Raw genomic sequence first — 102,420 nt, 5'->3', positions numbered from 1 at the left:
TCTCTCTCTCTCTCTCTCCCCACACATCCACATGTGCTCTTACATAACCCTCTAATTGCAACCTAGATAGGGATATGCTTAGCTCAAGTCACTATATACTTGCTCACTGCTAAAGTTTTGGTCCTAAACCATGAGGCAACGCTGGTTCCTTGTAACAAAGTGGGGTTGTGGCTCCATCGTGCCCTTTTGGTAGGAACAACCCCCCCACGCGCGATGAGGGGCGTTTGTCAACTTCCTTCGTGGCAACTTGCTTACATGCCGACAAGTTTACGGTTTAGTCATTTCGACTATTTACAAAAGTGTATTTTTCAAATTTGTTTCATTCTTTTTTTATTATAAAAAAAAGCAACATTCATGTAATGCGATTACGCATTTCATTTCACTTTCTAGGCTCTCTATACAAAGGTATTTTGTTTTGGGAGAAATTATTAAATTGATTAAAAATGAACGAAAAAAGTTACAATGACACCTACCGTAGTAGGATAGGGTGATGCAAGTCCAACCCTCTTCCAATTAAAGGTGGTGCCCGTGGGTTAGCTATACAAGAATTTTGATACATTACATTTAATGGGTTTTGTAGCTTCTTTTTGACATAATGTTTTTTTTTTGCAAAACTTACATTGTTGAGTAAATTATATTAGAAAAACCAAAAAATTACAAATTCTAGTCATGCTCGTGCCGAGCCATGACATCTCCCAACAACCATAGATATATCGGCTGATAGGGGGGCCATCCCAGGACATTGACAAAGACATCAGAGAGAGACTTAGCTGAGAATGGAGCAAACCTCGACTTGATCAAAGACTCATAAACTAACCAGTCATTGTGGCACCAATCACCCTGTTCCATTCAATAGAGTTCATCCGTTTACCAATGGCGACAATCGCTTCCCTGCTTTCTTGTATAATCTCTGTGAATTTAACTATTTTCAAGGCGCTCTTGAAGATCGGATAGTTTCCGGCCTTCCATACATGTTTGAAGTAGCAATATCTTCCTGGGTGGGAAGGTGTTTAAGAGTTAAGTGCTTCTTTTTCACATAGTGCTTTTTTGACTACCCACATCCACACATCCGTAAGAATAAGCGAGAGATTGTTAGTTAACTCAATAATGTCATTGATGACAAACCTTACAAGGAAAATTGACCACCCATATCCTCACATGCATCCCAATAACTATCTGTTTATCTCTCTATCTTCTCTCTCTTGTGGTTTGCAATGGTGGCTTCAAGTGAATGGTTTGGCCGATATTAATTAAGTTTGCCCACTCAATTATGGACGATAGTTGAACGCATGGCAGACTATCATACTGCAATGAAAGCCTCCCCTTGTCATACGTTCACGACGGCCACATAGCTTTGTATATCTTCCTTAGGAGATTCATAGAGCACCCATGCCTATACCAACGTCCTCTAGCTCTTTCAAGTGCTAAGTGTTCTTCTTCTTCTTCTTCTCTCTCTCTCTCTCTGTCTCTCTCTCTCTCTCTCTCTCTCTCTCTCTCACACACACACACACACACATGGCATGTTATAGCTTGTTGATATTTCTCTGATATATTTTGCTGGGTTTATTGGCCTAGGGTACCTTTGATGAGGAATAATAGGCTTGTATTCACTGGGTAATTTTTTTAAAGTTGGTTCCTTTATGGTACCTAACCCCTTGTTGTTAAAGGGGTTTAGGGTGGGTTACCTGGCTCTGTAGATATTTTTGTATACTGCTTAATAATGTCGTGGCTCTCGACAGGTCTGCGTTTCAGCTCTCTCTGTATCTCTAACTCTAACTCTCTCTCTCTCTCTCTCTCTCTCTCTCTCTCTCTCTCTCTCTCTCTGTACATGGCGGCGTTGTTACACCATCCCCCTCTTGAAGACGGGCCTACCTTACGGCTGTGAACAAAGGTGGCTACCTACTCCAAACCCTATAAAAAGGTGAGCTTTACATGCTCACTTAGCATTGGGTGTGTGTGTGTGTGTGTACTTGTGAGTGGTTGTCCATACAATAGGACTATGAGAGTTTTTCTTGCAAAGGGGCCGTGTTAAGTGTCGGATCTATGGCAAAGGGCAAGGATATGTTAGGAAATAAGACGTAGCTAAATAGATAATTGAGTAGATTACTTAATGGAGAGAGACAGATTTATATACATGAGATTATAGAGTAGAGAGAGAGAGAGAGAGAGAGAGAGAGAGAGAGAGAGAGAGAGAGTACACACGATATACGTGGTTCACCCAATGTGGGCTACGTCCACGGGAAAGCAGCCACTCAATGGCTTTAGTACTTCAAAACAAGAAGTAGTTTACAAAGGGATTATACCCTTAATGGAGCTCCCGCCTTGCTTCACTCTCACCACCTCACACTCACCTTGTTGCATCAACTTCACACTATGAAATGTGTGTAGAAATGGCCTCCTTTTATAGGCCAAAAGGGCTGCCCTCTCTTATGAGAGACAGCCATGTGTAGCCGCCCTTGTGCGAATAAGTCCAAATCGGACCCTCCAATCCGCCCATGCGTGGCCGCCCTTGAGAAGACAAGTCCGCTTTTGAATTCGGCCACCGGCCACCGGCCATTGACTTCTGACCACCGGCCACCGGCCATTGACTTCCAACCACCGGCCATCGGCCATTGACTACTGGCCACCGGCCAACCGACCGGTTGTTTTCCGACCGCTTTCCGACCGCCGTCCAACCATAATATTCCGGCGAAAAAAAAGTATCGGGGGCCTTCGTCCCCGAGGCCTTTAAAATTTCCCCCGATTCTTGTCCGTGAAAATTTTGGTTTCCGGTGAGTGATTTTCCTTCACGCACGATGGCTTCTCCTCATAATGGGGGCCTTACAAATGTGCGCTTTTACCACAGAAAATTACAAGGGTAAATAAGGCTCCATACTTAACAGGATAAGTTGGCTATTGTGGAGCTAGCTGCTCTGACTCAAGCTTAGGTGATTTATGACTTTGAAATGGTCTGTTGTCGGGTCTGTTTGATGGGTTGTGATTCACTTGTTGGTATGGTAATACATATACTGATAGTGGTACATTAAGGGCAACTTTTGCTGAACCATTTTTTATTTTTGGCACTGGTTTGCTTTACTCACCTTGCATATTAGGAATGACTTTTAAATGATTTATCTTAAGAATTTGTATGATGGTGTCTGCGGCTTTGGTTTATAAATACCTTTCGGGTTTAGGGATATTTGTTAATGCATATATACGGTTGTCATTGGCATTTCAAGAAGCATTGAAAGGTTGTATCTTCTCTATTGTGTGATCTTGAAAGTAGTTTTTTTTATAAAAGGGGGGTAATGATAGAAGTTCATCTTAAAGTTCTGGTGAATAACCCTAAATGGTGCGGTTGCCCTATTGGTGGGGTGTTAGGCAAGCGGCTTGTATTTTTTGATAATGTTGTCCTGAAGGTTATACTATGGTGATGTATCTCTGGGTTGGTTATCATGCTTACTGCTCTTGTTCAAATATGGAACATGCTATTGTGTATATATCTTGAGCAAAAGTGATAGGGTGAATAACCCTATATGATAGGGTTGACCTATTTGTGGAGGGTAAAGTTACGGTCGAGTACTCTCTATTAAGGCTCCTTCGGTTGGTATGTTACTAATGATGTGCCTCTAAGTTTGTTATCGAGCTTATGAGTACCGCTCGGACACGCTTTAGACTATTTTAGTTTTGTGGATATAGAGCTTTGGCAATTTTACTCACTTAGCCAAGAATGGTTGGTTGTGTAGTGGGTTAGTTTGACAGTGGCTACAAAGGTTATTCTACTGATGTTTGCTTTTGGGTTTGGTACCCAACTTACCAATCTTGCTCAGATATGGTCTATGCCATTTTAGTGTTATATAGATCCTTTGAAAATTGCTCAAACATGGCCAAATGTGGTTGTTAAGGGTTGGTTGTGAACAGGGGTATGGTTGATTGTGGCAGAATATGGTTAAGATAATTGTTATGTAAGGTTGTGAATTATAGTAGATACGGTTGTAAATGGGTTACTTATGAGGCTGTTAATGGCTCCTTATTGCATCGAAGGTATGGGCCAGAGTGACTCACTTTCCTAGCTTTTGGAACAAATATGGAAATATGGAATATCCCGGCTATATGTTGTATGTTTTAAGGGGATTTTCACTCATACTGACTACCTTATATATGGGTTTGACTTAGTCTAGGAAGACGTAGGACTTACTAACATATTTTTATGTCACAGGTGACTCCAAAGTATAGATTGACTGCACGTATGAGCACTATCACTGACTTTGAAAAAATAGCGGCAATTAATGTCAAACTTTGTAAAGTCAAGAAACAGGTATATGTGGCAAATTTCGAGGCTGAATTGCCTCATAAAACTCGTCTCCGGCCTTATCTCATGAGAGCTTGTAAAGCTAAAGGGCCTCCAAATGTTTTTTTACCCTATAAATGAAACCATCTTTGAATATATGTGTAGCTTCACATTTATCTTTGACAGCATTTTAGTTGGGTGACATCTATAACATGTGGGATACCCATGCATCACCTGCATATGGTGCCAATGCTAACTGAAAGTTGTGTTGTTTCCATGGGTGCAGGTGAGGGTTACCTTCTCAACTATGGTTTTCAAAGTTCCTTGGCTTGAAGATAGCGGACTTATATGTCTTCAGTCTCTTCTTTCTCTTGTACTTATGTATAAAGTCTATTCTGTACTATGAATGGAAATTATATCACCTTTTCATTAAATAGTTTCTAGTGTCTTTTGTAATTTGAAAGGATTTTTTGGTGTTTATGCTATATTGTCACTGGAACACACACACACACACACACACACACACACACACACACACACACACACACACATGCTGTACAGAAATTGCAATTGCATGGGATTTCCCTTTACACACACACACACACACACACAAACACACACAAGCTTTACACATGATGTATAATACTTTTGACACTTTGCAACATTGGAACCCGCATAAAAATTGCTTTAAAAAACCGAGTATAGCAAATTGGGTCATCGATTTCGTGGGTACATGGAGAAATCAACAAACTAATTATTGCAAACTAAATGTGCAAATTTTTGTCTCGTATTTGTCAGCAATATTGATTTGGGGTCATCACACATCTTCCTTCGTAGAATGTCTTCTCCACCTCTTGCCACTATTGGCATGCAAAGAGCTAAGCAAGGGGAGGCTAATAAGCCATCTAAGCCTTTTGATGTACTTGCAACAACTTATTTTATGGTTTCTAATGAGTGTTTATGTAGTTGTCGGACATTTAGATCTTCTTTCACGATGCATTTTCTTGTATGCAAGCCATAGTGTTATCAAACATTTTTGGGTATAAGTGGTTTGTTTGTGTGTGCTAGTTTTGCACGACAGCTCCGTTGCGAACAAATGTGAACGAACGATCATGTGTGCACAGAATGGGGCCGGGCGGAACATGTTGCCTTTGACCAAATGGATGCATGTGTGCAAAACAATGAAAAGGATCTCATCCATTCAACACACTTTGCTACGAACGAATAGAAGAACAAATGACCTCATGTACTTTTTACCTCTATCTTTTTTGGAATATATCTATCAATGTTGTGCACACAAAAAACGAGGTTATATGTCCAAAGGGTTGCATTGGATGCATCCACGTGGAGGTAGAACCTCGAAGCTACCCCATTGCTACACTCACACCTGCAACCCCTTGGCATCTTGGAACCATAAGGCAACACTCGCAACCCAAAGCAACACACCTTCTCCCTCTTGCTACCTGCAAGTGATATATACCATTGCCCTTCCTTAGCTTCTTTTCTATTGCACTTCCTTTGCCCTACTTCTACTACTCTTTCTTTGTTGTCCAGCGTGTGTTGCTACTTCCAACGTGCATGTTTGCGCCATGTGGACACACACACACACACACACACAGACTTGAGTGTGTGGTGTGTGCATGTTAGTAGATGCCAAAGTGAGTAACTCTTCTTCTTTCCTCTCTCTCTATCTTTCTCCCTTTAGGAGCTCCCCCCTCCCCTCCCCTCTTCCCTTTTTTTTTTTGGGTCTCTATCTTTCTCTCTTTAGGAGCTCTCTCTCTCTCTCTCTCTCTCTCTCTCTCTCTCTCTCTCTCTCTCAACCTTTCTATCTATACATTTAATGGCACTATTCATTATTTTGTAGCATCACTATTGCTCAATGATATCTATTGAGAGATCTTTATGAATCAAATTTCTATGAGGGATTGATTCATGGCCCACCACAACAAAGCCCACCTGCCCAAGGTTTAGAGTCATCCAACGGTCATCTATAAAATTTTAAAAAATTATTTGGGCCTCTAACAATTATGAAAAGGCCCAAAGTGTAATCCATACCGCAAAATTATATGGATACAAAATTTAAAAGTTAAAATTAAAAAAAGTTGGACCTCCCACAATCATGAAAAATCCCAAAGTGTAATCCATACCACAAATTTTAAAATTTGAGAGAGAGAGAGAGAGAGAGAGGGAGAGAGGGAGAAGAAGAAGAATAAGAGAGTTTTAACGTCGTAGGAAACTATCCCAAGAGACCTTAAAGATCTAGCCGACGAGGAGTTGAACTCAAGACCTGTTATTCAAGAGGGAAATGGCATAGAGAGAGAGAGAGAGAGAGAGAGAGAGAGAGAGAGAGAGAGAGTTGGAAGTGTGCATTGTTCAAAGAGAGAAAATAAGAAAGAGAGAGAAATATAAAATATATTCATATTACACACACACACACACACACACACACACATATACGTATACACACACAATATATATTGATAATGATAACCCTATAAATTACTAAGTCTTCTTAGCCCATTTATTTTTTGGAGCTACCTCTACCTGATATCTAGTTGATATCTAGTAGCTAATGTTTTTACTTTCCCTTTGATCTCAATGGGAGGTTCTGACTCTACTATGCAGAATGAAGCTAATGAGACTTATCCCTTATAGTTCACCCATACATACTAACCATATGTGGGAACTTGTGATGCTTACTTGTGAATGAACCTTTTGGTGGTACATAATACTTGTGTAAGGAACTTATTATGCTGTATCATTCTTGGACCTATGATTCCTTTGATTGGACCCTCCAATCTGCCCATGTGTGGTCGCCCTTGAGAAGACAAGTCCGTCTTTGAAATCGGCCACTGGCCATTGACTACCGACCATCGGCCAACTGGTCTGTCGTTTTTTGATCACTTTTTGGCCGTCATCCGACCATAATATTTTGAGGGAAAGGAATATTTCGATGAGTGCTTTTTCTTCACGGACGATGGCTTCTCCTCAAAACGGGGGCCTTACAAATATGCGTTTTTAATACAAACAATTACAAGGGGTAAATCAGGCTCCATACTTAACAATACTATGGTTGAAGCTCTGATTTGACTTAGTGATCTAGGCCAACACTCTTAATACTAGGTTTTTTAATCATAAATCATTGTGGGCATGGTTTGGTGTGGAAATTATTTTAAACTCTGTCTTTACCAAGGAGAACTCTAGAAAACATTTCAAAAGGAGGTCGTCTTTCATCTATCATTAAAAAAGTAGTGGGATATGTCATTTAAGACTAGACTGTTTTCTTTCAAGATATACAAATACCTATTTTTTCCATTTGGCAAACATCTTATAAACTTTTTCCAATACTTTACCTTGGAAAAAATTGACATATGGACATTGTAACATATGGCTTTAAGAGAAAGTGGTAGATAATCCGGATATTCTAAGACCAAAGTGGTAGATAATCCGGATATTCTAAGACCAAAGTTAAGTGATAGTGGTTATGCCACTTGAATCAGAAGGGGGTGATGGCCTTCTGATCCACACAACAATAAGAAATATCTTTATGCTATAAGAAAGGTGCATAACTTATCTAGTTTGTAATTCAAAAAGTTACATCATGTTTTGAATACATCACACACTCTAAAAAATGCAATATTTAGGGGACCTTCTTGATGCTTGGATCCGAAGGGGTGGTGGCATTCTGATCACACTGAATATACTTTAAATTTCATTAGGAAGAAAGAGGATGGAGTTGCCATGAGATTATGGAGGTGATTAGCATTTTGACAAATAGGTGCATGCCATGTGTGCAAGAATGGTGGGTGTGTAAGAGCGGTGTAAGAGTGGTCAAATGATACACTTTCCCCCCCAAAAAAGGGAGTGACAACTTTACGATTTTCGGCCTTCCATAACTCCTACATACGATCTCCAATTTGAGCGGAGATTATAAATCTATAATCTACACATTGATCTCTTTCGTAGATATCTTACATGATATAGTTTTGCCACTAGATTTTAAATTTCATTTTGGGAGGAAATTTGAATTCAAATAAAATAGCCGTTTTTCTTGTTTGAATTCAAAATTTGTCCTTTGATTGATTTCTTAATCCTAGAGGTTTGACTCCATTAAATTGCCAAATAAAGAGGCTCTCTTAGACCCCATTCTCTTCCTAATGTAAGGGGAACGTTTGATACTTCAGCTTTTGGTGTTGTTTTTCTTGACTTGGATGGTTTGGCTTGGTCCTTGTATGGTTATTGTTTGACCACATAGTCATGTATGGCCTCTGCATTTACCAGTAAGATGTTGTAGGCCCCCTACATACCATCACTAGAAAGGTAGTTTTAAACTTCTCATACCCTACCTTGATCTGCAAGTGTCACTAACTAAGTCAGTAGCTTGTATTATCATTTGATCTGTCATCTGTTCAATAGAGCTTACCGAGAAGGATTTGCAGGTGTCCATCAAATTTTTTGAAGATGTCAAAATGTTAACGACATTACTAGTAGCAATGAGAAAGGGAGAAAAAAGAAAAAAAAGGATCTTTTTCACAAGAAACTACCCTGCAGTGAGCTTCTCTATCTATTTCATACACGCCTTCAGAAGTTCATTAAACAAAATTTCATTTGTAGATGGAAAGCTAAACAATTTAAGGAGTCTCTTCAACAATTTCCGGCCAATACATCTATTTCCATCATTGACTTTGTCGAGAATTACAGTTCTAAAGAGAAAAATGAGATCTAGTACATGCATTGGCACTCCTTCCAGCTCACAATTTTGGTGCATATAAACCACTTCAAGGTACATGGTGCGGTCAAAAAGATTGTTCATTTCTATATATCTGATGACAAAAAGCATGATACATTGTGTGTTCAACATTGCTTAGTGTTGCATCACAAATGGTTGAAAGAACAAGGGCTGGACCAAAGTATCATTAGGTGCGGTCACGCGGAGCAACATCCCAATTCAAGGCAAAGCGACCATTTTCCTTTGTTGCATGATACAAACAACTCACACACACTAAATTTCTGTGGAACTTATTTTGTTTAGGTCATGGCAAGGGAGAACCTGATGGAGCAGGTGCAGTTATGAAGAGAGCACTGACACGGGAGAAACTCAAGGTAGATGGTGTACCTATGAAATATGCAAGAGATGTCCACGCCTTTCTAAGGCTCAAGTACTCAAGTTTGAATGAAGAAGGTAGTGTATTCTGAGAGATCAAAGAAGGGGATGTAGATCATAACATCAGGTGGGATTGTGAAGCTATTCCTCAATGTTTCCGCATTCATTTTGGCTTGAGGCCATCATGTGTGCCACTTATGTACTTAATAGGGTCCTACAAAAGCTTTGCAATCTATGACTCCTTATGAAGCATGTCATGATAGAAAACCTTCTATTGATCACATGCACATTTTTGGATGTTTGGCTTATGCTTTGGTGCCACAAACGCAACATAGAAAATTGGATGATGAGACCGTCAAATGCATTTTTGTTGGTTATAGTGCTAAAATCAAAGGTTACATGTTGTACCATCCACAAACAAAGCGTATCTTAGTTACACGAGATGATGTGTTTGTGGAAGATTATGTTCAGCCCTTGTTGTCATGTACTAGAGACAATAATGTAAGCTCACAAGACATTTATGACATTTTTTTGCCTCTTTTCAGTGGTGGAAGTTCGAATGTAAATTCCAACGAGGCAAATGTACAACCTATGGAGAAATTTGAAAATGTTACAGATCAGCCTAAAACTGATGCAGATGTACATGATGTACTTGATGAGGAAAGAGATGAGAATGAGTAGACTAGAAATATGCCAAAATGGTTGGTGCATACTTTGTGTGGTAGTAAACTGGATGTACCTTTGTCTAGTTGTACTCGTTCAGGCTCTCACCATGCATATTATGCATTGGATTGTTATTATTTGGCTGTGTCTAGCATATGTGATGTTGAAGAACCTTTGTCTTTGATGAAGCACAAAATTCAAAAATTGGATAGCTGCCATGTAATCAGAATATGATGCACTTATAGAAAATGACACATGGACTTCATGTGATTTGCCTCCTAGCAAAAAGGCCATTGATAAAAAGTGGGTTTACAATTTGAAACGCAAGCTAGATGGTGAGATTGATTGCTATAAGGCTCGACTTGTTGCAAAGGGTTATGCACAATAGAAACGCATATATTATGAAGAGACTTTTGCTCCCCCTTGTCATATGACTACTGTGTGTTTTCTATGTGCATTGGTAGCTCATTTTGGTTGGGATGTACATCAATTAGACAATGAAACTGCTTTCTTGAATGGTGACATATTTAAGGAAGTTTATGTAATGTAGCCTCATGGTTTTGTCAAGAAAGGACAAGAGGATAAAGTGTGCAAATGTAAGAAAGCTTTGTATGGGTTGAAGGGTATGAGAAAGCTGACACTCATTTGGTCAAACAAGGTTTTCATAACAATCCAATAGAAAGCACTTTGTATGTAAATCGTGAGGGTGATGTACTTCTCATTATCATTCTCTATGTGGATGATTTGCTGATCATTGACCAAATGAGAGACATATTGTTGAATTTAAGGTTGATTTGAATGTTACTTTCAAGATGAAAGATTTGGTGTTGTTGCATCATTACTTGGGCATATAGTTTAAGCAGTGTGATGGTGGTATTGCCTTGTGTCAGACAAGTTACATACAGACATTGCTATGTAAATATGGATTTAAGGATTGAAAACCTATTGCCACTCCCATGGAAACAGGTTTGAAATTGAATCTTCATGATGCTAGTGATCTTGCCGATGTCACTCTTTACCAAAATGATGTTGGATGCCTCATATATGTATGCAACATGAGGCCACATATTCAGTTTACAGTCTCATAGGTCATCAAATTTATGCATAGCCCAAGGTCTAAGCATTGGTAGGTTGTCAAGAGGATTTTTTGCTACTTGAGTGGCACTTTATATTTTGGCTTGTTTTATCCCGAGGGGGAATCATTGTCGCCAGATTTACATGCTTTTTTGGACTCTAGGCTAGTTGTTTGACACGCGAGTGTCCACAAGTGATTTTTGTTTTCATGCTTGGCAGTTCATGTATCTCATGGTTGAGCAAAAAGAAACCTAATGTGGCCACTTCTAGTTGTGAGGCTGAGTACAGGCAATCTTCAAAGCTACGGTTGAGCGTGTATGGCTCAGACACCTTATGGTTGATTTGGGAGTTGGACATAACAATGCCAACACCATCTACACTAACAGTCAGAGCGCATTGGCAGTTGTGAGGAACCAAGTTTTTCATGCTTGCACAAAGCACATTCAGGTGCATTAGCACTATGTCAGCGAAAGGCTCTCAACAGGAGAGATCAGCTTGGCTTATGTGACACATGACAACCTTGCAGATCTTCTCACAAAGGCATTGTCTCGTGAGAAGTTTGAAGCTCTCCGCAAAGCTTTGGGGTTACTACCCTTTGTGGGCTGATCATGTCCTCAGGGCATGACACTTCCCTATACTCTATGTGCTGGCTCTCGTTCATCGGATCGCTTCCACGAGGGACTTGTTGCCATATACATGTGGTAGTGATGTGCGTGAACACGTTTAGGACCGCTGAGGCATTTTTTCCCTCACTAGGAGGTTTCCCCCTCGTGCATTGTGAATATGCCCATCACTCTACGATTACGTTATCTTTCCATTGCATGCCTTGAGCTTCCTTCATCTTCTCCAAGTTGTGTGTGTTTCCTTGCAACCCAATTCCAACACTCATCTTCATCAATATCCTTTAGGTCTGCATACTTTTCAAAGGCTTGTATGTGTACATCTGGATCTTCCTTCTTACGACCTTTGAATGTTGGAAAGGCAATCTTCAGGTCACTAGGTCTTCCCCCATGTCTAGAGCTTTGATGATCCGATTCTCACTCTTTGAATCTAGGTTTTTCCTTGTGATCAAATTTCTCTTTCCTATGCCTATGTTTACTATAATAATCGATATTAGCATCCCATCTATCATTATAGTGATCATCCATTTCCATAACAATATCAAGTTCAACCCTCTGATCTGGTTTTTCATGTGACGCTGCCCTTGTGCTACCATCACTGGCATCACTTTGCACTTCCGCTTTTCCCTTGATATGCGACTTTCGAGACCCATACAAACGAGAGCATCTTTCAACTCTCTCTAAATGCCTTTGCCTTGAACGGATTGAATGGTGATATTCCCCAAGTCCCTCATTGCCTCTCCTTCCATGATCACCATCAGTTTCCTCATTTTGGGATTGAGGTCCTTCATCAGAGCTCTACTTTGATTCTTTAGCCATTGTGTCGTTATGGTCCTAGCCCTCAACAAAGACTGTAGTAGGTCTTCTTCCTCTCATTGCACGTCTTGGTATTATTGCAAATATTGACATTGAATTCTAACTGGGAGACTAGTTTTTGTCAAGAGCTTAAGCTCACCACCGTGGTCACTTGACAACTATTCCATGTTAGAACTTCAGAGCTAGATGTAAGATTAGATAAGATAGAATAAATTTGATTTCAAATGAACATAAGGAAGCCATATATACAATTGAACTAGATGAATATATTTATATTTTGAACAATCAAACGATGGAACTGATATATCTAGATAATGAAGCTAGAAGTAGAACTGGATGAGCACTGAGTGTTGGATTACAGTAGAGCTTGATTGGCAACCAGAGCAGAAACCCAACGAATATACAAACCGACTACAAAGGGACAGACAAACGATCAACAAGTGATAAGAGTCCAAAATGAAAGTAGCGGGTCCTATTTATGTACCCGTACCGAGTTTTGACCGACTATGCACTATACAAGTATTGGCCATTGGTAAGTACTAATGGTACTAGTAATCTAACTATGTATTTTATAGGGTCACTTCTCACTATGTAGAGAGAGAGAGAGAGAGAGAGAGAGAGAGAGAGAGAGAGAATATACGCAAAAGAGAGAGATAGCTCCATTCTCCCTATGCTTATGATCACTCATGGGCATACAATAGACACATTTTTTATAGCCAAAGAGTTTTGGAAGTAAAAGTTTGCCTTATTTGGGGAACGAATAAATGAAGGTGAAATGGAGAAAGCACAAGAAAGCTATCTTGTAATGGACTCCTTGTCTCCCAATGAGATCATACGCACTAATCATATGCACAATCAGACTATAAGGGGCAGTGCCTAGCCTTTAGGATGTTAAAAAAACAACACAATAACACAAACAATTGTATGGGTGTACAATCTTTTTTTTTTTTTTTTTTTGGGTGGGGGGGGGGGGGGGGGGGGGGATTTGTCTAGTAGGTGGGTAGGTAAAATGCACACACATGCTCAATAGGGTGGAAAATGAAGTGTGACCATGGAAGCTCTTCTAAGGAAAAAAAAAGAATAAAGTATAATTAATTCTGAGATTATAATAGAATAATATAAAAAAGGAAAAGCATAGGGGGTTTATTTGAGTAGGAAAGGGTATGAGTGAGAGGTGCCCAAATGTGGCCCAAAGGGACTTAATTTCAGTGGGCCTAAAACTAATGAATCAAGGCTCCTTCCCAAAGTTTTTGAGTGGGGGCATTAAAAAATGGTGGATGAGTGTCCCCAAAGAGTTGGTCTAACGGTAAGGCTTCGGCCTCTCAGCCTACGGGTTGTAAGTTCAAATCTCCCGTTGGGTCACACTCTAGAGGGACACCTTGTGCTCACCTAGTGTTCACGTTGCTAGGGCTCTTGCCCTTGGACACTCAAGTGCATCCTCCTCCTGGGGTGGGTCACCTGAGGAGGAGGTTCCTAGCCGATTGCTATGAGTTCCCTGTGTCGTTCCCATCATGTGGTGCATCAATTAGGTGGCCATGGTGATGCCTATGTGTGGCTCTTGCCCGATGGTTTGCGGCCCTTGTACGACCATGTAACATGGCTAATATTTGGAAGGGATAAGCACCCTCCCCTGGGGGCCTCTGGTGTGTCAAAATAAAAAGAAAAATGGTAGATGAGTATTGAGGGTGCCTCATACTTGATGAAGACCCATTTTCTTTGACCATTAACATGCTTAAACTGGCTGTCCCTCCCCCTTTGTATGAATCATATTTGAAAGGAAAGTGGGAGACATGGCATATTTTCCTTTTTGGATTTCTTGATGAAGCATTTTTTGAATTGAATTTCAGAAACCTTCCAAGGAGAATGTGGGTTGTCATAGATTTTAATGATAAGTGCATACAAGAGAGTGCACACGAGGCTAAGGTCATATGATAAAACACATGGATGGGTGGATCCAAGCTATTCAATCTTATGATTCACATAATTTGTTGTTAAAAACGTTTGAATTAGCTTCACCATTATCCCATTAAACATTTCATGAGTGCGGATTTGCATGTGCATGACATGACCATTGCCAATAGAGCATATACCACAAGGGGTAATTACCTCCCAATGTAATTACGAGATGGTTTCCTTTCTCATGTTTTCAAGGATAATGGTAGACTAATAGAACCGAGTGAAATGGACTTCAAGTGCACATAGATAAGTTACTTCCTCTCCTTTGGGTTTGCTGTAGCTTAGCTTCATCACTATCTCACACGGGGTAAGCCAGGAAGGATCTAGGGTCCAAATTCGGGCGCACGGAGCAACTTTGATCTTAGCAGTCTGATCGTGGGGTGTGAACTTGGGGCAAAAATGGTGCAGCAAGTTCACCCCTAAAAGAAGGCGGTACATCTCAAATTGGTGCCGTGGTGAAATCAGATTTCAAATTGACAATGCCATTGCGCGTGCACAAGTCAAGGATTGCAAGACATGCAAAATGCCTCACAAAAAGAGGCAACAACCTCACTAGAAGACTTGTTGCCCATTGGTGAAGCCACTGCAAGGGTGGCGGTGACCAACTGCCTTTGGATTCTAGTTGATGGATCAATGGAATTTCTATTGTTGCATGACTTGGAGAAAGCATTCCACCTTCACATCCTCAAACATCATATGCACCAAAGTTGAGTGCCCCTTGCACTATGCTTTGAACCCCCTAGCGTCTAAGCTTTGGCCTCTTGAAGACGGCATGCCCAAATCTGGTGGTTGCAAAACAAACAAAAGTGGCCAAGGATGCCTTCCAAGGTATACAAGCTTGCTTACTAGCTAGGTAGTCTGCAATCCTGGACCATGCCTATGGTGCGAGTGGCCCCAAGTTGTGCAACGCCGAGAAAACCTCTATCTACTTGGTTGCCAAGGGCACTCTGGTAGAGGACACAGAGAAATTTTGGCAAGGCCCTAAAACCCATCAGTTTGAAATTTCCTTCAAGTGCAACAAGGTGTGGTGGAACAATGGCAAATAAATTGCAATCGGTGCTTAATTGTTGCTAGCCCACAATATGGGATATATTCTTGGCAATTGGCATGGTATACTCTACACTGATTTCATGCAGACAAGCCACTTTTACACTCAAGGGTGCAAGAGCTTGTGCCATCCATGATTTCTCAAACATCACATGCTGCAAAACTTGTAAAAATAAGCCTAACCACTACATTTGGCCCACAATTTTGTGGAAAATGTTGTGGCCAGAGACATCCATCAATCCTCAGGTCTATCTGGACACCATGCTATTGCATATTCTATCATGCAAGGGAAATTGCCCGATGCTGAAACAAGCAAGAAGGAATTGCCCAACTATCCTTCACACAACGCTTAAGAATGACATGAAGATGCTATCATGATGAAAACACCTCTTATTCTAATATCTTGCTCAAATCCTAATGCATAAGAGACAGCTGTCCTTAGTCACAGAGGCGATGCCCACAGCCTCCAGCTGGAAGGCGGGTACCATCCTCTCCTCATGCCACTTTTACGGTGCTATACATGTGGCCTATTCCTTCCATTTGAGCCTATGCCATCCCTCCATTTTATATGTTACAAGTGTTCCAATCCTATACCTCTTTGCATAGACAAGAAAAACCTTGAAAAAACTTTTTGATATACATGCAAAACATTTTAGCCTCACAGTATATATGAAATCACCATAGAAAGTCTTGAAGTCAATCATAAGCAAGGAAACCACCAAAGAAAGTCTTCAAATCAATCAGAAGCATTACCTAATGTCCGTAGACTTACACATGACACTTGAAAACTCATCCCCCAACCTGATCTTTTACTGCAAAAACGAGAGAATTTATCATGAAATTATTTTGTCCACTCCACAGCTTGTCCTCTATTCCAGGGTGGGTGCTGTGAGGCGCTCTAAACAAGCATTTAGCTACCGTATGTAACAATCTGAGAGACCTCCTTGTGAAGTATATGCTTTGCATGATAAAAATGAAAGACACAATGGCATTCCTCTTTACAGAAGAGCTCAACCATAAACATCATTGTCGAACGTCATTTTTACATAAAGAGGATTTGATGAAAAGCTTCTGATGTTGGTGCGAGCAATCGGCTCACCACGCAAGGAAGCCATACTTGTCTGCATAATCTGAACTTTGACATAGTCACCCGGCCTCGGATCCCGAGGCTCCTCACATTGCATTTCAGCTGATTTACTCTGAGGCACGCCATCAAAAAGAGAGGAGACAGAAAAAGGTATAGGCTTACTGGGGAAAATCACCTTGTGCCCTGTATCGTTAAGCCCGAGCCAATCTCTGGAATCTCTTTTGCTTGGTCCCGACACCAATACGAGTTGGGTGGATCCGATCTGGGATTCAAATCGCGGCCTAGAGGATGCACGAAACGTTTCTATTACTTCAGAAAGTCGTCTTTGTTTAACTGCCTCTGGAACATCATCTTCATACTTCCTGTGCGCGTGTGTTTTCTCGCGAAGACTGTATGCAAACATGTAGGCCATATCATACCCCACCGTCTCAATCAAGCTCAGTGTTTGAGCATGATCTTCTTCGCTCTCACCACAAAACCCTGCAGATATAGATACAAAAATTGATTTCAAACCATTGATATAATTTAGCAACTACCTGCACTTATTTTAAAATACAACATGTGGGCTGTACCGCCTACCCAGCCTCTGATTGCGCTACAACCTATACAACAACCTAAAGAAATGAATCCTTCTACTAGAGAGATCCTTTTTCAACCCAAAATGTTTCACACTAAAAAATAGGGTGTTTTACCCACAATGACTTTGATTTGGAACTTACGTAAGTGTCCAGATGAAGGAGTGGATTCCACATGAGGTGGTGGTTGCGGGTTTTCTGTGGCATGGTGGGTGGCAGTAGTGCATTTAGTGGTTTGATGTGCTCTGTTGGCCATGATGTGCAACAAGCAGTGCGTGCTCCAGATGGTGGCTTGGAACTCACAAATGTGGTCAACTCTTTTGTTACATGGACGAGCACCTCACAATGGCTTGGGGTTCAATGTGGTTGACGTGAAAGTATGAGGCCAAGGTTTTGACAGCCTGGAACCATTTGTGAATGGTCGAGGATCAACTCTTTTGTTACATGTACAAGCACCTCACAATTGCGAGGGGTTCAATGTGATTGACACCAAAGTATGAGTCCAAGGTTTTGACGGCCTGGAACCATTTGTGAATGGTTGAGAGTGATACACTTCCTGTAATGTGCAGCGGAAGTGATTGATGGTGAATGCTGAGGATGAGTGCTCAATGCGTACTCACGTTTCCTTTTACTCATAGTCACAGGGGACGCCCATTTTTGGGCTTCCCCTCCCCACTTGCCGTCCCACCCTCTTTTTTACACTAAAAATCCATTTGAGCCCCGTCCCCCGTTCCCCGTCCCCAAACGCATCCCTTGTGACTATGCTTTTACTGCATGAGAGGGTTCCTTTTACTTTGTCTGAGAGATGTGCAATAGACAAGAGAGAGAGAAGAGAGAATGAAATAATGTGAGTGAAGGTTTTGTGTGTGAGAGAGAAGAAGAAAAAGAGAATTTTAACGTCATAGGAAACTATCCCAAGAGACCTTAAAGATCTATCCGACGAGAGATGTGCAATAGACGAGAGAGAGAGAAGAGAAAATGAAATAATGTGAGTGAAGGTTTTGTCGGTGAGAGAGAAGAAGACACCAGATGGGGTCCCAAACCCCCCTCCAAGGGGGCCTCCCTCTCTATCGCTAGGGATTGCACAAATGCTAATACAATGGTCCTAGATGCTGAGATGTTGATGGGACCTTGCGGTGGATGCTTGGATCTGCGAGGCTAAAGGCTGAAAATGCAAAACGCTAGGGGAACTGCTTGAGATCTGCAAACTTGACGAGGCTATGGGCTGATCTGCTATTGCTGATGTCGAGGGTGCTAATGATGACGATGGGAATGGGCTGTAATCTGAAAACACTGGCTGATCTGCTGTCTGATGCTGGAAACTGCTAATGATAGGGCTGATCTGGAACAGCCGGGTTGATTTGGTATTGTGGGCTGGTGCTTGTACTGTACTGGACTTATGCTTGAGAAGTGACCACTAGGGTTACTTATATATGGAGTTAAAGCTGGGTGGGGCAATGCCAATACAAACCCACGATTTCTATAATGCTCGCTAAATGTCGCTCATAAGTAAGTTAATAGCTCACTTATAAGAGGTGCTTCACATGCAGGTAAATACCTAGGTTGGGTACTCTAATGCAACTGTATGAGAACACTCCCAAGTGCCTACACCTAGCAGACACTAGTTGTGCTCATGTGCAATCACAGGGTACGCAACTATGCTGAAGTGCTTGGATATGCACGTCCTACGTATAGGCTCAAAAGGGTGCCAAAACACTTCCTAGGCTGTCCTAGCCCCTAGAGGTAGGATTTATTTGTCCACATGCACATAGGGTTAGATGTGCACATGACACTTCCAGTCTACGATAATAGGTTTTGGAATACTTTTCTTCCCGTAGCTTCTTTCACAAAGGTCTCTTTGAAAGAACAAATATAGCAATATTGTTGTAGCTTACCTAATGAGCTACAATGCTATTGCGTAAAGTAGAAGTCCCACAACATTCTACAACTCATGGACCATGCTTTAATGCCGTTTATTCATTGTTGACAAGCTCCTTCTTTCGAGATGGGTGCTTCCGTATCCAAAGCGTCAGAGACTAAAACTTCCAGAGGGAAGAAGAAGGCTAAGAAGTTAATGCAAATTAAGAAATCTGCATATGTCTGCCGACCAGAAGGTAGAATTCTTCAAGCAAGGGAAATGCTATGGGTGTGGTGAAGTAGGGCACATTTTGGCAAAGTGTCCTGAGGAGGAGGAAAAGCTCGAGGATAAGCCGGAAACATCAAAAGTGATAGAAGAGCAAGTGACAGAGAAGGGAAAGACGACTTGTAAACAAATTCCACGAGGATGCCCAAAGCCAACGAGGATGAGAGTCTTGAGCTTTGCAAAGCGTGGGCAAGGTACAAGATCAAGAGGCCTTGATTTTCTTCGACAACAGAGCCAAGACCAACTTCATTTTTACAAAGATGGCGGCTCGATCGGGACTTTCAGTATGAGGACATGGAACCACAAATGGATGCAGTGTAAGCCGTACCAAGACATGAAGTTGCCATAACACCTATCATTGGCAAGCTTCGCTTGCATTGTCAAGGTTACATAGGGCACGAGAACTTCCATATCATGCCACTTAAGAGGTGTGATGTACTTTTGGGGATGCTTTGGCACAAGAACAATGTCGTGGTTCAATAAAAGGCTAGGAAACTATAGTTAAAGACTAGTCAAGGCAAAGATGTGACTATAGATGTTAAACTGAAGGGCGAGTCTGGAGGATGTGTATGACAGGGCTCTTAATAATATTACCATCAAGAACAGGTTTCCAATACTTGGGATTGATGATATACTTGATAGATTACAGGGATCTAGCTCTTTCAATAGACATGATCTTAAAAGCAGCTATCATTGGATCAAGATCTCTCCTGGAGATGTATACAAGATCGCGTTCATGACTTCCTTTGGATTGTACAAGTTTTTGGTGATATCATTTGGTCTCACAAATGCTCCTGCAACGTTCAACAAGAAGATGGACACGATCTTTCGAGAGGATAGACAGTATGTGGGCACATTCTTTGATGACATCATTGTTTTCTCCAAGAAACGAGTATTCAAAGCGTTGTGCAATCACAAATTGGTGATCAATAGAAAGAAGAGAGAGTTCTTATTGCTAGAGAAACAGTTCTTGGGACACATTGTTTAGTCCAAGGGTATTAGCATGGATCCAGCAAAAGTTCGGGCTATTTGCAATTGGCCTACATTATGCAATGTGCATGATATGAGGAGCTTCAAGCTTCTTGGGCTTGAGCTCCTACTATAGGCGGTTCACTAGACAGTTTGTAGAGATCCCTTTGCCGTTGCATACCTAACTCAAAATGGGGTACCATTCACTTGGGGACCTCCATAGATTGCGGCATTTAAGTAGCTCAAGAAGAAGTTGATCACTGGGCCAGTGTTGATTCTACCAGACTTCGCATAAGTTTTTTGAGGTTTACTGTGACGCTTGTGGAAGCAGTTTGGGTGCGGTCTTAATGCAAGAAGGCCATGTAGTAGCTTATGATAGTCCAATGCTTTCAAAGGCTAAGAGGGTTGCATAGATTTGTGACAAAGAACTCTTAGCAGTGATATATGCTTTGAGTCAATGGACGCATTACTTGCTCGGTCCAGATTTAACATTGTACATGTGGCATCAATGTTTGAAGTATTTCTTGTCCCAAACCAAGTTTTCAGAGAAGCAAGTGCGATCGGTGATCATTTTATCTCACTTTCACGATCTACGAGTGTACTTGAAGGGAAAGAAGAACGCGGTTGTAGACGCCTTGTCTTGTAAGCCACGTATGTCCACTATTATAGAAATAGATTATTAGGACTTCGATGAAATGCGGGAGACGTATGCTTCAGACCTGGATGTGGTGAGAACTTGGACAACGTACAAAGTGGGGAGACAGATTCAGGGTATTCTCTCAAGGAAAGTTACTTGATGTGAAAGACCATGTTGTCTATTACATGTGATTTGAGGCAAAAGGTGTTGACAAAGTATCACAATCCTCCTTTTGTTGGGCATTGTGGTATAGAGGCAACACTCAAGGGTGTTGAGCGTTACTTCTATTGGCCTCAGCCCAAGAAGGAAACGGACGAGTTTATGCACACTTGTAGAGTGTGTCACAAAGTGAATTATGGCACGCACAAAGCGATAGGACTTCTACAACCTTTACCGATTCCAAATTCATCATGGGAGAGTATAGCTATGGATTTCATTTTTTATCTTTCCAAGACTCAGGGTAAACATCATAGCATTTGGACTACGGTGGATAAATTTAGCAAGCAGGCTCATTTCGTACCAGTAAAGAAGATAGATTCACAATTGTGGACTATTGTGGATAGATTCAGCAAGCAGACTCACTTCGTACCAGAAAAGAAGATAACGAAGGCCGATCATTTGGCAAAGTCGTTTGTCTCACACATCTTTCGATTACATAGGATGCCCAAATTTATCGTATTAGATAGAGACACCAGATAAAGCAATGTATGAGACTCTCTTCATTGTTTCACCCGCAGACCAATGGGCAGTCAAAGATTACAAATTTAGTGACTTTGAATACGTTAAAGTCTTACATCTTTGAAAATAAGTCCCAATGGGATAAGTATTCGCCATTAGTGGAGTAACGAGTTTGCTAACAACAATATTGTTCATACTTCAACAAGGAAGGCACCATTTGAGATTGTCGAGGGTGGCAAGAAGGTTTTGCCTTTCTTGTGCAACAAGGACAGATTTTTCAAGCGAATCACTTTGTACGAGAACGGCGACGGACCTCCCCACGGAACAAGGGAAGGGCAAGGGGTCCTAAACAGGACGGCGCAAAACGGGAGGCATAAAAAACACCCAAATAATGCAATTTTTACCATTATGTGTTTGAATACAAGTAGTATGAGAATCCTTTAAAACTCTAATACTCACAAAAAACACGATTTGAAGACAATTCAACCTTATCATAACTTGATTGCGTCGTGTGGTGATGTGCGGTCATAGTACATACACAATAGACACAATGCTCATACACAATAACACATGCAATTACAGATTAAAGCTCTCAAAAAATTACAAGAGTAGAAGTTAAGAGATAAAACTTGAAAGTTGCGCCATAACATTAAGCAATATTTAGTTTTCGCTTAATTTTGGTTAACAAGGCCCGCCAATGCGCTACAAAAAAGATAAAACTCAAGAGGTATACCTGGATGAATCCAGGATAAGCCCAGATTCGCCCTTAAAGGAAAGTGCAAGGTATAGACCCATGGTAGTCACCCACAAGACAATATAACCATAGAGAAGTCTACACTCTAGACTCTAGAGTGCCAAGGCCCAAAAGTCTAAAAGACTCAAGACTAAAGTCTAATCTACTATAATACAAAAAAACCAAAGGTGACATATACCATAAAGAGACTACAAAGGGGGCGGCAAGCCGCAATACAAAATGGTATGGATAATGAAAGTCCTAAAGTCTCAAGACTCAAGAGCCACTAGCCTGAGAAGCCTCCCGATTAGTAGTAGTTGGCTGCATGTCATGCACATCCTCGGCCAGTACCTAGTGTCGGTGCCTCTATCTTCACCAGCCTGAGGAACCTCTTGCTCCATTTCCCACTGTGTAAAAGGATCTCTCTATTTAGTCGTACTCTTGCAAAGCAGTTTCACATTTGCACTAACAAAGACAAGATCATTTGCCTTCTCTACTCCAAACCGATTTCTCTTCTTGGAAGCAATGTGGCTAAACGTACTCCACAATTGCTCCAAGTATGAGGTACTAACTAACTAGCTGAGAATATGGCCAGTCTCTGAAGCTCAAGGCCATCATAGCCATAGTCCTCCCATCATAGCACTCAACCTATCTTCTTGCGATTAATCTGAGCATCTGAATTGCCAAATGACCCCCGCATCTCTTTGTATTGTCTCAATTGATCCCTGATAGTTCGTCGCCCATCTTTGTCTAGAACCATCTTGTTCAAGATCTCTGTAAATTGATTCATGACTTCTTTATTTGTCTCTTGCCTTGCACCTTGGAACTCTGCATCCACCATGTATGTTGCCCCGTGTAAAGGAGAGGCATATGAAGTCCACCTTGAGCTGCAAAGCACATCGCTCTACATCCCGCTCAAGCCGTGCAAGCTACTCGATCATGCGGTCGATGGCCTCATAAACCTTGTGAGGCCATCGATGATGGATGGTGTGTGTGTGTGTGTGTGTGTGTGTGTGTGTGTGTGTGTGTGTGTGTGAGAGAGAGAGAGAGAGAGAGAGAGAGAGCTTGAGCCTTCTAGACTTGAAAGTTGAGACTCGAGAGCTTCTTGAATCTTCAATGGCAAATGTGGGTCATGTAGGCTTGAGAGCGAGAAATGAAATGTTATATTAACGTCTTCAAAAGGTTAAAATGACATATGAGACCAAGCTGTTACAAAATGGTGAATCTAATAACATGTCTGGGTACAAAAGAACTAGATACTACTACTAGAATCCATCCTCAACTGCACTCTGGATAGAGAGAGAGAGAGAGAGAGAGAGAGGGGGGGGGGGGGGGGGGGGGGGGGGGGGGGGGGGGGGGGGGGGGGGGGGGGGGGGGGGGGGGGGGGGGGGGGGGGGGGGGGGGGGTGGGGGGGGGGGGGGGGGGGGGGGGGGGGGGGGTGGGGGGGGGGGGGGGGGGGGGTGGGGGGGGGGGGGGGGGGGGGTGGGGGGGGGGGGGGGGGGGGGGGGGGGGGGGGGGGGGGGGGGGGGGGGGGGGGGGGGGGGGGGGGGGGGGGGGGGGGGGGTGGGAGGGGGGGGGGGGGGGGGGGGGGGGGGGGGGGGGGGGGGGGGGGGGGGGGGGGGGGGTGGGGGGGGGGGGGGGGGGGGGGGGGGGGGGGGGGGGGGGGGGGGGGGGGGGGGGGGGGGGGGGGGGGGGGGGGGGGGGGGGGGGTGGGGGGGGGGGGGGGGGGGGGGGGGAGTGGGGGGGGGGGGGGCGGGGGGGGGGGGGAGGGGGGGGGGGGGGGGGGGGGGGGGGGGGGGGGGGGGGGGGGGGGGGGGGGGGGGGGGTGGGGGGGGGGGGGGGGGGGGGAGGGGGGGGGGGGGGGGGGGGGGGGGGGGGGGGGGGGAGGGGGGGGGGGGGGGGGGGGGGGGGGGGTGGGGGGGAGGGGGGGGGGGGGGGGGGGGGGGGGGGGGGGGAGGGGGAGGGGGGGAGAGAGAGAGAGAGAAAGATTTTTTAATGTCCATAAAAGGCCGAAATCGGCCTATGAGACAAATCAAAGTACATCAGGTGGGTGTCCTTTGTGTATCCGTAAAGGATAAAAGGTACAAAAGTAAAAGTGACTATCCTGTATAATGATTGGAAGAGGAGGGAGGTGGTACAAAGGGTGGGGGTGGAGCTCCAAAACTGAGGAAAAGATGGAATCCTATATGCTGGGGTAGATACAATCATGAGAAGAAATGTTATCCTATCTCTAGCTCCATCCAATACCATAATCAGGGTGTAATACATAATGCATGGGTGGGGAGGGTGTGAACAATCCGCATAAGATGGCGGCTGGATCTGCAAAAGCCCTAATGCATCTCTCCTCCAGAGATCTATAGTAGTGCTCCTGGATCTCCCTCTAGTGTAGGCGAGGTGCCCTACGTCCATGGGTACATGAGCGTCTGCGAGATCGGACCACCTCAGCCTGCTGTAGAGTCACTCCTCTCTAGGTGGTCAGAGGAGGTGGTGCTACTATGGTCCTCTGAAAAAAGTCTATGAGCTGTGTTTGGCGCTCGTCTCTCACAGTTGATGCTGCCTGGAGAAGGGAGTCCCGATGCTGTTGTGCCTCTAGGAGGAAGCGGCCGAACTGTCGCTGGTCTCTGGACTCAAAAATCTGATGTAGAGTGGGCTGATCTGCAAACAAGGTCGAATATCTGCCTCTGATCTCCTCATATGCTCCACATTTGCATACGTAATGCTCCTCGCTCTCAATCTCTGTTGTGCAAAGTCTGCATATCCTCTCTGCTCTGGGGACGTGTGCAACTCTCCATGCCTCAATCTCTAGCTACTGTGATGACATATACCTAGATGAATCCAGGATAAGCCCAGATTCACCCATAAAGGAAAGTGCAAGGTATAGACCCATGGTAGTCACCCACAAGACAATATAACCATCAGCTCCATCATGCATAGTATTGACTAAATACCACGACATCCCCACTAACGTCGTCAATGCCCAATAGTGGGTGTAGAACTAGGTACTAACATATGCTCCCAAACACAGCACCACACACACAAGCATACATCAACACAAAGTTCAACGTACTGAGTTGAGATGATGACACTCTGAACTGTCTGATGGCGACCCGTGCTCTATGTGGCATGTAGATATCCATGTATCTCGGTCTCTGGATGAACCCATCTGGTAGGATGGCCAGGAAGTGGTCTCTGTAGTACTACCTCTTCGTGGGAAGCGGCTCTCTGGGTGTGATGCATGTCTCCCTGATGTATAGCTGCCAGAGATCCTGTCTGAGAACTCAATTCCTCTCGTTGTGTGAGAGGCGTATATGAGGGGAGTCAGGATCGTACGGAAGAGGCAGATCTGTGATGTCCAAGCCATGTGATTCAAACCACTCTATGACCTGTGAGTACCATGCCCTCGTGTCCCCCTCCTGATGCAATTGCATTGATGCCTCAAAAACTCTACGGGTGAGTCTGTCTGGTAGGAGCTCTCGCATGCGCTTGATGAAGCAAACTGTCTGAAAGAGGGCCTCTACTAGCATCGGTGGTGCAGCTAACTCTGCTCTGATGATGTCATGTGGTACTGAGGGTTTGCTGTGGAGCAAATGAGAGATCATGATGATCTGTGGGTGCTCTATCTATGCCCACAGAGAGAGAGAGAGAGAGAGGAGAGAGAGAGAGAGAGAGAGAGCTTGATAAGGCTAGCTTGTGGCATGTACACAATGCATTGTCACTTGTGAAGGTAAGGGGTGAGGGGGGTCGCATATTATAAGGAGTAACTAACTTTTAAAAAAACAACTCCCCAAAAATCTGCCCATTTATGATTGTTGGGCGGAGATTGGGCCATTGAACAGAATCCAACCGTCCTACCAGCCCCCTGTCCGTTCCGGCTCGGCTGTGCCGAGACATCCCCCCCCCCTCGGGAACGCCATTCCGACGTTCTAGCCCCCTGCACCCACATTCCCTGGTAAATCTGCTTTGAACACGATCTGGAGACTACTTTTGCCAACGTTACGAGGTTTTGTTGTCATAAGTTACGAGTGGCAATACTCACCCGTCAATAGGAGACTAAAAGAGAGGGGATGACGTGGCATTGTCGTACGGTTGGGCACTTATAAACGTAGAAGGGATGCCCAAAAGCTTTAATCTTAAAAGCACTTGTATCCAAAAGCATCTGCACCAAAAAGCTGGCACTGACAACTAGCAAAAGTTGCCAGCACAATTTGCAGAAATTTGTACAGCAAACGCCACGTCATCATAGTCAACGCAATTTGCGAAAACGTCAATACATCCTACCACACCATCACTTTTCACACAAAATATTGTTTGTTTGTGTGTGTGTGTGTAGACCCTTTTTAAGGATTTGGGCCCCTCGGTTGGTTCCTCTAAGTTGGGGAGGGGTTAGGATTAGAAACCCTAACCCATTTATAACTTTGGGCCACTCGGTAAGACTTCATAAAATGGTAATTCTTCTATTCCTTCTTCTTCTTCTAATCTTTAGGCCTTTCAGCCAGTTCCTCATGACTCAATCAAGTTAGTTTGTGAGACCCGAAGGTCACACAGATGTTTGTAGCATCATGCAAGTTCCACATAGAGAGAATTGATCACGGTGCAAAGGACTCGGGCTTTGACCAAGCGATTGACATGGACCTTTATAGGGGAAGTGAGTCTACCTTTGTAGAAGTGAGTTTGGGGCGGGCCAAACAAACGCATTGATCCAATGTGTCTATGACCTCGACATAGAAACCCTAACCCTAAAACCCGTCACATACCACCATCTAAAATCAAAGCTATCGTCCTCGATTACAGGATACAAGACAATGTCCACACTTCTAACATTCATGCAACTTGAAATCTCACAATTGATCATTCAGTAATGCATTCTTGTGTCATGATGGCCGTGCACAGAAAAGAGAAAAGCTAGCCGCACACACCTCGGGTACGTCTGAACATCTGTCTTATGGCCAGTTTCTTAGCCAATGCTTATAAAAGGTCATTGGATCTTGCTTGGATGTCGATCACATACACAAGATCATAATCTTAGCCAATGCCTGAAAAAAGATCTTGCATGGATGTCGTGCACACACCTAAGATCATAGTCATAATCATTATTTTCATCATAAATTCATATAAATTTCATAGTTCTTTCCTTCAATTCGTGATTCTTAACTTGCCGTCACTCCTTGAGTAGCTGGAATATTGAAGTCCAACAATAACTCTTTGTTCTTGTGCTTCAATTGACTTGTTTATTCTCTTGCGTCAAATCGGGCATGATGCTTGAAACATCACATCCTCCCAAATCCTTAATGTTCAATTGGATCTGCAAATGTCTGAACTTGAAGTCGAAGTAATCCAATCAATGGTGTCAATGATGTCTAAGTTCCATTAGCCATTTGTGCCCCAATCTATGTCTCCTTGGCATATTCCTCATACCTAATCTTGCAACTAACTCTAGGGAGATAAAATTTTGCATGAAACCTGAATCAAAGAGGATAAGGGCATCTTGCTCTTTTACTTTTCCCATAGCTTTGCATGGTTCATTAGATGTGCCAAAGGTAGGAACACCTATCAAATTAGAAATCAATCCAACAGAGGATCGGGGTTTCTTGTTTTCTATGTTTTCATATGGGAGTGATCTTTTGTTATTGGGGTTTTCCAAACAAACCTAGGAAATATGGTCGCGAAGGCCACATTTGTAACACCTTCCTTCTGATAGATTCTGTGCCATCTGTTCAGGAGTCAACCGTCGAGTAGAAGTGTTGAAAACTATACTAGTTCGCGGTTGTGGGATATCTTGGGTAGAGAATCGTGAACTTGAGTCTCTCTTCTGGGAAGAAGTAGTAATGTCGGTAAATACTAGCTCTTGTGATAACCCACTCTTCAAGTTGTCTACAAGGCAAAAAAAGCCACGCTCGCTCGTTGCTGCCCTCGCCCAACTCCCTTGCGCACGCTTTGCACCCCCCCTCTCTCGCCATCGCTCTCCCCCCCAGCCTCCCTCGCGTTGCCCTGCCCTGCCCAAGCTGTTTGCAATCAGCACCAGTGCGCAGCCAGCCCTCAGCGTGTTTGCCCCAGCCCGCCACGTCTCAACCCCCCTCCACCGCGCCTCAGTCTGCCCGCCCCAACCTCGCACTCCCGCTCTTTCTGCATCGCAACCCCCACCCCCTCCCCCTGGTCTTGCTCGGCTGAATTCATCAGCACTTACGACGTGCTCGGCCAGCAGAGGGCCACCTCTCGTCATCGTCATTTCGCCCTTTCTCCACGTCAACAGACACTGATGGAGGCTCATGCTCCACCTCAGAGGGACTCTCAGGAAGTCCCCCTCGCTCGCGACCCCGCAGAGCCCACCATCCGACTTGCTCTTTTGCCGACAGAGCAAGCGAGCCTCGCAGCAGAGGTGGAACGTCTGCAGGTGACTTCCGTTATCTAGAAGATTCTCGGCACCAGACCCAGCAGAGGAGAGGTGCGCGATCTTCTCCAGGCCCGTCTTCTCACCGAGGTGGGCAAGATCTTGGGATGTTCAGTTCCTCGGAGATGGCTACTATCAGATAGAGTTCGAGACCTCCGAGATGGCATCCAAGGTCATCACGATGAGTCCCTTGGCCATCAGAGCAGTTCGAGCCCACTTTTGACAGTGGAGGCATGGTTTCGATCCAGCTACAAATGTTCTGGTAGAGGAGGCAGACCTAACCATCTCCGTCTGCTTTCCCGGTTTGAGGAGGGAGTACCTGCCGTTTTTGTCCAAGGTAGGCTCAGAGATTGGGATTGTCCTGGAGACACCTCGCACGACAGCCTCTGTACCTGCCAAGGTGGCCGGCATCCCCACAATACATGTGTAGTGCGGATAGTGTGTCGTGCTCTCTACAGTGGGTGCTCCTCGGTGCAATGTGCGTGACATCTCACTCAAACAGAATGAAAACAAAGGAAACAATAGATAACAGCTGATCAACATAGAGACACAACAACAGACCAAAACATATGGACTCGACTATCTCAAAGAACCGATACAGACTCTGGCGTGACAGTACACTCAGCTCTAGCCCAGAACTCACGGATACAATGGGGGTGTCGAGGCTCAGATGTGCAGGGATGTGCAAACGTGCTGTGTGTCTAGACTCGCTACTCTAGACGACGACGTTGGACCATATATGAAGAAGATAATCCAATGACCCAACAGTTACTACTCGTATGTACAACCATAAAGAGCCACCAACGGCTCATAAATGTCAGCCATCTAAGTCCATCTCCAAACTAAGCGATGGTGGTGACTTGGCCACGATGTCCACTTGACCACCAACCGTATCCCTGCTGCCACGTGTCACTGCCCAGCCCAGAGAGTCCGTCCAGTGTGAACCAGACCAGGCCAATTATACTGACCAACTGTACTAACTATGTCCTGTGAAAGAGACGTAGCCTGCTACAACGTGTTCTAGTTCGGGACACCCACACTCTCCCGAAGGTCATCCTACTACCTAGGGTGAGTGGGGGTTGGTTCCGTCAGAGCGCGGGCCTCTCGAATCAGTGTTTCATTTGCAGACAGATGGGCCATTTGGCAAAGGCCTGTCCTCGCAGGAGACCTCGACCCACAGCACAGGCGCAGCCTCCCAAGGCTGAGCATGCCCAACAGCCAGACAAACAGGACGCACAGGCTGGTACCTCGATTGAGACCAAGGATCGGACAACTGACGGTTGGCAGCAGGTGTCTCGCCACCGCCAACAGGGGAGGGCTCGCCCCACTGCTCCCCCTCGTGGCCGACCTGCAACTCAGCAGCACTGGGTTCCGACTGGGAACCGTTTTGACCCCCTTCAGCAGGACCCGCCTTAGGAGGCCCCGTCCACTTCAGTTTCTCCACCTCCACCTCCTCCTCCCTCAGACACTGCTGCTCCGCCTCCCCCGCCGCCTCCTCCTCCTCCCCCACCTCCACCTCCACCTCCGCCTACCGTCCCCCCTTTCTCCTCGGTGGGGCCCACAACCTCATCTCCCGGCCCCTCCTCCACTCCTCCTCAGATGCAGGGGACTGGACACGCGTCTACCGCGAGGCAATCTCTTGGTAGTGCTTTCGCCGCGAGCCGTGTGGCTCGAGAGGGACTTCCCTACCTGAGACCGCCTTTTTTGGTGCAGATGTCTCCTTTTGTAGCAGTCCCTAGAGGTTTAACTTGTTTTGACATTCGCAGACGCTGAGACTTCTTCAACTACAGCTTCACACAGTTCCTCGGTGACTCTTCTCCTGACGTGGAGGAGGCTTGCTTTCGAGTCCACGTCCTCTTTCTAGCAGCTAGAGGCATTGAGGCTTGGACACAGCGGTGGGTTTCTCCTTTTCGCTGTGCGGCAGGGATTCCACAGAGTGGACCCAACACACTCTCCTTGACTCTCTCTAGATTAAGGCTACTGAATTCTCACACCACACAGGGGACTTAGGAGTGACAAATTTGGTACAGACACTTTGGCCTCTTGCCAAGCTCAACGTTACACCTCCGGATGCAGCGGGTTGCAAGCACATTGTGGTGCATTTGTTTGCTAACACTCAGAGCCCTCCTTGTTATGTATTTGTACATGAGGATTCTTGGACAGAGGATGTAGCCCTTCGGGCTGCACGCTTGGCTTGGGCCTGGGCGGGACAGTCACTCCTTTCGCGCTTGTCTAGAGGTCGTTCAGATGCGGATTACTCCCCATCCAAACCATCCTCAAAGATAGCGAGGTTGGCTACTATGGCAGCATCTGTTTTCTCTCACTAACTCCATGAGGATCATCTCATGGAATGTGCAGGGATTAGGAGGGCCCCAGTTTTAGCGTCGGAGGGGTCGGCTACGTCAAGAGCTTCAGAGATGCCTTGTGGGTGGTGAGATTGACATTCTTATGCTACAGGAGCATCATCTTTGTGAGAGCCGCATTAGACGGTGTGGTCAGATTTTGTGTGGTCGCTATGAGACGTTTTGGTCAGTTGCATTTGGACCTGGAGGCATCCAGGGAGGGGTATGTATGACTATTGTGGATTCTTTGCAGCAGGCCATTGTGGGCAAAGGGATTATTGTGCCAGGCAGGGCTCCGTGGATCACTATGCAGGTTCAGGGTTGCCTCGTGGGCTTCCTGAACATCTATGCGCCCAATGTGGTGAGTGCACGTGCAGAGTTTTGGTCTCATATTGTTCAGTCTCAACATGTTGGAGGACCCCTCTGACAAGATTGGAGGTAGCCATACTACTGTGCATGGAGTTGAGTTGGCAGCTTGGGAGAGGTTTTGTATGACTCTACGGGTTTCAGATGTGTGGCAGCATTCTAGCTTAGTGAGGCCCCACGACAACCTGGCCTTCTCTCGTTCAGACCGCAGAGTGGGAGGAGTGAATCTATCTCGGATTAGATCGCTTCTACACTAGTGACCACTTCTGTGACTTGGGTGGGACAGTTTGCATTCTGGCTGGGACTTCCTTTTCGGACCATGCACCAGTGATCCTCACAGTGACAGATAGACAGAGGAGGGGGAGCACGATGCTACACATCCCTAAGAGGGTCTTGTTGGACTCTGCGCTCAGGGAGCGAGTGGTGGCTTTTTGGACAGAGGGCTTAGACATGCAAGACTCTCCTGTTGACAGAGTGGCCTCTGGACTTGCTCAGCTTAGTCGGCTCTTTCTTCAGGAGTCTTCGGCCCGCCTGGTTGCAATGAGAGAGGAGGAGTAGCGTCTCTGACGGGGCGTTGCTGCCTTGCAGAGGATGCAAGAGCAGCATCCAAACAGTCCTTGGTTGGAGGAGCAGTTGCAGCAGGCTCGTCAGGAGCTTGCCAGCACAGAGGAGAGGCGCCATGAGTTTGCTTTCCATCGACGGGCATCTCAATGGACCCAAGTTGGGTGACAGAGTGACAGGGGCTTTCTTTGAGGTAGTGGGACCCCGACATACGCATGCCAAGGTCAGACAGTTGAGGAGGCCCGACGGGTCAGTTGCTTTAGAGCCCGAGGACATGCGAGCAGTTGCTACTAACTTTTACCGTGACCTGCTATTAGCAGAGCCTCAGTCAGAGCGTCAAGATGCATGCAGAGAGCAAGTTTGGGCACATATGCCTTGTCTTGTGACTGAGGAGATGCGCCAGAGGCTTGAGCTGCCTCTTCAACTAGAGGAGCTTCACGTGGCCCTCAGAGCACTTCCCCGTGGTGCTATCCAGGAGAGGATGTTTTGACTCCCAATTTTTTCTTAGAGTATTGGGACTTGCTTGGCTCAGATCTCTGCAGCGCTTTTCAGTACATCCTACACATAGGAAAAATGCTGACAGCATGAGTGAGGGTCTGATTTACCTCATTCCCAAGGAGGGTGGCTCCTTGGATTCGACAGTGGCGGCCCATCACCATCCTCAACTGAGCCTATAAAATTATTCCCAAGGCTCTGAGTTTGAGGATTCAGCCACTTCTAGAGAGCATTATACATGGGACACAAACTGGTTTTGTCAAGGAGCGTAGTATCCTTGACAACATCTTTACGTTCTGGGAGGCTTCTGCCCTAGCTCGCCTCCGTGGTGAGCATCTGGTGATACTTCTTCTCAATTTTGAGAAGGCCTATGATAGAGTTCATTGGGACTTTTTGGAGGGCACTCTACGCAGGATGGGCTTCTCAGATGCTTGGATCAGAGGTGTGCCGGCTCTTTACAGACGGGCACACGGTCAGGTACTTTTGGCAGGCCCTTGGAGACCTTCAACAGATGGATTTTCATAGAGATGCGCAGAGTTGGCCTGAGCAGGAGACTGGAGGACCGTTTTGCTGTGAGTCTGCTCCGCTCCTCAGAGCATTTGAGGAGAGGCCTGGAGCAGCACCAACCTACTTGCCCGAAGGAGCATTTGCGACAGCCCCATGGTTAGCACTCAGAGAGGCCACTTGGTTGGTAGTAGGCCTCATGTTTCTTGGGGTCCCATGGCAAAGGGTCCAGCACGCACCTTAGATGATTGGTGACAATTCTCAAGCTTGTCAAAGGAGCTTCAGAGCATCCAGTTTACAAGGCATGAGAGGGGTGCAAAGCATGTGCCAGGACATCACAGAGGCAATACCAACTGAGTGGCTCACACCTCTCGAGTCAGCAACGCCCAGATGGATGGGGGCCTTCACGCGATTGGAGGTCCTCATCGTAGTTCGGGCTTGTTCAGAGACTGTACCTTCCCTGTTTTTTGAGCTACAAGGTGAGGGTCGATTACACTGAGTGTCAGCACAGGTTGCGAAGTGCTGTTTTCAGAGGATCCAAGTTGTGGGCATCTGTCGGAGGACTTGTGTCATAGATCCTGACCCAGCAGCTCTTGAGACTGGCCACTGGAGGCTGTGGGCTTGGGAGAGTTGTCCACTTGCACGAGTGCAATGGGATCCTGGAGAGTGGTTTTGAGGGGACCCTTTCGCCTCAGCCGACCATCCAAGTGTCCCTTTCTTTCAGTACACTGTTCAACTGGGACGTCACATACTAGCAGCACGAAGAGAGGCTCGTCCTGCTGCAACACCTCATTGGCAGGAGGAGGGTCTCACAGCTGAGTTCTTGTCAACTTTTTGGGCGAGGTTGTGGGAAACCAGAGAGCCGCGGCGAGTCACTTTGTTCCAGTGGCTGGTTGCACATAGGGCTACAACAGTGGGGAGCTTGCTTGTACATAGTGGTCTCTCGGCAGCATGTGGCCACCTGTGGAGAGTCAACATCACTGTCTTTGGGACTGTCCTATGGCACAGCAGGTTTGGCTTCGGGTTCTTCAGCTGATGCCAGTTTTTTTCACAGCACGACAGTACACTTGGGGACAGCTGCTTGTCCACTCTCACGGGCCCAGCACTACAGTTTGAGCTATCCTTCACCAACAAGATGATAGTGATCCAGGGGGGTCGACCTACACTCCAGCCTGCTACAGAGCTTACTCCACAGGAGTGGTGCAGTGAGAGAGAGGAGTGTTGGGAGCTCATTTGCGGCCTGACACTCTGGTTCATCTGGTGGGCCCGCTGCTTCCGCATCTTCGAGACTCGCCCTATACCACCAGCAGAGACAGTTCGAGATCTTTGGCTAGAGCTGATCCATACTCTCAGGGGACAGTTCGAGAGACTCTAGGCCAGCTCCAACCGCATGCGGGAGCGTAGAGAGGCTTTCCTTCGACTCTAGCGCCCTGGGCCTTTCTTTACCATGGTCCAGGGTGGGCTCAGATGGCACTACCGTCCACCTATGTGGCTTTTCCCTCCTCCCATCTCCTGATTTAGCCTCATTGTACATATGCTGTTTTTTCATTGGGAGAGTCTCCCTTTATTATTGCTGTAGACCTCTCTAGTAGAGGTGTTTGTAGCCCTATGGGCAGTTTCATTAACTAATAGAAGGATCTTTTTCTATAAAAAAAAGTTGTCTACAGGGCAGCTTGAAGACTATCTAAAGCCTTTTTAGTTGGCAAGCCTCATTTCAATTGTGATTATCTCCTCAATGGAGAGAGGCTATTCCAGATCTCAGTTTGAGACATCAAATCAGGAAGATGAGTTGCTTGAACAAAGCCCTTTGGATTGGAGCAGATGTTATATCTACATATAGAGACAGGGCATCGATCTATTTCGTCTAGAAGAGGATCTTGCAGTTACAATCAGCCTGGCCTCCTTCCACCAAGATTGGGGGAACTCTTGGTGTGCTTTTGCTGAGGAAAAGGTCGTGTCTGATGAAGGTGAGACCCCCACCATCAGAGATCGCCCCTCTCTTATGAAGGACCCTAGTGGCTTTATCTCTGTCCTACCTATCCATGGAGGACAGATTTAGCAGCGGGTGTTCTTTTTTGGGCTTCCTGGTCATTGCTTTGCTTGCTGGAGATCAGGTCATAGGGCAGCTACAGTAGGAATCTGCATGCGCGGAGAGTAGTAGAAGAGACAGGAGGCTCCACAGGATAGGTACTTGGGAAGGATCAAAACAGATTCAGAAAGGGCTAGAAGAAGAGAGGCAAAGAAAGACAGTGCTACCCATTGAGGCAGTCTGAGGTGCATTGGCCTACTGTGGTATATAGGCACAGGGATACAACAGATGGAATTCCACCTTCTAAGACCTGACGGCACGCACCCTTTTTCTACACCCTTAAATAGCTTTAATAGAGATGAGATTTCACTTGCCATGTTGATGACACCATAAAAATAAAGAAATCCGTGTCTCGTATGTCAATCTTTCAATTTTCTGCCAAAAAATCAAAGCGCAGCAAAAATGTTTTTGGCTCCTTCCTTTTTGACAGACGGTTCTACGGTATCCACCGCTGCAGACATGCGATGCCAAATCCTGTTACTGGGATAATTCCAAAGTCCGTTTTGCTTGCTGCCAACACACCTTGACTCTCAAACCTCTACTTATACCATGAGTGACCTCTAACTTGCTAACTAAGTCTCAGTTTGCATTGCTAGTTACTGTTCTCCCTGTACTTGCATCCTTGTTGCCATCATGGAAGGAAGCTTGATAGTAAACGACACCACTGAGGGCTCTTCTTCCTCTCGGATAATTCAAGGCAAATCTCTGATACACACGAACTCCTTTTTGAAGTAATTTGTTTGCACATTTTGGTTTGTAATGCTTGGCCTTTGTACCATGCTTTTAGCACTTCAAAGGAAATACCTTCGTTTCACTTTTTTTTGGTTCCGTGGAGCTTAAGGAACTTGAGTTCCTCCTTTTGTTTGTTGAAAGGACAAAAAGGGTAGTTTTTTAAAACCAGAATTAACGCTTCTGTTTACAAGCTGTCAAAGGACGCTTGTGCTCAAAATAATTGAAGTTCTTAGAAGAGAAGTTTTGACATCGTAGGAAGAATCCCAAGTGACCTCAAAGATCTATCCGACAAGTCTTGAACTCAAGACCTGTTATTCAAGAGGGAACAGGGAAAACACGCAAACACACAGATTTCATGAACGCTATCTATATGTGATTTTATATCCCAATAATGTTGTGTTCTATGACTAGAGTTTATGGCTTAAACTTACTGAAATGATTTACGAATTGAAAAAGAACCCAGCAAGATACACAGGATGCTTACCAGTAATAAAATCGCTACTCAAGCTTGAACTGGGAAGGATAGATCGAATCCGCTCTACAAGTGACAAGTATGCTTCACGAGTGTACCCTCGGCGCATCCGTTCTAAGATTCGGGTGCTCCCACTCTGGGCTGGTAAATGAACATGTTTACATACATTTGGGCGCTCTCTCATGAGATGCAATAACTCGTCAGGAAAATCTTTTGGATGAGGTGAAGTAAATCGAAACCTCATCTCAGGAAAGTCACTTGATAGCTGATCCAACAGGTCAGAAAATCGCAAACCGTCTTCTTTGGTTCGGCAGATGCTTGAAAAACCTGTACTATGACGCCACTGAGTCTCTCTTTCAATAGGCACCTTGCTATTCTCAAGAGCAGTGCTTGATATATCATTGTAACTATTCACATTCTGACCTAAAAGCATGACCTCCTTTACCCCTTGATCCCAAACATGGCCCACTTCACTAAGAATTGAGCTCGCTGGTCTTGACCTTTCTCTTCCCCTGGTGAATGGCACTATACAATACGAGCACATATTATTGCAACCACGCATGATTGACACGAATGCAGATACTGAGTCTTTAGAAATCCGTACTGGAGTGACATCAGCATAAGTCTCTTCCAGTGAAAGCAACGTGTTAACAGCTGTTTGACCTTGACCAACAGTAGCTAACAAACGCGGTAAATCCCGGTATGCGTCTGGACCACAAACAACATCAACCATCTTGTTAGCCTCCACCAGCTTTTCCTTTAGCCGCTCCGCCATGCATCCCAAGACTGCCACCTTTGGAGCTGCTTCAGGTTTTCCACTTTGAAATGCGGCCTTCGTTTTCCACCTGCTCTTCAGGTGTTTGAAATAATTTAGCCGCTGCCAGACCTTACTTTCCGCATTCTCTCGTATTGCACAAGTGTTTATCAAAATCACATCAGCTTCATCTGCTTTTTCGACAATCTCAGTATACCCTGCATTCTTCATAATGGACAACACAATCTCCAAATCATTGACATTCATCTGGCATCCATAGGTCTCCACATAGAGTTTTCCTTGCTCCACAAAGCCTATAAGAGCCCCATCAAGATAAGGTATCTGCATAGCACTGAGATAAAAACTTCTCTCTCTCTCTCTCTCTCTCTCTCTCTCTCTCTCTCTCTCTCTCTCTCTCTCTCTCTCTCTCAAGTGTGGTAGATTGGTTATGCCATTTCCCTCATGAATAACAGGTCTTGAGTTCAACTCTCCTCGTCGGCTAGATCTTTAAGGTGTCTTGGGATAGTTTCCTACGACGTTAAAACTCTCTTCTTCTCGGGGGGGGGGGGGGGGGGCGCTAATAAAAAGAGGAAAATGGTATATCCTTTCTATCACCCAAGTGTGGTAGATTGGTTATGCCATTTCCCCCTTTAATAAGAGGTCTTGAGTTCAACTCTCCTCGTCGGCTAGATCTTTAAGGTCTCTGGGGATAGTTTCCTACAACGTTCAAACTCTCTTCTTCTCAGGGGTGTGTGTGTGTGTGTGTGTGTGTGCGTGCGCGCACGCTAATAAAAAGAGGAAAATGGTATAACCTTTCTATCACCCAAATGTGGTAGATTGGTTATACCATTTCCCTCTTGAATAAGAGGTCTTGAGTTCAACTCTCCTCGCCGGCTAGATCTTTAAGGTCTCTTGGGATAGTTTCCTACAACATTAAAACACTCTTCTTCTTCTTCTTCTTCTTCTCTCTCTCTCTCTCTCTCTCTCTCTCTCTCTCTCTCTCTCTCTCTCTCTCTCTCTCATGTTGCGCGAACGGAAGACATGAGCTTCCTGCCCAAACCAAAAGTAGCTCTGCGCGAACTGAAGGCAGCTCTCTGCCGTTGATGACATAGCGGGCTGCTCCTCCCCTCCCTCTGCACGAAGTGAAGACATCTCTGCGCACGACCTGAAGGCAGCTCTCTACCCGACCTGCTGCTGCACAAGGATTGCTATCGCCATCAGCAAAACAACATTCCTATTTCCTTCAGACGATGGCAAAGTTTGTAGCGCTGCAATGTCAACCCCTCCCTGCGTTGATTTAATAGTCACCCGCAAGCCAATTCTCATGTACACAGGCTGGAGTGCCACTGAAAGAGCATCAAAAACTCTCATCGAGGATCCGCCTCTGCAAGTGCTTTGTAGGCTCCTCCTGGGATTTAGAGATGTGCCGCCATTTTGGATCCACAACTGTCTGAACGAGTGGATCTCTAAGCTTGTAGAGCCTCTGCAAAACCAAGTAAATGTACGCAAACCTAGTTTTGGAAGGTCGCACCATATCCAAAGTGCTATGGATGCGGAAAATAGCAAGAGCCTGATCCTTTTTGCGGAAAAACATGGTGACCTTTGTAGCAACTGCAACTATGGGCTGCACCCATGAAAGTTTCCCAATATCCTCCATAAGCAAATCCAAACAATGTGCAGCACATGAAGTCCACACTATGCCGGGAAACTCTTCCTCGACCATCATTCCCATTGCCTTGCAAATAACTGCATTATCTGTCACCACCTGCACAACATTCTCCTTGCCAACCTCCTCTATCGCTGCTTTGATGTGACCATATATAAATTCAGTTGTGATCTTCTCCCTTGTTTTTCCTGCATCCACAACACGCAAGAAATAGGTGCCCAATGTAACAGACTTGGACACTCCAAGTCGAGAATCTACCGCGACAGCACAAATAACCACTTCAAAACAGTTCACAATTCTCAATTGATTCAACACTGGCCCGGCGGAGTTCCGTGCCTAGAGATATTGGCCCCAATGACAAGCGCCCCTTTCGGTATTTCTTTTTGTATTAATCTGTGTTCAAAGTACAAGAGTGCGGGTAGGCGCTCACACTCAGACTCTGCGTCCAGATGCTCCGAGTTGTGAGTGGCCTCCCCACTTATTTAAAGATTACAAGGGGTGCTAAAAGCAGAGCCCCAAAAGCTGAAAATCAAAAGCTTTCAAATAAAGCAAAGGCCCTTTCTCTAAGCAAGTGCCAAAAAGCTGTCCATATTTAGCTTTTAAAAATAAAGCAGAAAAAGCTCTCTCTCTCTTTCTCCCAACATGCGTAGAAAAAGCAAGTCCAACAGCTGCCGCAAATCACGGAGGTCCCTACAGCCTGCCACGTGGCTAGTCTTCCGTTTTCTACGCCGTAAATCACGGAGGTCCGTATGGCAGTGCCACGTCAGCACATTTTCCCGCAATTCCCGGGTGTATGGCAGCCACGTCAGCATGCCAATCTACAGCAACCAGCCCACCAAATACCAAGGGTGTGTGTGTGTGTGCATTGGGTAGCCACGTCACCAGTTTGTGACATACCCCCCTCTTGAAAGCATTGTAATCGCCCTCGATTACGCCTGCAAAACAGATAGAAGCCATAAACTGCCTTAGCAGATACTGACTGTTAGTACCTACGCACTAGGAACACACATCTAGCACATGTACCAATCGACAGTCACATCACACGACATCACATGACATTCAACATTCATTCTGATCTTAGACCATGATTTATCGGCAATGTAGCTAGCAATCACATCTAAATCCCGTCGGGACCTCATAGATGTCCGATGGACTAACCCCTATTGCAACCATGTCTATTCGAGATCATTTAGACCAAAATGCTGCAATCATTTCGTCTATCAGTTCCTGCACTTAAAAAAAAACAAGTCAAGAACAAATCAGTCTCATATTCCAGAATTCCATTTCATAAAGTCATCCAGCAGAATAATGTCAGCTCTCAATATCCCTGAAGCTCAAAGAGACATCAATGACTCTAGTATCCAAAAATCAAGGCATCTGTTGACAAAGGAGCGGAGTAACTCCCTTCTTGTGCAAACCCACTGCACCAGATCTCCGGCCAAGCTGAATTATGGGTTCCATTTGGAGTAGACTATGCTAAACCAAAAGCTTCAAGGTAAAGATTCACATTCCCAGGAATATCTGCTAGGTCTTCCTTCTCCATTCGCTTCGCATCCAATGCGAAGTAGGTCTTGAATTTAACCAAGAACCGTCAGTTTGCTTTACCTCCTTTCTTTCTTTCTGTGCCAATTTCTGTTCTGGAACGAGTATCTGCTCGTTTTCATCCAATTCGAGTTGTTCATTATGAGGCACATCGCCTTCAAAAGGCTTTCAAGAGACTCACATGAAAAACATTGTGAATCCTCCGAGTATTCCGGCAGCTTCAGTCCAAAGGAGAAATCATTTATCTTTTCGGAAAATCTGGAAAGATCTACACTATTTCATGCTAAGCTTTCAAAGAAGCCGCTCCTTTCCTTTTTTTTTTCTTTCTCGGGCATGCCTTCCCATAATGTAAGAGCACCCAATCCTTCTCCTTCAATTTCAAATCGCGACAATGGCAATCTGCTGCCTTTTTCTATCTTTCCTGAAACTTTTGCAAAGCCTTTCGGACAAAGTCCCTCGTGAACTGGTCGGCTTCAAAGAAAAATCTTATCTTTCGCGCTAAGGAAGGGTAGAACCTTCGTAGCAAATTCAAAAATCTCAAACGGCATCTTCCCCATCGAAAAGTCAAACGTGTTTCTGTAGGCATATTCCACCAAAGGTAAAAACCTTTTCCAAGTAGTCTTCTGATCCAACCAAGAAGACTTCAACAAATCCAGTACCACTGAATTAGCAATCTCTGATTGCCCGTCAGTCTGCGGGTGGAACGATGACGAGAACTACAACCGCGTGCCTATGTTCTCCTAAATAGACATCAGAAAACAAACTCATGAACCTGGGGTCCCTGTCGGAGACGATCGTCTCAGGCATGCCATGTAATCTGAAGACCTGGGCAATAAACAATCGTGTCCACGTTGTGTTCTCGGGAGATGAAATCCATTGCAATACTTTCCCAGGGCGGGTGGGTATGGGTAAAAGGCTGTAACAATCCCTGTGCTTTATGCCTGTCAAACTTGACCTTCTGGCATACCAAGCAACTGCGCACGAACTCGTCCACATCCTTCTTGAGTCTTGCCCAAAAGACGTATCTCTCTACCCCTTTCAAGGTGGTAGCAATGCCATGGTGACCCATAAAAGGCGGACAGTGGCATTCGGTCATAATCTTTTCCCTCAACTGCTGTGTAACGCACAACGTGGTTTTCTTCATCAAGTAGCCATCCCGAATGGACTAGTCCGCTACTATCTCCCCTTTCTGTATTCAACTGAATACATCTGCAAAATCTGTATCTGTGGCGTACTTACCGATCGTATCCTCGAAGCTCCTATGATGTATCGCGGAAATAGCCAGAACCAACGGTTTCCGAGACAACGCATCTGCCACCAAATTCTTCTGTCCCTGAACATGGACAATCTCGAAGGGAAACTGTGACAAGATGTTCGCCCACTGCATCTGCTTTTCCGATAGCTGCTTCTGTGACAAGAAGTAGCGTAAACTCTGATGGTCTGTGAAGACAGTAAAATCCGCTCCGAGTCGGTAGTGCCGCCACTGAGTTAGAGCATGGATAACCGCCAAAAGCTCTTTCTCATAAATCTGTGCTGTCAATTCCGGCCTTGAGAACAATCGGCTCTCGTAAGCAATGACATGGCCTTCTTGCATTACGACCGCACTCAGACTACGACCACAAGTATCACAATCTACTTCAAACCACTTCTGCAAATCTGGCAAAGTCAAAAATTGGTCCTGTAGTGAAATTCTGTTTCAATTCCTGAAAGGCAGTCACTTTTGTGGGTCCCCACGAGAAAAGGACTCCTTTCTGTGTCAAGATATGCAAAGGGGAAGCAATCTTTGTAAACTTTCGAATGAACCGCCTATAGTACGAACACAATCCCAAGAAGTTCTAACTTCATGGACATTCTGCAAATCTGGCCAATCACGGATAGTATCTATCTTCGCCGGATCCATCTGCACTCCTGACACAATGTGTCCCAAAAAGTGTATCTCTGGTAGAAAAAAAATTCACTTTTCTTCGCATTAATCACTAACTTGTATCTCATAATGCTTGAAAGACTTGAAACAGATGATCTCTATGTTTTGTCTCATCCTTGGAGAAAACAATGATGTTGTCAAAGAAAGTGCCATCAAAATAGTCTATACTCTCGAAAAAAAAATATTGTCCATCATCCGGTTAAATGTCGCAGAAGCATTGGTTAAGCCAAACGACATCACCAAAAAACTCAAATAACCCAAAAGTCGTCCGAAAGGCTGTCTTATAGACGTCTCCCGGCGCGATTCGGATCTGATGATATCCACTCTTCAAATCAATCCTACTAAAACACGAGGATCCCTGTAATCTGTCGAGTATATCATCGATCCTAGGAATCGGAAATCTGTTCTTGATGGTGATTCTGTTTAGAGCTGTATAATTGATGCACATTCTCCAAGATCCGTCTTTCTTCAAAACCAACAACACTGGAGAGCAATACGGTGAAGTACTAGGCTGGACAAGACCCTTTTCCAAGAGGTCTTTCACTTGGTTCATAATCTCTTCGTTCTGGGCTCGGCTCACACGGTAAGGTGGCTGGTTCGATGGTGTGCTTCCTGGTATCATTTCAATAGTATGATCCTCGGACGAGCGGGTAGTAACTCGCCTGATAGGCCCTTTGAAAAGCAATCGGTATGAGTGTGGAGAAAAAAATCTTGGCGTTCTTTTGTTCATGTCAAAACATATTCGACCTTCATCCATCGTTCAGTTCTCTCCCAAAAAAAAAGTAAGTAAAGAAACTGAAGTTCATCAAGTACAATCTCTGAGCCCTTCATTTGTCAAAGTCGCTTTCTCGGCCCGGTAGTCAACCATGGCGTTGTTGTGGTGGTACCAAGGGATTTCGAGTAGAACGTCACAACCTTCCAAGGCAAGTACGTAAAACTCCTCGTGCCCTAAACATCCCTGTCATTGCAAACGAAGTTTGCCAATGCTCAGTGTAATGGGGGTGCCACTTGAACTACCTCCGCCTGTGGCCTCAGCCTATCGGGCGTAATTCCACATCGAGCCACCAATTCCAAGTGAAAAGAAGTTTGCCTTGGCTCCTTCAAAAGAGCTTCCTGATCTTTTACTTTGCCCAAAAACAGCAAAGTTTGTACTTTCATTCATTTGATTCGGTTCGGGCCCCACGCAATGTGGTACCAGTTCTGCTTTTTATCTGCCGCGTCTCTCAGCTGCTTTAGAACTTTCAGGCCTTTCTTCATCATGTTCATTCGGTGCCTTGTTAGGGCACTTCGGATATCCCCATTTTCCCCGCATTCAAAGCACTTCCCCTCCTTTATGTAGAGAGCTCTCTCTTGAGGAGTAAGCTTGGGTGGTGCATCCTTATCTTTCTATTCTGGGTTGCTCTTTCTGTTTCTACTTTCATTTTTCGAAGTTTGTTCAACTCTTTGTGTCATGATCTCATCTGTGGGGTAGGTCAGACTGCCAGAGTGAATGGCAAAACCCCGTTTCGCATGACTCATCAACTCCTGAATGGAAGCTGACTTTTGAGCAGTGATCTCGGATCTCTGTAAGTAGACCCAAGGTAAACCGCTCAATCTGCTCCTTGAACGAGATCTTCTTAAATGAAGAGGCGGGTAGAAAAGAGCTCCAGAATCTCTCGCAATAAGCGTCCACTGTATCTTTCTTGTTCATCCGTAGATGGTTCCAAGTAGTGCGTATGTCGTGTTCATACTCTCGAGTCAGACAAGAAGAAATAAAAAGCCTTTTGAATTTCAGTCATTTAACTGGCGCTGTCTTGTTCAATAGAAGCGTGGACCACCAAGTTCGAGCATTCCCCTTAAAGTAAGAGGCAGCTCTCCGAATCTTAGAGTGCTCTGAGTAACGTCCTCCCGCGAAAGCGATGTCAAATTGCTGTACAAAAGACAAAGCCTTCAAAGAATCTCTATAACCAGAAAAAGTGTCAAATTTAATTGACTGTCCACCTTCCTTAAACTCTCAAACTTTCTTGCTTTTGTCTTCCAAAAAGTCATATTGGTTGGCTTTATAAAAATTCTTCTTCTTTGTATAAAAGTTGTTGTCATCAGAGTCCGAACTGTCTGTAGACGAGTCCTCTGTAGAACTGTCACTCGCTTTTTGCCTTGTTGGCCTTCTTCGCTCGAGTCAGATGAGCTAGAAGAACTGTCAAAAGAAGAAGAAGAAGAACTGGGTACTCCTTCAAATCGAACACGCTTCTTCTGCTTTCTTGCTTTTTCAAAAGTAGACTGACGACCCAAAAATCCCGGGAAATCGGTGCTTTTCTTCTGCTTTTTGTCGTGCTTTTTAGTTGTGTTTTGCGCGTCAAAAAGCTGAGCAATTCGTGCATCAACCACATCTTGTAATTCTTTCTTTGTATACTTCTTGGGAGTAGGAGGTTTCTTGAGAGCGGGTTTTCGGGGTGGTTCTGTGGTCTTCTGCCACTGCGTGTGCACCTCTTCGAGAGAAGTCTTGCTCATATATTTAGCCAATTTCGGGTCTTTGGCAAAATTAAGCATCATCTTTGTTGCATCACCGATCAATTGTCGGCGCTCCATCTCTTGACGCTCCGCCTAAGTAGGCCGAGGCGGGCCATACTCCTCGCGTGAATCTTCGTTACGATCCCTTCCCGCATCTCCGTATGCAAAGGGAATCGACTGATCCTTGCCTGAAGCCATAGGTGCCGCGGAAAAAAAAAAATAGGGATCGGATTTCCCGTAGAAGAGAAATCATCCGTATACCACTGTAACAGACTTGGACACTCCAAGTCGAGAATCTACCGCGACAGCACAAATAACCACTTCAAAACAGTTCACAATTCTCAATTGATTCGACATTGGCCCGGCGGAGTTCCGTGCCTAGAGATATTGACCCCAATGACTGGCGCCCCTTTCGGTATTTCTTTTTGTATTAATCTGTGTTCAAAGTACAAGAGTGCGGGTAGGCGCTCACACTCAGACTCTGCGTCCAGATGCTCTGAGTTGTGATTGGCCTCCCCACTTATTTATAGATTACAAGGGGTGCTAAAAGCAGAGCCCCAAAAGCTTCCAAATAAAGCAAAGGCCCTTTCTCTCTCTTGCTTATAAAAATAAAGCAAGTGCCAAAAAGATGTCCATATTTAGCTTTTCAAAATAAAGCAAAAAAAGCTCTCTCTCTCTTTCTCCCAACATGCGTAGAAAAAGCAAGTCAAGCGGTTGCTGCAAATCACGGAGGTCCCTACAGCTTCCATTTTGCGAGAAAGTCTTCCATTTTCTACGCCGTAAATCACGGAGGTCCGTACGGCAGTGCCACGTCAGCAGACTTTCCCGCAATTCCCGAGTGTATGGCGGCCACGTCAGCATGCGAGTCTGCAGCAACCAGCCCGCCAAATACCAAGGGTATGTGTGTGTGCACTGGGCAACCACGTCACCAATTTGTGACACCCAAACAAGAGGACACAAGTGTAACAAACTTGGACACTCCAAGTCAAGAATCAACCGCGACAGCACCAAATAACCACTTCAAAACAATTCACAGATCACAATAGATTTGCACTGGCCCGGCGGAGTTCCGTGCCTAGAGATATTGGCCCCAAAGACTGGCGCCCCTTTCGGTATTTCTTTTTGTATTAATCAATCATCAAAGTACAAGAGAGCGGTTAGGGTTTCACTCTCAGACTCTGCGTCCAGATGCTCTGAGAAGTGAGGCCCTCACCACTAATTTAAAGGTTACAAGGGATGCCCAAAAGCAGAGCCCCAAAAGCTTTTAAAATCAAAAGCATCAGTTCTCTCTCTCTCTTAGAGAGTCTTTTCTCTTTTTTTTTAATAAAAAAAAGCAAAAGCAAAATTCGCGTCGCTCATCATTTTCCCCAAAAATATATATATATATATATATATATATATATATATATATATATATATATAATAATCCGCCTCCGCGATTTCCGGAATTTAGGGTTTTTGGCAAAAATTAGGGTTTGCAGGAATTTTAGGGTTTCTGGCAGAAATTAGGGTTTTTGCTGTCCGCCACGTCATCACTTTGTGACATACCCCCCTCTTGAAAGCATTGTAATCGACCGCGATTACGCCTGCAAAACCGACAAAAGCCATAAACCGTCTTAGCAGACACTGACTGTTAGTACCTACGTACTAGGAACACACATCTAGCACATGTACAAAATCAACAGTCACATCACACGACATCACAGGACATCACCAGACATCACAGGACATCACATGACATTCAACATTCATTCGGATCTTAGACCATGATTTATCGGCAATGTAGCTAGCAATCACATCTAGGTCCAATCGGGACCTCATCGATGTCCGATTGACTAACCCCTATTGCAACCATGTCTATTCGAGATCAATCAGACCAAAATGCTGCAGTCATTTCGTCTATCAGTTCCTGCACTCACAAGAAGTCAAGAACAAATCAGTATCATAATCAGGAATTCCATTTCATAAAGTCATCCAGCAGAATACTGTCAGCTCTCAGTATCCCTGAAGCTCAAAGAGACATCAGTGACTTTAGTATCAAAATCGAGGCATCTGTTGACAAAGGAGTGGAGTAACTCCCCTCTTGTGCATCCCACTGCACCAGATCTTCGGCCAAGCTGAATTCTGGGTTCCATTTGGAGTAGACTATGCTAAACCAAAAGCATCGAGGTAAAGTTTCACAATCTGAGGAGTATCTGCTAGGTCCTCCTCCTCCATCCACTTCGCATCAAGTGCAGGATAATTCTTGAACTTAACCAAGAACCGCCTTCGAACTTTACCCTTATTCTTCGTATCCTTATGTGCCAAAATCTGTTCAGGAACAAGGATCTCCTCGTTTTCTTCCACTTCGGGTTGCTCATCAGGCTCCCCATCATCAGGCACATCACCTTTAAAAGGTTTCAAGAGATTCACATGAAATGCATTGTGAATCCTCCAAGTATCTGGCAGTTTCAATCGGAAGGAGACTTCATTTATCTTGTCAGTAATCTGGAAAGGTCCGTAGTATCACATACTAAGCTTTGGAAAAAGCCTCTCCTTTCCCTTTTTCTTTCTTAGGCGTGCCTTCTCAAAAGTAAGAGCACCCAATCATCCTCCTTCAGATTCCAGTCGCGACGATGGCGATCCGCTGCCTTTTTCTGTCGTTCTTGAGACTCCTGCAAAGTCTCGCGAACCTTGGCAAAAGCCGTATCCAAATCTCGCGTATATTTATCCGCTTCAAAGATCTTATCTTTCGTGCTCAGGAAGGGTGGAACCTTCGCAGCACCTTCAACAATCTCAAATGGCGCCTTACCCGTCGACGAGTGTATCGTGTTATTGTAGGCAAATTCCACCAGAGGTAAATATCTTTCCCATTGAGTCTTCTGATCTGAGATATAAGACTTCAATAAATCTAGAACCACTGAATTGGCAATCTCGGATTGCCCATCAGTCTGCGGGTGGAACGATGACGAGAACTGTAACCGCGTCCCAATGTTCTCCCAAATTGCCTTCCAAAACAAACTCATAAATCTGGGGTCTCTGTCGGAGACAATCGTCTCAGGCGTGCCATGTAATCGGAAAATCATCGTGATCATTCTGTATTCTCGGGAGATTAAAAAAAATGAAATCCATTTCAATATTTTCCCAGGGGCGGGTGGGTGGGTATGGGTAAAGGCTGTAACAATCCCTGTGCCTTATGCCTGTCAAACTTGACCTTCTAGCATACCAAGCAACTGCGCACAAACTCTTCCACATCCTTCTTCAGTCTCCGCCAAAAGAAATCTCTCTCTACCCCTTTCATGGTGGTAGCAATGCTGCGGTGACCCGTAAAAGGTGGACAGTGGCAATCAGTCATAACTTTTCCCTCAACGGCTGTGTAACGCACAACATAGTCTTTTTCATCAAGTAGCCTTCCCGAAGGGAGTATCCAGCTACTGTCTCCCCATCCCGTATCCGTGTGAAAATATCTGCAAAATCTGTATCTGTGGCACACTGATCGACCATATCCTCGAAGCTCCTATGATGTATCGCGGAAATAGCCAGAACCAACGGTTTCCGAGACAAAGCATCTGCCACCACATTCTTCTGTCCCTGCACATGGACAATCTGGAAGTGAAACTGTGACAAGATGTTCGCCCACCGCATCTGCTTTTCCGAAAGCTGCTTCTGTGACAAGAAGTAGCGCAAACTCTGATGGTCTGTAAAGACAATAAAATCCGCTCCGAGTAGGTAATGCCGCCACTGAGTAAGAGCATGGATAACCGCCAAAAGCTCTTTCTCATAAATCTGTGCTGTCATCTCCGGCCTAGAGAACAAACGGCTCTCGTAAGCTATGACATGGCCTTCTTGCATCAAGACCGCACCCAGACTACGACCACAAGCATCACAATATACTTCGAATGACTTCTGCAAGTCCGGCAAAGTCAAAATAGGTCCCGTAGTCAATTTCTCTTTCAATGTCTGAAAGGCAGTCACCTCTGTGGGTCCCCACGAAAAAGGTACTCCTTTCTGTGTCAAGATATGCAAAGGGGAAGCAACCTCTGCAAACTTTCGTATGAACCGCCTGTAGTACGAACACAGTCCCAAGAAGCTTCTAACTTCATGGACATTCCTCAAATCGGGCCAATCACGGATAGTCTCTATCTTGGCCGGGTCCATTTGCACTCATGTTGTGTTGCTGACACAATGTGTCCCAAAAAGTGTATCCATGGTAGGAAAAAATTCACTTTTCGTTGCATTAATCACTAGCGTGTGATCTCGTAATGCCTAAAAGACTTGAAGCAGATGATCTCTGTGTTCTGCCTCATTCTTCAAGAAAACAATGATGTCGTCAAAGAAAGTGCCAACAAATAGCCTGTACTCTCGAAAAATCCTGTCCATCATCCGGTTAAATGTCGCAGGAGCATTGGTTAAGCCAAAAGGCATCACCAAAAACTCAAATAACCCAAAAGTTGTCCGAAAAGCTGTCTTGTAGACATCTCCTGGCGCTATCCTGATCTGATGATATCCACTCTTCAAGTCAATCCTGCTAAAGCACGAGGATCCCTGTAACCTGTCGAGTATATCATCGATCCTAGGAATCGGAAATCTGTTCTTGATGGTGATTTCGTTGAGAGTGCTATAATCGATGCACATTCTCCAAGATCTGTCTTTCTTCAAAATCAACAACACTGGAGAGCAATACGGTGAAGTACTAAGCTGGACAAGACCCTTTTCCAAGAGGTCTTTCACTGAGTTCATAATCTTTTCATTCTGTACTCGGCTCACACAATAAGGTGGCCGATTCGGTGGTGTGCTTCCAGATATCAGATCAATGGTATGATCTTCAGGCCCTCTCAAAAGCAATCGGCATGAGCGTGGAGAAAAAAAATCTTGGCGTTCTTTTCTTCAGGTCAAAACATATTCAACTTTTATCCATGGTTCAGTTCTCCCAAAAGAATGAGTAAGAAAACTGAAGTTCATCAAGTACAATCTCTAAGCCCTTCATTTATCAAAGTCGCTTTCTCGGCCCGGTAGTCAACCACGGCGTAGTTCTTGTGGTACCAAGGGATCCCGAGTAGAACGTCACTCACGTGCCCTGAACACCCCTGTCATTGCAAACGAAGTTTGCCAATGCTCGGTGTAATGGCAACATCCCATCCGGGTGCCAGTCGAACTACCTCCGCCAGTGGCGTCAGTCTGTCGGGCGCAGTTCCAAATCGAGCCGCCAATTCCAAGTGAAAAGAAGTTGGCCTTGGCTCCTTCAAAAGAGCTTCTTGATCCTTCACTTTGCCCCAAAAAAAAACGGCAAAGTTTGTACTTTCATTCATTTGATTCGGTGCAAGTCCCACGCCATGTGGTACCAGTTTTGCTTTTCTATCTGCCTTTTCTGCCACATTCCTCAGCTGCTCTCGAACTCTCAGACCTGTCGTCATCTTTATCATTCTGTTCTTTCTGTGCCTTATCAGGGCACTTTGCGGAAATATGTCCATGTTTCCCGCATCCAAAGCACTTCCCCTCCCTGATGTAGCGAGTCCGCTCCTGATGAGTAAGTCTGGGTCGTGCATCCTTTTTCTCTGGGTTGCTCTTTCGTTTTCTACTTTCATTCCCAGAAGTCTGTCCGGTTCGTTGTGTCATGGCCTCATCTGTGGGGTAGGTCAGACTGCCAGAGTGAATGGCAAAGCCCCGCTTCGCATGACTCATCAACTCCTGAATAGAAGCTGACTTCTGTTCCAAGCAGTGATCTCGGATCTCTGTAGGTAGACCCAAGGTAAACCGCTCAATTTGTTCTCTGAACGAGATCTTCTTGAATGAAGAGGCGGGTAGAAAAGAGCTCCAGAATCTTTCACAATAAGAATTCACTGTATCGCTCTTGGTCATCCGGAGATGGTTCCAAGCAGCTCGTATATCTCGCTCAAACTCTTGAGTCAACCAAGAAGAAATAAAAAGCCTCTTGAATTTCAGCCATGTAACTGGCACAGTCTTGCTTAATAGAAGCGTGGACCACCAAGTACGAGCATTCCCCTCAGAGTAAGAGGCAGCTCTCCGAATCTTGGAGTGCTCTGAATAGCGTCCTCCCGCGAAAGCGATGTCAAACTGCTGTATAAGAGACAAAGCCTTCGAAGCATCTGAGTATCCTGAAAAGTATCAAACTTGATCGAGTGGCCACCTTCCTTAAACTCTCGGACTTTCTTGCTGTTATCTTCGAGAAAGTCATACTGGTTGGCTTTGTAAAAATTCTTCTTGTTCGCATAAAACTTTCCGTCATCGGAATCTGAGCTGTCTGTAGACGAGTCCTCAGTAGAACTATCAGTCTCTGGGCGAGATGTAGCCTTCTTTGCCTTTTTCTTGCCCGTTCCGAAGCTTTGTGTCTTGCTTCGCTTTTTGCTTTTTTTCTGTCTTCTTCGCTCTAATCCGAGGAGCTAGAAGAACTGTCAGAAGAAGAAGAAGAAGAACTGGGTACTCCTTCAAATCGAACACGCTTCTTCTGTTTCTTTGCTTTGTCGAATGTCGACTGACGACCCAAATATCCCGGGAAGTCAGTACCTTTGTTCTGCTTTTTGCCGTGCTTTTTGCCGTGCTTTTTGCCTTTCTTTTGCACGTCGAAAAGTTGAGCAATCCGTGCATCAACCACGTTCTCCAGTTCCTTCTCCGTATATTTCTTGGAGGTAGAAGGTTTCTTGAGAGCGGGTTTCGGGAGTGGTGTTGTGGTTCTCTGCCACTCCATCTGTACCTCTTTCAAAGAGGTCTGGTTCATATATTTTACCATCTTCGGGTCCTTGGCAAAATTGAGCATCATCTTTGTTGCATCGCCAATCAATTGACGACCCTCCATCTCTGTTTGCTCCGCCTGAGTAGGCCGAGGCGGGCCATACTCTCTGTCTGAATCTTCGTTGTGATCCCAGCCCGCATCTCCAGATGCAGAGGGAGTCGACTGATCATTGCATGAAGCCATAGGTGCCGCGGAAAAAAAATTCGGGGATCGGATTTCCCGTAGAAGAGAAATCGGCCGGGCTCTGATACCACTGTAACAAACTTGGACACTCCAAGTCAAGAATCAACCGCGACAGCACCAAATAACCACTTCAAAACAATTCACAGATCACAATAGATTTGCACTGGCCCGGCGGAGTTCCGTGCCTAGAGATATTGGCCCCAAAGACTGGCGCCCCTTTCGGTATTTCTTTTTGTATTAATCAATCATCAAAGTACAAGAGAGCGGTTAGGGTTTCACTCTCAGACTCTGCGTCCAGATGCTCTGAGAAGTGAGGCCCTCACCACTAATTTAAAGGTTACAAGGGATGCCCAAAAGCAGAGCCCCAAAAGCTTTTAAAATCAAAAGCATCAGTTCTCTCTCTCTCTTAGAGAGTCTTTTCTCTTTTTTTTTAATAAAAAAAAGCAAAAGCAAAATTCGCGTCGCTCATCATTTTCCCAAAATATATATATATATATATATATATATATATATATATAATAATCCGCCTCCGCGATTTCCGGAATTTAGGGTTTTTGGCAAAAATTAGGGTTTGCAGGAATTTTAGGGTTTCTGGCAGAAATTAGGGTTTTTGCTGTCCGCCACGTCATCACTTTGTGACACAAGAATATTTATTATGTGCCGTCTGCGAATGTCGGCCCACCTAATATGGTTTGTCAATGTACCTGTATCACGTGGCAAGAGGTCATCATCATCGTCGCCAACACGTACCCTCTTCCTGCCAGCAGGGGGTTGCGTGGAAGCCGAACCTTCTCCCACCTATGTCTGCATACCCAGACTCTCCAAGTCTGCAACAAAAGCATCGCGTAAAGCATCCTGCATGCTGGGAGTACCTTGCACAATAGGTGCACCACCCGGAAAATACTCCTCAATGAGTTGCTCCCTCAAAGGCTTTGGTATTTTTTCACAAGCACCAATCTGATCGGTGCACCCAATGCCGGTCAAGTGCCTCTCTTGACTCGTGTTATGCTACTAGTGTGCTAGACCCCGCAATACTTGCATTTCCATAAGCGTGTGTAGGAACCTTGCTGGGAAGCGGTCGTGATTACGCTCAACACATTAGTGTGGAGCTGCCAGTTGGGATTCGTCTTGCGCGGCATCATGATTCTTGCGAAGAGTGCAAACACCTGAGGAATAGAGGGAGGGGAGTCGCGAAGAGTACACGCAATGTAGGAAGAAAGAGTGGAAGGAGCATAAGAGAGAGTGGGGCTTACCTTTCTATGCGGGAAAGTCTCAGGTAGAAGTCTCTGTGCTACTGTTTGTGAAGTTTTTTGCAGAAGCTTGCTCTCTAGAAATCTAAAAATCGTAAGGTGCAATAAGTACTAAGTTGTAACCCTTGGCTATTTGCCTTCCAAACCGCTCAAAAGCCCAAAACGGCTCGCGTTCAGATTCCGCCCCTTATCGTTGGAGTTTCACCTAAATTGAACAGTCCCCACCGTATTGAACTGTATAGTACATACGGCACCGTACCGTACGGAAAGGTATTGTACGTACGTATGGATGCAACCTTGCCCGACGGGTCAGTTGCTTCAGAGCCAAAGGATATGCGTGCAGTTGCTCTGACTTTTACCGTGATCTGTTGTCAGTTGAGCCTCAGTTAGAGGGTCAGGATGCATGCAGAAAGCAAGTTTGGGCACAGATGCCTTGCCTTGTTACTGAGGAGATGCGACAGAGACTTGAGCTTCCTCTCCAGCTAGAGGAGCTCCATGAGTCCCTCAGAGCACTCCCCCGAGGTACTTGTCCAGAGAAGGATGGTTTGACTCCCAACCTTTTCTTGGAGTACTAGGACTTGCTTGGTTCAGATCTTTGCAGCGCATTCCAGTATGTTGCACACTGGCGAGATGCATGACAGCATGAGTGAGGGCATGATCTACCTTATTCCCAAGGAGGGAGGCTCCTTGGATGAGATTCGACAGTGGCAACCCATCACTATCCTCAACTCATCCTACAAAATTCTGGCGAAGGCTCTAAGCTTGAGGATTCAGCCACTACTAGAGAGCACTATACATGGGACCCAGACAGGTTTTGTCAGGAGAGTAGTATCCTTGACAATATCTTCACTTTTTGGGAGGCGTCTACCCTTGCGCGTCTCCGAGGAGAGGATCTAGTGATACTCCTCGATTTTGAGAAGGCCTACGACAGTGTTGACTGGGACTTCCTAGAGGGCACTCTACGCAAGATGGGTTTCTCAGACCCTTGGATCAAAGGCGTGTTAGCTCTCTACAGGCGCACAGTCAGGTAGTCTTGGCAGGGGGAAGAGGGGAATGCTTCATGCTCACGCGTTCGGTCAAATAGGGGTCCCCTCTAGCCCGCTTCCTCTTTGTGTTCTATGTTAAGGCGATGAGCAGATTTTTGACTACTCAACAGGTTGGCTTGCGTGGCCTCAAGGTCCCTATTAGGACAGATGATCTCCTTGATGTTGAGTTTGCCGGCGACTCAGCCTTGTACCTCGAGGGCCAGGAGGCCAATCTGCACAGGTGTGAGCAAGCTCTTGAGGTGGTTTGTTGTGCATCAGGATTCAAGAGCACTGATCAACTCGAGGAAGACAGTTGCTTTCTGGGTTGGCAGTGCTCCTACGCCTGATTGGTCGCTAGGTGAGGGTTTTAGATGGATTCCCCCGGGGACAGCAGTTCGTTACTTGGGTTGTCAGGTTGACCTAGACTTGTCCCCTGAGCAGCAAACTGCTCCCCTCCTCCTGTCCATCAGAAGGAAGTTGCTACATCGGAGTTCGGCACTGCTAACTCTCTCTCACTCCACCACTCCGGGGGGGGGTAAGCTTTGTGGCAGGCTGAAGCGTAGGTCGACCCCCCTAGATCACTATCATCCTGCTGATGGAGGCTAGCTCAAAATGGAGCGCAGGGCCCGAGAGGGTTGACCAGGCTGCACCACCCCAAGTGTATTGTCATGCTATGGAAAGAGCTGGCATCAATCGAAGTACCAAAAGCCAAACCTGCTCTGCCATGGGGCAGTCCCACAGATAATGACGCTGACTCTCCAAAGAATGGTCACACGCTGCACATGCTGCTGACAAGCCACTATGTACTAGCCAGCTCCCCATTGCTGTAGCTCTGTGTGCGACTAGCCACTAGAACAAAGTAACTCGCCTCGGATGTTTGGAGTCCCGCAATCGCTCCCAAAAACCTAACAAGAACTCGGCTGCAAGACCCTCCTTGTGCAAATGAAATGCTGCAGCAGGACTGAAAGAAGGGGACCCCTGGGTGACCAGCTGAAGAGAAAGAGTCTCTCCAAAATCACTCTCCAGGGTCCCACTCTACTCATGCCATAGGGAAGCGCTCCCAAGCTCAAAGCCGCAAGTGGCTTATCTCAAGATCTGCTGGGTCAGGATCTATGACACAAGTCCTCCCACAGATGCCCACTACTCGTATCCTCTGAAAACAGCACTTTGCAACCTGTGGAGCCTCTACTGAGACTCTATGTAGGCGACCCTCTCCCTGGATCTCAAAGAACATGGGGGGTACAGACTCTGAGCAAGCATGAACTGCGATGAGGACCTCCTGTCGCGTGAAGGCCCGCATCCAGCTGGGAGCTGTTGTCTCTAGAGGGGTGAGCCACTCAGCTGGTATTGCCTCTGTAATGTCCTGGCACATGTTTTGCACCCCTCTCATGCCTCATAGCTGGATGCTATGTGCCTCCTCAGGCAAACCTGAAAAATGTGGCTAGTCGCCGAGAGTGCGCGCTAGGTCATCTGCCATGGGACCCCAAGAAACATGAGGCCTACTACCAACCAAGTGGCCTCTCTGAGTGCGAACCATGGGGTTCCAAACAAGCGGCTATCTCAAGCGCTCCTTCATGCAAGTGGGCTGGTGCTACTTCAGGCGACCCCTCAGCTGCTCCCAAGACCGAAGCAGGCTCACAGCAAACCGATCCTCCAACCTCCTGCTCAGCCCAACTCTGCGTATCTCTGTGAAGATCCACCTGGTGGCAAGGCTCCAAGGGCCTCCTGCACGAGGGACTCGTGCTTGAAGTCGGTGCAGCAACGACTCCTTCCAGGGCTCCTCCCCTAAGGTGATGACCTGCCATGCTACTTTGGCCCGGGCTATTTGGGTGTCGCACCCTGACCAAACAAAGTTCCTGATCAGCCTCTCTCGTTTGCTGATACAGGAGCTTGAGAAGATCCAGCAAAACGTGATGTACCACATAGTAGCCAACAGCATCTAGTTAGCCTCTACAACTCTGCTTGCCAAAGAGAGCCGTGCCGAACTCCAATGCAGCAACTTCCTCCTAATGGGACAGGAGGAGGGGAGAAGTCTGTTGCTCAGAGGACAAGTCTAGGCCAACCTCACAACCCAAGTAACGAACTGCAGTCCCTAGGGGAGTCTGTCTAAAACCCTCACCTGGCGGCAAGTCAGGTGTAGGAGCATTCCAGTTGATCAGTGCCCCTGATGCACAACAAAACACCTCAAGAGCCTACTCACACCTGTGCAAATTGGTGTCCTGGCTCTCCAAGTATAAGGCTGAGTCGTCGACAAACTCAACATCAAGGAGCTCATTTGCCCTAATAGGGAGCTCGAGGCCACGCAAGCCAACCTGTTGAGAAGTCAAAAATTTGCTCATCGCCTCATCATAAAGCAAAAAGAGGAAGGAGGCTAGAGGGCAACCCTGTCTGACCGAACGCGTGAGCAAGAAGCGTTCCCCTCTTCCCCCTGCCAAGAGCACTTGATTGTGCGCACGCCTGTAGAGAGTTGACGTGCCTCTAATCCAAGCATCTGAGAGACCCATCCTTCCCTAGAGTGCCCTCCAGGAAGTCCCAGTCAACTCTGTCGTAGGCCTTCTCAAAATCGAGAAGGAGTATCACCAGATCCTCTCCTCGGAGACGCGCGAGGACAGACGCCTCCCAATAGCGAAGATGTTTTTAAGGATACTACGCTCCTTGACAAAACCTGTCTGGGTCCCATGTATAATGCTCTCTAGTAGTGGTTGAATCCTCAAGCTCAAACCTTTGCCAAAATTTTGTAGGATGAGTTGAGGATAGTGATGGGTCACCACTGGCGAATCTCATCCAAGGAGCCTCCCTCCTTGGGAATAAGATAGATCAAGCCCCCACTCATGCTGTCGGGCATCTGGCCAGCGTGAAAACGTACTGCAATGCGTTGCAAAGATCTGAACCAAGCAAGTCCCAATACTCAAAGAAAAGGCTGGGAGTCAAACCATCCCCCCCTGGACAACCACCTCGGGGGAGTGCTCTGAGGGCCTCATGAAGCTCCTCTAGTTGGAGAGGAAGCTCAAGTCTCTGTCGCATCTCCTCAGTGACAAGTAATGCATCTGTGCCGAAAGTTTAGCTAAGCATTTTATACATGAGAAGGATCTTTTGGCTGATCTTCTTGCCTTGATGTTTAATAGAGCTGTGTGAGGGTTTCCCTGATACTTGGAGCATGTCCATGATTGTACCTATTTTCAAATATGGGGACCTGCTTTGCCTAGGAATTACTGTACTATCATGATTGGACACACACTAGCCAGATTATATGCATCCATCATTGAGCATGAGCTTAGCAAATGGGCAAAAAGAGAGGGCATCCGAGCGCCAAGCCAAGCTAGTTTCAGGGGGGGTTTCTCTACCCTAGATCACATTCTCACACTACAAGCTACTATTGAGAAGGGGAAATTTCATGGGAGAATTTATTGTAGCTTTGTGGATTTCCGCAAAGCTTTTGATACAGTTCCGAGAGGTAGATTGCAGGAGCTAGGAGTGCCATTAGAGCTCATACAAGGGATCATGGCCTTGTACAGGACAGTTACAGAACGAGTGCATACACCCCAAAGGATGTCAAAAGATTATTCACTCCACCATTGGCATGAAACAGGGCTGCCTACTATCCCCCACCCTTTTTGGCATGTATGTGGATGAGGCTTCAGACTACATACAGAGGGAGGGGGACAAAGGAGCACAATTGGCAAGGATATGGATACCCATATTGTTGTATGCAGATGATATTGTGCTTATTTTAGATTCACCTAAGGGGATGCAATGTCATCTTGATGCTTTACACACATTTTCTTAGGATACCGGTATGTCTACTAACCTTGGAAAGACCAAGGCTATGGTATCCAATACTACAATGCAATGGTTTTCACTATACATGCCATTGTACAGCATACTATGAGATACGTGGTTGCTTTCACTGCCTCTTTAGGGGAATTTTGACCGCTATCTAGAATTATGAGATACCACGATCAGAGATGTCTTGGCCTCTATCTATTAGAGATTCAGCAATATTGAGCAAGGTTACTGGGAGAGAGAGGCTCACACACCAGGAGATACGCCAGCGGCAAATCACGATGTTCTTCCATTCAAAGAATGAGTAGAGACAAGACCAGGCAGAGAGAAGGGATACACGACACATCACTGGCAAAGGTGATCGGGCAGCAGAGCTGGTGAGATCTAGGAGGCCCACGATGAGAGGATGCTCCCATCAATGGAGGAGGTTGTAGGTGAGGATCATATCAATATTGGCGAGACATGGGAGACGCCCTATGCAGATTCTCACCATGGAGGACATCGACACGATCATGCAGTGATCGATGCAAGCCATCTCAGGATTTTGACACATGTCCACCATCTTGTATCTGTTCTCTAAGATACACACCCACTTTTTGCATATGTACCTCTCAGGCTCTTGATATCCACCTTTTACAATGTGCCCTCTGCAACTCTCCTATTGTTGTGTCTTCGCAGATCTAGGAGATCACCGCGACGAGGTTGCTCTAGGTTCCACATTCGGAGGTCGTGGTTGTCCCCCATTAGAAACGAGAGGTCAAGCACCTATTGCCACTATTTTCAGACATATCCGCCATTTGTCATTGCCACTTCCAATAATAAGGAAAGGGTCAAGGGCATGCAGAATCAAATCAGAATAGGCGGGCTCCCCTTAGGCTTGGATAGGGAAGACATTGCCCCAGATGTAACACACTTGGACACTCCAAGTCAAGAATCGACCGCGACAACACCAAATAACCACTTCAAAACAGTTCACAGTTCACAATTGATTTACACTGGCCCCACGGAGTTCCATGCCTAGAGATATTCCCCAAAGACTGGCGCCCCTTTCGGTATTTCTTTTTGTATTAATCTGAGTTCAAAGTACAAGAGTGGTTGGGTCTCACTCTCAGACTCTGCGTCCAAATGCTCTGAGAAGTGAGGCCCTGCCCACTATTTTAAAGATACAAGGGATACCCAAAAGCAGAGCCCCAAAACAGTAAGTGAAAAGCTTCTCCAATTAAAGCAATTTATTCCAAAAACTGCCCCAAAAACAGCCAACGTAATTTCAGGGATTCCGTATGCTGCCACGTCATCAGCAAGCTACGCAAAAAGCGAGTTTCTGTACACTTTGCCACGTCAGCCTGTCAACGGGTTTTGGGCCGGAAAATCCGGGCTGCCACGTGTCTGCTGTCAGCGCATTGTACTCTGCTGAATTAGGGTTTGCAGATTGTTTAGGGTTAGGGTTAGGGTTTCAGATTTTTAGGGTTAGGGTTTTTTGCAGATTAGGGTTAGGGTTTCAACGGTTGGGCAGCCACGTCATCACTTTGTGACATACCCCCCTCTTGAAAGCATTGTAATCGCCCTCGATTACGCCTGCAAAACAGACAGAGGCCATAAACCATCTTAGTAGACACTGACTGTTAGTACCTACGTACTAGGAACACACATCTAGCACATGTACCAATTGACAGTCACATCACAGGACATTCAACATTCATTCGGATCATAGACCATGATTTATCGGCAATGTAGCTAGCAATCGCATCTAGATCCAATCGGGACCTCATCGATGCCCGTCGGGACCTCAATGACGCCCGATTGACTAACCCCTATTGCAACCATGTCTATTCGAGATCAAGTAGACAAAAATGCTGCAGTCATTTCGTCTATCAGTTCCTGCACTTAAAAAGAAGTCAAGAACAAATCAGTTTCATATTCAGGAATTCCGTTTCATAAAGTCATACAGCAGAACACTGTCAGCTCTCAATATCCCTGAAGCTCAAAGAGACATCAATGACTCTAGTATCAAAATCGAGGCATTTGTTGACAAAGGAGCAGAGTAACTCCCCTCTTGTGCATCCCACTGCACCAGATCTCCGGCCAAGCTGAATTCTGGGTTCCATTTGGAGTAGACTATGCTAAACCAAAAGCTTCGGGGTGAAGTTTCACAATTTGAGGAGTATCTGCTAGGTCCTCCTCCTCCATCCACTTCGCATCCAATGCAAGATAGTTCTTGAACTTAACCAAGAACCGCCTTCGGACTTTACCTTTATTCTTTGTATCCTTATGTGCCAAAATATGTTCAAGAACAAGGATCTCCTCATTTTCTTCCACTTCGGGTTGCTCATTAGGCTCCCCATCATCAGGCACATCACCTTTAAAAGGTTTCAAGAGACTCGCATGGAATGCATTGTGAATCCTCCAAGTGTCAGGCAGTTTCAGTCGAAAGAAGACATCATTAATCTTTTCAAAGATCTGGAAAGGTCGGTAGTTTCGCATACTAAGCTTTGGAAAAAGCCTCTCCTTTCCCTTCTTCTTTCTCAGGCGTGCCTTCTCAAAATGTAAGAGCACCCAATCATCCTCCTTCAATTTCAAGTCGCGACGATGGCGATCCGCTGCCTTTTTCTGTCGTTCTTGAGATTTCTGCAAAGCCTCGCAGACCTTGGCAAAAGCCATGTCTAAGTCGCGTGTATACTCATCCGCTTAAAAAATCTTATCTTTCGTGCTTAGGAAGGGTGGAACCTTCGCAGCACCTTCAACAATCTCAAATGGCACCTTCCCCGTCAAAGAGTGTATCGTGTTATTGTAGGCAAATTCCACCAAAGGTAGATACTTTTCCCATTGAGTCTTCTGATCCGAGATATAAGACTTCAATAAATCTAAAACCACTGAATTGGCAATCTCAGATTGCCTGTCAGTCTGCAAGTGAAATGATGACGAGAACTGCAACCGCGTGTCAATCTTCTCCCAAATTGCCTTCCATAACAAACTCGTAAATCTGGGGTCCCTGTCGGAGACAATCGTCTTAGGCATGCCATGTAATCTGAAGATCTCGGCCACAAACAGTCTCGCTAAGTGATCCGGCTTGACTGTTTTCTTCACTGGAATGAAGTGAGTCTGTTTGCTAAATCTTTCAATAACAGTCCAGATACCATCGTGACCACTCTGTGTTCTAGGGAGATCAAAAATGAAATCCATTGCACTACTTTCCCCAAGGTGGGTGGTATTATGCCTGTCAAACTTGACCTTCTAGCATACCAAGCAACTACGCACAAACTCTTCCACATCCTTCTTGAGTCTCGGCCAAAAGAAGTATCTCTCTTCCCCTTTCATGGTGGTAGCAATGCCGCGATGACCCGTAAAAGGTGGACAGTGGCATTCGGTCATAACCTTTTCCCTCAACGACTGTGTAACGCACAACATGGTTTTTCTCATCAAGTAGCCATCACGAATGGAATATCCCGCTACTGTCTCCCCATCCCGTATCTGTGTGAAAACGTCTGCAAAATCTGTATCTGTGGCATACTGGTCGACCATATCCTCGAAGCTCCTATGATGTATCGCGGAAATAGCCAGAACCAACGGCTTCCGAGACAAAGCATCTGCCACCACATTCTTTTGTCCCTGTACATGGACAATCTGGAAGTGAAACTGTGACAAGATGTTCGCCCACCGCATATGCTTTTCCGATAGCTGCTTCTGTGACAAGAAGTAGCGCAAACTCTGATGGTATGTAAAGACAGTAATTTCGCTCCGAGTAGGTAGTGCCGCCACTGAGTAAGAGCATGGATAACCGCCAAAAGCTCTTTCTCATAAATTTGTGCTGTCATTTCTAGCCTTGAGAACAATCGGCTCTCGTAAGCAAGACATGGCCTTCTTGCATTAAGACCGCACCCAAACTACGACCACAAGCATCACAATATACTTCAAATGACTTCTGCAAGTCTAGCAAAGTCGAAACTGGTCCCGTAGTCAATTTCTCTTTCAATGTCTGAAAGGCAGTCACACCTATGTGGGTCCCCACAAGAAAGGGACTCCTTTTTGTGTCAAGATATGCAAAGGGGAAGCAACCTCTACAAACTTTCGAATAAACCGCCTGTAGTACGAACAGAGTCCCAAGAAGCTTCTAACTTCATGGACATTCTTCAAATCAGGCCAATCACGGATAGTGTCTATCTTGGCCGGATTCATTTGCACTCCTGCTGCTGACACAATGTGTCCCAAAAAGTGTATCTCTGGTAGGAAAAATTCACTTTTCTTTGCATTAATGACTAACTTGTGATCTCGTAATGCCTGAAAGACCTGAAGCAGATGATCTCTATGTTTTGCCTCATTTTTGGAGAAAACAATGATATCGTCAAAGAAAGTGCCAACAAATAGCCTGTACTCTCGAAAAATCTTGTCCATCATCCAGTTAAATGTCGCAGGAGCATTGGTTAAGCCAAAAGGCATCACCAAAAACTCAAATAACCCAAAAGTCATCCGAAAAGCTGTCTTGTAGACGTCTCTCGACGCGATTCTGATCTGATGATAACCACTCTTCAAATGAATCCTGCTAAAGCACGAGGATCCCTGTAATCTGTCGGGTATATCATCGATCCTAGGAATCGAAAATCTGTTCTTTATGGTGATTTTGTTGAGAGCTCTATAATCGATGCACATTCTCCAAGATCCGTTTTTCTTCAAAACCAACAACACTGGAGAGCAATACAGTGAAGTACTAGGCTGCATCTATGCTTTGGGGAACTATACAGAAGAATCCAAGATTTCTCGAGCAACGGGATTTCTTAAAGATAATGATATGCAATGGTGGAGTTCAATTACAACACAACTGCATGCTCCAAGGACCTGGCAAGCTTTCAAGACAGTCTTTGCACGTAGTTACATGACTTCGATCTCTGAAGTCCAGATTTTGGAAGAGTGGGGCAACTTGAAAATGCTTGCCACCGAAACCATGGACGACTATAACCAAAGGTTTCTCAACGTGTACCTTCTGGTGTCCTTCTGTCACCAGGAGGTGTATTTTTCCTGTTGCCTTCCGTAAATAAGTAGTAGATATTTTTATTTGTTTTTATTTTTACTTGTTTTCCGCGGAACCCTTGAAAAGGTGCAAGTGGACATTGCATGGCCAGTGTGAAACGGCTGCGGCCGAATAGGTTTCTCACAGCGGGAGTTTGGGTCGGTCAGTCTGGGACTAGTCGGACCAGTTAGCACTGAATTCTGATGAGTATGGAAGCCTGTGTGCGCCAAATGAAGTCTGGGCCACTCGGAAAGTCACTTATAACTTTATAAGTCAGTGGGAACTAGAGAATAAACTCAAAAGGGGCAAATTGGACACATGGCGGCTCCAAGCAGTTTTGCCACTTCCAGCATGAAGAGGGGGCGCCCAATTTGAGAGAGGAGGCTGATTTTTGAACACAAGTGACCAACAGTGTGTGTGTGAGTAGTGGGTGCAGGTCTACAGCTTTAATGGAAAGCTTGCCTTCTCCTCTGTCTCATGTAGCGCGATGACTTGCTCTCGTGCATCTCTCTCTCCCCTTTGGCACATATGGTAATGCCCCACTAGTTGGGCTACTCAGATGAACATGTACAGTTCTGGGGGTTTATGCGCGTTTGCCAAGGCAAGAGCCTTCTGAACAGGAACCGGATTAGCTAATTGCTAATCCCCCACAAGTACTCACAGTTCCATCGCGAAAGATTGCGAGTTCGGAGAGTTTTCTCGCGTGAAAACTCGTCCAATTCACAGGGGAACTGTCCCATTGCGTGTGGGAGCCCTTGGGACACGCGTAGGCGTGTTCGCTCCGCTAAAAACGATCCGAAACAGCGAATTACAGCCTGCTGTGTTTTTCTGCAGGTTTAGGGTTTCGCACCTAAACTCCAAGGGAACCCCGGGGGAGCCTCGTGAGAGCCTTGGGATGCGTGTACTGGCTTTTGGGCACCCGGCAGTGAAAAACAGGGAATTACAGCCCGCTGAATTTCTGTGACAGCTCACCAGAAAGCTTCTAGATGGCGAGGGAATCCGTCCTAGACAGGTGCTTTTGACCTACAGGGGTTTTTACGCCGTTATGCTGCCAAAATCAGGTTGAAAACCTGCGTTTCCAGCCCTCCCCAGGGTTGGACAGCTTTGTGAAAGCTTGTGCTAAGTGGTCAGATCGTCTACCTTAATTTGAATAAAGAAATACCGAAAGGGGCGCCAGTCTTTGGGGCCTACAGGGTGTCAGTCTCGTGTGCGCAGTGACATTCTAGTCGCTGGACACAACTGTGTTCTCTTCCCTACTCAGTGCTCTCTGTAAAGTTAACAGGTAATTGAAATAGTACCGCCCTCTACATTGTACAGGCCGGTTATATTGTTCCATCGACGGGACAGTCACTTTTTCTTCAAAAAGTGCAGCGTGGATTGTTGTGGGTGAAAGCAACACAGAGCTTATCGTTATGGCAGAGAAGAGAGATCAAGTACCTGAAGAGGGATCTTCCTCACATGGCACGGAGAAAGTTCCTTCAACTCTTCAAGAAGAGGACAGGTTGTTTAGAACTCAACTGCGTTGCTGCATGGACATGTTTCAGCAGTTGGCTAACAACCCAAGGATACAGGAGTTCTTACAGGCTCCGACACAGGGTTTTCAACCTCCTACACAGGGCATGACTGAGCCGTTGCAGGAAAAGGAGATTTCCAATGTGCAGAGGACTCATGATGCTCAAGGGAAAGCCCATGTGGTTGAGCAACTAGCGGTGTCCAATGATCCAAAGCAACTTGCTTTAGCTGGACAAGAACCGTTTGTGAACGGTCAAGGGAGTAATGAACACGCTATGCGTCAGACCCTTCCATTACCTAATACTTATCCTGGTTATTTTGGAGGTGGTTCAGTGTTTCAAGCTATGGCTGGACCTTCCACAGGTTATATGCCAGAAAATGTGTTCGGGACAATGCAAACAGGCATGGGTAACCCTATGTACGCGAACATGGGTGTCCAACCAGGTTTTCAGGGTGCCTACGGCCAAATTCGAGCGCCTGGAACACAATTTGGTATGGCTGGTTTTTCGCAGCCATACGTACAAAATGGAGATATGACAGGTAAAACAGTTGATGCGAGTGCTGGAATGAACAATCATGGAGCACCACTCTTACAGGCACCTGTTTATGATAATGTGGCTCCTTTGAGTCAGCTGAAGGATTACAAGGAAGGTGGGCAGGAGTGAAGTTTGAAACTTTCAGAGGAACTGAGGATCAATTGAAGGCTTTGACCTTCATACAGCAGTTCGATGCAGCTTATGCTGGAGGAAACTTCACGGAATCTTCAAAGATACGCAAGGCTGCCACTTTCTTGAAAGGGAATGCGCTTCAATGGTGGACCGCATTGTTGAACTAACACGTCGCCCAGTTTCCGAGTTTGGGCTTTCCCTGCTAAAAATATCTCAACTGGTGCATCATTTGACTTTACAGCAGAGTTGTAAAGTGTTCCCCTAGTCATACCGAAGGTAATGACGCGAACACATTTCACGGCCCAAAATAGCAGTTCCCTAAATTTTAGGAGATGCTTCCGTTGGGCTCCCACTGGTCTTCTGACCATCTATCCTCATTGGGACCGCATCCAAAAGTGCAATGTGGCCCAACTGTCGGATACTTTTTGTTGGTAGTCCCACCTTGACTTTACGCCTTAATTGAGTTCACTTCCTAGTATCCACCAACTTGCTAAGTGCGACGGGGGGACCTATATGATCTTGCTCCGAGCCTAGACATCCTCTTACCATACGAATTCCAGTGCCGACCACTTCCCGTCTGCGGGTGAATCTACCGTTCACATTGGCCATACAATGTCCGACCGTTTGCTACTTCAAGAAGAGGGTCTTAAACAAATAAAATAAACCCCATTGGAAAGAAACCAACAACCAAGGTTAGCAGTTGCCACATCTCTGTGACATGGTTAATAACTGCCACGTCCTCGTGACACTTGGAGGGAATCCGAAGCATGGTATGCATTGTCGAGAGTCGGTAGGAAGTGATAGCTCCTCGATCGGAGGCTTGATCAGTTAGCTATGGGCTGTTGAAGTTGATGCCAACTATGGGCGGTGTGGTAGCAGATAAACTTTTACCGTTTTGATCGCCTTGATCGAGGTGCCCGGCAAATTCAAAAAAACGATGATATTTGCCCAAGACGAGGCCGGGGACCCGCTCTACGAATGGGATCTTGCGGACCGGCAATAGGAGTTACGGGCAAAAATTGGAAGGCTGTGAAAAATATGAAAGAACGGGGCTTTTTTGAAGTTTTTTGTTGAATTTTGGAGGCCTAAGGAGTGCTCACATGGGGTGACGCCACGTGGATGCTGAGAAAACCCATATGTGTTGCCTTGACTTAGGGGCTTGAGGTATATATAGCAGAGGAGGACTTCACAATAGTCATCGAAGTGGATGGAGGAAGAGCTCCGTGGAGCCTTGCCATGGTGCAGGCTTGCGAGCGCTGCAGGCGGTGGCGCGTTGGGCTTGGCCGGTGGTACAGTGGCACGCGGTGGCGCATTTCGCGTCGCTACTGGCGGGAGGAAGTGATGACGTGGCAACTCGCAAGTGGGCGTTCCCACGTGCCGTAAAGGCGCCAAATATTTTGATGAAGGGGCGGTACCCACAGTCACGGCGCCATGACTTTGAGGCTTAAGGCAATAGTGAAGAGGTGGTTCATAGGCAAGACTTGGGGGTTCAAGGCAAGGTCGCAAGGGCGCATCACATCCAAAAAACGGAGGAGCCTAAAATAGAAGGGCCGAAAATAGAGAGGAGGCTCTCACCCCCAAGGCGGGCCCCGTTTTTGCAGTTTGGGGGAGGTAGCTCTTTCGGGAAGCCGAGCAAGAGAAGAAGTCCCCGTCTCTTTGCTCAAGGGAGCAGCTCTCGGCCTAGAGGAGGCGGACTCGGAGGCGTGTTCCCGAGCTCTCAAGGGAGGACGAAGGCAAGAGCGAAGGTGCCATATAGATGTGTTTTGTTGCCGTGCTCTCAGCGAGGAGAGTCGCACGAAAGGTGAAGCCACAGTTGCAGTTTTTTTCCCTTGTTGCTTGAGGTCTCCATGTCGAGCCGTTGTAGAAGATTTTGATGGGCTTTTTGCCATAATTGAAGCAGATCATATCGATCTCCGGTGTCGTTTCTTCCCCTTTCCCCCCTTCTTCTCTTTGCTCTGTTTCGACAACATGGTGCCGGTGTTGGAGATGTGTGTATCTCCCCGGGCCTCTCTGTGTTTGAGAGAGAAAGAGAGAGTGGTGTGTGTTGCGGTATGGTCGTAAACGGGTGGGATCAGTGTGGATTGCTGTCGATTATGAGAGTTTTGAAGGTGAACTCTAGTGGATCGGGGTACAGTGGTTATCCTGGGCTATAGAGAGGCAAACTGTTTGAGTTTCGAGTGTGTTCCCCTTTCCTCCCATCCAACGTCTGATTGGTTCCCTGCCAGATGCATGTGCATTGAACTCCGACCTATGGGTCCAAACACCAATAACTTGAACTCCAACACAAGGGTCCAAATTAATTATAGGGAGCATTGCTTGCCCCTCTCTCCCACTCACAAGCCTCTCTCTGGCTGAAGCTAGTGGTGACACCTGTCATTTGACTAGAAATCTGACGACGAGGCCACTATGGCTACCGCTACGTGTGCCATGCCGATCTCCTCTTATCAAATCTTTATTACCATAATCTTTGTCCAGCTTGCCTTTGTCGTTGTCTATTCGTGAGTTCTTACTTTTGCCTTTGGTTTCAAACTCTCAAGCCAAACAACGCGTCGAGTCACATTTATGACAACTCTGATCGTACCTCGTGGGTACCAAGGCAGCTAACTGAGTACTGGTACTGCCATCCTTGTCCAACTTGCCTTTGTCGTTGTCCTCTAGCGAACTCCTCCATTTGCTTTTGACTTCACAAACTCGAGCCAAACAAATTGTCGGTTTTCTTGAGAACTGTGCCGGTGCATAGGCTGCTAAATGGATGGTTGACATTCCGTTATCCATAGCCACTTGTTGCTTTTGGTCGTTGTCGTCGCAGGTGCCCAAACAAAGGGAGGCCATTTTGAAGTTGCAAGAATTGAAAACTTGCACTCCTCCTCGCACTCCAAGGGCCACACAATTCCTCCAAGTCGCACCAAAATCCCCAAGCAATTCCACTCCTCTATGGGACTTCCAAGCCGCTCCACAAAATCTACTAAACTTGTCTTCAACTCCAAACTACTTACCTCTCCCAAGCAACGCGCTCCACACCCTCTCTTGATTCCTACTCCCAGGCCAAGGCTGCTCCTCATATTACATAACTCTCCCAAGCCAACTCAATAACCCACTTGTGATGCCCTCTTGTTCTCCAAGTATCGAGGTAGAGCTGCCCACAGCGTTTTGAAACGCTGGCAGCAACGCTGGGAGGAAAGGGCAGTGGAGAGGGTGTTTGAAAATTGCCCGTAGGGCGGTAGGCGTTGGCTTTCACCCGAAATTCTTTACTTTAGACACACACAGAGTACTTGCAAAGGTAACCTGTAACGGGGATTAACACCTAAGTACACACACGGCTCGGGAGCTAGAATGCTCCGAGCAGACGCCGACAACCTGTAGGCCCCAAAATTGGCGCACCTTTCGGTATTTCTTTATTCTTTAACAGAGGGAATAAAACCTGTGATCTCCTACAAGCTGCCCCGCACAATCTAAGCTAAGAAACACTTGTTCTGGCCCAATTTCGGCAACATAACTATACTAGGATGCTTCACAGTCAGTATCCCCACGCAATAGGTGACTTTCCCGACGCATACGAACACTTTGCAAAACTTGGCGAGAATCTGCAGCACGCTGAATTCTCTGTTTTCTGCCCCGAAAATGCGCCAGTTCACCTGTACAGCGGTCCCCTCGCATCCCCGAACCTCCTAGGGGTATTAGGGTCCATTTAGGGCCGAAACCCTAAACCTGCAAAAATACACAGCAGGCTGTAATTCCCTGTTTTGGGCTCCGTTTCGCGTGCCGGTCGCATCTGTAGCAAGACCTCGAGCTCCCGCACCTGTAGGGCTACTTGCCCTTTGAATCGGACAAGATTTCTGGCGTGAAATCTCTCCGAATTCACATGTACCTGCGGGGGATTAGCCGCTAGCTAATCCAGTACCTGTGCAAAAGGCTCTTGCCTCGGCAATCGCGCATGAACCCACATAACTGTACATTGGTCAAATGAAAAGCCCATTAGTGGGACATAGCAAACTGCTCGTAGGGGAGAGAGAGAGCAGTGCGTAGCGTGCAGGGCATCACTCCTGGCACCGCATTGTACATAAGAGGGAAAGGAAGCACTCCATAGCTCTTAACCTATGACAGAGAGTTGCAAATGAGCCTCCCAGCTATAAAATCAGCGCCAACTCTTCCTTGCATTGGAAAGTGCACAAAAATGTGACACTTGGCGCATTTACAAGCATTTTCCCGTTTCGGGTTTGCCGCTTAAAAATATCCCAACTGATCGCCAAGTTGACTTCGCGGCAGAGTTGTAAAATGTTCTTCTAGTCATACCGGAGGTAATGACACGAACACATTTCTCGGCCCAAAATAGCAGTTCCCTAAATTTTAGGAGATGCTTCCGTTGGGCTCCCACTGGTCTTCTGACCATCTATCCTCATTGGGACCACATCCAAAAATGCAATGTGGATCAACTGTCAAATACTTTTTTGTTGGTAGTCACACCTTGACTTTAGGCCTTTATTGAGTTCACTTCCTAGTATCCACCAACTTACTAAGTGTGACGGGGGGACCTATATGATCTTGCTCTGAGCCTAGACATCCTCTTACCATACGAATTCCAGTGCCTGCCATGCAATGTCCGACCGTTTGCTACTTCAAGAAGAGGGTCTCAAAAATAAAACAAAACGCCCTAGAAAGAAACCAACAACTAAAGTTAGCAGTTGCTACGTCCTCGTGGCATAGTTAACAGTTGCCACGTCCCTGTGACAGTGTTTGTAACAAACTTGCACACCCCAAGTCTAGATTTTGTCGCGACATAAGAGAGAATCGCTTAAAATACTTCACAACTTTAAAATCACAGTTCAATTTTGGTCGACACGGCCCGGCGTAGTTCCGTGCCAAGAGAGATTGGCCCCAAAGATTGGCGCCCCTTTTGGTATTTCTTTTATATTAATCTTTGAGCAAAGTACAACTCCCGCAAGGTCCTCTGCTCTCAAACTCTGCGTCCAGATGCTCTGAAGAGTGAGGCCCTTAAGGCTCTTTTATTCTTACAAGGGATGCCAAAAGCAGTTAAACTCAAAAGCATTCAAGCTTTAAAAGCTTTTAAAATAAGCAATTGTTACAAAAGCAACTGATCCCAAAAATCTTTCAAAAAAAAGCATCAACGTGATTTGCGAAAAATCCGTACAGCAGCCAACGTAAAATCCGGCCCTGCCATGCCAGCATGTCAGTGGAATTTCCAGGGGTGGCCGCACTACCACGTCAGCAACTATCCGTACCGGTACGTCAGCATCTGCATGTGTACGTATGTTTGTCCGTGGGCCTGCCACGTCACCAGTTTGTGACATACCACCCTCTTGAAAGAACTGTAATTGCCCTCGATTATGCCTGCAAAACAGACAGAGGCTATAAATTGTCTTAGTAGACACTGACTGTCAGTACCGACGCACTAGACACGACACATCTAGCACATGTACAAAGACGACAGTCACATTACTTCACATGACATCATAGGACATCACATGACAAATCACATTCAAAAATCATTCCAAATCTCAAACAATGACTGCCAGCAACATATTTAATAACCACATCTAGATCCATTCTGAACCTCGTTGATGTCAAGTTAACTAATCCCATATTGCGATCATGTCTATAGAGATTTTTCGACTCAAGCACTGTCGTGTGCAAGTAGTCATTCGCCTCAAGCACTGTCATGTGCGAGAAATCTTTCACTTCGAGCACTGTCGTGTGCGAGAATCTGTCGCCTCAAACACTGTCGTATGCGAGAAATTTTTTTCCGGGGATCTCAATCCATCACTAAGTTCAAACCGAACAAAGTGGTCCAGTCATTCATTCCATTGAATCAGTCGTGATTCATGGTTCGTTATCAGGTTCTTTCAAGAGCTGTCATTGCTCGATCTCATTCTTAATTCTGCTCTTTTTTCCAGATTCTTTCAGAAAACATCAGTTTTATTCAAAATTCAAAATCATCTTCCAAAAAGTCTTGTTTCATAAATCTATAAAGCCAAATAATGCTAATTCAAAAAGCTATTCTGGAACGAGTATCGCCTCGTTCTGCTGTTCTGTCAATGTGCCAATCATTCTAATTCTTGTGTCCTTTTGGGACACTTTGTAGCGATATGTCCTTGTTCTCCACATTCAAAACACTTCTCTATTTTGAAATATTCATCTCTTTGGTCTTTTGTCAGTGAAGGTCGTCTATCTCTTCGTCAATTGTTTCGCTATGACTTGTTAAAGGTTCATCTGATGGGTAAGTCAATTTACCCGAATGTATAGCAAGTCCGCGCTTTGCATGTTCCATCAACTGTTGTATAGACTCGGACTTCTGTTCGAGACAGTAGTCTCGAATTTCTTTGGGAAGCCCACAACTAAATCGTTCAATCTGCTCCCTGAAAATGATCTTCTTAAGGGATGAAACGGGTAGAAAAATTTCCCAAAATCTTTCACAGTAAGAATCCAATGATTCTGTCTTGACCATCCGAACATGGTTCCAGTCAGTAATCACGTCTTGTTCGTATTCTTGTGTGAGCCATGAAGAAATAAAGAGTTTCTTAAATTTCAACCACTTTGTCGGCACTTATTTCCTTAACGACAGAGTGGACCACCATGTCCGTGCATTGCCTTTCAGAAAGGATGTCACCCGTATGATCTTGGAGTGCTCTGTATAGCGGCCTCCAGAGAATGCTATGTCGAACTGTTGGATAAAGGCTAAAGTCTTGGAAGCATCTCAAAACCCTAAAAAGTGCTCAAACTTTACTGTCTTTCCTCCCTCCTTGAATTCTTTGGGCTGGATTTTTGCCCTTGTTGTCAAGGACATCATATTGATTGGCTCTGTAAAAATGCTTTCTTTTGGCATAAAACTTGTGATCGTCAGAGTCCAAACTGTCAGAGGATGAGTCCTCGGTAGAATTGTCAGAAATTGGGCAAGATTTAGTCTTCTTTGCCTTTTTCTTGCCCTTTCCGAAGCTTTGCTTTTTGCTTCGCTTTTTCCCTTTTTTGTCTTCTTCGCTTGAAGTAGAAGAGCTAGAAGAACTTTCAGAAGAAGAAGAAGAAGAAGAAGAAGAACTCGGTAGTCCTTCAAATCGTACACGCTTCTTCTGCTTTTTCGCCGATGTAAAGGTAGATTGACGACCCGAAAAACCCGGGAAGCCAATTCCTTTCTTCTGCTTTTTGTCATGCTTTTTGGCTTTATTGTTCGCATCCAAAAGCTGATTGATCCGTGTATCAACCACCTCTTCCAATTTTGCTATGTAATCATCCTCGGAACAAGAGGTTTCCTAAGTGCCAGTTTGATGGGTGGCTCTATGGCTTTCTGCCACTAGGTGTACACTTCGTCGAAGGATTGCTGAGTCAAAAATTTTGCAAATTTCGGATCCTTCGCAATGTTAACCATCATCTTTGTCACGTCGTCAACCAATTGTCGATGTTCCATCTCTTCAATCTTTGCCTAAGCAGGCCGAGGTGGGCCGTACTCTTCCTCTGATTGCTCATGAGAATCTTCTCCGCGATCTCCTCCCGCATTCCCAGATGCAAAAGGAGTCGACTGATCTCCGTTAGAATCCATAAGTGTCGCGAGAAAAGGATTGGATTTCTCGGTAGAAGAGAAATCGGCCGCGCTCTAATACCACTGTAACAAACTTGGACACCCCAAGTCTAGATTCTATCGCGACACGACAGAGAATCACTTAGAATACTTTACAACTTTAAAATCACAGTTCAATTTTGGTCGACACGGCCTGGTGTAGTTCAGTGCCAAGAGAGATTGGCCCCAAAGACTGGCGCCCCTTTCAGTATTTCTTTTATATTAATCTTTGAGCAGAGTACAACTCCCGCAGGGTCCTCTGCTCTTAGACTCTGCGTCCAAATGCTCTGAAGAGTGAGGCCCTTAGGGCTCTTTTATTCTTACAAGGGATGCCAAAAGCAGAGTCCAAAAGCTTGTAAAATAAAGCAATTGTTCCAAAAGCAACTGATCCCAAAAATCTTTCAAAAAAAAGCATCGGCGTGATTTGCGGAAAATCCGTACAGCAGCCAACGTAAAATCCGGCCATGCCACGTCAGCACCGTACAAAAGCTGCCACATCAACATGTCAACGGAATTTCCGAGGGTGGCCATACTGCCACGTCAGCAATTGTCCGTACTATCACGTCGGCATCTACATGTGTATGTGTGTTTGTCGGGGGGCCTGCCACGTCACCAGTTTGTGAAAGTGTTTCAAAATGCTCACACAGAGGGGAGAAGAAGAAATGCCTTCAAAAGGCTCAACCTCTCAAAACGTATCCAGATTGGCAGTTTTCGGCACCGTTGTCCCTCTCTGCCGCTATCAGCATTTCAAAACGCAATCGGACCAAGGGGGGTGACAGTCAGTGGCCTACCGGCGCTTGAAATGCAGTAAGACTTGAGGGCAACACTCACCTACCACTCTGCTGAGTGCGTTTCAAAACGCAACAAGGGAAAGGACGGCGCCGTTGAGGGAAAAAGGACGCTGGCGTTTCAAAATGTAGCGCGCAGTGGGGATTGATGAGGGAGGCTCCAACTAGGCAGTGTTTCCAAACGGAGGGTGCAGAGGGTGATAACGTCGGCAAGGGATAAGCGCTCTCCGCAGTACTTCTCACGGTTGCTCTTCTCCCGGGCCGCCTTGCTCGCCCAAGGTCAAGGAGCACACAGCTCTAATACCATGTCAAAGTCGACAATGCGGAAGCGTAGAGACCAAGGGGAGTGAGCACGAGAGAGAGAGAGAGAGAGAGAGAGAGAGAGAGTCTCCTGAACCAATCAACCTCGGCAATGAATAACAGAATGTGTATACACTCAGTAAATTGCCGAGCATTGTGAAGGGCATGTGTGCCATTGTGCAAGCACTCACAAAGGAAATCTCTCCCGTAGTGCAAACTTTGGAAACTATTAGTGAGATGTGGTTAATGCTCGAAGTCATGTTCGATCGTGACCCTTAGATGCGAGTGGTCACCCTCCTTGGAAGTTATTTTCCATCAAGTTTGAAGCCCGAACTTCCATGCAATCCTTTTTTAGGAAGGCAAAGGTCATCCATGATCAACTCTCGCCTATGGAAAATGCATTGACTAGTACTATGTTAGGTACCTTGGTACTTACGAAGGTGCCTGGGCAGTATGAGATGGTACAAAAGCATTATGCTTGCAGATCATGAAGGAAAAGTTGGATTTTGATGATCTCAACTCTTTTATCATTGAGGAGGAAGCCGTCTTACTCTCCCAAGGCAAGGTTCGAGTTTCGAAAAGTGATGAATCGGCACATGCTATATTGGAAATCCTAGAGCCGTTGTTACAACTGTGAAAAGCGTGGTCATTTGTCTCAGGATTGTGCATCCAAAGGCAAAGGCAAGAGCTCTCAAAAGGGCAAAGACAAAGACAAGATTGATGAGGACAAAGTTGACAATGATTCTACCAAGGACCTAGCCAAGTCTGTTCCTGTGGAGCACACTACACTTGCAAAAGCTTTCTAGTCCATTGGTGGGTGCCACAACATGCTTCAGCCACATAGAGACATGTGAGCGGCAAAGAGCGGCAAGTGGTGCTCCTAATACTTGATTTTACCTCGTGTGTCAAAGTTCAAGTCATCGATGTTTGGACCAGTGCATCAAAGTTCAAAGCACATTGCATGCGGCAAGGAACTAGCATGATGTATATAAAACACTACGGATGTTGTGCACACAATATATTGTTGTTGGCGACATTATGGACAAGGTGTGTTCCAAAGTTCATTGTCTTAAAGAATCTTGGACATGATATGTTCACAGGCGGTTTTTTGGACGTAGTGCAATCTACAGTTCAATTTTTTATGGGGCGACTAGTGCTCAAGATGCAATCTTCATTACAACCACAAGTTGACGATTGCAAATCCAAGGTGTATTCAATAGTAGACGTACTACTCGGGTGTCCATGGTAGTTGCTTCTTCGACTTGGGTCTTCCTACATATGTCCGCTGTGAGATGTAGCAAGGGTGTTAATGTTGTACATCTCAAGTGAATGCCCGATTTGATTTTATGTATTTATTTTGTCGTTTTAAGTATTTTTAAAACTTATTTGACATGAGAATTGGGTCGGGCAATTCAATTGAGGGGTATATAAGGATCCCAACCCCCATTGTATTAATCCTCTAGTTGGTTGGTTCAATGAATCTCTCTCTCTCTCTCTCTCTCTCTCTCTCTCTCTCTCTCTCTCTCTCTCTCTCTCTCTCTCTCTCTCTCTCTCATTGGCTCTCTATCTCTATGCTTCCCCACATCTACTTTGACAAATAAAAGGTTGGGAGGCAAGTTATTTCTCATGCCTTGGGAGTATTTTTCATAAAAACACAGGAAGCAGTTACATTCTGGAATTTTAAAGAGCTTCGTATTAGGCAGTGGGCTGTTTTGTGGCTGGGTCCAGCCGTATGTGAGGCAAACGTACCTGCGTGAGGGTTGTGAGCCATGTTTGTGCCCACCCGGCAGGCTGGCTAGAGACAGGATTTCCATTACTAGGTTCTTGAGAGGTCATAGCCTTATTTTATCCATGAGATGCCATATGGCAGTGTTTGGAAGAGATGTGGCAACCTAGGCTCACGTTTTGCATTATATGGCACCCCCATATTTGCATGTCATGGGGGCTGGAGCTGTGAATCAGGCACAGGAAGGGGGGCCCTATGTAAGGAGCCCTTGCCCCCTTTGTGTGACGTAGGTTGCAGCCAGCATTTTGGGCCATCACCCTCCTCGCCGTCTCTCTGATCATTTTTCTTACTCTCTGAGATCTCTCTCCTTCTAGGATCGCCCTCTTTCTCAATCTCTCCTCTATTTTTAGTTTGCAGGCACAGAAGCGATGGTACAGAGGTTTCCAGCCCCTGATCCAGTACATTTTCGCTCTCCTTGGGCTGCCCATTCAGCCCTAGATGTAGATCCTCATGCTCAGGTGGCTGCTCATTGTGCGGAGCTGAATCAGAGCAAGATCCACAATCGAGTTGTTTGAGTCCAGGCGGTTGTCCACACCTGTAGAGAGTTATCCTCACCAATTGCAGCCTGTACACGATCTTGCACGGACACTCTGGTATTGATGGAGGTAGTTAGAATTGCACAGCTAACCGTGCACTCATTGCCTATAGTACTGCATTTTGAGCCCATAGAGGAAGAGTTCCATACACTTTGACGATGCACCGTTCCATTTCAATTTTGTATCTTTGATGTTGTCCTTTTCATTTTTATTATCTGGAGTTCCAAGGGACACTGCTAATTGCCTCATATGGCTGACTTTCGCCCCTAGTAGACGATAATAAATCTCTCTCTCTCTCTCTCTCTCTCTCTCTCTCTCTCTTCAGCTCACCTGAGTTCATCAGCTTGAGCGGTAAGGCCCAGGTCAGGATGAGCTTGCCGGATAAAGTGGTGAAGGTCTGGCCCAGAGGCGGGTAACCTACTTGGCGAGGGGGATTGAAGAGAGGCAACCGTGCAGAGCCCAAAAGCACGAAGCTCGTTATGGTGCAAAGATGCAGGGCGATTGTTGATGAGTGACTGGGGCCTTGCTGTTGGGTGGAGCACATATAGCCAAGACGAAAGTCGTCCTCTTTTCTTCCATGGCACCGAGAGGAGACGCCTGCACATCGCGCGCAGGGGCTTCCTTCCGGGCTTCACATGAAGAAGTGCATGCAGTCCTACCTACAGTTTTTGAATAATGGAAAAGAAGAGCACAGAAGAAAAGTCCGGTAAGGCCATAGTGATCCTCAACACTAAGTAACACCTATATTTAAGAGAGGGGGGTAATGGGATCTATGGCAGGGAAGTTCGAGCACGAAAATTGGGGAGATCGCAGCCGCAAGCATCGAATCAAAAACTAAGCCTCGACACGCACTAAACCTGGACAATCTGGGAAATGTATGTCACCTCACAATATAAGGCCATAAAAACGATCGTTCATAATGATGCGCCTGAGGTGAGGTGGTTAGCCTATGTGACTCTCAACTTAGACTGCAGGGTCATCGGTTTAAATCCCGACTGCGTGCCTCGTTTTTCTCGCTGGCCAAGTTTACTACGCCTCGTTTTTTGTGCGGCCGTGTTTAGTGCGCCTTGAGATCCCGCCCCCCAACCCAGACCGTCAATCCCATTACCATCCCTTGCAATAAAGATGGGTGTCACTTAGTGCCAAGGCTTAGTGATGCCTCCCCATTTTGCTAATGAAACAAGTGATGAAATCACGAGGCCTATCCTTGCTAGGGGAAATAAAATTAATCAATCAAAGAGGAAATAATCCACAACCAAAAGCTCCGACCCTAGCCCTTTGTTCCATCGTGTTCTTCTTGGAGTTGCTATTGTATGCCAAGTTTGTCATTAGTCAGATCCCTCAAACTCACTACCATAAGGTGTCCTGGTTGTCGCTTTAATCAGTGCCATTCTACTCCTATAATTTTGTTGTTGTCAATCCAACTGTCAGCGATGTGAATGCTTCCCTCAAAATAACTTCAACACCCCTTCTCCGCTATGAAATATAAGTGAACCCGTGATGAAGATCAAACTTCAAGGCTCTAGTCTACCCCATAACCACCTCTACTTTTTCTTCATGGTTATATCATATTCAAGCTTGTCGCTAATGAAATATGGCAAGGGAAGGTATGGGCGGTGTTGATGCGAGTTTGTGTCCCATGCTCGATCACATTCTACGGTGAGCTCATTCAATTCTTCAAGGAGGAGAAACATCAAAAGATAAATGGAGAGTATTTCAGTACCGAAATATACGTAGGAGAGTGTCCCTTGCACTACAATAGGAAAATAGCACTAGGCCGGCCATGAGTTTTTTTCTAAAGCTATAGTAGGCCATGGGAAATTTTGCTAGAAAAAAATATTGAGGCACGACCATACAACAAGATTTTTCAAAGCCCTGATACATTGCCATCAAAATCGGTGTTACTACTTTGCTCCAACCCAAGAGAAGAATAAGGACTAAGACCAAGCTTCATGAGAATGTATGTCGTGGACTTGCTACAAAATGTGTGCAATTTATAGCTAGCATAGCTTAGCAGAGGATGTGAGGTTCAAGGCAAGAGATGTCAATGAGAAATAGCACCTTACTAGCGATGGAAGTCGTTGAGCTAGCAAGGAAACAGAGGACTGCAAGGGAAGGCTTCTGTTACCATATACATGTGGTAGTGATGTGTGTGAACACACTTAGGACCGCCGATGCATTTTTTCCCTCACTATGAGGTTTTACCCCCCGTGCATTGTATATATGCCCATTACTCTAAGGCTACCTATATTTCCATTGTACACTAAGTAATACACTCTCTGTTGTGTGCCTTGATCTTCTTTCATCTTCTCCAAGTTGTGTGTGTTTTTCTTGCAACCCTAATTTCAACAATTGGCATTAGAGTAGGTTGCGTCCTCCCGATCTTAGTCGTCAGCCTTGCTAGCACACACCTGCTCACTTTCTCATATTTTTGTGAGCTTCGGTGAGCGTCAGCAGGTCAAAAAATACTTTGGGTCGGGTCGTAGAGCTTAGTCTACTCAAATTTTTGATTCAGGCTCACTTCGGCCTTCGTTTCCACTACAAGTAGTGCTGCGCAGGCTATCTCGTCATTTTGTGCAAAATTTCTTTCACTGTCGTTTTTTGCATAATAGGTCCCTTGCAGTCTTCTACGGGTTGTGCTAAAGCGCACGTGTTGTTTCCTCTTTGTTTCTCCTCTTTTTGGGCAGTTTTCACATCAGGGGCAGCATTTGCCATGGCTGACAAAAACACAGATGTGTTCAAGATGTTTGTTGATGAGGATAGATTGGATGGGGACAATTACCCTATGTGGGCTTATATGATGCAACATGTCCTTGTGTCAAAAGGGTGTTTGGAATATTGTGAGGGCATTGATGTAAGTCCTGGTTCTGAGGATGTAGACGATGTTGAAAATATTACAGGTTTTGGTGATAGGATTGATGCTGCCAAAGCTACTTTTCCTATGGCTGAGCAAGCTTGTTGGGATGTAAAAGATGCGCAGGCTCATGCTTTGATTGGGTTGTCTGTAAAGTGCATTATTACTCCTCGTATTCGTTCAACAAAATCTACAAAACAGGCTTCGGATATTATGAATGGTCTTTATGCAAGTTGCAATGACACTAAAATTGCATCGTTGCGTAAAGAGTTGGAGTCGAAGATTATGCATGAGGAAGATGAAATGGACACTTTCCTTGCTGGTGTCAAGGATATAAATGAGCAACTTCTTTCTGCAAATGAAGGCATTTCAGATTGTTCCCTTGTGCACACTATTCTTGATGTTTTGCCAAATTTGTACCAGATTTTTGCTAGTATTTGGAGACTTATGACCCAAGAAAATCCAGAAATTGTCAAGTTTGATGCATTATGCACATTACTGTTGCAAGTGTCACTTTCCTGGAAAAAAACAGGGCTAAACACTGTGCAGTTGAACAGGTCTTTATTGCTACTCAAAGAAAAGGTGGTAACAGCAATGTAGCCACTTCTCATGGTTCTTTTGCAAGTGGAAAATCACTTGTACCTAATGATTCTGCTAGCAGCAATTCGTATGGGAATTCTGGTGAAAAGGGCAAAAAGAATATGCGTTGCCATTATTGTAAAGTTAATGATCACTTAATCAAGTAGTGTCCAAAATTGAAGGCAAAAGAGGCTAAGAAGAAAGAGGCTGGTTCCACTACAAATGCGTCTATTGTTGAATCTTCCTTGATAGTAGATTGTGATGCTAATGTTGATGTAGAATGGGCCTTTGGTGTAGAGTGCACTTATGATGCATGTATGTCAATTGTTATAGATGCTCATGTGTGGTACTTTGACAGTGGTGCTACAAAGCACATTACCTCTCATTGTGACTTGTTTACCTCTCTTGAGGATGTCCCTCATGGGAATTCAGTCGCTTGTGCCAACAATGCCTCTTATCCGGTCAGGGATTTGGAAAGATTGTGCTTACTACTGCAAATGGCAGTTCTTTCACACTTGTTGATGCATTGTATGTACCTGGGATCAAGAAGAATATTTTTTATGTATCTGCACTTGATAGACTTGGTCTTGTAGTCAAATTTGTGGATGACAGATTGTACATTACATGATCTCAATTTTGGTGATGAAATTGTTGCATCTGGCATTTTATGTCGTGGGCTGTATAAGCTCACTTTATATGACAAGTGTGAGCGGAATTTTACAAATGTTGTTGTGGATTCAAAGGCCACTTTAGATACAAAACCTTGGCATGCACGTTTTGGACATCTGAATTTTGCTAGTTTGCTGCGTTTGCACAAATCTGATATGGTTGCTTCTTTGCCGCATCTTGAAGCACCTGTCAAAAATGTTTGTGAAGGCTGTATTTTGGGTAAGTTGCAACATTTGAAGTTTCCCAAGGATGATTCAATTAGGGCCACATGCAGGTTGCAGATTGTTCATAGCGATCTTTCTGTTCAGCCCTTGTTGTCATGTACTAGAGACAATAATGTAAGCTCACATGACATTTATGACACTTTAATGCCTCTTTTCAGTGGTGGAAGTTCGAATGTAAATTCCAATGAGGCAAATGTATAGCCTATGGGGGTTTTTGAAAATGTTACAGATCAGCCTATTACTGATGTAGATGTACATGATGTACTTGATGAGGAAAGGGTTGAGAATGGGCAGGCTAGAGGTATGCCAAAATGGATAGTGCATACTTTGAGTGATAGTAAATTGGATGCACCTTTGTCTAGTCGTACTCGTTCAGGTTCTTGCCATGCATCAGATTGTTATGCTTTGGCTGTGTCTAGCTTATGTGATGTTGAGGAACCTCTGTCTTTTGATGAAGCACAAAATTCAAAAAATTGGATGGTTGCCATGCATTTAAAATACATTGCGTTTATAGAAAATGATACATGGACTTTATGTGGTTTGCCTCCTGGAAAAAAGGCCATTGGTACAAAGTGAGTTTACAAGTTGAAATGCAAGCTGGATGGTGAGATCGATCACTATAAGGCTCGACTTGTTGAAAAGGGTTATGCACAACAAAAAGGCATAGATTATGAAGAGACTTTTACTCACTTGTCGTATAACTATTTTGCATTTCTATGTGCATTGGCAGCTCATTTTGGTTGGGATGTACACCAGTCAAACGTTGTTATTGCTTTCTTGAATGGTGACATATTTGAGGAAGTTGATGTAACACAACCTCATGGTTTTGTCATTAAAGGGCAGGAAGATAAAGTGTGTAAACATAAGAAATCTTTGTATGCATTGAAGCAATCTCCTCGTGCTTGGTATGAGAAGGCTGGCACTCATTTGGTCAAACGAGGCTTTTGTAACAGTCCAACAGAAAGCAGATTGTATGTAAAGCATGAGGGTGATGTACTTCTCATTGTCCTTCTCTATGTGGATGATTTGTTGATCACTAGACCAAATGAGAGACATATTGGTGAATTTAAGGCTGATTTGAATGCTACTTTCAAGATGAAAGATTGGGGTTGTTGCATCATTACTTGGGCATACAATTTAAGTAGTGTAATGGTGGTATTGCCTTGTGCTAGACAAGTTACATAGAGACATTGCTATGTAAGTTTGGACTTGAGGATTGCAGACCTATTGCCACTCCCATGGAAATAGGTCTGAAATTAAGTCTTCATGATGTTGTGATCCTGCTGATGTCGCTCTTTACAAAGCTGCTATTGGCTGCCTTATTTATGTATGCAACACGAGGCCGGATATTCAGTTTGTTGTCTCACATGTCAACAAATTCATGAGTAGCCCAAGGTCTAAGCATTGGCAGGCGTCAAGAGGATTTTTCGCTACTTGAGTGGCACTTTACATCTTAGCTTGTTGTATCCCAAGGGGGATCATTGTCACTAGATTTACACGCTTTTTCGGACTTTGATTGGGCTGGTTGTTTTGACACATGAGAGTCCACAAGTGGTTTTTGTTTCATGCTCAGCAGTTCATGTATCTCATGGTTTAGCAAGAAGCAACCTAGTGTGACCACTTGTAGTTGTGAGGCTCAGTACATGGCCGTCTTCATAGCTACGAGTGAGTGTGTATGGCTCAGACACCTTATAGCTGATTTGGATGTTGGATAGGAAACTGCCAACACCATCTACACTAACCTTTAGATCGCATTGGCAGTTGCGAGGACCAGGTTTTCATGCTCACACAAAGCACATTGAGGTGCATTACCACTATGTCAGGAAGAGGCTCTCAACATGAGAGATCGGCTTGGCTTATGTGCCAACACAGGACAACCTTGCAGATCTTTTCACAAAGGCATTGTCTCGTGAGGAGTTCAAAGCTTTTTGCAAAGCTTTGGGCTTACTCCCCTTTGTGGATTGATCATGCCCTCAGGGCATGGTACTTCCCTATATGTGCCAGCTCTTGTTCACTGCATCACTCCAGGGGGGATTTGTTACCATATACATGTGGCAGTGCTATGTGTGAACACACTTAGGACCGTCGTGGCATTTATTCCCTCACTACAAGATCCCCCCCCCCCCCCCCCCCCCCCCGTGCATTATATATACGCCCATTACTCTACAGGTATCTATCTTTTCATTTCACACTAAATAATAAACTCTTTGTTGTGTACCTTGAGGTTCCTTCATCTTCTCCAAGCTGTGTGTTTTTCTTGCAACCCTGATTTCAACAGCTTCTAGTGAGAGACTTTAATTTGAAGAGCCACATAAAGTGTTAAATCCTCACGTCTAGTTGGAGTTTCACTTATGAGGGATTAAATTACACGTGTGAGACTGAACAAGCAGGTCTATTTAATATTTTTTGGGGGACGCATGGCTTTGTGGAAAAAGGGGTGCAAAATGGCACGTGGAGTGTGTGTGTGTGTGTGTGTGGGGGGGGGGGGGGGGGGGGGGGGGGGGGGGGAGAGAGAGAGAGAGAGAGAGAGAGAGAGAGAGAGAGAGAGAGGTGCAAAATGGCACGTGGAGTGTGTGTGGGGGGGGGGGGGGGGGGGGGGGGGGAGAGAGAGAGAGAGAGAGAGAGAGAGAGAGAGAGAGAGAGAGAGAGAGATGACAATTGTGTGTGTAGCCTAGAGGAGCTAAGGGGGCACATACAGATATTATTTGCCCCATCTATTGTGGCAATGTGATGCAGGAGAGGGATGGTATTTTTCTTTTGCTCTCCTTCACAGAGAAAAAACATCACACGCGAGAGAAGTCGACATGCAACTATGGCCTGTTTTTGTTTTGTGGAGGGGGGGGAGGGAGACTCAAGAGGGAAATGGCCTTAATGTTGTGATTGATACACACCAAGCGATAGGGAGCGTTGGGTAGTCCCCAAGTTTCTTATTTGCCTAGTAGTGACTCTACTATTTGACTTATCGGTTAACATGTCCCCCCTTCCTGATGTAGATTCCGTTCTCGGAAGCTATTGAGATGAAGCCCGTTTGTTGAGGTGGAAGAGCATTCGAGATTGATTGTCCTTAGTCCTAGAGCTAGGATGGAGTTTCTACGGCAGAAACCAGAAGACTAAAGCGCCATATTGGTTTGTCAAAAAATAACCTTAAACAAGAGCCATAACATCGTTTTTTTATGCAAGGGCTCCACCAAGCCAAAGGTGTAATATGGTTTTACCCAAAAGCTGTAAGTGAAACAATTTAACAGTGTAATCAAGTTTGCAAGAGCCAATTAATAATTAGTAGTGCAACTTACATTAGAGGAGAAACGATGCAAACATACTCTATTACAAGAAACTGTTAATCCAAAACATATGGATGTAATCACCATTTTCTATCAAATCCAAGGTATCTCAACAACTTAGCATGCTTTGAAGTGGCGTAGAGTAATGCGAAGAAAAAGAAAATTATAACCAACCTGAGATGCCTCCTTGTGTTCCACCATCTCCATTGCAACACAGTACGCGAGTGTTCAGGCCCTCAAAAGCTCACTTTTAATTTATGCACACTGAACCCGCAAGAGGCAAGGCTAAGTGAGGGGTAAAGATTATCCCTCACTTGGTTATAAATACCTGATTCGGTACATGTTCTGAGGAGCCATATTCAAGGCGAATCGTAAACGATCTATTATCATGATAGGGAGAGTACAATCTAGTAGCAACCACCAGCCTTAATCCAATGGGGGTGAGGTGCATGTTTGTTTGTTTATGTGTTAGGAGTGAGCGAGAGCAGAGTGCAGCAACATAGAGAAGCAGGAGTAGTAGGCACTACGCAGAGAGTGGTGGGGGGGGGGGGGGGGGGGGGGGGGGGGGAAGGCACTTATTGCGTGGCCTGCTTCCCAAGGAGGAGAAAAGACTCACGCCCCCCTAGGAGGGGATTTTTATGAGGCCTAAATCTAAAGAGAAACTACCAATTTAGGGAGAGCATCCCATGAAGGATGGAGAGGTTCCTTGTCTTTTGACCAAGACCAGGTAGTAGTACTTGCACCTATGTGTGTGTGTGTGTGTGTGTGTGTGTGTGTACCCGCCCTATCCCAAGCTCCATACACAATGGGTCAGGGTAGTAGGCCCATTGTGTATGAGCCTACTACCTAATTAGAGAGATGAGGTTGGCATGGATGAATTGTAGGCCAGGACAGTCATTTTGAGAGATAATTTTGGTGATTTTGCTTACTAGGTCGCTCTCTTGAATCCATTAAGACAAATCTTGTGAATAAGTAGCTTGATGTCTTCCCATGTTAGGAGGTAGTTAGAGGAAGAATATAAGATCAAGTATAAGAGGATAATGCATGTACTAAGAGCAGCTTTATGAGGTCGATTAATGTTCTTTTTTATGGATTCTATGGGAGGGATATTCAATAGGTCTCTCTTCCAAGTGAACAGTAGTCATAGCCACCATTACAGGGGTTATGAAGTGTAACTATGAAGTTAAGGAATTGTACAGAGGTAGACAAGAAGCCAGACGTTGTAGTAAAACCTTGACCATAAGTTGGTTCAATCTTGAGGTAGTTAGGGTAAATAAAATTAATTTCCTCCTTTTTGCTTGGCTTGGCCTCCTAACCAAGAGCAAATAAGGGATAAATGAAAGTCCACCAATTTCTCGGGGAAAAGTTGGTCAAGATGGTTGAGGATATACCAAATAGCATGGTCAAACCATATAATGCTAGATTCGCATGAGGCTTTGGGGTCAAGAAACTTGCCGGCATAATTTACATATGACCAAAATACATTCCAAATTGATTCAATGTATAAGTCTAAATTGCTTTTAGCAAACTCCATGTTCCCTTTTGTTTGAATGGACAGTCCTGCATTAGAAGAGCATTTGGAATGGTCAATAAAGTTAAGGTTGAAGGGGGATTTTATGAGTTCCCCTTTGTCAAAGGAATTGTCCTCCTTTCAGAATCATGAGTCTGCAATACTTAATTGTGGAGGCATGTAGATTAGCCAAATATATCCAAAGTCTCACTAAGAATTGGTGCCAGAAAGGCTTTGTTAGTAGGTAAAAAGCTTCCAGAGCTGATGATCCACTCCAAAAGACTCGATTTCAATTTGTCTAACATGTAAGAAAGGAAAAAGTTTTGAAACTTTGGGTACCATTTCTATAAGATTAGAGTCAGTGAGAGAGCAAAGATTTTTTTGAAACTCCTTGACAGCTTCAAGCGCAGCACTATCTGAAAGGGCGGTGGTAATGCGTGTGCTAGTCTCCACCCAACTGTGCTATCTTATAGCCTCCCCCTAGCGTACACATTGTCCGGCCGTGCCGCTAGACTTGCCCATAGGATCCATGTCCTTACATTATCCCCCCCTTGGAGAGTCATTTTCGTCCTTGAAAACGAACGTAGGAAAAAGTTTCTTAAGTGCGGAGACATTCTCCCATGTAGAACCTTCTTCAGGTCTATCTAGCCATTTTACCAACACCTGTCGTCTGACATGATGTCTGGTGTGAAGCTCATGAGAATCCAAAATCTTTTCGGGCTCACGAGGAATGCTTGGCGGTTCGATAAGGTCAACTAACACACCTGTGTCATTGACATTATGATTCTGTCCTAAGTGTTTTCATAAACGGCTAACATGAAAAACAGAATGAACTCGTGAGTGCTCTAGGAGAGCTAACTTATAGGCCACTTGACCTATACGTTTGAGAATGTTAAACGGTCCACAATAGCGTGGTCAAAGTTTAGCAACTTTTCCCGGCTTCAGACTTTCTGAATGCTCCGGAACTTTGAGGAAAACCTTGTCTCCTTCTTCAAAAGTAGTAAGACGATGATGCTCATCTGCGTACTTCTTATATCGATCTTGAGCTTGCTTAATATTTTGTCGAGCAACTTGAAGCATGTCAAAATGGTCTCGGAGAAAATCCTTCGCTTGTTGTATCTTCTCCTTAGCCAACCCCACCGTAACGGGTGATCTAGGTTGAAATCCATACAAAAGCATAAATGGACTAAACCATGTAGTCACATGCTTTGAACTATTATAAGCAAATTCCAATATAGGTAAGTAGTCTTCCCGATTGGTTTGCTTCTTGCTAACGTACGTTCGTAGCATATCCTCTAGCACTTGATTAACTCTTTCTACTTAACCATCCGTTTCTGGATGATCAGACGTACTTAGATTAAGTTTAGTTTCCAACTTTTGGAACACAGCTCTCCAAAAGTGATTATTGAACTTTCAATCTCTGTCACTAATGATAGTAGCTGGAAGACCATAGAGTTTATATATATGCTCTACAAATAGCCGTGCTAATTCTGGTATCTTAACCGTAGTCCTAGTGGGAATAAATTGACCCATCTTTGTGAGACGGTCTACAATTACCCAAATGGCATCATGGCCACGATTTGTAGATTTGTAGTAGGTAGTCCTACTACAAAATCCATAGAGATACTCTCCCACTTACCTTGTGGAATCTCTAAAGGATGTAAAAGGAAACCTATCTTGAGGCGCTCTTCCTTATTAACTTGGCACTGTTGGCAATTTAGTACGTACTCTTGAACATCATGATGGCCAAAGGTGGGCTGCCACATTAAAGCAGGCACACAACACTTGTGCTTTTCATCCATATGAAGAACCTCTACAACACAATATTAAGGAGATGAATCTAATGTGAGGCGTTGCACCGTGTGCATGGCCTTTTCTTTGCCTTACAAAAGAGGACAATCTTTTTTGTTATGTTGGTCCGAAAGACATCTAAAACACAAATTGTGTTTCTTTGCACGCTCAAAATCGGTAGTGCTGAAAGACCCATGTGGAGTATCTCGTGAGTGCTTAGGCTTCTTAGCCTCTTGTGGGCGTGGAGAGGTAGATCGTCTCTTATTCCTCTTGGAACGTGTGGGAGATCTACCTCGCCATTGGCTCTTAGCCACATTGCTCTTAGCAAAATTATTCTTAGTGTAGGGAATATTTCCTTTCCTCTCTTGGTCACCATCATATCTTTGGGCACTACTGATGGCTTCTTCCAAAGTTTTTGGATGTTGGGTCTTGACATGAAGACGATAGTCTTTGTCAAGACCCCTATTAAAACCCCGTACGATCACGCTCTTCCCTGTGAAACTCAGGAATGGTGATATTATTAAGTAATGTATTGTCTACAACACTTGTCTCTTGGACTCCTTGAGTCGTGCGAGCTTGGTTCCCTTGAACCGTGCCACTTGTGGCTCCTTGAGTCATATGTGAATTCATAAATTTCACAAGTAACTCCGTAAGATTGGTAACATTTGCATTGACTGCAGAGAGGTCGATTTCAAGTACGCTTTGATGATGTTTCAAAGTCTTGAAAGTAGCCATATCTACAAAGCCATGATCTCTTAGATCATCATCATCATGCATATTAGTGTCAGCCGCACTAGTGGAGCCCTAATTTTGATCTACGTGCTCAAAATCAAACGTGTGTGTAGGTGGGATATCCTCACTGGCCATGGTAAACACACACTAATGCAAAGAGAGAGAGAAAAAAACGTCAACTTGTACCTTGTGAAATTGAAGTCTTTGTGTTTTGTATGCTCCGCGATTTGCGTTGCATGCGAACCTCGCCTTGCGGGAATTGGAGCACTTCACGTGTCGTTCGTTGTAAGAACACCTTTGTTGATTCTTCACAAAACCCCATCGTTTTTGTGAAGGCTTTTGTTCACTTTGAAGCTACCTCCTTGAGGAAAAAAGAATTTTTGGAGGAAAACTTGCCCTCCTCCAAGAAGTGAAAAGGAAGGGTGAAGCTACTTCCTTGAAGTTTGAAGCTTTCCCTTTCCTTCTAGTTTTCCTTTCAACACAAATATGCTATCTTTCCTAGTTATACACAACAAGGGTCAATAGCTTGATGGTAAAGTGTTGGCTTCTTCCCCTCAAGGGGTGGGTTCAACCCTCCTTCATGCAAAGGTTAAGTGGGTCTTCCTACATGTGTAGCCAACGGAAGCTTTTGGAACCTCGGTGTCGTAGAGTTGCCGGTCAAGTTTGCCTTGGTTGTCCGTTGTGGAGGGCGTAGATGGGGCGGCCGCGATTGGTTGTTGCATCTGTCCACGCGCTACGCACAAAAAAGCGTGCTTGTCTTCTTTTGTTGCAGAGCGAAGACGTCGCTCTGTGCGGATCGTGGGAGAGAAGCAGCACGTCGCATCTACATGCAACCCGCTTTTCCTCTTCTCCAAAAATAGCTCAGATACCAGTGAAAGAGCGGTGGTAATGCGTGTGCTAGTCTCCACCCAACCGTGCACATGCAACCCGCTTTTTCTCTTCTCCAAAAATAGCTCGGATAATAGTGAAAGGGCGGTGGTAATGCGTGTGCTAGTCTCCACCCAACCGTACTATCTTATAGCCTCCCCCTAGCGTACACACTGTCCGGCCGTGCCGGTGGCCTTGCCCATAGGACCCATGTCCTTACACTATCTCTGCAAAAGATGCCACCTATTTGAGGGATAATTGGAGTAGCAGGGGTACTGATAAAAGATGGATTGAGGCCACATAATTTTTTGAGAAAGTTAGATAGCTTAGCTCCAAAAGAAGAGAACATGGCAAGCTCTTGTTGGTATTGCAAAGAAACTATAGGTAGTTGGTCTATGTAATGGGAAATCATAGCAACCCCATATTTGGAGTCTTTGTCCAAGGTAGCCAAAATCTTGACCCAATCATTGAAAGATAGCATGTGTGAGATAGCTTTTTATACATGGCCAAGGACGAATCATAGATCAATTGAGAAGCCTCCATACTACAAATACATCTGAGGACAAGGGAGGTTGCCACAGAGAGGGGTTCAAAGGCTAATTCTAGGCCTTGTGAAAGAGCAAGGTTCTGCAATAGAAAAAATTGTTAGTAAGCAAGGGATTACTTAGAGTAAGAAGTAACAATGCTTTTGGCACGTCGAGCAAAAACAGGTCTAGTCCTAACAACCAAGGCTTTTTCTGGAGAATGGTCCTTTAGGTAAAACATAATTTTATTCTAAAATTCTTGTATGCTTCTCCGAGTTGTAAATGACTCTCATGCGAGCAATCTGTTTATAATGTTTGTGATCTTGAAAGTTAATAAAAGTACTGTAGGTTGGACCTACAACCCTTACGCCGGCAAAGTCAGAGACTATGATAGCCGTGAGCAGGTATCCAAAACTATAGCCAAAGAGGGACCACCTAACACCAGCCAACCATAAAAGGAACTATAAACAGTGGATCCAACTTAGAACTATGATTCAAGCTAGTTTCCAAAGCTAACGTCTTGGTTTTCCCAAAGAGTTTGAAAAACCTTATGTATAGAACATGTGTGTAGCAATTTGACTTACATAATAAGACATAAATGAACTTTTAAGCTCAAAAGATGATTGGCTTTAAACAAGTGACAATGATTAGTACAAAAACAACTCAGTCTTATAACTATTTATGTACATGGCTATTAGGTCTCTCCAATCTCAGAAAAATAAAAATTCTTTCAAAACATATTAAGTGCATAAGTGAAGGGCGAGTTTAGAAAATGAAAAGACATAGAAGGTGGAAAGTCAAAAGACATGTGAAGTCAAAAGTTAAAGATCTTTTGTGTCCATATAAAGAGGTGTTTATCTTCTCTTTTATTTTCTCTTTAGCGTTTTCTTCTCTTTAAAGTGTCCTCTCTCCCTCTCTCTCTCTCTCTCTCTCTCTCTCTCTCTCTCTCAATGTTGTATTCATCCTGCCCAATTAATACTTCTACGCGCTTCATCATTGTTCGTTGCCACGCACTATAGACTAGTGTATCGTTTTTGTTTTTCTTGAGGGAATCTTTGAATTATGTATAACCTTTGATTTTTTGAAGCCATTATGAATACCTTTTAATCTCATTTTTCTTGAGGAATCTTTGAATTATGAATATCTTTTTGAATCCATTAAGTATGAGATCTCATTCTAGTGTAAAAATACAATAGCTTATCTAAAAAGTATATCCCAAGCACTAGTAAGAGCCAATGATGTCAAGGACAGTCATTTGCTTCAAGCCAAAAAATTTCCAAGAAAGGATAGAGTCCTCACCTACATCCATCTAAACAAGACAACATATACGTTAGCCTTGGATGTGTTTTATAGGTGCCAATGGACAATATCAATTGTTATCCATGTCCAGTTTACAACTTTTTCAAATAAAAAATATTGTCCAAAGTGTTTATGTATTCTAGTTCTTTATTGTTTTGGAAAAAAAATTATCATCCCAAATATTTATGGAAGTACTTATAGGTATGGTTTCTATATAGCCCCATTTTTTTAGACCTTAAATAGATAATAATATACATAAGATTCTAATCAGAAGACCACCACCCCTTCTGATCCAAGTGTCTTAACCCCCATATTATCCCATAGATCAATTTCAAATTATTTTGCCAGATTTGTCAAGCTCAAATTTGTATAGCCTTTTCAAGTACCATAAGCCATAATAGTCTCTGAATCAACATCTTTAGAACAAAAAATTCCATTGGTAGTTTTAAGGTTACCAAATTGGCTAAACAAAACCAAATCCCATACGGAATCAACCATACCACACTTAGTATGCCAAATGAGATGAAAACCTACTAAATCTAGCCAAGCTGGCCTTAACAAAGTTAAAACACTAACACATCCTGGTATATAACATCAAAAGTAGCACCTATTAATACGTTGGTAGCTTGCTATGAGCTCGGTATCAAACGGAACAAGAGTTACTTCACGGTATGCAGTCAATAGACCACCAAGTGCACATAACAATCGCTCCTTGTGTCTACTAGTACCAAATCCACCATTACCTTTCAAGGGTATGATATAGCACCCCTAAACCAGAAGACTAAAGCGACATATTGTCTTGTCAAAAAATAACCTTAAACAAGAGCCAGAACATCATTTATGCAGGGGCTCCACCAAGGCAGAGGTGTAATATGGTTTTATTCAAAAGCTGTAAGTGAAAATGTACGCACACAGAAAACACAAGAGCCAAGGCTAAGTGAGGGGTAAAGATTATCCCTCACTTGGTTATAAATACCCGATTCAGTACATGTTTTAAGGAGCCATATTCAAGTAAACAATCTATTATCATGACAAGGAGAGTACAATCTAGTGGCAACCACCAACCTTAATCTAGGGGGGGTGTTTGTTTATGTGTTAGGAGTGAGCGAGAGCAGAGTGCATTGACATAGAGAAGTAGGAGTAGTAGGCATTGCGCAAAGAGTGGGGAGAGAAGGGACTTGCGCAGCCTACTTCCCAAGGAGAAGAAAAGACTCACCTCCCCCCTAGGAGGGGATTTTTATGAGGCCTAAATCCCAAGAGCAACTACCAATTTAGGGAGAACATTCCACGAAGGATGGGGAGGTTCCTTGTCTTCTAATGTCTTCGGGGAGAAATTTGACCAATACCAGGCAATAGTACTTGTACCTATGTGTATGTGTGTGTGTGTGTGTGCGTGCATACATACATATATACTTAGATGCATATATACATGTATATGCGGATACATAAACACATACATACATGCATTTTTATATACAAATGTACATAGTTTCCTCTTGTTGTGAACACAGACATGCAGTATGCTATGGCCCCTAAAATCAGAGAGCTCTGGGATTCCATGAGGAGTCATTGACCCACTTTCGATGGGAGATGTGATTACAGGTAGCATTCCCACAACAAAAAGTATGTCAATTTACAATTTGAATTTCTAATTAAATGACTTATGTATTCACATATAATGTAACGTAAATATAAATTTAAAAAAATGAATGCAATGTATGAGGCAGCACGGGCTAGAGTGGCGAGCGGCCACACATCCTACTTGGGTCGCATGGGCAAGGATGGCTTCATAGCCACTTTTGTAAGTATATATTTATAGATTTTCACTGCATAGTTTTCAGAATGATGTGAATAAGAACAAACCAAAACTTTGGATCTATTTTGAACAGACCAAAGATTACGGTTGACCTTCAACTCCAACAGAGACCGAGATGGTGACATACTAGGATACAGGGCCTTGCAGTGCATCCTTCCACCAACACACTTTTTTTGTGAGTAATATTTGTAACTTTGAGTTATCCGTTTAAGCTTAAATGATTTGTAAGTTAATTTTTATTTGTTGATCAATTTAATGTAACTTTTATGAATGCAGGATACTCGCTACGAGAGAGACCTTGAGCTTGTTGGAAGAGAGGAGGAGGAGGATAGATGAGGAGCGGGCACGTGTTGCAACATCTTCACACGCTAGGGGACATACTTCATGTTCTGGGGAACAAGAGGATTATTTGGACGAGTCCAACTATGATACATAGCCGTAGCGGCATTTAGATAGATGATCATATTTGGGTGTTGACATTGTACTATATATACATGTATTGATTATCTATATATTCAGTATGTTTTCTGAATGTTCTAGTTTACTTCCAACATAATATTGTTAAGTTTGTTCATTAACATTCAGTTTGTTTCAATCGTTTTTGTTTATACCGTCAAGTTTTTTCATTCATTTTTAGCTTATTTCAATTGTTTTTGTGTAATCGCATAGTATCAAGAAAGAGAACACCATACCGTGTAACGGTCCTTGCCAATACTGATGGCAAATGTGATGCGCCTAGCACATATTAAAAGGAATGTAAATAGTTCTAAAACAAAACTAAATACTTTTAGTTGCAATCTTTTGCAAGCCTTGTTGAAACGTGTGAGTCACAATAGAAGGTGAAACATTGATCACTTCTAGGTACAGACAATGAAACTTTTCATTAACAACTTATAGCCTTGCTATATGTATAAACAATCATCTGTAATGTTGTTTAGCAGTACTTGTACCTTAACAAGTCATTTTGAGTATCCGACAATTTCTGGCCACGAAATTGCTCCTGATACATTGTGCTAAAAAATGGTCTAGAAAACAGATGTGACCAACACCTAGGGACTTGGTCGTGAACACATAATTGAAATAATGACGCCAGTGTCAGTCCAGAGACTCAATATTCTCCACCTGTGGAATATGTCTCATGTATGGATGTGTGAAAAGGAACATCCTTCAAGTACAAGATGTACTTGTGTGTGGAGGTAACGGCAAACACTCTACGACGGGAGTGAGAGGGACCCTCATTCATTGCTCCAGACTGGCTAAACCGAACTCCTTGAGTGTCGAGACCATGTTGTATCCCATGTGACAACATGTGCCAAATTGAACCCTACAAGTAGGTTTGTAACAGCATAAAGCAGAAAGATAGATTAGACACTTGGCCCAAAATACTTTGTGCTGACATGCCCTTGGCATGGCTCTGTAACATTCAAGCGTACTTATACGTCTTGAAAAACCGAGAAAAGCATACTAAGAATGGAATAACACCGAATCAATAGATGCGTACGTGGAGATTTGAACGTAATGTACACTTACCTGTATTCAAATGGAGAGGAGCATGTCCCCTACCTGAAAGAAAACAAATAGCATTGCACTGGAAACCCTAGGTGTTGCCTTTGCAATCCAAGCCCTTGGATTAGAATCTATGTAGTCAAAACCCTTGGTAAGACTCTTTGTAGAAACTGCTCAATTAGCAGATAACGGTAAACAACATAGTCAACCGTGTACAGAATGATTGGAATCAACTTGGAAAGTGTGTCCGTCTGCTACCGCGTGTGGTAGATTGTGGAATTCTTTCCTTGAAAGTGTAACTGGGAGAGATCAACTGTGATTCTCAATGCAGATCAACCGGTGATCCTGAATGCCTATGGGGTGATGTAACAATCACCCGCCTGGTCTTACCCCAAAACAGTATGTCCATAGAGACGCCGTAGTGCTATAGTGAGAGCAAGAAATCCACATAAGTCAGATGTCTAGGTCGTATTAACAGCCATGTTGTCTCAATTGTGTGCTGCCTCTAGACTCCATGGTATAGATCAGCTGATGTAAGTGCAAGAGTATCAAAAATTCAACTTGAGCATCGCACTAGACATATATAGTGCAAAAATGACACCCTAAACATCCGTAATGACAAGACTCTTTCTTGTCCATTTACGTCGATGTATACTTCCTTGGGTATATCTTGAAAACAATCACCCAAAGAATGCGAATAGTTGGGCCTTACCCTTCTCCTGACTTCGTCTCTTAGCCTGTTTGGCTCATAGCCCTGATGCAAAATAGTGTTCAATCGACGAACCGATGAAGACTAATTTGAGTAGCATCTTAGCCACGTGCTAGTTGTGAGTTAGAGCACCTTGGCTCAAGCTAACGCACGAGCAGAATATGTAGCAAAAGCTTCTTAGAAGAGTTTCGAAAGAAATAAGAAAAAGAGAGAAAAGAAGAGCATGCTGGGCTGAGGAACTTTCCTTAAATTTGTAGAGTGTGTGCCCAGAATGTGTGCTCTTAGACATCTTATGCGTGAAGTGCAACTTATCCTACAAGCATTCCACAATCTGTCTGTATGACGCTCTCATCGAGAGAGGCAACAGAAAACACAAGTTAAATCTTGACCGTCTACCGTGTAGGGTCGTGATTGTATGAGGATGACTTGAAAGGGGCACCTTGCCGGTGAATCAAGACGAAATTGTAGATTCTTTTTAGTATTGTTGAGTGTTGATAGCAACCAACAATCCATCCGTACTCTGTCCTTGACAGAGTTGCGAGTGTGTTAGAGGAAGCGTAATGCATGAAGCGGTAGAATCGAATTCATGTCCCTAGCATGCCTTGCATAAAGAATGGTAAGCCCTTGCGCAGAGTGATGGCCTCAAATGTGAGAACCAAAATTGTAAGTATCTTGCAGAATTTAAACTGGTAGGGATTCTATGAGCTGATATCCCCTATTTTGCCAGTTCCCTGAAGCCGTGCTTCCTATAAAATTGCCAAAGCACTTTGCTTTGCACAATGACAGTAATTGCCAAGTAAAGTGTAAACAGGAAGAAACAAGAAAAACTTCAACTTGGCTAACCTGGTCGTTGTTGCTGCAACCAGTTGTCATGAAAGTTGGGAGAAAAACTCCATCCAAAACGGCCCATAGCCATATCTGCACCGACGCCCTCGTATGTCGTATACACTCGTTTGGTACATAATGCCATAACTTGCAAAATTGAATTCACCTGCAAACACCTTGCCTATTCCTTCCCCATTGTGTATGCTCATAGAATATGCCAAACGTGGGAAGCCACAATGCAAGATGTATTAGTTGAAGCCTTGCTCTGTAGAAGTTTGTCTGGCCTCATTGCCAACAAATGCTATTGACGACAGAATGTCATAGCAAAAGGACTCGACCTTGTCGATCATGCACAAAGAAAATGGACCTTGTCTACTTGTACATCATATTACGAAGCAAAAAATATACTTGCAAGGTATGAATGTTTACCTGCTTAGCGTGATTACGGTTGTCCTTGAGTAGATAAGGCCAACAGTGGCCCGTGAACTTTTCCATCTGTATCTTGATTTCGTAGAAGTTGTCTACCAAAGTCTAGATATAGGTCATGCCAAACTCCTTGTAATGCTAGAGAGGCTATTTGTACGCAAGGTGTACTTGATTTGGATACTTCTCAAGATTATATGCAACAAATATGTAATGTATATGATAATTGTCACAAGCCATGCTTTTGCTTGAAGGGCTTAAAGTGCACTCACCTTTTTTGCAATATGTTGTTATGCAATATGTTGTACAAAAATTATCAAACAAAAGAAAAGCTACTGCTTACCTTGTGAGGTACTCACCTCGACTTTGGTCCGATCTCGGCGACTAGCATTATGTTTTGCATGGTTCGTGCATGCAGTTCTGAGAACGTGCACCATCTTCACATAGTCTTGTGATCAATCATTGCTCTGCTCGACCATCAAATCCCAAACCGTTTTTAGGAAGTCGATCTTTCAAAACTTTGCAATCTGTTTCTTGCTGCATGGCCGATGCATGTTATCTAGTGATACATGCAAGCTAGCCCACGCATGTCACCTTCATTCGAGGCCAAAAACCGCATCGGCCTTGCAAACGACATTAGCTGTCGAATTCATGATGTATTTGACACATTGCGGCCTAGAGAGTCTCCGAAAAAAATCTACAGAAAAACTGTCAAACGCCGGGCTGCATTGCTATGGAAGGTGTGCAACCGTCTTCATGGGGTAGACGAAGGCCTTGCTTGAAGCCGAGATGTCGCAAGGCTTTGCCATGGTGGGATGGGCCCCTTGGGTGGCCCCTTGGGCACCCTAGGGTGTCCAAAATTTTAAAAAAATACAACATGTGGACTCCTTCTCACCTCACAGCCATGGCAGAAAAACGCACGCTGCGCAGGAGACAAAAAGAGTCGCGCCGTCCCAACCACACCCCTACAGGGCTCCGTCCTGACGAAAATTGCTTACCTTGCCGGGGCGCACCCTTTTGGTGCCAGGCTCGCCCGAATTGGTGCAGATCGATCTTCCTCTCCCCCTCCCGCAAGCGGCCCTTCCCGCCCTGCGCTTCTCGACAAGCCATATCTACACATAGTCGATTCCTACGGCCATGGTGGTGTCGAAAGCTCCGATCACGAAAGAGAGCGGAAGAGAGAGAGAGAGAGAGAGAGAGAGAGAGAGAGAGAGAGAGAGAGAGAGAGAGAGAGAGAGAGAGAGAGAGAGAGAGAGAGAGAGAGAGAGAGAGAGAGAGAGAGAGAGAGAGAGAGAGAGAGAGAACATGCTTCCGTGCAAGGCTTCCTCCTCCTCCATAGCTCCTCCCTCCCCTGAGCTCTGATACCAATACAAGACCTAGGGTAACTGAACCTGGGATCCTCCTCCCTACCGCCCCTTATATAGGCTAGCTCCTAGCACTTGCCCTAAGCGGATCCCCAGTCCGCACTGGTCCAACCGGCCTTGGCCTAGGTCCCTGACCCCCTAGGTTGGGCCTTGCCCCGTAGGACCCTTGTCCTGACACAACTGGCTTTAGAAAAGTGACAATGATTAGTACAAAAACAACTCAGTCTTAGAATTATCTTTGTACATGGCTATACAAATAAGATCTCATTTTAATGTAAAATTACAATACCCAATCAAAGAAGTAATTACCAGACCGTAGTAGGAGCCAGTACAGTTCACGGACAAATATTTGCTTCAAGCCAAAAAATTTCCAAGAAAGGATAGAGTACTCACCTGCATCAATCCAAAAAAGACAACACATACGTTAGTTTTGGATGTGTTTCACAGGTGTCAATGGACTATATCAGTTGTTATCCATGTCCAACTTACAAGTTTTTCAACTTAAAACTACTGTCCAAAGTGTTTATGTATTCCAGTTCTCTGTTGTTTTGAGAAGCTTTTTTTTTTAAATATGAAATTAATTATAGGTATTGGTTTCTATCTAGCCCCATTTTTTAAAATTTATAGTAATAGCATACATATGATTCTTGATCAGAAGTCGACAACCCCTTCTGATCCAGGTGTCATAATCCCCCAAGCAATCCATAGGTCAAATTTTTTCATTTTTCAAATTATATTTCCAGACTTTTAACCTAACTTTAGTTTGTTTCTCCAAGCACCATAAGTCATAAAAATGTCTCCGAATCCACAGCTTTAGAACCAAAAAATATACCATTGATAGCTTCAAAGTAGCCAGCTTGGCTAGGCAAAGCCAAATCTTATATGGAATCTTCCATATCACAGTTAGTATGCCAATATAGTCAAGTTATGCTTATGTTAACAAGAAGCAAAAAAAGTGATAAAATCACGTGGCCTGCAAAATAATCTTTAATAGTAACAAGTGATAAAATCACGAGGCTTGCCTACAAGCATTGGTCATGAGAAAATTCAGAATGATTCAAATTTTTAAGCAACTCTAATAAGTGGGCGTGTGTTCATCAACCACTACATGTGCTCATGGTACCAATGGTTAACGACCTTTACCTTCACACACGTCTGGGTGAAGAGTGCATGAGAATGCGAAGATTCTGAGTTGTCTTTTATAAATTGACACATGTGTTCATGTGAGAGATACAGAAGCACAACCACAAGAGAGAAAGAAGAAACCGCAAAAGAGAGAAGGGTGAGAGGGGACTTTTAAGCAAGGAAAAGAAAGGCAATCAGAAAATTGATCCTCCGGATGTAGAAGGTCCTAATTTATTACCGTGGGGCAAGGGCGCCCATTTAAGTGTGGATCAGAGGCAAGATCACTGGTAAAGGGATGGCTATATAGGATCAATAGCATCAACACCAACAAACTGGTAGAATTAGCAGGCAGCTCTAGCCAAGGCCCAAGTCCCCCTTTCTAGAAATGGAGACTACACCGAGACTCGAGAGAACATAACTTGGAAGTCAAAGGCAGCTGCCCCATAATCCATTGGCGTACTCTTGGTAATGCAACAATTAGGTTATAGGTACTGCCTGTTATAGAATCTGGAGGCTCAGCCCTTGCGTGAATCGTCATGAGGCATGCTCGTAAAGTATAAGATCGATGTCAGCGCCTGCACAACATTAAAGAAGTGAGTCTGATGCAGCTAGAAATGCAGGGTACTACTACAACGGCTACTACTGCACCTAGTATCGATAGAAAGTGGTTCGGCTTCTCTCCTACTGATAAATTTAACAGTCATTATAGTACGCCTTCATCTATGAATCATTCCTGCTCGGACCCCTCGCAGACCATTCACCGCCACATTGCCTAGTGCTCCTGCATGCACAACTTCATTTGCTGCTAATATTGTTCCTACTCATGCTTTGCATACGTCCCCGAATCCCCCGGCTTCATGAAACCGAGGGCAACGATCGACATAAGAAGCACCTCATCCAAATATGGTGCAAACTACTCAACATGAGAGAGTGCACCTCAACAGGCGATTAAAGATTAAAGATTTTTTATTTCGAGTGGGAAACAATTTGCCCCCCTCCCCGGGACTAACTACTGCCCCCCTCCATCATTCGCTTGACATTATCTCTATCTTAAGTGTGCACGATTCACGAACTTAAGAAACCTATCACCCAAAACCTTTATACTTTTTACAAACTGGACACTTGGTCATGGAATTTGCACGATAAAAGAGGAGCCATACTCTAATTTCGAGCACATTCAATAATATAATCTTGAAAAAAATCTTGACTCACTGTCACTCTTAACCTTCTCATGAGTGCTCACTCCTACATCCACCAATCAAACTTTTTTTATTTTTATTTTATTATATGACATTTTTCACTAACAAAAAGGGAACACATCACTATGGACTTAGCCCTTTGGGCAATCCAAAAACGCTACAATATCAAAGGTAATCCCATTACCACACTAGTAGCTTGGTAAGAGCTTCGGTTTTTTGAAAAAAACAAGAGTAACATCACGGTATGAGTCAATCAGATAATCAGTCACCCCTTGGTGTTTAGTAGTACAAAAACCACCATCTACTTTTCACGGGTAAAGTACACCACCCTAAGATTTCAAACCCACCAGTTTTACGACAGCATAAAGCATGGACATAGAGTATTCGATAGAAAACCAGAAAAATACAGCGCAAAGATGGCTAGTACAAAATTATCCTTAACCATGAGCCAAAACATCATGAATGTGGGATTTTTATCAAGCCAGAAGGTGAAAAAAATCCAGTAATCAGTGGCACAAACCCATGTCAAAGAGATGACGCAGACGAACTACTAATCCAAATAGTAAACGGACGTAACCACCATTAACCTACTAAGTTCAAGCATTCTTTGCAGAGTATTGCAAAAAAACATAGTCTTTTTAACCAACCTAAAATGCGTCCTTGTGTTCCACCATCTTCGTTGCAACACAGTACGTAGTAGTTCAAGCACTCACAAGAGCTCACTTTGTATGCACTCACACACAAAAAAAAACAAGCGCCAAAGGCTAAGTGAGGGGTAAACACTCACCTGGTTTATAAATAGCGATTCTGGTACATGTTTTGAGGAGTAATATTCACAGCGAATTGCGGCCACTGTGTTATCAATAGAGGATGCTTCAACGAGAGCTGCCACATTAACCCAAACAGGGGGGGGGGGGGGGTTGTATGGTGTGTGTGTACGAGAATGGTCGTGAGCAGAGTGTGGTGACATAGATGGGTATTGCACAGAGAGCGGGGGAGGAGGATTTATTGCATGGTATGCTTCCCAAGGAGGAGAAACAATTCACGCCCCCCTAAGAGGGGAATTTTATGAGGACTAGAAGCCCAAGGCCAACTACCAGTTTAAGGAGATCATCCCACGCAAGGAGTGGAGATTCCTAGCCAATTGAAATGTCCGGACAAAACTAGGCAGTTGTACATGTACATGTGTGTGTGTGTGTGTGTGTGTGTGTGTGTGTGTGTGAGAGAGAGAGAGAGAGAGAGAGAGAGAGAGAGAGAGCTTGGTTATAAGTAAGCACATATATGGTCGAGCTCTTGGGAGCCTGACAAATTTGTGCTACACAAAAACCGGAATAGCGTTGCTTAAGCGACGTATTTTATAGTACCTCGCTTAAACGACACAAAAAAAACATGATTATTATTCACATAAGCAATGGTGGTTGTTGCATAAACGACACAAATTTTTGACGCTTCTAAGACGGTTTGGTGTCGCTATAAACATCACTTAAGGGACGGTTCTATAGCGACGTGGTTTTTGTCACTTTTGCGATGCAAAAAGGCATCCCTAGTGCCAAATTTTGCTAGTAGTGAACTCAATAATACGGAGAGTCCTCTGCAATCTATTAGTGCTTCAAATACACACCTCAAACCATTGCATGCAAACATCGAGGAAAGTGAATGCATTTTTTGAATAAAATGCTAGACATTGTACTCTGTTTAATGAGATGCATATGTTTCCCCCATTCTGGACATATATCACCATGTTGCATTTCAATGGTCTTAAATGTATATCTCACCAGTTTTCTTCCCTTTTACCATGGTTTAATTCAACTAGCTAGTCTCAATTTTCAACTAGCTCAAGGCTAAGGTGAGGCAATCCTTTCTCGAACAATGATTCCAACTAAGCTCAACATAAGGATTTCATCACTTTCTTATTGTTTTAGAAAGCCACCGTGACTCTTTTACTTGTTTTACAAGGTTGAATAACATCCAATTGATTAGATATAAAAGTATACATATTTGGTTCATGTAATTGAACCCCTCTATGCACATTGTTTTGGCCAAAATCATTTATATCTCCTTCTTCTCAACACATTTCCACCACTCTTAATGTATGTTAACATCCCATGTGATTAAGTCAAAGAGCAGCCAAGCCCTTATTGATTGTTGATTTCTTCCACCTGCAAAAACAAATATGCTAGATTAGATAATAATTTGATTATATTTTACATAACGTTTGATAAAACTAAAGTGAATCCTACCCATAAGTTTAAATAAGTCTTTTGTAACTTTGATATGTATGCTTTTGCTTTAACTTCGTTAATGAAATGACCACAATTATATTCAAGCTAGTAGCATAAGCAATAGCACGTTGATCACTCAAATTTTGTGCTTTGTGAGACAATTTTAACAAGTTCAGTTGGTTTGAAGACAATATTGGCACACCAAACTTGGATGCCAACATAGCTAGATCCTTGCTTAAGAAGTGTACTACTTTCTTGAACATAATCTAGCTTGTTATTGTACAATGGTAGTTGTGAAGATGCACAAGATGAACTTTTCACTTCAATTGAATTGTTGTCAAGATCTTCACTTAGAACTTGAGCATCGAATAGGCACCATTCTTCCATCATGTCTTGAAACTTTGTAAATAGGCTATGAAACTCTGTGATTGGAGATTGTCCTAACCGATTGAGTGAAATAATAGATTGAATTTCATATGTATTATTTAGATTTGAAAGGTATAGTAGAAGCTCATTGCAAAGAAGGTAGTCAGGCCTCCATCCTCCCTTGAAAACTTTCGGGATATATGCAGTTTCTTTTGGGTTAATACATCCCTTGAAAGGGCTATCCTCAGTGAGCAATGTATTCTTCGTACTGCATAAATTTTTGCATTGATACCAAATCCTCGACAAAGGCTCAAACATAGCCTCAAAATTAGGCTTATCTAGTAGACTATACGCTTTTCAAAGATTATGGATGTAATAATCTTCTTGTCCCCATGCCATCAAGAAATGATACTTTTTTTGTGTATGCTTTTCAAGAGTGTTCACATAAGTGGAAACATTCTTTGGTAGCATTGACCTCAAGTACGTGATAGGAGGAGCTAGCTCTCAAATTACCCATACACTCCCCTCCTCTCAAATACCCATACACTCCCCTCCCCTGTTGTCTTCATGGTTAAATTAGATGTTTGAATAATCAATAAATTAAGCTTGATCTAATTGTTTCCTTGTTCACGAGATACGTTTCTTTCTCTATTTTCTAGTCGATCATGTATACACACAGACACATGTACGTGTATATAAGAAAAGGTC

At 44.6% G+C, this 102,420-nt stretch overlaps 1 protein-coding gene across 2 annotated transcripts; it reads right to left on the bottom strand.

Annotated features, from left to right (window-relative positions):
* Positions 1–16,339: 16,339 nt before the first annotated feature.
* On the bottom strand, positions 16,340–76,536 carry LOC147417768 (Methylthiotransferase). 2 transcript variants are annotated; one of them, XM_086507137.1, is made up of 3 exons: positions 76,158–76,536; positions 36,334–37,427; positions 16,340–17,117 (listed from the first exon to the last, which is right to left on the bottom strand). In XM_086507137.1, the coding sequence occupies exons 1-3, from the start codon at positions 76,430–76,432 to the stop codon at positions 16,561–16,563; spliced, it is 1,926 nt and encodes a 641-aa protein (XP_086363263.1). In that variant the 5' UTR covers positions 76,433–76,536; the 3' UTR covers positions 16,340–16,560. The 2 variants fall into 2 exon arrangements, with proteins under 2 accessions (XP_086363263.1, XP_086363264.1); XM_086507138.1 differs by having other exon boundaries at positions 36,334–37,417; positions 76,158–76,297.
* Between the last annotated feature and the right edge of the window lie 25,884 nt (positions 76,537–102,420).

This window comes from Adiantum capillus-veneris, chromosome 30, assembly GCF_014529385.1.
Source record: "Adiantum capillus-veneris isolate H3 chromosome 30, ASM1452938v2, whole genome shotgun sequence".
Taxonomy (NCBI): domain Eukaryota; kingdom Viridiplantae; phylum Streptophyta; class Polypodiopsida; order Polypodiales; family Pteridaceae; genus Adiantum; species Adiantum capillus-veneris.
The sequence above is the reverse complement of the archived record's forward strand: the minus strand, read 5'-3'. Positions and strand labels throughout refer to the sequence as shown.

Bases quoted from the DNA above. Each gene is read 5' to 3' on its own strand.
- LOC147417768 (XM_086507137.1), bottom strand. From the start codon at position 76,432: ATGTGCAGGCGTCTCCTCTCGGTGCCATGGAAGAAAAGAGGACGACTT. The intron at 37,428-76,157 runs GTGAGCTGAAGA...TTTTTATCTCAG, and splicing joins GCTCAAGCTGATGAACTCAG to TGCTATGCAGATACCTTATC. The intron at 17,118-36,333 runs GTAAGCATCCTG...CTATATCTGCAG, and splicing joins GAGTAGCGATTTTATTACTG to GGTTTTGTGGTGAGAGCGAA.